The sequence below is a fragment of the Thalassophryne amazonica genome, chromosome 12, assembly GCF_902500255.1.
Source record: "Thalassophryne amazonica chromosome 12, fThaAma1.1, whole genome shotgun sequence".
Classification (NCBI taxonomy): Eukaryota; Metazoa; Chordata; class Actinopteri; order Batrachoidiformes; family Batrachoididae; genus Thalassophryne; species Thalassophryne amazonica.
In genome coordinates, this window is record NC_047114.1 from 39,593,601 (window position 1) to 39,734,880 (window position 141,280).

General features: G+C 42.6%; 2 protein-coding genes and 2 long non-coding RNA genes across 7 annotated transcripts in view; 3 read left to right on the forward strand and 1 right to left on the reverse strand.

Moving 5' to 3' along the window:
• The first annotated feature begins 1,659 nt into the window (after nucleotides 1-1,659).
• Nucleotides 1,660-93,138, forward strand: dnm3b (dynamin 3b). Its single transcript, XM_034182774.1, has 21 exons — nucleotides 1,660-1,937; nucleotides 2,420-2,718; nucleotides 15,088-15,161; nucleotides 15,271-15,420; nucleotides 21,898-22,101; nucleotides 49,535-49,633; nucleotides 51,098-51,258; nucleotides 51,555-51,697; nucleotides 51,859-51,994; nucleotides 55,240-55,307; nucleotides 60,958-61,096; nucleotides 61,291-61,377; nucleotides 65,868-65,938; nucleotides 66,111-66,165; nucleotides 73,294-73,407; nucleotides 78,114-78,223; nucleotides 84,307-84,421; nucleotides 84,521-84,685; nucleotides 84,809-85,044; nucleotides 88,825-88,998; nucleotides 92,557-93,138. Exons 2-21 carry the CDS (start codon nucleotides 2,558-2,560, stop codon nucleotides 92,597-92,599), a joined length of 2,505 nt encoding a protein of 834 aa, XP_034038665.1. The 5' UTR covers nucleotides 1,660-1,937; nucleotides 2,420-2,557; the 3' UTR covers nucleotides 92,600-93,138.
• LOC117521474 lies at nucleotides 74,006-93,621 on the reverse strand. The gene is made up of 3 exons (XR_004563949.1): nucleotides 93,507-93,621; nucleotides 91,773-91,774; nucleotides 74,006-74,065 (listed from the first exon to the last, which is right to left on the reverse strand). It is a non-coding gene; the product is annotated as an uncharacterized LOC117521474 (long non-coding RNA).
• Nucleotides 93,245-112,890, forward strand: LOC117521473. Its single transcript, XR_004563948.1, has 3 exons — nucleotides 93,245-93,777; nucleotides 105,254-105,264; nucleotides 112,880-112,890. It is a non-coding gene; the product is annotated as an uncharacterized LOC117521473 (long non-coding RNA).
• Nucleotides 112,891-119,244: 6,354 nt separating this feature from the next.
• Nucleotides 119,245-141,280, forward strand: part of LOC117521469 (SUN domain-containing ossification factor-like) — a 45,583-nt gene continuing 23,547 nt past the window's right edge. The window contains exons 1-12 of one of the 4 annotated variants that reach the window (XM_034182771.1): nucleotides 119,245-119,461; nucleotides 126,667-126,778; nucleotides 130,503-130,595; nucleotides 134,037-134,260; nucleotides 134,561-134,662; nucleotides 135,397-135,400; nucleotides 136,438-136,575; nucleotides 138,343-138,460; nucleotides 138,652-138,776; nucleotides 138,863-138,930; nucleotides 139,030-139,137; nucleotides 139,303-139,408. In XM_034182771.1, the coding sequence (XP_034038662.1) occupies nucleotides 119,397-119,461; nucleotides 126,667-126,778; nucleotides 130,503-130,595; nucleotides 134,037-134,260; nucleotides 134,561-134,662; nucleotides 135,397-135,400; nucleotides 136,438-136,575; nucleotides 138,343-138,460; nucleotides 138,652-138,776; nucleotides 138,863-138,930; nucleotides 139,030-139,137; nucleotides 139,303-139,408 (1,263 nt within the window). In that variant the 5' untranslated portion in view covers nucleotides 119,245-119,396. The other 3 variants (XM_034182770.1, XM_034182772.1, XM_034182773.1) reach the window with 3 other exon arrangements.

The following is a 141,280-nucleotide window of genomic DNA, read 5'->3' on the forward strand; positions in this document are numbered from 1 at the left end:
ATAAATATTTTTTGGTCAGTATTTTGTCTGTCTGTTAGCAGGATTACACCTAAATTGCTGCACAGATTTTGATGACATTTTCACCACAGATACATATTAGGCCATGGAAGAACCCATTAAATTTTGGAGATGATCCGTATCCAGATCTGCTTTCTGGATCAAGATTTCCCTTTATATAGGCTTTGAAGGATTACTTCAAAATTACTTCACAGATTCTCACCAAATTTGCAGCACAGATGGATATGAGGCCATGGAAGACTCCACTGAATTTTGGAGGTGATATGGCTCTGGATTGGTAGATGTCAGAAATCTCTGATTTCTCTTGTTTGCTTGTGTGTTTGCAGAACATTTTTCCTTCTGTGCCAACAATTGTGGTTTTGGGGTTGTAATGCAGAAAATTTAAATTTTTACAAATTCTACATGCCATATCTTTACATTTTTTGTCTGTAGCTATAGAATACAGATGTTTTTTTTTTTTGTTTTTTTTTTAAGAAGGACCTTTATTGTAATTGTGCTTAGATGAATACATACAATGAAATTTGTCCTGTGCATATAAACCATCCTAATTTGAGTCAGACACAATCCAGCCACTAGGAGCAGTCCAAGGACCAACTCCAGATGTAGAAATGCTGCCTTGGTGGAGGGAAGAACAAGAACCAGAACTTCAAAAGCATGTTTTTGATAGTGGGAGGAAACCTAGTCAAGAACATACAAACTCCACACAGAAAAGACCAGGCAGGAAGAGAACCCAAGACCTTCTTATTGTGAGGCAACACTGCAAACCATGAAGCCAACATAAAAGGTTCTTTGCAGCATTCTGTCAAAAGAAACATCTGGACACATGCTTACAGACGTTCTGGACATGTATTTACCATTTCAAGTTTGTCAAAGGATCTGTGTCTTCAGGGGTCAACCCGATTTTGTTGCAGTACTCTACTATAAGATATCCTTTCATTATTCTTGAGGACATCACAACAGGTGAGAGTTCAGCTTGTGATCGTGATCAAACGCTGCCAAATAAATTCTTTGACTTGTGATGGCACAGTCACGTGGAATTTTGATGCGTCAGTTCCCATCAAACCAGCAGACGGCTGTTCGCCATGCAGGCCTTGATGCTGTAGTAAGCTCTCTACTGCCCCCTAGTGACACACCAGTTAACACAGACCCCGTTTAATGAATTTGAAGGCCTGACCATTAAAACTGGACAAAACTAATCAAATCAATGACACCAAAGTTTCGCGGGGATTCTTTTAGAGGCGCATGGAGGTGCGCACATCAGATCTTTCTCGTGGTTTAATGACAACTGCACATCCCGGTTGGAGGAGAGACGTTTGTCTTACTCGGGATAAACCGTGTCAGGCTTCATTCACACTGTCAGCGCGCACACGTCACGGAGGCTGCTGATCTGCGCTCTTTACTGCGGGGATGGAAAGGAGCGCATCCCCCTCTGCTGTGGCAGCGATGCGCAGCCGTGCCGCATGACTCACAGCGGCACAAATGGCACGGATGTAAACAGGAGGCGGGTTCAGGTAACACAAACCTGCATCCGCGCAGCCAATCGGAAGCCGCGTTTTGCAGGATCGGCTCCGCTGGCGCGCTTCTCATTGGTCTTCCGCCGCGTCGATACGGCGCAGAAAGCAGGCGCAGCTTCGCAATTACCGCGGAGCGGGGAGGTGAGGAGGGGAAAAATAATTAATCTGTCAAAGGCGAATTTCTGATCGGGGATGAGACCGCTATGACGCTCACGCGACCGTAACGAAGCCCGCAGGCGAAGACAACTAACGCGCAAGCCGATGCGCCGCCGTGGCAGGTGGCGCTTGTGTAATCGTCCGGCGTCTCGTCACTCGTCTTTGCCGCCTGGTGTGCGCCTCGTTTCAGCACTGGACAGCGACAGGAACCGTCGGGCGCTGAGGACGCAGAGGAGATCCTGAGGCGCGGTAACGAGCCGGCGCACTGCACCCACACATTGTGCCCATCGTGCGCTTTGATTTCACGCACTTTAACATCCATTTTCTTATGAATTTGTTCTCGCTCTATTTTTTTGGTGCTGGTGGTTGGTGGTGGGGGGGGGAGATGATGCGCGCTGCTTTGTGTTTATTGTGTGTTTGTGGTGCTTTTGCTTTGCGCACGGGTTTGCTCAATGTGACTGCACGCAGCCTGCAGAGGTCTTCTCTCCAAATGTCCTTGAAAGTGTGGAGAGAGAGAGAGAGAGAGAGAGAGAGAGAGAGAGAGAGAGAGAGAGAGAGAGAGAGAGAGAGAGATGGTGCGCAAATGCGCAACTGTCTGTCCCTGCCTGTTCATATCTCTGTTTTTGCCCCCCCCCCCCTCTCTCTCTCTCTCTCTCTCTCTCTCTCTCTCTCTCTCTCTCTCTCTCTCTCTCTCTCTCTCTCTCTCTCTCTCCCCCCCCCCCCCCCCCAAGTCGGTCTTGATTAGGTCGGGGGCAATGCCCGGCTAGATGACTTCACATCAACAAGCACCTCCACGGTATCCTGGACTAATATAGCAGAGCCACATCCGTCCTCTCTCCATTCTCTCAGTCCCTCCTTCTAAAGGCACCATGGGAAACCGTGGCATGGAGGAGCTGATCCCGCTGGTCAACAGGCTGCAGGATGCCTTCAGCTCCATCGGCCAGGCCTGCAACTTGGACCTGCCACAGATCGCAGTGGTCGGTGGCCAGAGCGCGGGGAAGAGTTCCGTGCTGGAGAACTTTGTAGGCAGGTAAAATGTGACCACCAGAATTCCCCTTAAGGGCTTTTATTTATTTATTTATTTATTTTGCCAAATGTCAGTGTCATTGGGGCAAAGATCAAAATATTGGATTATCTATCTGATTGTTGTCTTACTCTTCCCATGTCTTTTGGCCGATTTTCACCAAACTTGATATTGCACACATGCTGCTACAAATTTGCCACAGATCAATCATTGAGGTCAGTTTACTTTCTTCAGTGCCAGATCACAACAATGCTGCCTCAAGGCGCTTCACACGAGTAAGATCTAACCTTACCAACCCACCTGAGCAAGTACACAGGTGACAGTGGTAAGGAAAAACTTCCTCTGGTGTTTCTGAGGAAGAAACCTCAAGCAGACCAGCCTCAGAAGGGTGACCCACTGCTTGGGCCATTCAAACAGTTACAAGGATTTTACAAAAAATGACACCCCCCCCAACCCCCCCCCCCCCCCCCAAAAAAAAAACAACAGTCAATTAGCAACAGCAACTCGGACAGAGAGAAAGAGAAGAATCAAGCGGCAGAAAATAAGTGCACCTAAGGCATTAATTCACCAGCAGTAAATCAGCAGGGAAGCAGAAAGATTACTAAAACTTGTCACCTGCATCTCCTGTGCTTCACTAACTGACCCAGAATTTAGCTATAGTGAGGTTGAGACCTCTTCCATCGCTAATAATATGATTTAAAAGGAGAGGAAACATAATTCCATATTACACTGGAGAGGGAGAACAGAGGAGTCTTTCGTCTGGACTTGAATGACTCCACAGAATCCAACTGTTTTATCTCTGTAGGGAGATCATTCCACAGGACAGGTGCATGATAGCAGAAGGCTCTGTGGCCTGATGACTTTTATTATGGACACAGAGTAGTCCAGCATCCTGACAGCTTAGAACCCATGTGTTACCATACCCTATGTACCACACCGGTATATAGGGTTTAAGTAGGTTGCCTTGGGAGGGAGGTGCCAGCCCATGGAGGGTCAAAATTACATTTTTCCCCTCCAGTCTGCATCTAACTTGGCACCCATATAGAGATGGGTTCGGGAATTGCCCAGGTGAAGTCAAATCAACCAAAAGTCAATCACTGGAGCCAAGGACATATCTGCTTGTATAATTGTTGACCTACTCCTCCCAGGTCTTTTTGCTGATTTTTACCAAACATGCTATGTCAGCGACATTTGACTCTGAAATTGCCCTGAAATAATTCATTTTGTCAAAGGTCAAGGTCAAGGTATTTGATGTTCAACCTGACTTGAGCCAAATGTGCCACACACTGAGTTTCAACATTGCCCTGGCGAGGTCAGTCACAGGGCACTCATTTGGGTGAATGTCAAAGTAATTGGGGAGTAATGTCAGGTTGCTGTTGCTCTTACTGTCTTCATGCCCACGGGTACTATTTCTTCATTTTCTTGAGTTTGAAAATATCACTGGTGCAGCTGTTACAGAGGAGAGGAGGATGGATTTGGGTTACAGCAGCACCTTTGGGGATTTGAGCCCAATCAGACAGGCCTATAACACCCACTGCTTCACAGTGTCCAAGCATCCTTTCAAAGCCACGAATATGACGGTGTTGTGTTCCCTTCACGCTGCTTGCTGCAGTTTGAAATGACATCATCCTACTGTGCATTCATCGTGCAGTGTCAGCTTCCAGTCCCTGAATTCACTATCTCACAGCACTTTTTGTTCACTTGTGAATAAAATGTGTCATGACAAGCAGACATGCATTACCCAGTAAAACAAACAAACAAACAAAAAACCCATACAAGAGATATGATCAGATCAGAATAAGGGAGGTGGTCAGTACTGTGTCAGCTGCTTTCTGACATTCACAAATGGACCAGAAACAGTTTACACAAATAAATTTAGCCCTGCCCTTCAGTTCATTTAAACCCCACTGCTGCTGCAGCGAGCTCACTCTGCTCCCTCAGTAATGCTGTTTAAAAGCATTTAGAGAGACCGGAAATTGTTTACATATTATAATATCCTGTAATTTTCCAGTAATTAAGAGTAATGCTAATCGCTTCATGTGAATTTACCAGAAAAACAATTCTCTAATATGAGTTATGTTACGAGTCACATACTTATATGTAGAAAAGCATGTGCAGATAGTTGACAAATTAAAGGAAAAAGCAATATAAAATGTACCAGTAAGCTGTTGGGCCACCATGTCCCACCAACGTAGCTTCATTGGCGTTGATTCTTAAGTTTTTGGAAGGGTTGTGGTGTGTGTGTGTACGTGTGTTTTAATAATGGTGGAGAGTGCAGTGGAACACGCTGATTGAAAGTCTTCCATCGGTTTTCAGATGGGTTGAGATTTGGTGAGTATGACTGCAATAATGTTTGACATAATGTCCGCCTCAAAGTGTTCAGTGGATGGGGGCATTTGTTGTGGTTTTCCAGATTTATTCAGGTTTTTCCTTTAATTTGTCACCCGCCTGTATGTGTGTATGTATGCAGTTCTGGGTGTTTTTTTTCCCGTCGTACGAGTTGGGCAGAATGTCGACCAGGGTTAATAATTTGTTTATTATATGGCTATAATATATATCCGACCTTATTATTGTTTTCAAAAACCATATGGATTTGAATCACGTGTGATTACATCAGACATGCTTGAACCCTCGTGGGCATGCAAGAGTTTTTTGACGCCTGTCGGTTACGTCATTCGCCTGTGGGCAGTCTTTGAGTGAGGAGTGGCCCACCCTCTTGTCGATTTTTTCATTGTTTAGGAATGGCTCAGAGACTGCTGCTTTGTTTGATCAAAATTTTTTCAAAACTGTAAGGCACAACTGAGTGGACACCATTCGATAAATTCAGCTGGTTTTCGTTGAAAATTTTAACGGCTGATGAGAGATTTTGGTCTGGTAGTGTCGCTTTAAGGACGGCCCACGGTGCAAAAACAGCAAAAACAGCAGTGGACAAAAAACAAACAAACAAAAAACAACTAAAACAGAGTGAAGCCTCATGCTATGTTAAAAGCCAGTGAATGAAAGTGGCATTATATAAATATAAACATAAAACTGGCATTATTATAACTATAAACATATATAAATATAAACATTATGGTATCACCAGAATATCAAGCTGCTGATGGTAGTAGTCACACCTGTGCACTTCACCTCCAGGAAGAACTTGCTAACAGATAGTCCGGTCGTTAGCTGGTAAGCTTTCAATGTGTGTGTTTTTTCAATGCTGTTTAGATATTTATGGAGTATGTTCATGTCCAATTTGGTTTTTCTAATTGTGTTTGTAGCTTTCTGGTTTGTAATACAGTTTTCAATCCGTTCATGACTGTTCGGAGCTGTGTTTTTATCTTGTTGGTCTTCATCTTGCACATCCACTTCAAGCTCGTTTGCTGGTTATTGCTCCATTTTTTTGTTTGCTTTTTTTTTTGTATTGTTTTGTTTTATTTCATGCCGTGAAAATTGTAAACAAAATCGCAAATCTGATATGCAATCCGGACAGATTGTCATGATAACGGTCTGATATGGGAAAATATTAGACTGGAAATCAGCCAATCAGAGTGCGGGTACCGTCGTAGCCATATAAAAAATATTTAAATTATACCTCTGGCTTTGATCTTACATGTATTTTGATCTAAGTTGTTTTGCAAAATTGATGACAGTAACCACTGTTTTCCCACAGAAAATGGCATCACCCATGGCCAGTATTTACATCGTATTTTGCACCAGGTTCATTCTCTGATGCATATAATATGTCCACTGCATTTATTTTATTTAACTTGTTATCATTTGCATTATGCATTCCAACCAATGGATGGAATGCTGCTGTGGAATGAAAAAACAAAACAAAAACCACACACCATAAAAAACATTGCATTTCATTGAATCCCTCTTATCGAGCGGACAATACAAGTATGAACCATCTGTTCCTCTGTATATGACCCATGGTCACAGACGTACACTCATGAAATGACATGAATGAAGCAGTGTGCTCTCATTATGTCTTATTATGTCCAGCCGGTTATATGAATAATTAATACAATCACCGGACACCGATAGGTTAGATATTGGTGTATAATTAGTGAAAATCACTGGGTTGATATAAAAAATAAGTAAAAGGCAACCCATTACATAACCCTGCAGGTAAATAACCCTTGCTAAATAAAAAATAAATGCCACTCGTGGGATTTGAACCTGCAATTTACAAAAGCTCTGATTAACAGACAGAAACTTTACCACTGCACTACAGTCACTGTCTTATAACAGGAGCGTGAAATGCTTAAAATTAACAAGGAGATAAACGTATGTTTTCAAAAAAGAGAAATTACATGATGTATGGACACACATGTCGGGCTGGCCCGCAGCCTGCCAAGGTGCGCTGTGTACGGCTGCTGCAACCCAGCACAAAGGCAAAAGATGTTTTATGTATTTTCACGTGAGGACAGTAGGTAGAGACATGTGCCGTATGGAGGAAAGTTGTAAGTTCATGTCCTTCAAAACACAGTACATGTTCCCCAGCTCTGACATCTAGGAGCAGAGATCTCAGTAGCAGCTGCTGTTGGCAGCCACACCCCCCTGTCCATTCAGCGCCCAGACCAACATGTCACTCTCTGTTTCTGTGTTATGTGGTCATTCATTTTAGTCATTATGTAATTGCGTATGTAGGCATTGTCATAATTATTTATATACCTGTCCTGGCAGTGGTCTCTGTTTGTAATGTGACACATTGTGTGCACATTTCCGGCTGTCACTGTGCTGCAATCAGCTGACAGGCACCTCCCCATGCTGTGTGTGCTCAGACACGGCTGTCCGACCCCTATGTGATCAGGTATGTTCATACATATAAGCATTTTATGCATGTGTGCCCCCCCCCAGCATGCCACATGTGTGAAACACACATACCCCACATGTGTTTCGGGGGAGCAGGGGTGGGTGGGGGGTGACACACGTGTCCATGTGCGATACACATGCACGCCACGTGTGTTGCTTTTTTGCAACGCCACACTCATGGAGGCACTTAGACATATTTCACATCCAGCTCGAAAGTGATCGTCTGTTCACTGTTTAAGTGCTGACTGTGCAAATGGCCACACATTTTCTAAGTGTCAAGCGAGCGGTGTTGGATGTTTATGTGTGTCACCTAGAATTTGGCTGACACCTGCTGCCAGAGGGATCGAATGGGCTCTCACAGGGCACTCGCTGTCTTTCAGCCGCTGGTGTGTGCAAATAATTGTAGCAACAGGTGTACAAGGCGTTGGAGGCAGCTCCGATTTTTTCACAAATGGCATGCAATTCCTCCTTCGTGCGCTAGTCAGCTTCAATCATGTTATGTGTGAAGGGGCCCTAAACACAGTATTAATACACCAGGAAGTGAACTTGTATGTGAAACTGGAAAGCCATGTGCCCAGGAAGTAAAGCCAACAACATGCATGAGGAGCAGTACTGTCAAAATAAAAGCAACAACAGAAATAACACAGAGGAGATTTGACTTGGATAAAAAACACAAGATACACACTAGAACTATAATGTAGGAGATAATAATAGAAGAAATAGAAACTCATAGATCACAATAGTAATACTAGAATGTGAACCGTGACTGTCAGTAGATGGAAGGTTTAGAACTGATTTGAAATGTTACCTTGGAGTTTAATTACATATAAATTTTAAGAAATGTGAAGTGCACATTGTGTTAAATATTCCCAGAGCAAGAAGTTTTAGAAAACGGATCACGTCCAAAGGAGATTAGCGAGGGAAGCCACCAAGACACTCTAATGAAGTTACATGCTTCCGTGTCTGTGACTGGAGGGACTGCGACTGCAACAACTTTTGTGTGGTGCTATAAAAAATAGTGTGTCAAGTTTGCCTGAAGATACATGATGAGAGAGAAATTTAAAGTGTTTTCATTAACAATGGCTCTGTGACATACGGAGGAGCATATGCTTCATTGTTTGTTGCATTAACACGACATAAGTGTTCACATTCATGTAGTTTCCACCTGGGTTAATGCCAATCCTGCTGCCAGGTGAAGGTTGTCCCTTAAGGTTTGGGTGTAATGAATTTGAGGCTCGGGGCCAATTATCATGATTTCAGATTTGTTGCAGTTGCTGTTTTTTTTTCTTTCCGTTTTTAATTTTTCATCAACATTTTAGCATCATTTCAGCAGGAATGGAGCACAGGTCTAGAATATGGTAACTGGGATTGACCTTATGGCTATATAATATTGTATCTGATTGGATCAGCAGCAGAAATGAGATTCCTTCATTGGGTATCTGAGCTTACATTCCTCGACAGGGTTAGAAGCTTGGCTATCCGGGAAACACTCAGAGTAGAAATGCTGCCTCTTCGCATCAAAGAGCCAGTTGAGGTGGTTTGGACATCTGGTGAGGATGCCCCATGGTCGTCTCCCTAGGGAAATCTTTCACGCATGTCCAAATGAGAAAAGGCCACGATAAATCCCAGGAGATGCTGGGGGGATTATATTTCCCAGCTGGCTTGGGAACATCTTGGGATCATAGGGAAGTGTGGGATGAGCTGTTTAGTCTGCTGCCACTGCAGTGCAGACCCAGATAAGCAGCAGAAAAATAAATGACTGAATGGATTAGTACTTGAAATTCTGTTGAATTTTAGTTATGAGCTTAATTAGCACTGACAAAGAATATTTTCTGCAGTGAAGGAGTGTTGAATGATTCATTGAATCAAAAGCAGGACTGAGTTCTGGGAAGATGAGAATATTTGGAGAGAACCAGTATCAGCAGATAACAACAGGGTGTCTAATTTTAACCAGAGTAGCCTCAGTGCTATGGTTTATGTTAACAAAGGGAAGACTTTGTGACAAGCACATTTTCATTGCTAAATGTTGAATCCACTGTGATTGTATACTGAGGTAAAAGTACACAAATGCATTAAAAACTTTAGCATTGTCCAAATACATATACATTTGACTTTATAAAGACACTTGTTGTTCTAAGTAAACTCAAATAGTGTTTTTCTGAACCTTAATATTGAAATCACACATTGTTGCGTTATGATGATGATTTTGGTTACTTAAAGTGTACGGTGCATCCAGAAAGTATTCACTGCGCTTCATGTTTTCCACATTTTGTTATGTTACAGCCTTATTCCAAAAGGAAGTCATTTTTTTCCCTCAAAATTCTACTCACAACACCCCGTAATGATAACATAAAAAGTTTTTTTTTACATTTTTGCAAATTTATTAAAAATAAAAAACTAAGAAATCACATGGTGTATTCACACCCTTTGCTCAATACTTTGTTGATGCAGCCTTGGCAGCAATTACAGCCTCAGGTTGGATGGGGAGCATCGGTGCACAGCCATTTTCAGATCTCTCCAGAGATATTCAATCAGATTCAGGTCTGGGTTCTGGCTGGGTCACTCAAGGACATTCACAGAGTTGTCCTGAAGCCACTCCTTTGATATGTTGACTGTATGTTCAGAGTCATTGTCCTGCTAAAAGATGAACCATCGCCCCAGTCTGAGGTCGGGAGTGCTCTGGAGCAGGTTTTCATCCAGGATGTCTCTGTTCATTGCTGCATTCATCTTTCCTTCAATCCTGACTAGTCTCCCAGTTCCTGCTACTGAAAAACATCCTCACAGCATGATGCTGCCACCACCATGCTTCACTGTAGGGATGGTGCCTGGTTTCATCCAAACATGACACCTGGCATTCACGCCAAAGAGTTCAATCTTTGTCTCATCAAACCAGAGAATTTTGTTTCTCATGGTCTGAGAGTCCTTCGGGTGCCTTTTGGCAAACTCCAGGTCTCTCACTGTTGTCTTGGCCTATGGGCCAAGCAGCAGTGCAGAGTACCCAACCTTCTTGGAGTCTCTGAGAGGGGTACTAGATAGTGCTCCGACCGGGGACTCCATTGTTCTCCTGGGGGACTTCAACGCCCACGTGGGTAGCGACAGTGAGACCTGGAGGGGCGTGATTGGGAAGCACGGCCTCCCCAATCTGAACCTGAGTGGTGTTCAGTTGTTGGACTTCTGTGCTAGTCACAGTTTGTCCATCATGAACACCATGTTTGAGCACAGGGGTGTCCATAAGTGCACGTGGCACCAGGACACCCTGAGCCAGAGGTCGATGATCAACTTTATAGTCGTATCATCTGACTTTCGGCCATGTGTCTCAGAAACTCGGGTGAAGAGAGGGGCTCAGCTGTTGACCGATCACCACCTGGTGGTGAGTTGGATCCACTCGGAGGGGAGGAAGCTGGTCAGACCTGGCAGGCCCAAACGTATCGTGAGGGTCTGCTGGGAACGACTGGCAGAACCCTCTGTCAGCGAGGTCTTCAACTCCCACCTCCGAGAGAGCTTCTCCCAGATCCCGGGGAAGGTTGGAGACATGGAGTCCGAGTGGACCATGTTCTCCACCTCCATTGTCGATGCGGCCACCTGCAGCTGTGGTCGCAAGGTCTCTGGTGCCTGTTGGTGCCTGCGGCAATCCCCGAACCCGGTGGTGGACGCCGGAAGTAAGGGATGCCGTCAAGCTGAAGAAGGAGTCCTACTTGTCTTTGTTGGTAGGTGGGACCCTGGAGGCAGCTGACAGGTACCGGCAGGCCAAGCGTGCTGCAGCCTGTGCGGTCACAGAGGCAAAAATTCGGGTCTGGGAGGAGTTCGGAGAGGCCATGGAGGAGGATTATCGGTCGACCTCGAAGAAATTCTGGCAAACCGTCTGACGCCTCAGGAGGCGGAAGCAGCTCTCTGCCAACACTGTCTATAGGGCAGGTGGGGAGCTGTTGACCCTGACTGGGGATGTTGTTGGGCGGTGGGAGGAATACTTTGAGGATCTCTTCGATCCCATTGTCACGTCTTCCGAAGAGGAAGGAGAGACTGGGGACTCAGAGGCAGACTCGTCCATCACCCAGGCCGAAGTCACTGAGGTGGTCAGAAAGCTCCTTGGTGGAAAGGCTCCTGGGGTGGACGAAATCCATCCTGAGTACCTTAAGTCTCTGGATGTTGTGGGACTATCCTGGTTGACACGTCTCTGCAATATTGCATGGCGATCGGGGACAGTACCCCTGGATTGGCAGACCGGGGTGGTGGTCCCTCTGTTTAAGAAGGGGGACCGGAGGGTGTGTTCCAACTACAGGGGGATCACACTCCTCAGCCTCCCCAGTAAGGTCTATTCCAGGGTGCTGAAGAGTCCACTTTCTCCTACTGTGCTCCAGCTCTGTGGAACGATCTCCCGGCATACATTCGGCAGTCTGATACTGTGGAGACTTTTAAGTCACGTTTAAAGACTCATTTGTTTTCCCTGTTTTATCATTAGTTTTATGATGTGTTTTTATTCCTGTATTCTTTTATGGTCGTCTTTTTATTGTGTTTTAAATTTTTAATTCAGCTTTTTGTTCTTGTTTTATGTTGTGTGAAACACCTTGAGACAATTTCATCATGAATTGGCGCTATATAAATTAATATAAATTAATTAAATTGATAGTCGAACCTCGGATTCAGGAGGAGCAGTGTGGTTTTCATCCTGGTCGCGGCACACTGGACCATCTCTACACCCTCCATCGGGTGCTCGAGGGTTCATGGGAGTTCACCCAACCAATCCACATGTTCTTTGTGGATCTGGAGAAGGCGTTTGACTGTGTCCCTTGAGGCACCCTGTGGTGTGTGCTCCGGGAGTATGGGGTCTGGAGCCCTTTGCTAAGGGCTATCCGGTCCCTGTATGACCGCAGCAGGAGCTTGGTTCGCATTGCCGGACGTAAGTCAAACCTGTTTCCAGTGCACTTCGGCCTCCGCCAGGGCTGCCCTTTGTCACCGGTTCTGTTCATTACCTTTATTTACAGAATTTCTAGGTGCAGCCAGAGTGTAGAGGGGGTCCAGCTTGGGAACCACAGAATCTCATCTCTGCTGTTTGCGGATGATGTGGTCCTGTTGGCTTCATCAAACCAGGACCTTCAGCGTGCACTGGGGCGGTTTGCAGCCAAGTGTGAAGTGTCCAGGATGAAGATCAGCACCTCCAAATCCGAGGCCATGGTTCGTGACTAGGCGCAGCCAGAGTGTAGAGGGGGTCCGGCTTGGGAACCACAGAATCTCATCTCTGCTGTTTGCGGATGATGTGGTCCTGTTGGCTTTGTCAAACCAGGACCTTCAGCGTGCACTGGGGCGGTTTGCAGCCAAGTGTGAAGTGATGAAGGATGAAGCTCAGCACCTCCAAATCCGAGACCATGGTTCTTGACCGGAAAAAGGTGCCTTGCCCTCTTCAGGTCGGTGGGGTATCCTTGCCTCAGGTGGAGGAGTTTAAGTACCTCGGGGTCTTGTTCACGAGTGAGGGACGGATGGAGCGTGAGATCAATAGATGGATCGGTGCAGCGTCTGCAGTGATGCGGTCGCTGTATCAGACTGTCGTGGTGAAGAGAGAGCTGAGCAGGGGGGCATAGCTCTTGATTTACCGATCGATCTACATTCCAACCCTCACCTATGGTCATGAGATTTGGCTCATGACCGAAAGAACAAGATCGCGAGTACAAGTGGCCGAGATGAGTTTCCTCTGCAGGGTGGCTGGGCGCTCCCTTAGAGATAGGGTGAGGAGCTCTGTCACTCAGGAGGAGCTCGGAGTCGAGCCGCTGCTCCTCCACGTCGAAAGGAGCCACCTGAGGTGGCTCGGGCATCTTTTCTGGATGCCCCCTGGACGCCTTGCTGGAGAGGTGTTTCGGGCACATCCCATCGGGAGGAGGCCCCGGGGAAGACCCAGATCACGCTTGAGGGACTACATCTCTCAGCTGGCTTGGGAACGCCTCGGGGTTCCTCTGGAGGAGCTGGGGGAGGTGTGTGTGGATCGGGAGGTCTGGGCGGCTTTGCTTGAGCTGCTGCCCCTGCGACCCGACCTAGGATAAGCGGAAGAAAATGGATGGATGGATGGCAAAGGGTGTGAATACTTATGTACATGTGATCTCTTAGTTTTTTTATTTTGAATAAATTTGCAAAAATCTAAAAAAAAACCCCCAACAAAACAAAAAACCCTTTTTGTCACATTGTCATTATGGGGTATTGTATGTAGAATTTTGAGGAGAGAGAATAAAAGAATTTCATACTTTTTGGAATAAGGTGTAACATAAAAAATGTGGAAAAAGTGAAGCAGAATAATTTCCAGGTGCACTGTATATTGTTTGTGAGATGAAATGTTGACAGAGACTATTTCACAGTTGGTGGTAATCCTGCTTTAAGATTCTAAAAATTTGCTGACAAAAAAATTGTTTATTGTTCAATAAAATAATAAGAAAAAACCTGTATGTTAGCTGATTTAGCTATTAGCAAGCATTACTTCTGTCTTGGCTTGCTCCCCAGAGAGGCTCAAAATGCATTTTATGTTGTACCTGTGTTATTTATATTGCTTGATTTGACTGTTGTTTGCTATACCACAAGCTCAGTATGAGTAAAGTTTTGAAAAGGATACACAAGCTGGCAGCCATGTCTGATATCAGTGGTGAACGAATGGGCATGTTTGATACAAACCGGTAAAAGTAAGTTCTTTCAGCTTCTCCTTTTTTGCACGGGGTTGCCACAGCAGACAGGATTTGCATCTTGATTTGACACATTTTTCAGCAGATGGCATATACCCCTGTTTGACTCAACTGCACATTGCATGGAGAATGGGCATTTGTGTTCTTGAATTGGCACTCTTCTAATTTGAAAGCAAGTGCAATGACTATTTGGCCATATACTATGTATACTATGTATATACATATACATGTATATACATATACATATACACATACAAACCAGTATATTTTTAAATTGCTGGCCATATTTTTTTCAGATGTCATCAAATTCCTGATGTATACACAGTTGCAAAGTAGGTTGCTGGTGTTATTTTGCTACTATTTGTAGCATATTTGAAATTTCGTAACTCCCGTTATGACTGTCGCCATGTTTTATCTCATTCCTTCCTTCCAACTAATTTTTCAAGAAAGTATTTCTCTCAGATGAAGAAATTGTTAAATTGACACAGAGGCTTAATGCTAAAAATTTCAGTATGATTTTCTAGTGAAGCACAACATGCAAGAATGAAGAATAGAAGACCTAATGCTGAGCCCTGGGGGTTACTGTAACTAACAGGTGCTCTGGTGGATTTTTTAGCTCTTTATTGATTAAAAGTGGAGGAGGGTTTGATTTTTTTTGTTTTCAGGTCACATTGTCCTGCTTCTTGAAGCTCACTTCCAGCAGCAGCCACAAAAACCTTCAGGAGATGTTTTGAAATCTCTCAAACCTGGTTCAGTTCAGATTATATGTGATAGGATGCCTGTGCAACAACTGACATGTCTCCTGTAAATTTAAGAAACTTGCCTCACAGAAAGAGGCCTGAAGGAGAAGAAGATGTAATTATGTCACCTAAATCCATGTGTACACGCTGATAAATGTTGGCTGTTCCCTCAGGGACTTTCTGCCTCGTGGATCTGGTATTGTCACCCGTAGGCCCCTGGTTCTCCAGCTTATCAGTGCCACTGCAGGTGGGTTTGTTTTTTTTCTGCTTTTTCTTTTCCTTCTGAAGTAGGTGTTGTTTTTCTATCAGAAACATGCAACACCGGCAATGCCAATGATTTGTTTGCATTTCCTCAGAATGGGGTGAATTCCTCCACTGCAAAGGAAAGAAGTTCACAGACTTTGATGAAATTCGTCAAGAGATCGAGACGGAGACGGACCGTATCACAGGGGCCAACAAAGGCATATCTCCTGTCCCGATTAACCTGCGTGTGTACTCCCCTCATGGTACGAAACCTTTGATTTTCCACTGTTGAATAACGGCACACCCTCATACTTTTGAGTTAGAGATTTCAGCGAGTCATCAGACTGACTGCTATTTAGAAAGCGCACCCAAGTGAGATGTAAATGTGGCTAGTTAATGGATCTACACCAACACGTCACAGCGTTAGCACAAAGCAGCCACCAAAGCTGCCTGAGGTGAAGTAGTGAAATATTAAGGTGAAGTTTTCTGCTCTTCCATTTCTGTTTGTTTTTGTTTAATGATTGCATTCAATTCAGTTTCATTGTGCATTCAAGCATTGTGCACATGCAACATGAACCCACTCTGGTAAGGCGTGTCTGAATACAAACTACAACACCCAGACAGCTCCCCTCTAGCTCCCACCTTATCGTGGTGGGGGAGTTTGCGTACCCGGATGATCCTAGGAGCTATGTTGTCGGGGGCTTTGTGCTCCCTGTAGGGTCTCCCAAGGCAAACAGGTCCTAGGTGACGGGTCAGACTAAGGGCAGCTCAGAACCTCCATGACCAGTGAAAGATCAAGGACTGAGACGTCACCCAGTATGGCGGAGCCGGGGTCCCACCCTGGAGCCAGGCCTGGGGTTGGGGCTCGCTCGCGAGCGCCTGGCGGTCGGGCCTTAGCCCATGGGGCCCGGCCGGGCTCAGCCCGAAGGAGCAATGTGGGGCCGCCCTCCTGTGGGTTCACCACCTGCAGGGGGGGCCATAGGGGTCGGGTGCAGAGAGGATTGGGTGGCGGTCGAGGGCGGGTGGCCTGGCGGCCCGGTCCATACTCACAGCCCCTGGCTGTTGGGACGTGGAATGTCACCTCGCTGGGGGGCAAGGAGCCTGAGCTTGTGCGGGAGGTTGAGAGATACTGACTAGAGATAGTCGGGCTCACCTCCACGCACAGCATGGGCTCTGGTACCCAACTCCTGGAGAGGGGCTGGACGCTTCATTTTTCTGGCATTGCCCACGGGGAGAGGCGGAGAGCTGGGGTTGCATTGCTTATTGCTCCCCAGCTCAGTCGCCATGTGTTGGAGTTCACTCCGGTGAACGAAAGGGTCGCGTCCCTATGCCTTCAGGTCGGGGACAGGTCTCTCACCGTTGTCTCAGCCTATGGGCCGAGCTGCAGTGCAGAGTACCCGACCTTCCTGGAGTCCCTGGGAGGGGTACTAGGTAGCGCTCCGACTGGGGACTCCATTGTTCTCCTGGGGGATTTCAATGCCCACGTGCGCGGTGACACTGAGACCTGGAGGGGTTGATCGGGAAGCACGGCCTCCCTGATCTGAACCCGAGTTGTGTTCAGTTGTTGGACTTCTGTGCTAGTCACAGTTTGTCCATCACGAACACCATGTTTGAGTACAAGGGTGTCCATAAGTGCACGTGGCACCAGGACACCCTGAGCCGGAGGTAGATGATCGACTTTGTAGTCATATCATCTGACCTTCGGCCACGTGTCTCGGACACCCGGGTAAAGAGAGGGGCAGAGCTGTCGACCGATTACCACCTGGTGGTGAGTTGGATATGCTGGGAGGGGAGGAAGCCGGTCAGACCTGGCAGGCCCAAACGTATCGTGAGGGTCTACTGGGAATGACTGGCGGAACCCTCTGTCAGGGAGGTCTTCAACTCCCACCTCCGGGAGAAGTTCTCCCAGATCCCGGGGGAGCTTGGAGACATGGAGTCCGAGTGGACCATGTTCTCCACCTCCATTGTCGATGCAGCCGCTCGTAGCTGTGGTCGCAACGTCTCTGGTGCCTGTCACGGCGGCAATCCCCGAACCCAGTGGTGGACACCGGAAGTAAGGGATGCCGTCAAGCTGAAGAAGGAGTCCTACTTATCTTTATTGGTAGGTGGGACCCCAGAGGCAGCTGACAGGTACCGGCAGGCCAAGCGTGCCGCAGCCCGTGCGGTCGCAGAGGCAAAAACTTGGGTCTGGGAGGACTTCGGGGAGGCTATGGAGGAGGACTATCGGTCGTCCTAAAAGAGATTCTGGCAAACCATCCAACGCCTCAGGAGGCAGAAGCAGCTCTCCACCGGCACTGTTTACGGTGCGGGTGGGGAGCTGTTGACCCTGACTGGGGATGTTGTTGGGCGGTGGAAGGAGTACTTCGAGGATCTCCTCAATCCCATCTTCATGTCTTCCGAAGAGGAAGCAGAGACTGGGGACCCAGAGGCGGACTCATCCATTACCCAGGCAGAAGTCACCGAGGTGGTTAGAAAGCTCCTCGGTGGCAAGGCTCCTGGGGTGGATGAAATCCGTCCTGAGTACCTTAAGTCTCTGGATGTTGTGGGACTGTCTTGGCTGACACGCCTCTGCAACATCGCGTGGCGATAAGGGACTGTGCCTCTGGATTGGCAGACCAGGATGGTGGTCGCTCTGTTTAAGAAGGGGGACCGGAGGGTGTGTTCCAACTATAGGGGATCACACTCCTCAGCCTCCCTGGTAAGGTCTATTCCAGAGTACTGGAGAGGAGAATTTGACAGATGGTCGAACCTCAGATTCAGGAGGAGCAGTGTGGTTTTCGTCCTGGTTGCAGCACACTGGACCAGCTCTACACGCCCAACCAGTCCACATGTGTTTTGTGGATCTGGAGAAGGTGTTCGACCGTGTCCCTCGGGGCACCCTGTGGGGAGTGCTGCGGGAGTACGGGGTCCGGGGTCCTTTGCTAAGGGCTATCCGGTCCCTGTACGACCGCAGCAGGAGCTTGGTTCACATTGCTGGTAGTAAGTCAAACCTGTTTCCAGTGCACGTTGGCCTCCGCCAGGGCTGCCCTTTGTCACCGGTTCTGTTCATTATTTTTATGGGCAGAATTTCTAGGCGCAGCCAGGGTGTAGAGGGGGTCTGGTTTGGGAACCACAGAACAGTCAGAAGGAGAAAAGTCAGACGAGGAATCACACCAAAACAATGACAATGATAACAAATGTAGTGGGGAGTCCCCATCAGGGAAGCTGGGTGTTTGGAAGACCAAGAAGATCAGTAATTATGTTGTGTAATCAATGTTATTTCCTTAACCATAATTTTAAATGGGTAACACATTGGAACCAAAGTTTTATATTGAAATAGCTGTATGATCAAATGAATCCTCTGACAGACTGCATCTACAATATGCACCCTAAAAGATTTTACTGTATCTTGTGGTGTGTACATGGAAAAAAAAACTATGTTGGATTTCCATGATTGAAATATGTACATCAGTTAGATGTGATCAGAATGTGCCCTGTACCTTCGGGGAAAATGCTGTGGAGTGGTGTTGTCCTCATCCCGCTTCAGGAATTATGAGATGGTCTAGCCCATGAAGTATTTTATTATTGCGTCATTTGGTTTTCCCATCCCCAACCCTTGTTGACTGGCAACTTTGATAGCTGCATGCAACAAGCTAGTGTAATGGCCTTAACATGTATAGTTTAGTAATTATTTTTCAGTTGTTATTTCTACATTAATTATAAATGTTGCTAACTTACAGTTGTACATATAGAGCCTGAAATTGTCAGGTGACCCTGAACCATCCCTTAGTTATGCTGCTATAGACTTAGACTGCTGGGGGGTTCCCATGATGCACTGAGTGTTTCTTTCTCTTTTTGCTCTGTATGCACCACTCTGCATTTAATCATTGGTGATTGATCTCTGCTCTCTTCCACAGCATGTCTTTTTCCTGGTTCTCTCCCTCAGCCCCAACCAGTCCCAGCAGAAGACTGCCCCTCCTTGAGCCTGGTTCTGCTGGAGGTTTCTTCCTGTTAAAAGGGAGTTTTTCCTTCCCACTGTCGCCAAGTGCTTGCTCACAGGGGGTCGTTTTGACCGTTGGGGTTTTTCCGTAATTATTGTATGGCCTTGCCTTACAATATAAAGCGCCTTGGGGCAGCTGTTTGTTGTGATTTGGCGCTATATAAATAAAATTGATTTGATTTGATTTGATAAGTCCAGTCCTATTACTGCCAAAGTGTTCAAATTCACATTAGTGGGACACAGATCTCAGACAAGTTCAAAGATGGCTAATGTTGACCTATTCTAAAGGGTCAAAAGTCACATTCTCTTTCCTACTTTTATCCTTATATGGCCGAAGGTATTTTAGCATTGTGTTATATTTTAATTTACCAACAATTTTGTCTTCAGAAAAAAAAAATTGCACAATGGATTGTTTGGGGGAGAAGACGGTGACATTCATCAGCTACATTCTAAGGAGCCTTTGAAATGAGAGCCCAGTCGTGCCATTATGACATATGTGGTTAACGAATGCAAGCTCAAAAGGATGCAGCCACATTATTGCCATTACCAAGGTGCCCCTAAGCAAGACCTCTGAGCAGCTCCACAGCGTTCAGAAGATTGTGAGTTGTATAGACCAGACTGTAGTTGTACTGAGCAGCCAGTGTTTCCCTGAAAAAAAAAGCAAGTGGTGGACAAGTGGTTAGTGCACTTGGTTTCAGTGTGGAAGCTTCCAGGTTCAAATCCCACTCCTGCCAATTTCTGAAGGGGTGGGATTTTGCATCAGGAAGGGAATGTAGCATAAAACGTGTGCCACGCAGATCCACCTTGCATCTGCTGTGGCGATCCCAAGGGAAAACAAGGGAGCAGCTGAAGGGACTTACAGTACTTGCTTTTCCTAAATAAAAGTTCCAGGTGGAACGTCACCTCTTAGATGGGGAAGGAGCCTGAGCTTGTGCAGGGGGTTGAGCGATACCAAGTAAAAATAGTTGGGCTCACCTCCCCACACAGCACAGACTCTGGAACCAAATGCCTGGGCTGGACTTTATTTTTCTCCAGAATGGTGCAGGGTGAGAGATGCCGGGTGGTTGTGGGAATATTCACAAGTCCCTGGCTGAGTGCCGTTATGTTGGAGTTTTCCCCAGTGAACGAGAGGGTTGCCTCTATGTGACTTTGTTTTGCAGAGAGAAATCTGTTACCCGTGACAAATACACCAGCACACCCGAGGTCAAAGGTCTATGATTGATTTTGTAATCGTGTTGTCAGAACACTTGGGTGAAGTGAGGGGTGGAGCTGACAACTGAACACCACCTGGTGATGAGTATTGTCAGATGGTGGGATAAGTTACTGAACCGACCTGGAAGGCCTAAATATGTGGTGATAGTTTTCTGCGAATGTCTTCTGGAAGAGCTTGTCTAGATGGCCTTCAGTTCAGACCTCTGAAGAGGCTCGTCAGACATCCCGAGGGAGGCCGGGGACATAGAAGGGGAGTGGTCCATGTTCAAGGCCTCCATTGTTGAGAAGGCTACTTTGAGCTGGTGCCAGATGGTTGTCAGTTCTTGTCATGGTAGCAGCCCAAGAATCCCCTGGTGGACACCTGTGGTAAGGGAAGCCGTCAGGCTGAAGAAGGAGGGCTTTTATGTGTGGTTGGCACAGAGGTCTCCAGAATCAGGGGACAGATACTAGCAGGTCAGCAGGCCAGCTTCAGTGGTGGCTGAGGCAAAAACTCAGGTGTGGGAAGAGTTTAGCGAGGTCTTGGAGAATGACTTTCAACCAGCCTCAGAGCAGGAGACAGAGTAGTTCTGGCATATTCTCAGGCAACTCGAGAAAGCGAGGCAGTTCTCGTCCAATGTGGAGTTCAGTGAGGGTGGAGAGCTGCTAATCTGGACAGAGGATATTGTCAGGTTGTGGAAAAACTTTGAGGATCACCTCAACCCGACTGACATGCCGTCCTTTGAGGAGGCAGGGATGGAAAACTTGGGTGTATTTGATGCCATCACCCAAGCACAAGTCACAAAGGTTGTCAAAAAAACTCCTCAGTGGCAAGTTGTTGGGGGGGGAGAGGATTCATCCTGAGATACATGGAAGTAACATGATTTCCATGTAACATTGTAACATCATGGATGCAAGCTGCAGAAATGAGACTCCTCCATTGGCTATTCGGTCTCACACTCCTGGACAGGGTGAGAAGCTCAACTATCCGGGAGGGACTCATAGTAGAGTTGCTGCTTCTTCACACTGAAAGGAGTCAGTTGAGGTGGCTTGGGCATGTGGTGAGGATGCCCCCTGGTTGTCTCCATAGGGAGGTTTTCCAGGTACGTTCAACTGAGAGGAGACCCAGGACATGCTGAAGGGATTAGAATTCCTATCTGATTAGAGAGCACCTCGGGATCCCTCTGGAAGACTTAAAGGACTTGGCCAAAGATAGGGAAGTGTAAGATGAGATGCTGAGTCTGCTGCCACCATGACCCAGACCTGGATAAGCAGCAGAAAATTAATGAATGAATAAAAGCTTATTTTTATCTAAGGGGGATTTTCTGCAGATTCTGCAGCATTTTAAGTGCTTTATCTTCTTAATTTATTTGAGATCAGTCTAATTGCATGCAGAGACATTTTAATATCTTTCGACGAATGTAATTTGATAATTTTCTGTATTTTTAGGAGCATGGGGCTGCTTCAGTGGATCAAAGTAAACAAATATTTTGGGCAGCCCCACTCCATCATACTAATGCCACACAGGTGTGATGATTTCTTATATTGATTTCCTGTCCTTGGGCCTGTGCAGTGCTGAACCTGACCCTTATTGATCTGCCGGGGATCACCAAGGTGCCAGTTGGAGACCAGCCTGCTGACATCGAGCAGCAGATCAGGGACATGATCATGCAGTTCATCACCAGAGAAAGCTGCTTGATCTTGGCCGTCACACCAGCCAATACTGACCTGGCTAACTCTGATGCCCTTAAACTGGCAAAGGATGTTGACCCCCAGGGTAGGTGACGGTGTGTGTGTGTGTGTGTGTGTGTGTGTGTGTGTGTGTGTGTGTGTGTGTGTGTGTGTGTGTGTGTGTGTGTGTGTGTGTGTGTGTGTGTGTGTGAGGATGAGTGTTAAAGAATGTTTGAAGTTGAAAGACAAACACTGTAAAAAGATATTGTTTTAACTTTTAGAAATTTCCTGTCCCAGTAGTCTTAAAATATTAAAGTAGGTAAGAAGATGGTTTGAATCTTGACTGAAAACCCCATTGTAGAGAACCACAAAAAGTGAGATTAGAAAAATGGTTTATTGGCCCAGCAGTGATATTCAGTAGCACTCAATATGAGTTTTCAAGCGTATTCTAGCATAGTCCCATGTGCACCCCACCAACAACCCTATAAATTTGGTATCATTCGAAAGCTTGAGGACCCACAACCCTTAATTGGAGTAAACAGCTGAAGATGAGTGACTGAGAAAGTGTCTAGTGTCTAGATTACAAAAATAAAAGGTAACATTAAAAATACTGGGACTCGCTATGACATATGAGCACTTATATTGACCAATCCTAGCAAAAAAAAGTTTGATTATAAAACTGATATTTCATCTGCACAACATAAAGAGTCACCAAATTGTCATCTTTAAGCACATAGGACGTATAAAAAATGAAAAGCTAGTCTCCAAATGAAAACTATTTTACAACTCCAATTCCAATGAAGTTGGGAAATTGTGTAAAATGTAAATAAAAACAGAATACAGTGATTTGCAAATCCTCTTCAACCTATATTCAGTTGAATACACCACAAAGACAAGATATTTAATGTTCAAACTGATAAACTTTATTGTTTTTATGCAAATATTTGCTCATTTTGAAATGGATGCCTACAACATGTGTCAAAAAAGCTGGGATGGTGGTATTTTGACCACTGTGTTACATCACCTTTCCTTCTAACAACACTCAATAAGCTTTTGGGAACTGAGGACACTAATTGTTGAAGCTTTGTAGGTAGAATTTTTTCCCATTCTTGCTTGATGTACGACTTCAGTTGTTCAACAGTCTGGGGTCTCCGTTGTCATATTTTGCGCTTCATAATGCACCACACATTTTCCATGGGTGACAGGTCTGGACTGCAGGCAGGTCAGTCTAGTACCTGTACTCTTTTACTACGAAGCCACGCTGTTGTCATTGTCTTGCTGAAATAAGCAGGGACTTCCCTGAAAAAGACATTGCTTGGATGGCAGCATGTGTTGCTCCAAAACCTGGATGAACCTTTCAGCATTGATGGTGCCATCACAGTTGTGTAAGTTCCCCATGCCATGGGCACTAACACACCCCCATACCATCACAGATGCTGGCTTTTGAACTTTGCACTGGTAACATTCTGGATGGTTTTTCCTCTTTTGTCTGGAGGACACAACATCCATGATTTCCATAAACAATTTGAAATGTGGACTCATCAGACCACAGCACACTTTTCCACTTTGCGTCTGTCCATTTCAAATGAGCTTGTGCCCAGAGAAGGCGGCGGCGTTTCTGGATGTTATTGATGTATGGCTTTTACTTTGCATGGTAGAGTTTTAACTTGCACTTGTAGATGTAGCGATGAACTGTGTTAACTGACAATGGTTTTCTGAAGTGTTCCCAAGCCCATGCGGTAAGATCCTTTACACAATGATGTCAGTTTTTAATGCAGTGCCGCCTGAGGAATCAAAGGTCACAGGCATTCAATGTTGGTTTTTGGCTTTGCCGCTTACGTGTAGAAAGTTCTCTAGATTCTCTGAAATTTCTGATTATATTATGGACTGTAGATGATGGAATCCCTAAATTCCTTGCAGTTGAACATTGATAAACATTGTTCTTAAACTGTTGGCCTATTTTTTCATGCAGTTCACAAAGTGGTGATCCTCGCCCCATCTTTGCTTGTGAATGGCTGAGCCTTTTGGGGATGCTCCTTTTATACCCAATCATGAGTGTCGTCAGTTTCCAAACACTTATTGAGTGTTGTTAGAAGGAAAGGTGATGTAACCCAGCTTTTTTGAAACATGTTGCAGGCATTCATTTCAAAATGAGCAAATATTTGCACAAAAACAATAAAGTTTATCAGTCTGAACATTAAATATCTTGTCTTTGTGGTGTATTCAATTGACTATAGGTTGAAGAGGATTTGCAAATCATTGTATTCTGTTTTTATTTACATTTTACACAACGTCCCAACTTCATTGGAATTGGGGTTGTATATGGAATCGACTACATTTTAAATTATGTGCACATGCTTATTTTTTCAAAAGGTACAGTGCATCCAGAAAGTATTTACAGTGCTTCACTTTTTCCACATATTTTTTTTATGTTACAGCCTTATTCCAAAATCATTTTTCCCCTCAAAATTCTACTCACAACACCCCATAATAACAACATGAAAAAAGTTGTTTTGTTTTTTTTGTTGTTTTTTTTTTTTTTGCAAATGTATTTATAATAAAAAAAACTAATAAATCACATGTACGTACGTACTGATTGCAGAATTTTGAGGAAAAAAAAATGAATTTCATCCATTTTGGAATAAGGCTGTAACATAATGTGGAAAAGTGAAGCGCTGTGTATGCTTTCAAATGCACTGTATATTTGATTGAAATATGATACCCTGTGAAAAATAAAAAATACTGGCATAAAAATGAGACTATAATGTTTAGATGTTCAGCACATAGAAAATCTGCACATGTATCTACACAAAATGTATATATCAATCGAAAGTGTAACTTTTCAGCTTTCATGTTGTGCAAAAATGATTCAAATCTGACATATATTAACAAAGATACTGGCCATTTCACAAGTGCTTGACATCATACGAGGGCTGTCAATAAAGTATAGGTCCTTTTTATTTTTTTCAAAAACTATATGGATTTCATTCATATGTTTTTACGTCAGACATGCTTGAACCCTCGTGCGCATGCGTGAGTTTTTCCACGCCTGTCGGTGACGTCATTCGCCTGTGAGCACTCCTTGTGGGAGGAGTCGTCCAGCCCCTCGTCGGAATTCCTTTGTCTGAGAAGTTGCTGAGAGACTGGCGCGTTGTTTGATCAAAATTTTTTCTAAACCTGTGAGACACATCGAAGTGGACACGGTTCGAAAAATTAAGCTGGTTTTCAGTGAAAATTTTAACGGCTGATGAGAGATTTTGAGGTGATGCTGTTGCTTTAAGGACTTCCCACGGTACGAGACGTCGCTCAGCGCTCTCAGCCGCCGTCGTCAGCCTGTTCAAGCTGAAAACCTCCACATTTCAGGCTCTATTGATCCAGGACGTCGTGAGAGAACAGAGAAGTTTCAGAAGAAGTCGGTTTCAGCATTTTATCCGGATATTCCACTGTTAAAGGAGATTTTTTTTAATGAAAGACGTGCGGCGGCACAGGAAAAACACCTCCATGTTGATAACCATTTGTAAAATCCAGGTGGCTTTTGATGGCTTTCAGTGGAGTGAGTGTATGAGAAATTGTTTAACAGCAGGACATGTTCCAACTTGTCCTTAAGGCTTCCAACAGAGGTGTTTTTCCTGTGGCGGAGCGTCGCGGCGGCTGCGAGCCGACGCGCGGACCCGTCCGTACGTCTTTCATTAAAAAAATCTCCTTTAACAGTGGAATATCCGGATAAAATGCTGAAACCGACTTCTTCTGAAACTTCTCTGTTCTCTCACGACGTCCTGGATCAATAGAGCCTGAAATGCGGAGGTTTTCAGCTTGAACAGGCTGACGACGGCGGCTGAGAGCGCTGCGCGACGTCTCGCACCGTGGGAAGTCCTTAAAGCGACAGTATCACCTCAAAATCTCTCATCAGCCGTTAAAATTTTCACTGAAAACCAGCTTAATTTTTCGAACCGTGTCCACTTCGATGTGTCTCACAGGTTTAGAAAAAATTTTGATCAAACAACGCGCCAGTCTCTCAGCAACTTCTCAGACAAAGGAATTACGACGAGGGGCTGGACAACTCCTCCCACAAGGAGTGCTCACAGGCGAATGACGTCACCGACAGGCGTGGAAAAACTCACGCATGCGCACGAGGGTTCAAGCATGTCTGACGTAAAAACATATGAATGAAATCCATATAGTTTTTGAAAAAAATTAAAAGGACCTATACTTTATTGACAGACCTCGTATACTCACAAACCAGGTGGAACATACCAGTGAGTAGAATGTTATTCTTGTATCATCCAGGCTTGTTCTACATCAGAGGGTATGCCTTCATACAAACCTCCATGTCAGAGGTTGTAATGACAAACACTTGAACAATTTCATGTGTGGCCTCTTCTGCTACTTGCAGGCATTCTTTGACAGTTTGGTATTCCATAATGGGGTGGCTCATATGTCATAGTGAGTGCCAGTATTTTTACTGTTACCATGTATTTTGGAACCTAGGCATCCTAAGCATTCTAATGATACCAGATTTATAGAGTTGTGTGTGTATCTGTGTGTGAGGGAGGTGGGGAGTATGCACACAGGACCATGCTGGCCCATGGCCTAGTGGTGATCTTCCAAACAGGAGACATGGTCCATAATAAATCATTCACAACTGCAACAGTCTATCAACGGCCAGAGCAAAAAGATCATTCAAAAGCACAAGCAATGGTTGGTACACAGTGACAAGCCACTATGCAAATAAATCCTTTAAGTGGCGGGCAAAAATGCAGTAGATTAAAAATCAGCAAAAAAAACCAAACCAAAACAAAACAAAACAAAAACAAAAACAGGAGCAAGGTCGGTAAATAGCTCATCCAAAAACACAGGAAAAGGCACAGGAAAATAGAATGCAAGAAAACTGGAGAGAACTTAGACAATCTGACAATTAGTAACCATTTTTACTGTGCTTATAAAGACATTAGAACAATTAGATGCAAAGTGCTGAGGAACGTGAACACTGAAGCCCATGACTCAGAATTAAATTTATATGGACTAAACACAGAGCAAAAGGTAAAATAAGAGCACTAGGAATGATCATCAAAATAACCCAGTGGTGGGCACAGATAACCAAAAATTTAACTTCGATAACAGATAATTTTTGATAAAGATAAACCGATAAACAACCCAAAAATGTATTAGAAGTTACAGATAACTGATAAATTCCATTATTGTCTCTAGCATATTTGCAACTGCTAACAAGCTGAGTTTAAACACCACAATCGCTTTTGGAAGCATAAAAAGCGGCAAAAGACCCAGGCAATGAGTCAGCACTTCTATGTTTGAACATGCTGCCCCCTTCTGGAACCTACACGGCTACAGCACTGAAGCACCCTGAGAGCAGCCACAAAGCCAGCTCTCTACCAATCACAATGCTCCAGTCAGGCGGAGGTCTTGAAAAATAAAGGCATCCTGACTTATGGTTTTGTGTGACTACTGATAGAATAACTCCATTAATGTCAGTTCTGTCATTTGTACAAAGTTAAAGTATAACATATATCTTTTAATGTTGAATAATGAACTAATTCTGAGGTTTTGTAACAAACACAGACAGATCACAAAGGATTCTGGGTAAAAGTGCCTCTGCTAAACACTGATTGGTTCAGTCATTCATTACGTAAACCAACACATTAATATGATGTGTGTTGTGTGTTGGTGTTTACAGATAAATGTGCTTTTGTAAAATATTCCATTTTGTATTTATAAAAACAGGCATTTTTACGGAGCCCTGGATGTGCCATCGCAAAATGTTTTGCATGTGGAGAGAATGTGCGCATGTTTTATTAGTGCTGTGCGCACGTTTTATGATGCGCGCACGTTTTACGATGTTGTAAAACATGCACTCAATATTGTGTTGACACATAAATGTTGGCTTTACACTGTGTGAGATTTGGCCCTTTTTCAGATGATTTTTCATTCATGTGAGAAATTTTTGGACCGAGTTTCAGGTTAATCGCGCGTCCTGCATCATGTAGTTTACATGGAGTAACAAGCTGCATTCAACATCTCACGACCACCTCCTGATTGCCGATCGTATGGTCGAATGAAAATCAAACCTGTTTGATATTATTCTGGTCGGGCGTCGTGAGGGTGTCCTGCTCCTGAGCTACAAGCATCCAACCGCTCGCACTGTGCCTGTGCAAACACAGCAGAGCTGTCTTGTAATGTTTTTGCTGTTGTTGTTGTTTTGTTTTTAAACATAATTTGTAAAAAAAAAAGCCATTTGCAAAGCCAAAAAGCTGATTTGACAACCATCTGATATAACCGGGGTCCAAATAAATATAACACTGCCATCTACTGGTGCCCAGACGCTTAGTACTTAGGGCGAATACTGCCATGAACACTACTGGCCAGTAGATGGCAGTAGAGGCCTTGAAAACTTGCCAAAACAAAATTCCAGATAATTCGTGTCTGCTACATTGATTTAAGATCCGTGGAATTTAACAAACACAAATATAATAACGTCTATAAACCCAGAGAATATATTCACGAGAGTTTTAGGCACTAGAGTTTAATGCTGCTGTCCATGGAGTCTGAACAGAGTGTCTGAAATGCATTTGTCCTGTCATGAACGTACTGAGGTTACCCATAATGCACTGCTGGGCACAGCATGGGTGATATTGGCAGCATATCAGTATGGTATTAAAGAAAATTATTATTTTTTTTTTTGTGACCAGTTCTTCTTTGCCTGCAGAGGGTAGAGTGGTTTCTTCTGAAACTAGCTTGCTTCTGTTTACAGAGGGTAGAACTATGCATTTCTTAGGAAGCTTTCAACAGGTAGCTCTCAACTGATTTTAAATTTTAAAAATGTTTGCTGCTGTTCAGCTTTGTTTACTACCTTATCGGTCTAAAAGTTATCGGACGACAATTCATCGGAAGATAATTAGTCCGATAATGGTTTTTAAAGTTATCTAAAAAGATAATCCGATAATGAAAACATTATCTTCGATAATTATCTGTTATCGGATTACACTATGTAACAAATTTTTATTTTTGTTTTGTTCCTGGGTACACAGTGTGTTTTCCTAACCTGTTATGCCTTAAATAAATAGAAAATAGCTGTTATTCCACAGAAACTTTGCTTCTGTGATCAGGACAATGATATTTTGAAATTTGTCTGTTTTCAAGAATATTCTCGAATCGCCTTCACTACTACTGAGTAGTCTTCTAGAATATTCTTTAACTGCTAGAACTGTCCAGAATTTTCTAGAAGTTTCCAGAATTATCTAGAAATTTCAAGAAACTTTTAGAACTTTCTAGAACGTTAAAGAAAATAAAATCAAAGTTTGTGCTGAATGTAGTCATTTTTCGATAGACTTTAGACATAAGCAGTTGAAATATAACACTTAGAAGCCAGGAACAAAAATTGTGTTACATAGTGTTATCGGAAGTGTGCCCACCACTGAAATAACCAAATAACACATCATAAACACAAAAACAGCCCACACTACCAAATTAACCAATTCAGAACAGAACCCAAAACACGAACCATGATAATCTAAACTTGTATTCTCCAATTCAATCAATTTACAAATTGAAGGTAGGTGGGAGGATTGTGAATGAAACATCAAATTAGCTCTTTGCTTTGAGAGATTGTTGGTATTGTCACTGGAAATAGGTGTTTGGAGTCAGATGAAACAAACAGTAAGGAATGAGTGTAGTGACCAAGTTAACACAATTACTCACTGCACGATATTTCACGAGGATCATACAGAAACACAAGTCCTCTTATAGGGTGTGCAGAGCGATGAAATGACAAAGGTGCATCATGGTGAGATGAGATGTAATACAGCAACTCGATCGTGTTCAAAATGTCTGAGATGCCGTATTTCCTGTATTACATCATGAAGGGCATTGTGTCATTACAGGTAGAGACGCATACAAGGCCAGTATGTATTTCTGCTCGAGAATAACAGCAGCAACAAAAGTGAAATAAATGCACTCACCTGTGGCCAAAGTCTAGCAGACTTCCAGAAAGGCTTCGTGTGAGGTGGAGATGCTTTTTTTCTGTTGCTGAAATCTCAAATCAGTGCAAGTGTTGTTTTTTTTTTTTACATTCTATTTTTATTTTTTTCAACAAAGAAAAAAATTAAAGGACCCATTATACAGGGTGTGCAGATGAAAGTGTCCATGGTACATTGTAGTGAGTGTAGAGAGCACAAAGTAAAGGAAAATGTAAGTTGGCTGCTCCCTTGTTTCCACTCGGGGTCGCCACAACAAATCCAAGGTGGATATGCATGTTGAATTGGCACAGGTTTTACATCCGATGCTCTTCCTGATGCAACTCCATATTACATGGAGAAATGTGGCAGGGGTGGGATTTGAACCTGGAACCTTCTGCACTGAAACCAAGCGCACTAACCACTTGGCCACCACCCCTGCAAAGTAGAGGAAAAAGTATTACACCAAAAAATGTGTTGCAGGCATGCAGTATACGAGGTCTGTTAGAAAAGTATCGTACCTTTTTGTTTTTTTCAAAAACTATATGGATTTGATTCATATGTTTTTACGTCAGCCAAGCTTGAACCTTTGTGCGCATGCGTGAGTTTTTTCACGCCTGTAAGTTGCGTCATTCACCTGTGAGCAGGCTTTGAGTGAGCACTTGTCCACCCCTCTCATCGTTGTTTCATTGCGAGGAAATGGCAGAATGATTTGGGCTTTTTTTCACATCAAAATTTTTTCAGAAACTGTTAGAAACAGGCAGCTGGAAACATTCGAAAAATTTATCCGTTTCGGAGTGCCAGAGGACAAGCCCAGCTCTCCACAATTTTTCTTATACTCACTCGACTGGTAAGCACTGAAAGCCGAGATAGGCATGTCCCAACTTGTCCTCTGGCACTCTGAAACAGAGGTGTTCCTTTGTCTCTCTTCATCAGCGAATCGGTCGTGAAGCGCGAAGCCTCCGCGCGGCTTTCCATGACAAAATCTCTTGTTAAAAGTGAAATCTGCCGGAAAATGGCTGATGTCCAGCTCTTGTGATAACCAGAGAAATTGCACACGACGGTCCCGGCTCCACACAGCGATCCGTTTAGAAATAATGTGGTGGTTTCTGCCTCTCGATGGCGGCTCGGAGCGCGGCACGCCGTGCGCCATTGTGGGCCGTCCTTAAAGCTGTAGTAACACTCCTTATTCTCTGTGAAGCCCGTAAAATTTTCACCAAAAGCCAGATAAATTTTTTGAATGGTTTCCAGCTGCCTGTCTCTAACAGTTTCTGAAAAAAAGTCTGATGGAAAAAAAGCCCAAATCATTCCGCCATTTCCTCGCAATGAAACACCGACGAGAGGGGCGGACCAGTGCTCACTCAAACCCTGCCCACAGACGAATGACGCAACCGACAGCCGTGACAAAACTCACGCATGCGCACGAAGGTTCAAGCTTGGCTGACGTAAAAACATACGAGGTCTGTCAATAAAGTATAGGTCCTTTTTATTTTTTTCAAAAACTATATGGATTTCATTCATATGTTTTTACGTCAGACATGCTTGAACCCTCGTGCGCATGCGTGAGTTTTTCCACGCCTGTCGATGAAGTCATTCGCCTGTGAGCACTCCTTGTGGGAGGAGTCGTCCAGCCCCTCGTCGGAATTCCTTTGTCTGAGAAGTTGCTGAGAGACTGGCGCTTTGTTTGATCAAAATTTTTTCTAAACCTGTGAGACACATCGAAGTGGACACGGTTCAAAAAATTAAGCTGGTTTTTGGTGAAAATTTTAACAGCTGATGAGAGATTTTGAGGTGATACTGTCACTTTAAGGACTTCCAACACAGCGGGACATCGCACAGCGCTCTCAGGCGCCGTCATCAGCCTGTTTCAAGCTGAAAACCTCCACATTTCAGGCTCTATTGATCCAGGACGTCGTGAGAGAACAGAGAAGTTTCAGAAGAAGTCGGTTCCTGTTGTGAAAGTGTCGTGACACGGACCCACAACAGGGGGTGTTAATGAACGGACAATGGATAAGCCAAAAAGTAATAATTTAATGTTGTGAATCGCACAACGAAGTACAGACAATAACAATATGGTGGAATGTCAAATATACACAAGGTGACGTGTGGGCAGGCTTGACGATAGAAGACGTCTGGCGAGAGAAGAGCCAGATCCCACACAGCTTCCACCACCAACAGAGCTGAAGAACACCGGAGCCGCCAAGCCCTGCGCCCCAGGTGGCCACTGTCTTCAGCAGTCAGACCCGGTACTGCTGGCAGAGAACAGAGACAGTACTGATGAGTGTGAGTTCGCACACTCAGTAATCCCACAGTCTGTGTTTAGTTAGGAGGGAGAACCTCCACCTCTGATTCACACACTCGTGCAGCTCCCGAGATAACCACTTATCTGGGTGAGGTGGGAGGCGAAGCCGTTGCAGTCCACACCAAACGCCAACTCAGCAGACAGGGTATCCGTCCCAGGAAAATGGCTGCAAAAGAGATCAGACTAATGCTCGAATTAAGGTTCAGCAGAGAATTACCTGAATGGTAGCTGATTTCTCGGCGGGGAGGTGGAGTTGCAGTCCGGCCTTTATGGTGGTGGTGATGAGTAGTGGATGAGTGACAGCTGGTACGGATGATGGGTGACAGCTGTCACTCCCGGTCGCTCCGACGCCCTCTCGTGCTTGAAGCCCGCACTTCAAGCAGGGCGCCATCTTGTGGTGGTGGGCCAGCAGTACCTCCTCTTCAGCGGCCCACACAACAGGTTTCAGCATTTTATCCGGATATTCCACTGTTAAAGGAGATTTTTTTTAATGAAAGACGTGCGGGCAGATTGCAGCGTCGGCTCGCAGCCGCTGCGACGCTCCGCCACAGGAAAAACACCTCCGTTAGAAGCCTTAAGGACAAGTTGGAACATGTCCAGCTGTTAAACAATTTCTCATACACTCATTCCACTGAAAGCCATCAAAAGCCGCCTGGATTTTACAAATGGTTATCAACATGGAGGTGTTTTTCCTGTGCCGCCGCACCGCGCCGGCTGCATCCCGACGCGCGGACCCGTCCGCACGTCTTTCATTAAAAAAATCTCCTTTAACAGTGGAATATCCAGATAAAATGCTGAAACTGACTTCTTCTGAAACTTTTCTGTTCTCTCACGACGTCCTGGATCAATAGAGCCTGAAATGTGGAGGTTTTCAGCTTGAAACAGGCTGACGACGGCGCCTGAGAGCGCTGCGCGACGTCTCGCACCGTGGGAAGTCCTTAAAGCGACAGTATCACCTCAAAATCTCTCATCAGCTGTTAAAATTTTCACTGAAAACCAGCTTAATTTTTCGAACCGTGTTCACTTCGATGTGTCTCACAGGTTTAGAAAAAATTTTGATCAAACAAAGCGCCAGTCTCTCAGCAACTTCTCAGACAAAGGAATTCCGACGAGGGGCTGGACGACTCCTCCCACAAGGAGTGCTCACAGGCGAATGACGTCACCGACAGGCGTGGAAAAACTCATGCATGCGCATGAGGGTTCAAGCATGTCTGACGTAAAAACATATGAATGAAATCCATATAGTTTTTGAAAAAAATAAAAAGGACCTATACTTTATTGACAGCCCTTGTATGAATCAAATCCATATAGTTTTTGAAAAAAATAAAAAGGTACGATACTTTTCTAACAGACCTCGTATAATTCGTTCCAACATTTTGATTAATTTGTGTTTGTTCTCACATTTTGATTAGTTTGTGTGTACAAGATAAATAGTACTTAAACAATTTTGGCTATGCATGTGTATAGTGGAAAAGATGAGGTGCTGGATAAGTACATTTCTTCCTGATAGTGCAGCAGAGAGAATATTTGCAGAGGAATCCTTCAAATCCAGTTACAAGGGCCAAAGTTTGATTGTGTATACCTTTTGGTACATATTTTAGAAAAATAATGTTAGCCATTTGAATTTTCAATAGGGGGCCCAGTAGGGGTCAATTGAAGAACTGCATGGGCTAAAAAAAACATTCCAATCATATTGAAAGCTATACCACATTATGTGTCTGATCACAAAGATTCCAAAAAGGTATAGTTTGGACTTTCTGTGACTGAATGTTCTGGAGTTATGGGGTAAAAACAGCAAGCATGGCAACAAAGCTCACTTTCAGTTTGTACAGGGGTCAGAAGTTAAAGTTGCTCCAATTATTGTAAAACATGATGCAAATTATTGGTTGAGTTAGTAGGATTTTAAAAAGGAATAGTTTGTACCATGTATCATGCTTAGTTATCATGTTACAGGGTAACATATCAATCAATCAATCAATCAATCAATTTTATTTATATAGCGCCAAATCACAACAAACAGTTGCCCCAAGGCGCTTTATATTGTAAGGCAAGGCCATACAATAATTACGTAAAAACCCCAACAGTCAAAACGACCCCCTGTGAGCAAGTACTTGGCGACAGTGGGAAGGAAAAAATCCCTTTTAACAGGAAGAAACCTCCAGCAGAACCAGGCTCAGGGAGGGGCAGTCTTCTGCTGGGACTGGTTGGGGCTGAGGGAGAGAACCAGGAAAAAGACATGCTGTGGAGGGGAGCAGAGATCAATCACTAATGATTAAATGCAGAGTGGTGCATACAGAGCAAAAAGAGAAAGAAACAGTGCATCATGGGAACCCCCCAGCAGTCTAAGTCTATAGCAGCATAACTAAGGGAAGGTTCAGGGTCACCTGATCCAGCCCTAACTATAAGCTTTAGCAAAAAGGAAAGTTTTAAGCCTAATCTTAAAAGTAGAGAGGGTGTCTGTCTCCCTGATCTGAATTGGGAGCTGGTTCCACAGGAGAGGAGCCTGAAAGCTGAAGGCTCTGCCTCCCATTCTACTCTTACAAACCCTAGGAACTAAAAGTAAGCCTGCAGTCTGAGAGCGAAGCGCTCTATTGGGGTGATATGGTACTATGAGGTCCCTAAGATAAGATGGGACCTGATTATTCAAAACCTTATAAGTAAGAAGAAGAATTTTAAATTATATTCTAGAATTAACAGGAAGCCAATGAAGAGAGGCCAGTATGGGTAAGATATGCTCTCTCCTTCTAGTCCCCGTTAGTACTCTAGCTGCAGCATTTTGAATTAACTGAAGGCTTTTCAGGGAACTTTTAGGACAACCTGATAATAATGAATTACAATAGTCCAGCCTAGAGGAAATAAATGCATGAATTAGTTTTTCAGCATCACTCTGAGACAAGACCTTTCTAATTTTAGAGATATTGCGTAAATGCAAAAAAGCAGTCCTACATATTTGTTTAATATGCGCTTTGAATGACATATCCTGATCAAAAATGACTCCAAGATTTCTCACAGTATTACTAGAGGTCAGGGTAATGCCACCCAGAGTAAGGATCTGGTTAGACACCATGTTTCTAAGATTTGTGGGGCCAAGTACAATAACTTCAGTTTTATCTGAGTTTAAAAGCAGGAAATTAGAGGTCATCCATGTCTTTATGTCTGTAAGACAATCCTGCAGTTTAGCTAATTGGTGTGTGTCCTCTGGCTTCATGGATAGATAAAGCTGGGTATCATCTGCGTAACAATGAAAATTTAAGCAATGCCGTCTAATAATACTGCCTAAGGGAAGCATGTATAAAGTGAATAAAATTGGTCCTAGCACAGAACCTTGTGGAACTCCATAATTAACCTTAGTCTGTGAAGAAGATTCCCCATTTACATGAACAAATTGTAATCTATTAGATAAATATGATTCAAACCACCGCAGCGCAGTGCCTTTAATACCTATGGCATGCTCTAATCTCTGTAATAAAATTTTATGGTCAACAGTATCAAAAGCAGCACTGAGGTCTAACAGAACAAGCACAGAGATGAGTCCACTGTCTGAGGCCAGAAGAAGATCATTTGTAACCTTCACTAATGCTGTTTCTGTACTATGATGAATTCTAAAACCTGACTGAAACTCTTCTAATAGACCATTCCTCTGCAGATGATCAGTTAGCTGTTTTACAACTACCCTTTCAAGAATTTTTGAGAGAAAAGGAAGGTTGGAAATTGGCCAATGGTTTAATTACTGCCACCTTAAAAGCCTGTGTTACATAGCCAACTAACAAAGATAGATTGATCATATTTAAGATCGAAGCATTAAATAATGGTAGAGCTTCCTTGAGCAGCCTGGTAGGAATGGGGTCTAATAAACATGTTGATGGTTTGGATGAAGTAACTAATGAAAATAACTCAGACAGAACAATCTGAGAGAAAGAGTCTAACCAAATACCGGCATCACTGAAAGCAGCCAAAGATAACGATACGTCTTTGGGATGGTTATGAGTAATTTTTTCTCTAATAGTTAAAATTTTGTTAGCAAAGAAAGTCATGAAGTCATTACTAGTTAAAGTTAAAGGAATACTCGGCTCAATAGAGCTCTGACTCTTTGTCAGCCTGGCTACAGTGCTGAAAAGAAACCTGGGGTTGTTCTAATTTTCTTCAATTAGTGATGAGTAGTAAGATGTCCTAGCTTTACGGAGGGCTTTTTTTATAGAGCAACAGACTCTTTTTCTAGGCTAAGTGAAGATCTTCTAAATTAGTGAGACGCCATTTCCTCTCCAACTTACGGGTTATCTGCTTTAAGCTGCGAGTTTGTGAGTTATACCAAGGAGTCAGGCACTTCTGATTTAAAGCTCTCTTTTTCAGAGGAGCTACAGCATCCAAAGTTGTCTTCAATGAGGATGTAAAACTATTGACGAGATACTCTATCTCACTTACAGAGTTTAGGTAGCTACTCTGCACTGTGTTGGTATATGGCATTAGAGAACATAAAGAAGGAATCATATCCTTAAACCTAGTTACAGCGCTTTCTGAAAGACTTCTAGTGTAATGAAACTTATTCCCCACTGCTGGGTAGTCCACCAGAGTAAATGTAAATGTTATTAAGAAATTATCAGACAGAAGGGAGTTTTCAGGGAATACTGTTAAGTCTTCAGTTTCCATACCATAAGTCAGAACAAGATCTAAGATATGATTAAAGTGGTGGGTGGACTCATTTACATTTTTAGCAAAGCCAATTGAGTCTAATAATAGATTAAATGCAGTAATGCAGTAAACTCACAGTAATGATCAGGTGGACGATAGATAATAACAAATAAAACTGTTTTTTGGGACTTCCAATTTGGATGGACAAGACTAAGAGTCAAGCTTTCAAATGAATTAAAGCTCTGTCTGGGTTTTTGATTAATTAATAAGCTGGAATGGAAGATTGCTGCTAATCCTCCGCCTCGGCCCGTGCTACGAGCATTCTGGCAGTTAGTGTGACTCGGGGGTGTTGACTCATTTAAACTAACATATTCATCCTGCTGTAACCAGGTTTCTGTAAGGCAGAATAAATCAATATGTTGATCAATTATTATATCATTTACTAACAGGGACTTAGAAGAGAGAGACCTAATGTTTAATAGACCACATTTAACTGTTTTAGTCTGTGGTGCAGTTGTGGTGCAGCTATATTATTTTTTCTTTTTGAATTTTTATGCTTAAATAGATTTTTGCTGGTTATTGGAGGTCTGGGAGCAGGCACCGTCTCTACGGGGATGGGGTAATGAGGGGATGGCAGGGGGAGAGAAGCTGCAGAGAGGTGTGTAAGACTACAATTCTGCTTCCTGGTCCCAACCCTGGATAGTCACGGTTTGGAGGATTTAAGAAAATTGGCCAGATTTCTAGAAATGAGAGCTGCTCCATCCAAAGTGGGATGGATGCCGTCTCTCCTAACAAGAGCAGGTTTTCCCCAGAAGCTTTGCCAATTATCATATATATCATATATTAACATATGTCACATGTCATAGAATCCAGTGGACATTGACATTGTTTGACCTTTACTTTGGAGACCAAACATTCAACACAGTCAGAACTATTCCATTTGTTAATCCTATTAGTTCAACCAATAATTTGCACCACGTTTTACCAAAACTGGAGCAACTTTAACTTTTGACCCCTGTACAAACTGAAACTGACCTTTGTCACCATTCTTTCTGTTTTTACCCCATAACTCCAGAACATTCAGTTATAGATAGTCCAAACTATACCTTTTTGGAATCATTGTCATCATTGTGATACATAATGTGGAATCACTTTCAATATGATTGGAACATTTTTTTATTTTGACCCTTTGCAATTCTTCAGTTGACCCCTAGTTGGCCCCTGTTGAAAATTCAAATGGCTAAAGTTATTTTTCGACAATATGTACCAAAAGGTATACACAGTCAAATTTTGGTGCTTGTAACCGGATTTGAACAATTCTTACAGTTATCTGCTGTACTATGAGCAAACAAAAGCTATTTTGTGCTCAATTACTACATTCCCGTGCTTGTTATTATCACTATAAACACCCAATAATGAAAACTGAAAAAAAAAAGATTTACTAAAAAAAAAACAAAAAAAGCTTTGTCAGGTGGTTACATGCAACTGTGTTAAGTAACGCGGAATGTATTTTATTTTTTAATAACTGTTGCTGCACTCACAGCTACAGGTGGCTGAATTTTTTTCTTCAACATCCCATTGAAAATGATACATTCGGTTTACCGTCTGCCACTTACAGCCGACATGTGAACGTAGCATAATAAAGGGAAAGTCTACTGCATTTTACTCAGGAATGTTGTGTTAACTCAATGAAAAGTCATTGGGTTAATGTGTTAAAACACATTATTTTGCTAAAATAATAGAACTAACTCTACTATACTTATAAAACATGTATTTTTGAGTAAATCCAATGAAAGAGGATTCCTAAAACCAACAATCTTGACATTAAAAAAAAAATAAAATTATTTTTTATTTTTTGTGTATCACACATAGGGATGAGTATCGATAACTGGTTCCTTTCGGGCATCGTTAAGAAATTATTCGATCCACCGACATCAGTAACCTTTTGCTTAATGATTCCCTTATCAGTCCTTCAGAGTGGCCGTTGTTTTTGGGGTGTTTGTCAGGAAAATGATCATTTCTCTACATTGATTACAGACCCTGCAGCGGGTCTGTAATCTGCAGCGCGGCTTTGCTTTGAACGTTGAACCAGTCGAAGCAGTGATTCACAGATTGAAGCAGTGCTTTGACCTACTGCTTTGTTGATTCATTGTTTTATTTTGCTTTATCTTAATTTTCCCCCACTAAAACCCTAAAGAGGATATGTCTGTGAGTAATATTTATATTTACCTTTTACCTTTTTATATTTACCTTTTACCTTTTTTATGTTAAACCGACCTGTTATGGTCTTCTGAAACAGTTGATAGATGTATTTTATAACTTAAAAACGGGACCAATGCTAACGCGTTAGCATGTCTATGGCATTTTCAATGTTAAAGTTGGCATTAAGCTGTTGCAGCTGTCAGCACATTTGTGTGCATTTGTTTTCTGTATAATAATGGCTCAGCGTTTGTTGTCGCAAAAGAGTCAAATGCATTACAAATTGTAATATTTTTAAATTTACTTTTGTTTTTTATTAATAATAATAATAGCAACAACCACAATAATAGTAATAATAACTAATAATGCTACAATACAATTTTAGAGAAAGAGACAAAAAGAACCTGATTAAAAACACAATGGAAAATATAAAACCAACTAACAATGAACATAAACAAATAAATAAATGAATATAGAAATAAATAACCATTTCCTGCGAACACCTAGTGACTCTTACACCTCAACTTCATCCCTGATTTATTTAAGTTTAATGACAGTTTGTTTCGGTCAAACCATATTTTCAATGTGTGAATTTCTTCAGTGATTTCCTCCAGAACTATCTGTCAAGCTAGAAAACTGCTGCATCCTAGTAAGAGCAGAATACTACTGGAATGAATTTGAATAAGGAAAGTTGTTTTTTTTTTCTCACTAAATGGATGCTGCACTCACTACAGTTTATTGTCTGGAATAGCCCCAGATTGGATTTCAGAGCTTCGAGAATTCAAATGTGGGAATTCGCGTGGGTGGTGTTGGGGGTAATTTTGGGTTTCAGCTTTTTTCTTTTTTTACCACTTTATCCCTGAATATGTCAATCGTGAGTCACTTTGGTGCGGATTAAAGTCACTAACTGGGACTCCTGTCTTGTTGCAAGAAAGAAACAAGAATCATTCTCCGTTCCGTTCACACAGCTCCAAACACTGCGCGGCTCTCTGCCGAGTCAAGTTAGAACAATAGAGTCCAGTTGGAATTAATAACAAGCGAAACACTGTTTAAATCAAATGACACCTCTTTCCAAACGTTGTAATACAAACAAACTGCAATCGATCAAAACATTTTTTTTTTCCTCCCAAAATGAGACGTCCTGCCCTGACGTGCAGCAGCCGGCTGAGCTCAGCTCAGAGGTATGGAGAGACATTCATGCCAAAATGTCTGAAAGGAAATGCTTTTGAAAAAACTACAGATTTTGTTTATTTTTATTTATGTCCAGAGATCGAGGATACAGTGACCAATTTCATATTTATTTACTTTAAGACTCAATAAAATGTTGTTGACATAGAAAACCTGTAAAGCCTACTTTTAGTACACAGAAAATTCACAAGAGGTATCGATAAGGGAATCGATAAGGAATCAGATCGATAAGCAGAATTGATAATAGCATCGATATTGATAAAGTCTTATCAATACCCATCCCTAATGACACATATGCGCACTAATCAAATGAGTTCTTTTGTGCACACAGTCACATTTTGAGTGCTGAATTAAACCTGGCCTTGTTACATATTTGTCTTTCTCAAGCATTGCGTCAGCCACAGGTTGGACATCGCGGCACAGCTTCTGCTTGTCCTTCACTGTGCAGCCAGAGGCACACACCGCAATGTGTGCACTGTGTTCTGTGTTCCTTCTGAAAACATTTCTGAATTGCGATAATACAGTACTGTGTTACGCAGATAATCTTTAATCTGAAGAAATGCACCACACAAGATGACGCTGAGGAGAAGCAGAAGAGGCTGTCGAAGTGAGGCTGAACTACGGAGAGAAGATATGGGGAAGGAGACAGAAAGGAGTCAACATAATTTAATGGCCAAACAGTTTGACCTTAAGAAAGCGAGGACACAGGAGAAGAAAAAAGCAGGAAGAGGAGGAGGAGGTGGAAGATGAGTGCTAGCTGGTGGGATGAATTACTGTGGAAAGCAGGAGTGACCTGGAAAAAACAAGACAGGAGAGAAGAAATGAGATAAAAGCAGAAAAGATGTTTGCTGAAGACACTGCAGGAGAATGAGAGTAAGAAGGAACAAAAGGACAGGGGAAAAGTATGTTATATGAAGGAAATGTAAGCAGAGGAAAAGGGGAAGGAGAGGATGGAACAGCTATTACTGTGAGAAAGGAACGACTGGGACAAGTGTTAAATGGTAAATGGACTGCATTTATATAGCGCTTTTCCATCTGCATCAGATGCTCAAAGCGCTTTACAATAATGCCTCACATTCACCCTGATGTCAGGGTGCTGCCATACAAGGTGCTTACTACACACCGGGAGCAATAGGGGATTAAAGACCTTACCCAAGGGCCCTTAGTGATTTTCCAGTCAGGCGGGGATTTGAACCCATGATGTTCTGGACTCAAGCCCAACACCTTAACCACTAGACATCACCTCCCAACAGTGTTACACTGTGAGAGTGTTTTATGTGGCGGCAAAGAGCATGATCTCAATATGATGGACTTCCTCAAATAGTAAATTTGCAAAAATCATTTTTAAGTTTCCATGGTGCAGTTAGGGCCGCATGGTGACTTAGCGGTTAGCACTGTTGCCTTCCAGCAAGAAGGTCATGGGATCGATTCCCACCTGTGGGCTTTCTGTGCGGAGTTTGCCTGTTCTCCCTGTGTTTGCATGGGTTCCCTCCAGGTGCTCTGGCTTCCTCCCAAAGTCATTGTCAAGTCATTCTCAAGTCATGAATCGGCAAGTCTCAGTCAAGAATCGGCAAGTCGCAAGTCAAGTCTCAAGTCAGCTTCCAAACAGTTGGTGGTCATTATGACTTGAGACTTTTGCATACAACTTTTGACAATTTCATCCCACCTCTGCCTCCCACATCCAAAGACATGCAGGTTTGGTTGATTGGAAACCTTAAATTGTCCATAGGTGTGAATGTGTTTGTTTGCCTGTATGTGGCCCTGTGACAGACTGGCGTCCTGTCCAGCGTGTACCCTGCCTTATGCCCTATGATTGGTAGGACAGGCTCCAGCCCCCTGTGACTCTTAATTGGAGTAAGTGGTTGAAAATGAGTGACTGAGTGATGCAGTTAGATTCATACAGTAATATGTATATGAAGAATTTAAATGCAAAATGCTCCATATCCACTTTTCTTGTTCTGAGAAAAAACATTTTTTAATGAACTTAGAAATTGAAATTCAATAAGGCCAAACAGGCGGGGGGGTGTCTTTTTTTGTGAAAGTGGACCTTTGTTGCCAGGGGATTTTGATGTCCAGGGAAGCATTCTGGAAGGTATTTTGACGACTACTTTCTCTCTCACCCCCTCCCCAAATTTAGTTGTACTGCTTAATATGTGTGTATATATATATATATATATATATATATAAGTTACACGGATCTGTGCTGTTAAGCTACGCTGCTCGGCTGAGCTGCTGCTGTGTTCAACACAGCGCGGCTCCTAAAACCGTTACAATACTTTTATATATATATTATATTTTTACACAATTATCCTTTATTGACCGAGTTTCATTCATGAAGTCAGTGGTGTGTGTGTGCACATCTCTGTGTGTGTGGCAGCACAGCGCGGGTCATTAATCTCATTATTTTAAGGTGCAAAAAAAAAAAAAACTCCCCAGTCTTGTCGAACAATTTTTAGTCACTAACAACAAGAATTTTAACTAGACACTGGTCTAACAGTGGAAAATATCAACTAGACATAAGTGAAATTAATGATCCGTGTCATCGGCGACACAGGTACGGCAGGAGACATACAGCTGTTTATCATCCAAATATCACGGACAAAGTGACAAGAAGAACCAAAACCACTTACTTATGGAAGGAAATATTGTCTCCCTTGTTCCCCTGTTTGTGACTTTGCCAACATGCGCAGCTTTCCGGCATATTCCACCTGTTTCTTGACGAGACTAAGCGAACTTCTATGCACACAAATCACTAACTTGCCCGGAATTAAAATGGCGATGACGCCTCCTTGTCGGCACACGGCTCAGCGCTACTGTGCGCTTTGCTGCCATCTACTGGAATAAAAGAGCATTACACCATCTGCCACACTATTACAGCACATACACCCGATAATGGTGATTTTTGATAATTGCCCACGGCACCCCTGACGATCGATCACGGCACCCTAGGGTGCCGCGGCACCCCGGTTGAGAATCACTGATCTAAGTAAATGCCTAGATACCTGTAAAAGCTGACCTGATTGATTTCTTCATCATGGATTACCAGAGGGGTACGTGTTGTGAAAGTGTAGGTACACCGACCCACAACAGGGGGCGTAAATGAATGGACAATGGAATAAGCCAAAATACAACAATTTAATGTTGTGAATGTGCACAACAGAACAACAGACAACACAGTTTAGAATAGCAGCCAATAATTCACAGTGACGTGTGGGCAGGCTCGAGGATAGAAGACGCCCGTCCAGAGAAGAGCCGGATTCCACACGTCTTCCACTGCGAACGGATCTGGAGCACTCCGGAGCCACCAAGCTCTGAGTCCCCAGGTGGCCACTGCCTCCAGCTGTCAGATCTGGTACTGCTGGCAGAAAAAACAGACAGGTGATGGTGGGTGCGTGCACACCCAGCAAACAGAAACGGGTGGGAAACACCTCCACCTCAAACACAGTTCAATTACGTGCAGCGCCTGATAACCTATCCCAATTTGGCATGAGGAGCGAAGTCCGTCGTCTTCCTCACGATCCCCAAATCCCAGCCTCCAGCTGCAGAGATTAATCAGGAACGCCTGCAAAGAATCTAGACAATTGTGTGAACGATTTCTCGGCAGCAAGGTGAAGATGCTACCCGGCCTTTATGGTGATGTGGTTGGTGATGATGAGTGACAGCTGGTGCTGATGATGAATGACAGCTGCCACTCCCGGTTGCTCCGGCGTCCTCTCGTGCCTGAAGCCCGCACTTCAGGCAGGGCACCCTCTGGTGGTGGGCCAGCAGTACCTCCTCTTCAGCGGCCCACACAACAGTATGATCACCAATAGAACGAGGGTCAATTATCATCTCCTTAGTTTTCTTTACATTTATAGTAAGAAAGTTAGCATCACACCAGTGGACAAAAGACTGCACCTCCTCAAAGTACAGTGATGGATCTGAGTCTTTATGAAGCAGACTGAGGATGGCAGTATCATCAGAAAACTTAAAAACATGATTTCCATGAAAGTGGCTAATGCAATCATTAGTATAGAGAGTAAAAAGGACAGGCGAACTGACACAACCCTGAGGTATGCCAGTACTGATGTTTTTAGAATCAGAGATAGTGTTATTAACTCTGACATTTTGAATTCTGTTAAAAAAAAAAAAATTATAATTACAGGGTTTACTGACAGGTGAATTAATTTTTGAATCAGTAAATGAGGCTGTAACGTATTAAAAGCGGAACTAAAATCAATAAATAAAAGACGTGCGTAAGCCTTTGGGTCTTCAAGGTGTTTTAGTGACAGGTGGGTGATGCCATTAATGGCATCATCTGTACCCCGCCCTCTCCTATACGCAAACTGCAAGGGATCTACATCTGAATTTATCTCTGACTTTAAAATAGACACCATATATTTTTCCAAACATTTCATAACAACAGAAGTTAAAGCTACCGGTCTAAAATCATTGTTAATCGTTGGGCAGGGTTTTTTGGGTACTGGAACAATAATTGACTTTTTCCAGAGTAAAGGAACTGTGTGCTGATCTACAGACTGCTGGAAAAACCGGGCACCAGGCTGGTGTGAGCTCCTCTGCAAAAGTCTTTAAAAGAAAAGCTGAGATGCCATCTGGGCCAGCAGACTTATTTTTCTGAACCCTACTAAAAAGTAACTTAATTTTGCCTGGATCAACTACTAACCTGGGGTGCAAATCAATAGGTGAAATGGAATTTAAAATGTTAGCACGATCCAAAGAAAAATCCTGAGTCTCAAATCTCAAATAAAAGTCATTGAGCTCATTCGCTTTTTCCTCATCATCTGTTACAAAGCTTTTCCTTTTTATTATCATATTAGCTGCCACTTTCATTGAATCCCAAAGTTTTTTAGAGTCCATTGAGGCAAAATTTTGCTCAGTATTGACCTTGTGCCTCTTCCTTGCATGCCTTAGCATCTGGTTCAGTTCACTTACTAAGTGCACACTTACTAGTAACTGTGCACTTTTTGCACAGTTTTAACCCCATCTGGTCTTGATTCTTAAAAGCCATTTTTTTACGGTTAATACAGTCTTTAACTTCCTTGGTTATGTAAGGCTTATTGTTTGGATACATAATACTATCCTTTCTGGTAACCACACAATCAGTACAAAACTGTATGTAGTGTTGTGTGGGCCGCCAGAAGAGGAGGTACTGCTGGCCCACCACTAGAGGGCGCCCTGCCTGAAGTGCGGGCTTCAGGCACGAGAGGGCGCAGCCGCCTCACAGGAGCAGCCAGGGTGACAGCTGTCACACATCACCTGCAACAGCTGTTACCCATCATCTGATCAACAGGGGAATATCAGCAGGACGACGCCTCCACCTCTTTGCCGAGATATCGTTTCTACCGAGAAGGTAACGTGCTCAGCTGACTGTTTAACAGTGATCTTTGTGACTTTTGTGCATTGCTCTGAGAGTATTTTCCAACGAGAGGTGGAGGTAGCTTACCTGCCGTTCGGATTCCTGGGTGCGAACGCGCCCTCCTTTAATTGTCCTTTGTTCCTCGCCAGCAGTACCAGGTCCGACACGCGGAGGCAGTGGCCACCTGGGAATTCGGGACTTGGCGGCTCCAGTATTCCCGGGGTCTGGTGGCGGAGGAAACCGTGTGGTTCCGGTTCTACTTTGGAGAGGCGTCTCCTATCTTCGAGCCTGCCCACACGACACCTGTGTGAATTTGACTTTGTCCATTATTGTAATCTGTTGTACTTGTTGTGCATATTCACAACAGTAAAGTGTGTTATTTGACCTATTCCATTGTCCGTTCATTTGCGCCCCCTGTTGTGGGTCCGTGTACTTACACTTTCCCAACATGTAGTCTGTTATAGTATCTGTGGCCTCATCAATGTCCAGAGTATGAAAAATGTCCCAATCTGTGCAGAGGAAAGATCCCTTTAAAGCCTCTATGTTATCACTTGACCAAACAGGCACTGTCCTGATCTGTGGCTTGCTGCTCTTCAACACAGTCTTATAAGTTGGGATCAGATGTATTATGTTATGATCTGAATTAGACAGAGGAGGCTTTGCTCTGGCCCTGGAGGTGTTCTTAATATTGACATAACATTTATCTAAAATCTTATCATCCCGAGTGGCGCAATCAACATATTGATCAAATCCAGGGAGGGACAGTTCTAATTTACAACTATTAAAATCACCAAGTATAAAAACAGGAGTTCCAGGCGTACGTTGCAATTGAAGGTGAACAAAGTCTGCAATTTGAGCTGCAGCTCGAGCCGCGTTTCCATTTGGGGGAACATAAACAGCAAAAATTAAAATATTACCAAACTCCCTCGGAAGATAAAAGGGTCTCACGGAAAGGCACAGAAGTTCTCTGTTACACACCATATCCCTGACGGTGTAATTCTTGCACCAGTCTTCATTGACAAACACACAGATGCCTCCTCCACAGCTCTTACCTGAGGATGTGCTCCGGTCCGCTCGAATGACAGAAAAACCCTCCACATCAATAAGGGAGCTTGGAATATCCGCATGTAACCATGTCTCCGTGATCACAAGCAGGCCTGACTCCCGGTACTCAAAGCCTACTCTGGCATTGGTACGAAGCTCCTCCATCTTATTTCTGAGAGACCGCGCATTGCACAGGATCATACCCGGCAGCGGTGGTCTGTTGCCTCTTCGGCGAAAACGCTGGCGTATTCCTCCTCGTCTGCCTCTTTTCCAATGATGTGCAGAGCAAGAAAGTTGGAGCCAGATTGATGAAGAGTACTGTTTGTCACTCATTAAGTCCATGCCTCAGAGACTGCAAGCTGTTATAAAAGCCAGAGGTGGTGCAACAAAATACTAGTGATGTGTTGGAGCGTTCTTTTATTTTTCATGATTCTATAATTTTTTCCTCAGAATTGAGTGAGTCCATATTTTTTTTCCCCCTGCTTTGTCTAAAAAAGTAACCGTTACTGACTGCCACAATTTTTTTTCTTGATTTCTTATAGTGTTTCTTAAAGCCAGAAAGTTGCCATTTGAAATTACTTTAGTTTTGTGTCATGTCTGTGATCTGCTTTTTTTCTACAAAATTAAACAACTGAATGAACATCCTCCGAGGCCGGTGATTCCATAATTTTTTGCCAGGGGTTGTACTATCAATCAGTTTATAAAGCCCTTTACAGCAGCCAAAGGTTTTACAGTAAAAACAATGAGCAAGAATTCACAAAATAAAATAAACATACAATAGTATTAAAAAGTCTCATACAAACAAAACATGTCACGATGCCACCAGGTGTTAAAAGCCATTTTAAATAAATAAGTCTTGAGCTTTGTTTTAAAAAGTGCTGGGTCAGAAACAGTGTGTAAATCAGGACGTAACTTGTTCCACAGTCTGGGTTCAGCTGATGCAAAAACACAGTCAGCCCAGAGTTTATATTTTGACCTCGGAACATCTAAGTAAAGTTGACACGATGCCCATAATGTCCTACTGTAAGTACGGAGAGTTAAAATTCCTGACAAGTAAGATGGCAAAACGCTCGGTAAACGCTGCAGCGGGCCACTCACACCGCCCCCCGTCTGTTGTGCGGAGCTGCAGCCAACTCTGGCAACCGGTTCAGAGACTACGCTCGGTGTTTTGATGCAGAGCACTCTGTCAGCCTGCAAGGATAGACTTCTTGCAGAAAAATCCACAGCGCCGCAGGCTTTCAGTAACTGCAGCCACAGAGCTCCGTGGCCATTGAGAGAGGTTTGTATCTTTTTAATGACTTGGATTCTCTGCGGGTCTCGCATCCGTACCCCGCAATGATAACACCGGAGGCAGTGTGAGCGAGGGGTTATCATTGGTGGAAAACCGCATGATGTAAAACCAATCAAAACCACCAATTCAACGTGGATCCCACATGGGCTTATTGCTAAGAAAAAAGCCACCAGAGACAAATGCTCCCAACGCTGCCTCCAGATGGACAGCAGCAGGAATGACAAAGTATCAGGTCATTCCAGTGTCCAGCATTACTTGTCCAACACAAGTTGGAGAAGTCTTGTTTTGGACAGGAATAGTTTTTCTGACTGCCACAAATATAATTTGTGTGGCATCTTATTGCATGTAAATTGTTGGGAAAGTGTAGGGACACGGACCCACAACAGGGGGCGTAAATGAACCGGACAATGGATGAGCCAAAGAATAACAATTTACTGTTGTAAATGTGCACAACGGAATACAGACAGAAACAGAATTTAGATTACAGTCAGTTACATGAAGGTGGCATGTGGGCAGGCTCGAGGATAGGAGAGCACCGTCCAGAGAAGAGCCAGGCCCCACACGATTTCCACTGCCACCGGATCTGGAAACACACAGGAGATGCCAAGTCCTGATCTCTCCAGGTGGCCACCGTCTCCAGCTGTCGGATCTGGTACTGCTGGCAGGAAACAAAACAGAAAAAGAGGTGAGTGGAAACACTCAGTAACTCCTCGGAATAGTCCAGTTCATGCAGGTGGGAAACAACACCTCCACCTCCATGATAATGAACACCGACCAGTTACTTGTCTTACGAGTCGTGAAGGGTGAAATCCGTCACCCTGCTGTCAGCGACTGGTTCAGCCTCCAGCTGACACAAGTAATTAGGTCCTTCTGTAATGGATAAACAAACTGTTAAGTGTAATACGGCACAGTATATAGCCGAGCAATATTACCTCGATTTACAGGCGATATCTCGGCAGTGAGGTGGAGATGCTGCCCAGCTTTTGTAGTGATGGCTGATGAGTGACAGCTGGCAGGGGTGATGAGTGACAGCTGTCACTCCCGGTTGGTTCTGCAATGCGGCAGTGCCCTCTCGTGCCCGAAGCCCGCACTTCGGGCAGGGCGCCCTCTGGTGGTGGTGGGCCAGCAGTACCTCCTCTTCAGCGGCCCACACAACATAAATAGTTGGACAAAAATGCCTGAAGCGTTCCCTGCATTTTAATGTAAATAGTTGTATATAACTTTGGTGTTTCCTATATTTGTACATATGTTTATGCAATTTATATTTGCATTCTAAGTTATAAAAATGGTTTGTTCAACATGTTTGTGGTTCTCACAGTAAAACAACCAAACTTTTTCTATTCTGATTTTTATGTTTTTTTTTTTTTTTTTTGCAAATTTAGGTTCACTGTGTTAATACAGTATGTCGTTCAATAATAGTCCTGTTTATGGGTGTTACTGTACAATGGAAATTTAACAACCTTCTTGAGAATTATGAGGAAATACATTATTTTTACATCATGTATGTACCTTTCTGTACTGTCACAGTCACCTTTTTGTTTTGCTGTTTTTAACCTTTACTAGGACTGCGGACTATTGGGGTGATCACCAAACTGGATTTGATGGATGAGGGTACTGACGCCCGAGATGTGCTGGAAAACAAGCTGCTGCCACTGCGACGAGGTGTGTCAGCTGTTTCAGTCAGCTCCACTGTCAATCTTCTGCTTCCTCTGCATCCTTCTGTCTCTCAGACTCACTCCCGCTGTTCTTCATATTCCACAACATTCTGACACAACATGTCTGCCGTCCTTTCTCCTCCACCTTTTGATTCTGTTCTTCTAACATCTCTTAATTCATATGTGTCCCTTTCCAACTGGGATTTTAAAAGTACACCTGTTAGGGCACTCAGAGAGTACATACCTCTGGCATGGTGCTAGAGTCCCCTTCATCTTAAATTAAGCCCCAAAGCAAATTCCAATCCTTAGTCCTGACCTCTCTGAGATACATTTTTTCCACCACATCATGATCCACCAAATTTAGTTCTGTTAACTTTAAGATAATATTTGTTTGTTAAAGTTTAATGGTCAAAAAATTAGTAATTCTTGAAATTATACATGTTTGTTTCTGCTGTAGCTTGTATAATTGATACAGTAAGCAAAATTGGGTACCACTTTACTTGAAGGTATTGTCCTAATAGAGACACAGCACTGTCGTAACTGTTACATGACAGTCATGAAGGTGTCATAAACTTTATGTCAGTGTCATAAACATTTATGACTTCTGTCATTAAGTGTCATTCGGTTTTTATAATGACAAGTTGACATTTTTTTGGGTTGTCTTGATTATAACAACTTGACTTTAATCAAAGTGGCATGACCAGAAGTTGTCTTTGGCCTTTTTGGTCTTCGGTTGAATAACAAGTTGTCAACTTGTCATTTAATAGGAATCCTTTTATTTTCATATAATTGATAATAAAACTGATTTTTTAAAAACAATATGAAATACTATATTCAAATAATAATATAATATAACATAGGTATACCTCATTTTACATCCCACCTTCAAACACAGCTTCATACGACCATCCATGAGAAATCTACTTCAGCTACCAATTTTCTGTAGGAATACAAACTGCCTACGGGTACTGCATGTAGTTAAAGGCCCTGTCACACCTTGATGATTTAGCCAGCGTATGCCAGTCGTATTATGGCTAAGTCCATTAAGTTAAGGGTAAGTTTTTTTTATAAATTAAGAGCATGTTGAAGCATGTTAAAATACCCTGAAGCTCGCTGATGTACGTCCTAATACGCTGAGCTCCTCAAAAATTTTGGGCATGTTGAAAATTTTCAACGAGTGTCAGTGTGTGTGGGACTCACACGTCCTGCACATGCTGGACATAAGTTGTAGGTGAGTTATGCGATTGTTGGCACACGTTTCTTGTAATTTACTCATAGGTCTAAAGCCATCCATTAATGCTGGCCACTGATTGGCTGAAAGCTGTGGCCCCTCATGTGGACAGACTGTTTCATTCACACACGGAGTAATTCTGACCTGTTCAGTTCAGTCCAATTCACCATTCACCATTCAATTCACCATAATTCTTCAGATTTTGTTTTTTTTTTTCTTTCTTTTTTTTCATATTCACAGGTTATATTGGGGTAGTGAATCGCAGTCAAAAGGACATTGATGGAAAGAAAGACATCAAGGCAGCCTTAGAAGCTGAGAGGAAGTTCTTCTTGTCCCATCCAGCCTACAGGCACCTCGCTGATAAAATGGGAACTCCACGCCTGCAGAAAGTGCTCAACCAGGTGATCACAAGTGCTTTCCCACAAATGCACTTTACATAATTAATGAGCTGCTGGCTGATTGTTTTTATTTCACATCAGTGTGGGTGATGCTGTGCTGATAGTCTGCAGAAAATGCACTTTGCTTTCATACAACAGCCATTTATGAATTCATATCAGTCAGACATGGCGTCTTCTCTATAGTTCTTTACTTTACTTGTTTTAATGTTGTTTCATCTTTGATAACAACAAAAGTGCATTGTAATTATTACACTGCAGAATACCGTTCCTCAACCAAAATGCCAATGTTGTTTCCATAGCAACTAACCAACCACATCAGAGACACTCTGCCAGGATTCCGTAGCAAGCTGCAGTCGCAGCTGTTGGCTCTGGACAAGGAGGCAGAAGAATACCGGGGATACCGACCCGATGACCCATCCCGCAAAACCAAGCAGCTGCTGCAGTCAGTAGCACTCAGTTCCACTTTCCCAGCAAATGCATCAATACGATTTCATATGGAAAATATTTATCCCGCAGAAATGACAACCCTGCGTTTCTCTCCTGATACTCTATATGCAAGTAATCAGAAAATACTTTATATATTACATAGTCTTTGTGTTTCAGAATGGTACAGCAGTTCTCTGTGGACTTTGAGAAGAGGATTGAAGGTTCAGGAGATCAAGTGGACACAGTGGAACTTTCTGGAGGAGCAAAAATCAATCGCATCTTCCACGAGCGCTTCCCTTTTGAACTGGTCAAGGTGATTCCCAAAAAAATTAAGCCAAACTGCACCCCCCCTCCCCACACACAAATAAATAATTACATTTCTATCTCCATGTATCTATCTATCTATCTGTTTATCTATGTGTGTCCACTATGCCAAATCAGAAAAAAGATGGCCAATTTAAAAAAAATGCAGTGATTCTTACATCTATATATTAATAGCCGAGTGGCCTCTGTGCATGTATGCGTGTGTGTGTGTGTATGACTTTGATTACGGAGAAACTGGGGAGAGCTGACATTTGCCGTTTCGTATGCTTATGTATTTTGTGTCAAGGATGAATGGCACAAAAATGGAAAGTTGATAGGACTAATATTTTTGGAGAAATTACGGATACTAGCTAAGAACACTGAACAATGGACGTTGATAATTACATTCTGGACTCACATGCCATTCCAGCAGGGGGCGATAAATCATCTATATATTAAAAGCAAAGTCACACCTGTGTACATGTATACATGTGTACGTGTGTGCATGATTTTATTTAGTAAGTTCAATGTAAGTACATACTATAATTGTAAATGCTTTAAAAATACATGTATGACACCAGAAAGTGAAAACACTTATTTCCATTGTGGTTCATTTAAAAAGCAAATGACAAAATAGAAGTAATAATAAAGTAATAATAACAATACATTAAGACAGTAAATTAAAAGACATGTTGCATGTTTTTTAATGCCCCAGTTAGCAAGACAACATAAAGGTTCTCATGATTGTAAGTCTGTCCGCACATGTGCTAATAATTAGTGATCGCTGATGTATTTTATTCCTCTCACTCTGAGCGTTAGCAGGTGCATTTCTGGAAAACGTCTCACTCGGCAATTCTCTGCATTTTTCGGCATGTGACGTACATTTTAGAATGAGCAGGAAAAAGAACCTGTGCTGTCCGAAAATGAAGGTTGTGAGCTTTCGTTCGAAAGTGATGGCTTGGATTTACAGACAGGAGACAACAGACTTCACCCAGAAACTCTTAACTTTTTCAGAGTCTGTCAGATTTTAGATTTTCTGTTTGTGCCACAGGATGCTGATTTACTGCTGCTGTGAACATGAAGAGCATGGCTGTCTCTGCCACGCTGTTTTTACAGACTGCCTGGACACACAGATGTATGTGTCATATAAGAAAACTCAGAAGATACGATTTTCAGGAGATAATGGACTATCTAATGTGCCACAATCCTGACAGAAATTGAGCTGATGGCAGACTTGCAATCGGGCATTATGCGCGTGATCAGAACCTTAGGGCAAGTGGACCTGGACATTCTCTGGCCAGCCATCTGTACCTGAAGACTAATGGAACTTGAAAATGTTTTCTGGCTGTCCATCTGTGTGAGGACTAGTGGACCTTTAATCCCTTGGCTGGCAATTGTGCGCGTACGCGATGCACACAGAATACCAGCTGGTGAGCTCAGGAAGGAGATACAGCGTGCCTCTTTGTCGGCACAACCGTTATAAACATTCTTTTGTCCCTGTTTCGGTGAAGCTGTTAAATGTCTAGGAAAGACAGGAAGGAAGAGTGTGTGTCTGGGACAGGGAGTGCTGAGTGAAGTTGGGCAAATGTATGGAGTAAATGTACTGCATATTGATACTGATATTGTTGGGGTTGGGACTTTTATTTCTTGTGCTGTACTGTTTATTGTCTTGTGGTATTGTAATGTCTTATGTGTAGCAAGCCTCTGTCCAAACCAAATTTCTCCCAAGGGAGACAAATAAAGTAAAGTAAAGATGCATGTGTGGGGGCTTCTTTGATGTTGTGGACTTATTATTTGGAAAATCTTTACAACTGGGTGAGGATGTTAATTTTTTCTTCTCTTGTTTGATGTGACCACATCAGATCTGATAGCATCAGAATGCTTCATATACTGTTTTCATGCCGTGCGATTATCTAAGCTCAGGTTTCCCATGTGCCTTCTGTCAAACTGGTTGAAATTTTGCTTGTTCTTTTCAAGAAAATCCTCATCTATGCCACTTCATAATGAAGCTGTGTAACTAATGATACAACAGACAAAATTTGCATTATACACAGTTTCCCTAACTGCAACTGCAGATGTCTGTCTCCTTTAGAGTTCTTTGGGCATCTTAGTGGCGACCCTCACTAATCTCCATCCAGCATGTTAATGATTGGTGTAAATTAAGTTAAATAATTAATAGGGGCAGCATGGTGGCTTAGTAGTCAGCACTCTTGCCTCATAGTAACAAGGTCATAGCTCCTGTCCAGGGTGTCCCCTTCCTTATTCTGTATGCCTACTGGGATAGGCTCCAGCCCCCTTGATTGGAGTAAGCAGATGTAGAAAATTAATGAATGAATAAATTATGAATAATTTCCACACCATATTTCTCTCATATGATGCTGTCAGATGTCAATAAATCACTGAGGGGCATGATTGCTAAAAATGTTATGACAGGTTGGAAAAAGTTAAGTTATCTTTCACATTTCTCAGCCTGTTTCCAGTTAATTTAGCTCTAAACCATATTTTAACATCTGGACTTTTAAACTGCTAAACTGAATTTCATGCACTGTTTCAAAAAATATCCCTCAATATTGTTTTTTTGTTTTTTTCTTGATCAAGAAAGAACACCAAAGTGTAATCTATTTTTCAGCCAGCATGCTTCTGCACCCCCCCCCCCCCCCCCTTTATTTTGTTTTGTACTGTAGTTCTTCCCTAACCTTCAGTGGTTTTCAGTGCCAACCTTCTTGCATCGTCTAATTAAACCATCAAGCCAAAAATCCAAGTCAGGCACCAAGGCAAACATAACCTTGTTGTGTTTTGTTTTTTGTTTGTTTGTCCATGAGATTGGAAGAACCATGTTTCTTGATATTAGAGCAGAAATCCACATCATCTGCACATTTCCAAAACAATGTGTGGGAACAATTAAAATTTTAAAACTTTTTGGGCTTTTTTGTACAGTTTCTGAAGCTGAGTAGAATATTTGTTAAATTAAGATTTCTATGGTGTGCTTCACACTGTTTTCTGCTTTCATTTCCCTGTTCTTTGTTGTGAAACCTCTAATGTTCTGCCATTTGTGATTTTCAATCAAATGATTCCTAACTCATGTCACAGTGACTAATATCTGCTTAAACCCTCAGCTTTTTTAGTGTTCGCTCTGTTCTCTTGTATTTCTGTCCTGCTTTCTATTTTTTTTTCATATTGTTCCTCATGGTCTATTTTTCTCCCAAACCTTTTCATCCATATTCATCTTTGACACTCTTTGTCTGATTCCCTCAGATGGAGTGTGATGATAAAGAGATGCGTCGTGAGATAAGTTACGCCATTAAGAACATCCATGGTATCAGGTAGGAACTATCTACTGAGCTTTAGCATGTGGTCAGTTTGGTTAATGAGTCATTCTTTCTACTGTCTCTGCACTATTACTCTTTGAATTACCCTATGATCAGATTAGCTACAAATGAAGGCCACAAGCAATTGCTGTTTGTGGCTTGATGGGTGTTCCAGGGGTGTGGGCCAGCTTGTGGTTACCTGGCTTTATTGTGCACAATGTTTAAGGATGGGGAGACACAACAATGTCACTATGAGCTTTTCCTCCATAATTGCTTGACAGAATCAAAATTGGATTGATGTGTTTCAGTAAAATGTGTATCACGGTGACGCTTCTGTATCGATAGTTAGCTTGTGAATGTGTGGTTAAATTTGTGGTAAGTCACCTTAGATGCATTTTCTGGTTGCAAAAACAGGGTTTTAAAATTTAAAAGTGTTTGTTTCTTGCTAACCTTTACAAGATCTATGAAAAAAAGGCCAAACAGATTTCTAGAGAAATATAGCTGTCTGGGAGTGCTGCCATCTTTGAAATTTTGTTTGAGCAGTCAACCATCATATGTCACACTGATGATATGCTGCCTTCACTTGGATTGGCAGTTGTGGTGTTGCATCTTTCAGGATTTTGGAATAAAACAGACTTCTCGTCTATGTTGGCCATGCCAAGCTGGCAGCGTAGTGAACACTTGTCTCTTGTTGCGGTAAAAGCTCCACTCTGATTGGGAAAGAATGACAGATATAGTCGCTTTGCCTCTGTCTCTTGTAGCTAATGTGACCAAGGGTTTAAACCCTGTGCTTACTTTCATGAATATACATACATTCCAGAAGGTCACAGTCTATCCTTTGACAAACCAGTATTTGAAGATCAAACCGTTGCGACGCTTTCGTTTACGCAACAGTGTCGTGTACACCGTTGCAGCGGGAACACAGTGTGAGCAGCTGGAGCATGTGTATTGTGTAACTACGTCATGCAGTTGCTGTGATAAAAAAGAGAAAACTACATGCCACCCATGGGATTCAAACCCGCAAAACAAAACAAAAGCTCTGATTGAAAGCCAGAAACTTTACCTCTGCGCTACCGTCGCTGTCCTATAAATGATGCGGAAAAATGCCTGAAATCAACAAGGACATAGATGAGGTGCGCTGTGAGGCTGCTGCAGCCCTGCACAAAAGCGAAAGATGTTGTGTGCATTTCCACGTGAGGACAGCAGGCAGAGACACGCACCTCACGGAGGAATGTTGTAAGTTCTTGTCCTCCAAAACATGGTACGTGTCCTCTGGCTGGGATGTCTAGGAGCACAGATCTTTACAGCCCCAGCTGTGAGCAGACTCACTCCCCCCGTATGCTCAGCATCCAGACCAACGTGTCACTCTGTGTTAGGTGGTCATTCATTTTCGTTATTTGTTATGTAGTTGCGTATGTACAAGGTCTGTCAATAAAGTAACGGTCCTTTTTATTTTTTCAAAAACGATATGGATTTCATTCATATGTTTTTACGTCAGACATGCTTGAACCCTCGTGTGCATGCGTGAGTTTTTCCACGCCTGTCGGTGACGTCATTCGCCTGTGAGCACACCTTGGGAAGGAGTGGTCCCGCCCCCTCGTCGGATTTTCATTGTCTGGAAATGGCGGAATGAAAAGGACTTTTTTCCATCAGAATTTTTTCAGAAGCTGTTAGAGACTGGCACCTGGAAACCATTTGAAAAATTTATCTGGCTTTCGGTGAAAATTTTACGGGCTTCACAGAGAATAAGGTGTGTTACTACAGCTTTAAGGACCCCTTTAAGGACTCTCTTGTGATAACCAGAGAAAGAGCACACAACGGTCTTGTATCCACAGAGCCATCCGTTTAGAAATAATCCGGTGGCTTGTGCCGCGTCGTCGCAGCTCGGAGTGCGGCGCTCCGAGCGTCCTTAAAGGGGTGGTGGTTTCTGTGTTTTTAATGTGTGCCCTGAGCTGTCAATCAGCTGTCAGTGTGCTGTAATCAGCTTACAGGCCCCTCCCCATGCTGTGTGCAATCAGACCTGAGGGGGGGGCACAACACATGCGCACACATGTGAGACACATGCACCACATGTGTGCTGCTTTTTGCAACGCCACACTCATGGGGACACTTAGACAAATTTCACATCCAGCTCGAAAGTGATTGTCTGCTGACTGTTTTCGTGCTAATAGCGCGAATGGTCACACATTTTCTTAGTGCCAAGTGAGCAGTGTTAGGTGTTCGTGTGTGTGACCTGGAATTTGGCCGACACCTGCTACAAGAGGGATCAAATGGGCTCTCACAGGGCACACTCTGTCTTTCAGCTGCTGGTGTGTGCAAATAGTTGTAGTAACAGGTGTACGAGGCATTGGAGCCAGCTTTGATTTTACACGTATTGCATATGATTCCTGCTTCATGCGCAATTCGACCACATTTGTACTATGTGTGAATGGGCCCTAAGGGATGTGATCTGGCTCCTACACTGTCCAGTGGTTGCACAGTCTAGGTGTTGATGAGGATTATGGAAACCTGCAGCTGTGCCTTTGTTGATAAGGAAAGGTTTCCTGACCTGCTGTGATTTTTGCAGAATCAGTAGAAACCCTGATTGCAGCACTTGGTAAACTGAGTGAGGAATTGAAGTATCTAGGTGTGCAGTTGTTTTGGATCTAGACTAAAGCTCTATTCGGACAGGATTCATTTTATATGGGGAGGTGGATAAATGCAATTATTACGTGAGTCCATCATTGATTTTTATCTGGGTTGAATGCATCATATCCATAATTTTTACTCTGCACCAGCAGCAGAGATTTTACTTTCACGCTTGAGGTTTTTAGGTGTAGAATTTCTGTATTAATATGTTCACACATCATGGCTACAAAAACATCTCTGTGCATTCCCTCACTGTGCATCATTCTGTTTATGGCACAGAGTGCACTGTAAACAGGCTGTGCAGTTCTGTATCCAGATGAAAAACAAGTCTCTAGGAAACTTTTGTTATGTGCTTGTGTGAGAGATATTTGGACCACCAGCATTAGTACACTGATCGTGGGTCACTGCACAAAGTGTGCACCTCTGGCAAAGAATAAACAGCAGGGGAAAAGTGAAGCCGACAGGTAAGTAGACAGTAGAAAGTGACCGTAGAGATTGTAATTTTATTTTCTTCCTTTCTTTTTTGAAGGGTAACAGTTGTGCATCAGGACTTTTTAATGAATAGCCACTATCACTGTCATTTATCTTTCTTATCTTATGGTAGGGATCAGACCAGAGGATCCTTGGTTGAAATCCTTGTTAGACTGGAAAATCACCAAGGGCCCTTAAGAAAGGTTTTAGTCCCTAAATTAATCTGTGAGTGTGTGTGTGATGTGTCATTGTAAAGTGCTTTGAGCTTTTAATTCAGACCAACCATGTAATTGCAGCCCATTTACTATTTATCCCCTGTGAATTGGCCATAAACATTACAGATGGCCTGCGGTAAAACATGTCTGCCTCTTCATATAAAATCAAGCCTGTGTGAAAAGTGCTTAATATCCCATTTCCTGGACTGGTCTAGTCTATAAAAAGTGTATCTTTATGGTGGCATTCATGTCTCTGGATATTCCCCCTTTGAGATAAAGAGACACCCGGGAAGAGCTTATGGAGTCATGGGGTCCCTGGTTGGAGGTATTTGGGAATGCAGAAGAACAAAAAGTCAGGTAATTCATGTCCTGGTGGTTCCTGTCTTAGGCTGGTATCTCACTGCGCTGCGACAGCCTGCGAAAAGCACCTGTGAGGAAATTCATGCAGTTCGGCAGGAGAGTAAAGCCCCGTTTACACATAGACGGTAAGAGCTCCCGGAAGAGTCCCGGAAGAGTTTTTGGCCATCTTAAGGATCACACACCGTTGTTAACACCGGCACTAGGGGGCATGGCTTAGTTCCGGCTTTACCGGGAATCATCGAAAAAATGATTCAACATGTCGAATAATTCCGGGAGCGCTCCCGGAGAATTCGCGTGATGACGGAGACAATGCAAACAACGGCGTTTGATACTTTTTAATCGCCGTTTCATCCTGCCCCTTCCTGTAGTGCCGCAGTTTACACCGTCGTAATTGGCGGCCGGCGTTGTATCCCTAACTAATGGCGTGTAAAACGGCGATAGAGCCCACGTCGGCATCCTCAAAGGCGTTTTAACTGGTGACAGAGGAAGACAAAACGGCGGCGCTAGCGGACAGTACGCCATTCTAAACGGCCGATAGGCGGCGGTCAGCATAAAAACACTAGTGCGCTGCATGCAGGCCTCTCACTCGCGGCCAGCTCCAGATATTTTTGCAGAGAAGCTCCAATATGCCTCCTAAAAGAAAATTGGCAGCGGCAAGGACTTACCAAGAGGTCTGGTTCAGAAGCAGAGGGTAGCCCTGTGGTGGAGACGAGCAACACGTTGAGGAGGGGGAAAGGAGAGGAAAAGAAAAGGCTAAGGATGAGCTCCCTCCCCCTGCAGTGACAGCTGCTTCAGCCTATTATACTCTGGGGGCGGTGCCTATATGCAAAAGTTCCTGGAGTAACGCAGGATTTGCCTGGATAAATCCAGCGGTACACAGGGCATTATCAGCGGCAGCCGAACACCGCCGTTCTCACGCGCGTCTTAACCTGCAATTGTAAAGGATAGAACTGGGTATTAACCCCCATTGCCTGACGTGTGCCGGATGCTACGGCGTCAAAACGCTGCTTTATTCGGCAGATTTAGCGGCGTTTTATCCGCGTATTTGCGGCTAGTATGGCGCTCAAAACGCCGGAGAAATGCTCCACCCCTTTCCACCGCGAAAACAGCCGGAACTACCGCGAACTTCGGTCTACGTACTGCCCGCCGACAAAACCGTCTATGTGTAACCTGGGCTTTACAGCCGTTCACCGTCCCCTCACCTCAGTCCTGGTGATGCACTGACTGGTGCATCCTCCCAAACCTGACCTTCACGAAGTGAGCTGTTCAGTATTTCAACAGAAATTGGTGAAGGAGTTTGAGGCATTAGATAGAAATGTGGCGTCAGCCACCTTATGAAAGTACTCCATCATCATGGCCTAAGATGCTGTTGACTAAGAACAAAGCCATTATATAAATCAGGACATAAAAAAGTAGTGAAAGGTTTACCATTGATCACTAGGACACAGGCCAGGCCTTTCTATAATGTCAGTTTGGTTTAATCACGTCCTCCTCAGTGCACAGCCTTTAAGGACATGGTGATTGAGCGCTCTGTTAAAAATAGACTTGGTTAAAAAGAAGTATCCAATTTGCTAGAAAGCACAGAGGGACTTGAGCCTAGATATCTCCTGTTTTTTGTTTGTTTATTTTTACGTTTTTCTTTGTGCCACTCCACTATGAAGATGTAACTTTTGAAGCCAAAGATAAAGCTGTCCTTTTCCCAGTTTCTTCAACCACATTCACAACGTTTGTAAGTTCCTTGACAGTTGTCATCGGTGTCTTGGAAGCCTCCCTCGTCATTCTGCTTTGTTTACTGTTTCTCTTATTTTGAAGTGAGCCTGCTCTGTGTGTTTTATAGAACATAATATTTAAGCTCCAGTTATAGGAATTATAATCTTAATCACGTCAATATCATTTCAGTAATACAATGGTGTAACACAAAACCAAATCACGAAAGAGACTGTCAATACTGCTGCTGTCGCTCTGTTTCTTTTCTTCTTGGTGGGATTCAGGACTGGACTCTTCACTCCAGACATGGCGTTTGAGGCCATTGTGAAGAAGCAGATCATAAAACTGAAGGAGCCATGTGTTAAATGTGTGGATATGGTCATCCAGGAACTAATCAACACCGTCCGCCAGTGCTCCAACAAAGTAAATCTGCTTGTTGTGGAATTTCTCTTGAATGTGCTGGAACAGATTCTGGGAGATTGAAACTTGAGGAGATGCAGGAATGAGTTGGAATGGATGGTTACGGATAAGGAGTTGCAAACGGGAGTGTGAACGTTTCAATTAGTGATCACGATTCCACTTGTGAAGGATTGATAAGATTTGTGTTGTGCTTCCAGCTGGAGTGCTTCCCCAGGCTCCAGGAGGAAACCGAGAGAATTGTCACATCACATATCCGAGACAGAGAGAGTCGAGCCAAAGACCAGGTAACAAAACATGTTATTTTACAGGTGGAGTGAGTGTACTGTACGAGCGTGAATATACACACAAAATCAACTTCATGGTCAGTTTTTTCTCATGATAATTCATTTTGAATTAATGCAGTGTGTCCTTCAGGAAAACTGGAATTTTTCACACTGGGCTCTATTTTGAAATGTTTTTGCATTCATGTTGTCACACGGGAGAGAAACCGTTTTAATCAGTTCAGGATTAATTTGGAACACAGACACCTTCACAGGCTGAAATGCTACACAATGTAACACTAAAGGACAAGCTCCAAATACTAAAAATAAACAGCTTCTCCCCACCACTGAATAGATGAAAAGGTCATTGGAAGTGTCTGGTAGAAAGGAGAACATCCACACACAGGAAAATTTATGCATGTTCATGTCAATGACAATCCATTCTAATGAATGATTTAAGCAGGTCTCCCATTGCTGATTTCTGGCACCCAATTGTTTACTTTAGTGGCTCATAAAAGAGTTGGATACCCAATCAGGGCATGCTGAAGTGTGTAAACTATGTCAATAGTGGCATCGATGAATAATGTCACCTATGATAAAGTTTGTGAAAATGATCAATATGACACATGGTGATCCACAAAAGTGAATAATCTGTGCAGATAGGGGGTAAAATGCATTTTTAATTTAACAGCTTTGGGTTTCATTTTGTTGCTACATCTTGATATACAGTGCATCCGGAAAGCATTCACAGTGCTTCACTTTTTCAGAATTTTGTTATGTTACAGCCTTATTCCAAAAGGATGAAATACATTGTTTCCCTTAACATTCTACAGACAATACTACCTAAACTCTGTAAGTGAGATAGAGTATCTCGTCAATAGTTTTACATCCTCATTGAAGACAACTTTGGATGCTGTAGCTCCTCTGAAAAAGAGAGCTTTAAATCAGAAGTACTTGACTCCGTGGTATAACTCACAAACTCGTAGCTTAAAGCAGATAACCCGTAAGTTGGAGAGGAAATGGCGTCTCACTAATTTAGAAGATCTTCACTTAGCCTGGAAAAAGAGTCTGTTGCTCTATAAAAAAGCCCTCCATAAAGCTAGGACATCTTACTACTCATCACTAATGGAAGAAAATAAGAACAACCCCAGGTTTCTTTTCAGCACTGTAGCCAGGCTGACAAAGAGTCAGAGCTCTACTGAGCCGAGTATTCCTTTAACTTTAACTAGTAATGACTTCATGACTTTCTTTGCTAATAAAATTTTAACTATTAGAGAAAAAATTACTCATAACCATCCCAAAGATGTATCATTATCTTTGGCTGCTTTCAGTGATGCTGGTATTTGGTTAGACTCTTTCTCTCCGATTGTTCTGAGTTATTTTCATTAGTTACTTCATCCAAACCATCAACATGTCTATTAGACCCCATTCCTACCAGGCTGCTCAAGGAAGCCCTACCATTATTTAATGCTTCGATCTTAAATATGATCAATCTATCTTTGTTAGTTGGCTATGTACCACAGGCTTTTAAGGTGGCAGTAATTAAACCATTACTTGGCCCCACAAATCTTAGAAACATGGTGTCTAACCAGATCCTTACTCTGGATGGCATTACCCTGACCTCTAGTAATACTGTGAGAAATCTTGGAGTCATTTTTGATCAGGATATGTCATTCAATGCGCATATTAAACAAATATGTAGGACTGCTTTTTTGCATTTACGCAATATCTCTAAAATTAGAAAGGTCTTGTCTCAGAGTGATGCTGAAAAACTAATTCATGCATTTATTTCCTCTAGGCTGGACTATTGTAATTCATTATTATCAGGTTGTCCTAAAAGTTCCCTGAAAAGCCTTCAGTTAATTCAAAATGCTGCAGCTAGAGTACTAACGGGGACTAGAAGGAGGGAGCATATCTCACCCATATTGGCCTCTCTTCATTGGCTTCCTGTTAATTCTAGAATAGAATTTAAAATTCTTCTTCTTACTTATAAGGTTTTGAATAATCAGGTCCCATCTTATCTTAGGGACCTCATAGTACCATATCACCCCAATAGAGCGCTTCGCTCTCAGACTGCAGGCTTACTTGTAGTTCCTAGGGTTTGTAAGAGTAGAATGGGAGGCAGAGCCTTCAGTTTTCAGGCTCCTCTCCTGTGGAACCAGCTCCCAATTCAGATCAGGGAGACAGACACCCTCTCTACTTTTAAGATTAGGCTTAAAACTTTCCTTTTTGCTAAAGCTTATAGTTAGGGCTGAATCAGGTGACCCTGAACCATCCCTTAGTTATGCTGCTATAGACTTAGACTGCTGGGGGGTTCCCATGATGCACTGAGTGTTTCTTTCTCTTTTTGCTCTGTATGCACCACTCTGCATTTAATCATTAGTGATTGATCTCTGCTCCCCTCCACAGCATGTCTTTTTCCTGGTTCTCTGCCTCAGCCCCAACCAGTCCCAGCAGAAGACTGCCCCTCCCTGAGCCTGGTTCTGCTGGAGGTTTCTTCCTGTTAAAAGGGAGTTTTTCCTTCCCACTGTCGCCAAGTGCTTGCTCACAGGGGGTCGTTTTGACCGTTGGGGTTTTTACGTAATTATTGTATGGCCTTGCCTTACAATATAAAGCACCTTGGGGCAACTGTTTGTTGTGATTTGGTGCTATATAAATAAAATTGATTGATTGATTGAATAAAATTGATTGAATACCCCATAATGACAATGTGAAAAGTTTTGTTTATTTTTTTAGATTTTGCAAATGTATAATAAAAAACCAACTAAGTAATCACGTGTACATAAGTATTCACAGCCTTTGCCATGAAGCTCAAAATTGAGCTCAGGTGCATCCTGTTTCCACTAATCATTCTTGAGATGTTTCTACAGCTTAATTGGAGTCCACCTGGGGTAAATTCAGTTGATTTGACATGATTTGGAAAGGCACACACCTGTCTCCATATAAGGTCCCACAGATGACAGTGCATGTCAGAGCACAAGCAAAGCATGAAATCAAAGGAATTGTCTGTAGACCTCCGACACAGGATTGTCTCGAGGCACAAACCTGGGGAAGGGTACAGAAACATTTTTGCTGCTTTGAAGGTCCTGATGAGCACATTGGCCTCCATCAACCATAAATGGAGGAAATTCAGATCCATCAGGACTCTTGGTAGAGTTGGCCGCCCATCTAAACTGAGTGATAGGGGGAGAAGGGCCTTAGTCAGGGAGGTGACCAAGAACCTGATGGTCACTCTGTCAGAGCTCCAGCATTCCTCTGTGGAGAGAGGAGGACCTTCCAGAAGGACAACCATCTCTGCATCAATCCACCAGTCAGGTCTGTATAGTAGAGTGGCCAGACGGAAGCCAATCCTTTGTAAAAGGCACGTGGCAGCCAACCTGGAGTTTGTCAAAAGCACGTGAAGGACTCACAGACCATGAGAAACAAAACTCTCTGGTCTGATGAGACAAAGATTGAACTATTTGGTGCAAATGCCAGGCGTCATGTTTGGAGGAAACCAGGCACCATCCCTACAGTGAAGCATGGTGGTGGCAGCAACTCTGTGAATGTCCTTGAGTGACCCAGCCAGAGCCCAGACCTGCATCCGATTGAACATCTTTGGAGAGATCTGAAAATGGCTGAGCATCGAAAGAAGAATGGGTAAAACTGCCCAAAGATAGGTGCACCAAGCTTGTGGCATCATATTCAAGAAGACTTGAGGCTGTAATTGCTCCCAAAAAGGAATCAACAAAGTATTGAGCAAAGGGTGTGAATACTTATGTACAGATGAAATATGGAAGAAGTGAAGCACTGTAAATACTTTCTGGATGCACTGTAAATCATTTCTGCTTGAATGTGGATTTGGTTGCACAGTTACTTTGATGTAGTTAAAGGCTGATATTAAAATACAGTGGAAATTGTTACTGATTGTTCACTGACCTCTTTAAATCTCCCCTGGAAATATATACATCCATAACCCCATGAAGGGTGTGCTGCACTCCTCAGCTGAAGAGGGTTTTCAGACGTTAACAGATAATTTTAGCTTTGTAGTATCCTGTTGCTTGTAATCCACAGTAACATGGTGTATCCTTGTGTATATTAGGAGTACTATGACACACAACTGTAAACCGCAGTTGTTGTGCTTGATTACCTTATTTTTGGAATGCGAATGTCAATCGAGGCTGAAAATAGACAATGATAGACCGGCCTAATTGGAAAGTAGTTTAGCCAAACAGAAAGGAGGTTAAACTTAGCAGCTAACTGTATAATCACTCATTTTAAATGGTTTATTGACATTTAGTGAGGTAAATGACACATATGACACTGTAGGAATCCTCTCCATGCCACCAGACACGTGCCGCTAGACACGTCTCATACCATTTTTGTCTATACGGGGGGACAAGAAGTGGTTTGTTTTGAGTGTTTTAGCTAGCTCCATAGCCTTACATTGTGTTGGTGTTTAGCCCGTGTCCATGTCTGTGTTCCCCTCGTTTGGTTCTTTGATAGCTTTCATTTTGTTTTGTGTGCTGTTCCAGGTTCTGCTGTTGATTGACATTCAACTCTCATACATCAACACTAACCACGAGGACTTCATTGGCTTCGCTAAGTAAATGCTTCCTTCCGTTAGCTTTTTCTCTTGCTAATGAATTTATAATTCATGTTTGGAAACTCTCCTTGTATCATCATAACATTTTTTCCCCACCCCTACTTTCTCTGTATCTTCTCCATATTTATTATCATTTTATTTGTCCCGTTTCTGTGATGTTTCTTTGCCTCAGTGCCCAGCAGAGGAGCAGTCAGACTAATAAGAGTCAGAGTTCAGCAGGAAATCAGGTAAGCATTTGTTACATCTTCTGTTTGGCACACAAACAGTTGAGCACAAGGTCAAAGGAGTGCTGCTAAAACATTTAGTGGCAGAACACTTCCTGCAGAGAAAATACACAGAAACATGCTGACAAAAGACACATTCTTTAACCGAATGCATATTTTTGCATTGCACAAACAACTTGTTGAATATTGTTTAGCTTGAATACATTTTTTTTAATTATTTATTTCCATATTATAGCATGAGTTTTATTTTTCTGTTTTGTTTTTTGCCTCTTTGTTTGTTTTTGTTTTCCCATTACATTTTTACCCATGGAAGCCTGTTCAGCCATAAAGAAATTATTTTCAAACATATGTTCATCACCTTACATTCTCTCATTATTACATCATAGAAATACTAAATTAGAAATATGGAGTACTAAGTCATAATCGGGAGTTGCTCAGTCACAATGATCAAAACATTTCATAAATCTTGAATGTTAAGTCACTATTATGAGGTACTAATTCATAATTATGAGTTATAAAGTCGTAATTGCAAGATCAGGTCAACTGTAGGAGCATGTGTTGTTGCTCCACATCATGGCATTCACCACACTATAGAATAGCCTTAGGTCACCTCTAGGTGCCTCAGTGGCACCTTCATGTCAAGGGAAATGTGCTACATAGTCATAATGTTGTACCTGATGTTTCTTTATAATGCAAGTGGTATGCCATACCTAAGTCTCTCTAAGGCCCCATGAAAAACCATTAGTTTTTCATCCCCGCCCTCCTGCCGAAATCAGCCCATGTCAGCTCTTTTTTAATTTTGCCAATTTTCATTGATGGCAGTACAGCTGATGCAAGAACTGGCACATCCGCTAGGTGCTGAGTATGGTTTGGCTGAAAACAGCTGAAGTTTACTGAGCCGGGCCCAGAATTTGCCGTTTGTTGTCACTGACAATCACACAGTCAGTGGTTCTGTCTCACTCAAACACAGTAAGCCTGTTTATCACGCTACTGGCTTGCAGTACACTGACTGGTGCAGTTTTGTTTTATTGGGGGGGATACCAGTCAGTATCTGGTGTGACCACCATTTGCCTCATGCAGTGCAACACATCTCCTTCGCATCATCCGTGAAGAGAACACCTCTCCAACGTGCAAAACGCCAGCGAATGTGAGCATTTGCCCACTCAAGTCGGTTACGACGACGAACTGGAGTCAGGTCGAGACCCCGATGAGGACGACGAGCATGCAGATGAGCTTCCCTGAGATGGTTTCTGACAGTTTGTGCAGAAATTCTTTGGTTATGCAAACCGATTGTTTCAGCAGCTGTCCGAGTGGCTGGTCTCAAACGATCTTGGAGGTGAACATGCTGGATGTGGAGGTCCTGGGCTGGTGTGGTTACACGTGGTCTGCGGTTGTGAGGATGGTTGGATGTACTGCCAAATTCTCTGAAACGACTTTGGAGATGGCTTATGGTAGAGAAATGAACATTCAATACACGAGCAACAGCTCTGGTTGACATTCCTGCTGTCAGCATGCCAATTGCACGCTCCCTCAAATCTTGCGACATCTGTGGCATTGTGCTGTGTGATAAAACTGCACCTTTCAGAGTGGCCTTTTATTGTGGGCAGTCTAAGGCACACCTGTGCACTAATCATGGTGTCTAATCAGCATCTTGATATGGCACACCTGTGAGGTGGGATGGATTATCTCAGCAAAGGAGAAGTGCTCACTATCACAGATTTCGACTGGTTTGTGAACAATATTTGAGGGAAATGGTGATATTGTGTATGTGGAAAAAGTTTTAGATCTTTGAGTTCATCTTATACAAAATGGGAGCAAAGCAGTTCTTCACTTGGTATGCAGGTGCTGTATGTGTCATTTTTATGCCCCGCATGGCGCTTGCGCTGCGAGGCTGGGCATATAGCATCCAGGTTGTTTGTCCGTCTGTCCGTCTATCCGGCCACAATTCGTTCACTGCAACGTAGCTCGGCACCTATTAGTCGCAGAAACGTCATATTTGGTGGGTACATGCCTTGGAGGAGTACTTCGCATGGGTTTGAAGGCCAGTGACCTTGACTTACTTTTGAAGGTCACCAGTGGTATCAACTGTCAAATCCTTCACCACAACGTAGCTCGGCACCCATTGCTTGCAGAAACTTCATATTTGGTGGGTACATGCTTTGGAGGAGTACTTTGCATGCGTTCGAAGGCTGGTGACCTTGACCTACTTTTCAAGGTCACCAATGGTCACAACTGTCAAATCCTTTGCCGCAAAGTAGCCCGGCACCTATTGCTCACAGAAACTTCATATTTGGTGGGTACATGCCTTGAGGACTACTTCGCATTGGTTCGAAGGTTGGTGACCTTGACCTCCATTTCAAAGTCACCAGTGCTTGCATTTGTTTTGAAGGCTGGTGACCGTGACTGACGTTTTATGTTCACTGTTTGTCACATCCTCTAAATAAATATTATGCCAATCTCCAATTTTTTCATTGTATATCCCAGTTTACATCAAACACATAAGGCTTCAACCAAATACCCACCCCATACAAGTACATATTACTGCACTTTGCATGGAAAATAATACTGTGCGCCAGGCATTTCGTGGTGAATGTCTCGAGTTAAGGTTTGAAATGACATTGTATGTACCTGTTTCTAAGAAGAAAAATGCCCACCCTCATCACTTTCTTCTGATGTTAAGGATGAAAAACTGTTTTTTTTTTAATGGGGCCTAAGTAACTGTTCAGTTGACAAAAATTAATTCTAAAAGTACCAAAGATCCTCCAAAGAGTGCTAGTACCAAACACATCTAGTTGTCACCTTAGGTCCCTGGTCCTGGTCCATTTAAATCTCACAACCACCAGTAAGACAGAAAGCACTATGACCCTTAAGATTTGGACCTTTGTTTTACTGCAGAGTTATGGACATCGCCAAACACCTTTGCAACCTCATGACTCCATAAGCTTTTCCCAAGCATAGCTCAGTCTAAAAGGCCAAAGACCCAGCTACATGAATGTCACTGTTGAGATACTTAACTGAATCTGGATCTTATCACAAACCCAGAGACTCATATTCCTTGCAATTGGGGTATCTATTTACTCTGCAAATGCTCATTCCAAATCATGAGATGCTCAGTCATTATTGTGATGAAATTTCATAATTACTAGATAGTATTCCTAGCTACTAGAGTATAACTTGTAAGTCATGAAATACTGTCATGAAATGATGTCTTATTTATAAAATGCAACTGTAAAACAAGTCTCATAATTTTAAATACTCAGCCATAAATATGAGATTAAGTCTTACATTTGTTACCAAGCCATAATCATGTTATACTACCATTAATTATAAAAATAAAAGTAAGTCCCTTCGGCTTCAACCTTGTTTCACGTGGGGTCACCACAGTAGCACCAAGGTAGATCTGTATGTTGATTTGGCACAAGTTTTACACCAGATGCTCTTTCTGATGCAACTCCACATTATACAGAGTAAGTATGTCCCTTCAGCTGCTGCCTTGTTTTCAACTGGGGTTGCCACAGCAGATCCAAGGTAGATCTGCATGATGATCATGGGTGTGGAAATGTGTAATATAATTAAATGTTTGAAAATGCTTTTGTATAACATATGTGTATAAGATCATCAAATCACCTTACCTTAGATTTGGCTTGCTGACTTACCGTTAGAGTGTAGTCTTTCAGTTTGAGAGCATAATTATTAAAATTACACTTTCTCAAATACAAAGAATGGTTTTCTTATTCAGCTTCTTCATCCTGTTTTGAGGTGGTTGACATCCAGCGTAATGATGCATTGTCACTACCTTCCACTCCAGAGTGTGAATCACAGTACCTCATTTAGTATACAAGAGCAAATTGTTACAGATGTAGATGGTGCCATCTTGTGGCCATACATGATAATGCAGTATTTTTCATGTATAATTCACTTTGGAAGAAAAGTCGAAGGACCTCCCAAACTAGATAAGAAAAAAATGTGACTTGTGGTCTGGAAAATACAATACGGCAGGCTATGTCATTATTTTAGAGATACCAGTGTAATACCGTAATTATGACACACTAATGTTGATACTATGATAAACTATGCAATTATTTAAGATGCTCTTTCATGATTATGTCTTAGTACATCACATGGGAAAACACACTTTGGCAAAGGGAAGCACAGTAAGGTGATACTTTTTTGACATGCCAGAAACAGGCTTCCATATTTCAACTTGTATCTTGGTGAACAAACTCACTTTGGGTTCTCTTACTTTATGCCACCATCACATCACTGGTGTTGTTGAGACATCTCCCTTTGTTTAAACCCCTCCTTTGTCATCAAGGTGCCACTTTGCATTTCATCCCCATCCCTTAGTGAGAATCTCAGCTGCCCTCTTTTGGGTGTCTGTTGGTGAGTATCCCTCATTGTGGATTATGGTTTGATTGTGACATGTGCTTGCAGTAACATTTCTGTCCACATGATGCTCTCCACCTCTTCTGCTTGTTGTTTTATCCTCCTTTGTCATGTGATATAGAGTGGAGTACCATCCTCCTCTCAAGAATTGCAAATTGGCCGTGTAATCTACTTATTTTAGGAGACATTTTCTGCTGGACAAGTCGCACCAGAAAAGTTGCCTTGCATTTTTTTCTAGTGCTACAGGATGTCTTAATCCCCCCATTCCTTCCCGTTGCAGGCCTCATCTCCTCCTGCATCAGGCCTGATTGTAAGCGTTTACTCTCTAACCATTTATTCTATAACACCCCTTCCCACCATCGAGGCCAGCAGACTACAAGGGGTTGCCTGCTAAAATTTAGTTTTCAAAAACAGGGTTTGTACATTTTCCATATTTTGGCAATAATGAAAATAACTGGTTAAATAAAATCCAAGAAAAAGATTTTTTTTTAGCATTCATGCACAAACCTGTCTCTGCTCGTATGTTGATAAAGATATGTAGTCACATAGGTAGAAGACATCCAGAAGCTTAGTTGAAAGCAATTGGGCATCTTGTTTGGGTTGAATTTTACAAAAGTAACATGAACTTGGCTGTTTGTGTGATGGACCATCAGCATGCCTGAGATTCCACAGTTCACACATTATTTTCTGCCAGCCATGCATTAAGACTGCATTTCTATGCCTGGACTATAGGTGGTGATATACTGTAGTGCAAAGCCATCCTGAAGACTGTGTGACTGTGTCAGAGCCACTCTTAGAAAAATCCTCATAACAGGAAAATTAACATTTTTTCCACACAGTCACTGAAGTATCTTCGTGCCCACTTAAGTCATCACCCTCTACTTTTTAACCATTCATTGTGTCACTTTGACATTTGTGTCCATTGTTTAAAAGACTGCCGTCTGATATGCGCCCAAGAGAATGGCCTCCACATGTGGCTTTTTTGTCTGTCCGCCTTGACCGCTTTGGTTCCTGTGGTCACCAACATGTCCGCATCTACCAGAAGTAAAAACTGGCCTTTAGTTTTAACATTCATACACACGTGACTTCTTCAGGTCCTTGGTCTGTCTAACGGAAGGCAATGTTGTAGCTAAACTTCAGCCTTCCAGAGTGACAGTGACTCTAGTGACAACCACAAGAGGACATTCACACCAACAACAGGAGCCGATTTCAACTCCAAACATTGGCTTTACACTTACATGAGAGCTAACCCAGCCCCCTTGGAAGTGAGTTGACTTTATAGGGTCTTCAAGGTAGCATTTACTTGGGCTCCTATTAAATTCTAGCCATTGGCTCATTTGACTGACATGAATTTTGCTAATTCTTAGCATAGTTCCTCTTATTGTGATCAGCCAAAACATTGTGACCACTGACAGGTGAAGTGAATAACATTGATTATTTTGTTATAATGATACCCATCAGTGGGTGGCATATATCAGGCAGCAAGTTAACATTTTGTCTTGAACGTTGAAGATTTGATTGACTTTGACAATGGCCAGGTTGTGGTGGCTAGATTACTGCATCTCCAAAATTTCAGCTCTTTTGGGATGTTCCCAGTCTGTAGTGGTAGTACCAGTACCAAACGTAGTCCAAGGAAGGCTAAACGTTGAACCAGTGAGAGTCATGGGCAGCCAATGTTCATTGATGGGAGTGGGGAGTAAAGGCTGGTCTATATAGTCCGTTTCCACCTACATTCAGAGATGGTCACCTGACTGACTGGTCACCTTTACAATTGTACAGTATTTTGTGGTTCATTCCATTACCAGAAAACATGACAGAAGTAGCCTGGTGTGGAAACTACTTTCACCCTGCCAGCATAGCATAGTATGTTATCACTCCCAGGAAAATAAAATTAAAGAAACCATGACTTGGGCTTCCTGATATGATTTCATTCCACATCACGTATTATAAACATCAAGCTATTCTTTGCACCATTGATTTGTAATGGTTCATCACCTGATTGCAGCAGTAAATTTAAACTTCTTTTGAAGTGCAGCAATGATGAAGCACTGTGTAAAGTTGGCAGAGATGCAGATCACTGTCTCAAAAGCCTCTGGCTTTTGATTAATCATAATTCCCTTTTCTTTATTGGCTTGACCCAACACAGAAATGCAGCACTGCAGAAGTAAAAATCAGCCTTCAGTCTGATGAAGCCACTTGGTTGAGCACATGAACAATTTGAAGATGAAAGAAGTCCAGTTGCTTTAGATTAAACTTCAAGATTACCTCTCTCTGTACTTGACAATGATTTGGGTAACCTCTTTAGTGAGTCTTAGGCTGTGCAAGACTGACAGTAATCTAACCTTAAGGTCACTTTGCACTGTGTCCTGAGGCTTGTTTATGTGGGGTTACAGAGATAATACCACCTAACACATGCTTTGCTGTGTGCTTGAAGCACTTAACACATTGGTTGTACTTAAGCTAACAGTCTCTATGGCATTGTGCACACAGTATTGAATGGAACTGCACTGAATCACAGTCACGTGTCAGACTCTGTCACAGACACCTAACCTCCACAGAGCGTGCATTTCATCACAATTCATGCATTGGTGATTTCCAATGATTGCTTTGGGTTAGTTCTGCCTAAAAAATGTACAGTATGGTTTTAATATTGCACAGATGGGGGCGTCAAAATCATGAATGGAGAGTTTCCTTTGTGTAATGAGATCAACTCTTTTGATTTGTTTTTACCTTCCTTGACATCAGGTCATACGCAAAGGCTGGCTGACCATCAACAACATTAGCATCATGAAGGGAGGAGCCAAAGAATATTGGTTTGTGCTTACTGCTGAGAGCCTTTCCTGGTTCAAGGATGATGAGGTGAGTTTAACTTTTGCATGTCAATTAAAAATACAGAAGACTGATGGTTGGACTGACATGCTATTTGGAACCAACATCATCATGAAACATTACAGTGAGGCAGGTAACTCAAACAATCTTTCAAATGGTGGCACAAGCACCAAATTTGGCAAAAAAAAAAAAAAAAAAAAAAAAATACTCTTAAGACATTATGCTTTTTCAAAAGCCTATGGACAAGTCAAATTTTCAAGATGTTACCATGTTGAAAAATGGCCACCATTCTAGCAAATTGGATCACACATAACCAACCACATGCATGCATTTGTATGATCTTGGGGCCCAAAAGCATGTCTTTGACTACAGAGAAGAAGAGTCTATACGGACCCTAAGGTCCATTGCGCTTCTCCCTGGATTTCAAGGCATGAGGTGAATAAGAGTCTACAACTTCCTTTGACTGGGACGCTAGTCCATTTCAGGTTAATACACCAGCCAAGGCAGGTACCCATCTACAGCTTGTTGGGCTGTGATGATGCAGATGAAGTGTCTTGTGCAAGGACACAAACAGGATGGATGACTGGGAGTCAAACCCATGTTCCTAGTTCAACTTCTATCCCACACACACACACACACACACACACACACACACACACACACACACACACACACACACACACACCCACTCAAGTATGAACTGGCTCCATCTGCTGCCTTATTAGTAGTGCTGCTTGAATTGGGAAATGGCTTCAGGAGTTCATAATTTGGTTTCTGTATGGTTAAAAAGGTATAATTTAATGTTCTGCTCATCAGGTTGAGAAAATCTCTGTATATTTATCACTGAAAAAAGAATTTACGTGCCATGTATGCAGTCATCTTGGAAAATGGCTGCCGTTTAGAAAGACGTTACAGATTACTGCTTGAGTCATTTGAGTATTTTTGCCAAATATTATGCTTGTACAACCTTTAGAAAGAGTTGTTATCTGCGACACTTCTGTGTTACTCTAATGTCATTTTTAGTGAAGAGGGCTGATCTATGCCCTGTGCATTAGGGTTTTATTTATTTATTTTTGATGTATGCGATTTTTGAGATCGAGACCTCCTTTGCAAGGGAGACCTGGACAATTATGAACTTTCCAATCCACCTAACCTGCATGCCTTTAAATGTGGGAGGAAACCAGAGCACCCGGAGGAAACCCACTTAAACACGGTGAGAACATGCAAACTCCACACAGAAATGCCACAGTTGGGAATCGAACCCATGACCTTCTTGCTGTGAGGCAACAGTGCTAACCACTAATCCACCGTGCTGCCCGAGATGGGACCATAACAAAGTCATAGTAGTGGTCTCATTACCAAACTGAGCTTCAAATGACCACACTGAAGAAGAATTACTGAAGAAGAATAACTTCTTTGGTACTTTGTCATGAAGTCATTTATAGCAATTCATCCCAGATATTTTACTGATCAATATAAACTTTTAGAGGAGAAATTATGGTGAATGTGTTTTTTTGGGTACCCTGCTTGCAGCACGTGCAGGGTGACAAACATTTCTGGTTTTTTTTTCCAGTTTTTCACCCCCCACCAAAGACCAAAATAAACATAGAGGTTTCTCTGGGAAACAACCCAATGTGCTCCCCGGTACCTTCAGAGGATGCAGTATTTGGTCCGTACTGCTGGTTTGGCAGGTTGATGTCTATCTGCCTGTCTGTGCCTGCTGTACAGGTTGGAGGATATTCTGCACAGCAAGTGTAGATAGGCAGACACACTGCAACTCTGTTGATGCTTTATTTTTCTACTCTCAAGTCTACAAATCCATCTACAAGATTTACAGCATGTACATTTGAAATGGGTTTGTGTCATCTGGGATTGATTGTACTTAACTTAGACACCTGGCTTGCAGCTGGTCACTTCCTAACCTTCCTTGGCGCCTGTGTGACAGGTCAGTTCACCACCACTGAGTTAATTTGCAGATCAGCAACATTTTCGTGGATGGATTGCACGTGGTTTGATGAGTCACTCATTCTTTCCATTCATCCTTCCCCCTTTGTCTTGAAGTCTCCCAGTGTTCTACTGTGATTTTAGGTGCTTTTTTTTTCTCCTGCAACTCTGGATCCCTCCCAGTCACAACCAAGTGCTCGTCCAAAAATATGTGAACACACACACTCAGACAGCGCGTGGTCTGCTGTGCAGCCGCTGCACAGATCGTCATTTGAAACATTACTGCGGTGATGTCGGAAATTATAGACTCCGCTGGTTTCTCCTCGTATATTTCTGTTTTACTCCACATGAACTTTCTGCAGTTGCATGTGCGTGCACAAGCATGTGCACACATTGGCGCTGCCTCTTCCCCTCCTCCCTCACTGTGGTTGGCAGTTACTTTGGAACGGCTCACATTCTTGGCAGTAAAAACACAAGTTTTTAATCCAGACATCAGCCTCCAGTGTTTTAGCAGAGAGAAACCCTGTTATTAAATATCAATATCCATCCCTTTGTTCCCGACCTTCAGCTTCATAACCACTTCATCACAAACTCTAATTCACGCATTCACTGGCCCCTCTGCACATTGCATACAGCTGAGAATTCAATTCAGCAACGTAAAGTTGCACAACCATGTTTGGGATGCATATTTAAGAAACATTGTATTTTACATGTACAGATCAAGTTTGTGAATTGTATTTTCCCATCATCCTTTGCAGCCATATGACAGCAGCCTACATCACCGATCTGTCCTTTCAGTCTCCCTTGCTTTGGCTACCTGCTGGCTCAGCTTCACTGGAGGTGTCTGACTGTATTTTCAATCTTTACTTCATTGATTGGGCCTCATTCCTCTGCAACGTGTTTGATTCTTTGCAGCCACATTGGCCCCTCCCACTCCAGTGGACCACATCTTCATCAGAGTGCCAGGCGAGCAGCCCGCACACGTACTCATTCAGTTTCGATGCTCAAAATTATGGGATCTTGGGGAGGCCGCCGCACAGTTTGATCCTTAAATGTAAACATTTGCGGTTCATGTGGAAAATCTGTGGTATGTTTATTCCAGATATGAGTGAAAAGGAAGTAGCAGGGGTTAGAATGCAATACAGATGGATAATACTAAGTACAAATACAACTTCAGAGGCTAAAGAGGGATGTAAACACATGTTGGAGAACCAGAATGTCCACAGACAGACAGACAGAAGAGGGTCCATGCCCAGTCTAACCAATGTGCAGACTACTGTACACCAGTATGACAATGAACAGGTAGTCTGAACACTGGGTGGACGGAGCCGGAGTAAGAGTCAGGCCTGTTTCTTTTGTTCCAGATGCAAGCAGCTCTACCGTCTCCCCTTTTCCTCACTCCATTCCGCCAGCACAGACCTGGAGCGCCGACACCGAAACCCTCAAAAAGTGCGATTCGCCACATCCACGTCTCCGCCTTCCCCGTTTCTTCTGCCGGACGGACCTTGGCATGTTTTATTAGTTTGTTTGTTTGTTTTGGTCAGCGCCTCTGCTCTCCAGTGCCCTCGCGGTCCACTTTGGTCTCGCTGGCCGTGAAGAGTATCCAGCTTTGACGTGGCATATTCGTTCAGACGACTGGGACAGACTGGCTGCACGTTCAGGGAGGGGATATTACAAAAAAAAAAGAGGGAAAGAGAGAGTCAAGGGGGAGAGAGAGAGAGAGAGAGAGAGAGAGAGAGAGAGAGAGAGAGAGAGAGAGAGAGAGAGAGAGGAAGAGGGAGGGGACCCATGTGTCCATATATGGACCACAGTGACCCCTGGGGAATAGAACCTACAAGGGCCTGCAGAGTTTTCGTGTCCTCTCTCTTGATTCTTACCTGCAACCATCTACCACCTTCCACTGGACCCTCACCCCTGGACACACACTATGAGTTTTTTTTTGTTTTTTTTTGTTTTTTTTGCTGCATCTCTTTCCAGAATCTCTTAATATATATATATATATATATATATATATATATATTTCTTCTTCCTGGTCACTTTTTCTGTCTTCCACGCTCCCTCCTTCCTCGGCTCTCTGTGTGCCGCTAAGCACTACCAGATGTTGAGTTTTAACGCCAGACTGTCATTTAATCCCCCCCCCCCCCCCCCCCTCTCTCTCTCTCTCTCTCTTTCTCCTTCTCCCTCATTTAAAAAAAAATCAGACAGGAAGTGGGCCCCTCTGGAATGGAAGGAAAAATATTGAAAAAATATAGAGGGGGAGGGATAAAAGAAGAATCAAGCGGGTAAAGAAAGATGGAGGTCAGGATGGAGTGTAAAATGAGGAGCCGTGTGTTTGATGAGCGTCTTCTCTGGACCTCCAGGTTGTCTCCACATGTCTGCGTTTCCTCTCCTGCATTTCCTCGGCCTCTGTGCTGCCAGGTCTCTCCGGCAAAACGTTGCGTAAAGAATGACTGAGTCCTGACCCACGCTCTAATGACTTCCACATGTGTCTCTCCATTTCATTCTCTTTTTCTTTCTTTCCTCCACTTTACCTTCTCTGCCCACTCCCGCTATACTACCTCCTCTCACGTCTTGCCCCTTCCTCCTCCCCCCCTCCCTCCTCCTCTTGCCCCGCAGCCTCCATTCTCACACCGCGTCTTTCTCCCTCATTAAAAACCCAGAGTTCAGACTTTTGATGACATCAAATTGTTTGCGGCATTTATTTTGACACAACAAACAGGAAGTAACGCAGAGGCGTGCGGGCTGTTTGGGTCATAAGGCTGCATGTTACATACTGTTTTCCTCATTCACAGGAGAAGGAGAAGAAATACATGCTCCCTCTGGACAATCTGAAGGTTCGGGACGTAGAGAAGAGTTTCATGTCCAGCAAGCACATATTCTGTATTTTCAACACAGAGTCAAGGTCAGCTCTTCTGCTTGATTTATTATTTGCTTTTGCGATTCCTAACAGTGGTTCCATACAACAGATGAAGTTTGGCAGTTTGAGCCCCCTGTGCTTGGTGTGCAGACTCACATATGTTTTGGGTTATGCATGTTCATATATACAGGAACGCAGGCTGAGACAAGCAAACTTTTCCCAGTGCTAAAAGGAGTTTGAGATTTACATTTGCTGTGTGTAGTAACTTGAAAGAAGTTGCATCTTGGATATGTTGCAAACTACCAAATAAAGCTTCGTACTCAGTTAGACTTTCATTAAAACTGAAAGGGTGCTCAGAGAGCACAGACTTCAACCGAGGCCAACAGTCCACTCTTCTATTAGGTGCAGTTTTTCCAATTTCTGATTGTATATTGATGGAATTGAAATCAAACCTGACATAAACGTATTTCTTTTCAGTGGATTCAAACTTTTATCCAAATCTGCACAAAATCCTAGATATTCATAGATGTTATCTCTGTGAAGATGCCATTTTTTAATAATGATCCATGTAGGGATGGACCGATATGAGATTTGGACGGTATGACAACCGTGGGCAAAAATACCGCGGTTTTACGGTTTCACGGTATTATGTATAGCTTTAAAATGTGCTTTAACAACATTATGGCTATTTGCATATGAAGCACGCGTGATTCAGACGCACTAATTGACGCGATGTCTAACACTACGAGCACTATACCACTGATAAATTTAGAAAAAATACCAGAATGATAGTCACTCTTTTAGACATGTAGCGGCTGGACCGTGGGAAACATGACTTACTTGCTTATGGAGAAACGTGGCTGGAATAACGTCCAGAACTCCGGATGCTCAATACTTGGCCCAGCTTCACCAACAAAGTGCTTGGAATAGATGTACTGGTCCTTCTTGACATGTTTGTGGGAGAAATTTTGTCTTCCACACACACAACTCGAGTCCACCGCTTGTACTTCTCAGTGGTTTCAAAGATGGGATAAAGTTTACTCCTTCCATGTAATCCTTTGCGGGTATCTTCAATCACTCCGAGTCCGACACAGGTCATAGCTGCGGTGCTTTGTTGCCACCGTTTTTGGCTTGAAGGACTATTCCGCTGAAAATAAAACAAAAAAGCCAACTTGGTCCTTTTAGACGGAGGGAAAAGTTCAGTGCAGGCTTCGCCTCCTTCAGCCATGATGCAGAGCTAGCTAACATTAGCTGCCTGTTTGTAAACAGAGACAGAGGTGCGTACCAGGGGGAAGGGCAGCAGTAGCTGGCTCCGCTCTGCCTTTCAAGAATTATCATCACCTGCTCATACCGTAGGGATGGTATAACGGAAAATTTTAGTAGTTTTGATACCGTAGCTTTTTGATACCGCGGTGTACCGTGAAACCGGTTATCGGCCCATGTCTAGATCCATGTAATATTTACTGAGAAATGGTCAGGTCAGATCTGAGAGTAGAGTTGCAATGATAAATTTAGCTGGTGACTAACTTAATAGTTGATTACTAATCAACTACTAAATTACAATGTAATTGCCAACTATTTTCAAAAGTGATTTTTTTCTAAAAGGGTATATGGTCTGCATTTATATAGCGCTTTTCCATCTGCATGAGACGCTCAAAGCACTTTACATCTAATGCCTCACATTCACCCCGATGTGAGGGTGCTGCCATACAAGGTGCTCACTACACACCGGGAGCAAACTAGGGGATTAAGGACCTTGCCCAAGGGCCCTTAGTGGTTTTCCAGTCAGGCTGGGATTTGAACCGAGGATCCTCTGGTCTCATACCCAACACTTTAGCCACTAGACCATCACCTCCCCTGTTTTTGAGTCCATTTTTGCCCCCTGCTGGCCAAAGGCCCAAAGGGGTATATGTCGTGGCAATTTCTGTCCATCCATCCGTTCTGAAGTGTTCTGAAGTTAACTGCTCTCAGACTTTCATCAACTCATTGCAAACTTTATTTCCAAAGCACATCTAAAATGACGGCGGTCGACCAGAGTGCTGTACAATAAAAATGGGCACCGGGTTGTGCCCAGCAATAAATAAATAAAAAGTTAAAAGCAGCAATAAAATTTCAGCAGACAAGAAAACAATAAAATAGAATAAAAGATGGAATAAAAGAAAATAAAATTCTTTTTAGGAGGAATTTGGTGAAACTTGGTACAAGTCCTTGTTATAGGTTGGTAATACTCATATTATGTCATTTGAGTTGGGCCCATTTTACCAGAGTTATGGCCCTTGAATAAGAACGCTAGACTCAGTCAGTTTCTTGCTTGGGTGCCTGCATTCTGAAATCAACTCCTCTCACATTTGTAGGAGGAATTTTATGTAGCTTGGTACAAATCCTTGTTATAGGTTGATAATACGCATATTGTAATATTGTACAAAACGGACACATTTTTGGCAGATTCATGGCCCTTGATTAACAAACCTAGATACTGCCAGTTTCATGCTTGGGTACTTGCAATCTGAAATCAACTTCTCTCACATTTTTAGGAGGAATTTCAGGAAACTTGGTGCGAATCCTTGAAATGTTATCAGAATGTAACAAGCACTTGTACCGAAGCAGCATTTACCAGCAGGGGGATATTGTGCTCTTAGAGCACTCTTGTTTAAAATAAAGTCTAAATGCTTTGAATTCAGGTTATTAAATCAGTGTTTCACAATCCTGATCCAAAATGTTTTCCATTTGTCCTTGAACTATTTGCATCAGATCAGTTCAGTCAGGTGTGTTCAGCCAGCTGAACAATGAATGGAACACACCTGTTTATCTCATTTTGTGAAGTTGGAGGAAGGACAAATGGAAAATACAAAGTATTTTTGATTTTGTGGACTAGGACGTGGAGAGACTATTAAATGAATATGAATCAGAAAGCCTTTCTTGTACTTGTAAACTCTACATACAACACAGAGCCACATCTCACTAGGCACTCACTACAAATGTTGCATTAGGTCCTATTATATTTTGTGGCAAGAGAAAACATTTTTAAAAAGGAACTTCATGAAGGCATTTATTCTGAAAGTCACAGCTTCACTGTTCTGTGTCATTGCTGTAATTTGACAGCACTGAGCCAACTTGAGTGAAAAATGTGTTGTTTCTGATCAACGAGAAGCAGTGAACCCCTGAGGTGAAAACAGAAATTTTCCAGTTTGGATCATGTTTCAGTGAGTAGTTAATCTGGATGAAGTCATCTCCAATGATGTCCAACCCAATTTCAACATCATTGTTCTCTACTGATCTGTTTATTCTTAGACCGATAGATGAAGCAAGCTTTTTTAAAGGAGGGTGAAATGGAGTGGAAGCACAGTGGTGTCTGGGGTGTGTTAATGGCAAATGGTTTACGGGTCTCACGAGTCAGGTAGAAAGGCCCATATCAGAATTTTGCTTAGGGCCCCAGAGATGTTAGGACTGGCTCTGATACAACTAAAGTAGGGTTTGAATAATTTGTGGTTTCATTACGCATTTCATTCCTCCTCTCTGACAATAACCTGAGTAACTTTGGGTTGTGGACAAAACAAGACATTTGAGGATGTTGTCTTGGGCTTTGGGAAAGACTGACCACTGTCATTTTATGGGCCAAACAAATAATCTAGAAAATAATCAACAGATTAATCAAATATTAAAGCAGTTGTTAGTTGCAACCCTATCTGGGACCATACATTGGTGCCGTGCACCACCGCATCCACTGCATTACAGAATAATTTTGGGTCCTGGATGGTAACAACCCAGGTAGAAAACTGATCCATCCCCACCTCTTGAAAGTAATCATCTATCTGCTGCAGCCAAGTGGAACATGGCCATCCCCTTGTCCTTCTTCAGCAGCTGGGGTCCTCAACACAGAGGCACATGAGTGCTGGATCACACTCAAAGAAATTAACCCAAAATGTAGGAGGCAGAATCTCTGAATTTTGAAGTAGATATCTTTGGAGGATCCTTGGGTACTGCTGGAATGACATTGTGTTAAGCTAATAGTTACTTAAGGAGACTTAAGAGACGAGGAACAGGGAGAATACAATGATTTGCAAATCCTCTTCCACCTATATTCAATTGAATACACTACAAAGACAAGATATTTAATGTTCAAACTGATAAACTTTATTGTTTTGTGCAAATATTTGCTCATTTTGAAATGGATGCCTGCAACATGTTTCAAAAAAGCTGGGACAGTTGTATGTTTACCACTGTGTTACATCACCTTTCCTTCTAACAACACTCAATAAGCATTTGGGAACTGAGGACACTAATTGTTGAAGCTTTGTAGGTGGAATTCTTTCCCATTCTTGCTTGATGTACGACTTCAGTTGTTCAACAGTCCAGGGTCTCTGTTGTCGTATTTTTCTCTTCATAATGCGCCACACATTTTCAATGGGCAACAGGTCTGGATTGCAGGCGGGTCAGTCTAGTACCCGCACTCTTTTACTACGAAGCCACGCTGTTGTAACACGTGCAGAATGTGTCTTGGCATTGTCTTGCTGAAATAAGCAGGGATGTCCCTGAAAAAGACGTTGCTTGGATGGCAGCGTGTGTTGCTCCAAAACCTGGATGTACCTTTCAGCATTGATGGTGCCATCACAGATGTGTAAGTTGCCCATGCCACAGGCACTAACACACCCCCATAACATCACAGATGCTGGCTTTTGAACTTTGCGCTGGTAACAATCTGGATGGTCCATGATTTCCAAAAACAATTTGAAGCGTGGACTCATCAGACCACAGCACACTTTTCCACTTTGCGTCTGTCCATTTCAAATGAGCTCTGGCCCAGAGAAGGTGGTGGCGTTTCTGGATGATGTTGATGTATGGCTTTTGCTTTGCATGGTAGAGTTTTAACTTTCACTTGTACATGTATCGACGATACTGTTAACTGACAATGGTTTTCTGAAGTGTTCCTGAGCCCACTCGGTAAGATCCTTTACACAATGTCGGTTTTTAATGCAGTGCCACCTGAGGGATCGAAGGTCACGGGCATTCAGTGTTGGTTTTCGGCCTTGCCGCTTACATATAGTAACTTCTCTAGATTCTCTGAATCTTCTGATTATATTATGGACTGTAGATGATGGAATCTTTAAATTCCTGGCAATTGAACATTGAGAAATATTGTTCTTAAACTGTTGGACTATTTTTTTATGCAGTTGTTCCCAAAGTGGTGATCCTTGCCCCATCTTTGCTTGTGAATGGCTGAGACGTTTGGGGATGCTCCTTTTATACCCAGTCATGACACTCACAATTAGTGTCCTCAGTTCCCAAATGCTTATTGAGTGTTGTTAGAAAAGAAAGGTGATGTAACACAGTTGTAAACATACCACTGTCCCAGCTTTTTTGAAACGTGTTGCAGGCATCCATTTCAAAATGAGCAAATATTTGCACAAAAACAATAAAGTTAACCAGTTTGAACATTAAATATCTTGTCTTTGTGGTGTATTCAATTGAATATAGGTTGATGAGAATTTGCAAATCATTGTATTCTGTTTTTACTTACATTTCACATAATGTCCCAACTTCATTGGAATTGGGGTTGTACAACATTTTGGCCATGTGGTTCGTTTCTCTGCATATGATGATGATCCAGCATACAGGTGTCTCAGTGCTGAGGACCCCAGCAAATAGAAAAGGTAAAGGGGATGCCCATGTTTCATCTGGCTGTGACAGATCGATGGTTACTTACAGAGATGGAGAAGGGCCAGTTGCTGGGATGGTTGTCTCCAGGTCCCAAGGCAGTTTCATACTGTGGTGGATGTGCCATTAAATATGACACATGGATGAAAGAAATCAAGAATCAAGAATTTTACATTAGTCCTGGCACTGGCTCACGGTTTTCCTTTAGTTTCACCTCCAGTTTTTTTTGTTTTCTTTTTCTGTTTGCTGGTCATTATGGGGGTGTGCAGGAGTTCCCTGGGGGCACTGCCATGGGTCTCATGCTTTTGCATTATTGCAACCAGTGTTGTTTCCAATACATCTGATTGCAGTTAAACCTGAATTTCATTGATTGTCAGTTCGTATTTGATAGCATATGGTTTGTCTCGTATTTATCTTTCCTGTTTCTATGTGACATAAAAGAGTCTCTTCTTTTTTTGTGGCTTTGATGCTAGGAATGTTTACAAGGACAATCGCACTCTAGAGTTGGCGTGTGACTCTCAGGACGATGTGGACAGCTGGAAGTCATCCCTCCTTCGTGCTGGAGTCTATCCTGAGAAGACCGCGACAGTCAGTTCACTCAGCCATCATTCACTCATTTAACCCCACTATTTGTCTATTTTACTTCTTTTTGATGTATATGTATATTTCATTGTTCTCTCCCCACAGGTTGAGAGTGAGACCACCACCACATCAGACAACTTCTCCATGGATCCTCAACTAGAACGCAAAGTGGAAACCATCCGTAATCTGGTGGACTCGTACATGGCTATTGTCAACAAGTGCATCCGCGACCTTATGCCGAAGACCATCATGCATCTGATGATCAACAATGTTAGATATAATATTTGCAGATGCATACAGTATCAAAGAGTCTACAATTATCACCATATTAATTTAAGTTAAAAAAGCTTTCTTTTTGCTTCATCACCCTGAGCTACCATGTCATGCCATTAGGTGAAGGACTTCATCAATGCAGAGCTGCTGGCCCAGCTGTACTCTGCAGGCGACCAGAATGCTCTGATGGATGAATCCCAGGAACAGGCTCAGAGGAGGGATGAGGTTCTGAGGACCCACCAGGCCCTGAAGGAGGCTTTAGCTATTATCGGGGATATCTCCACCTCCACTATCACTGTCCCCCTGCCTCCGCCTGTTGACACCTCATGGGTGGGAGGATCAAGTGGTGGGCGCAGGTGCAGTAAAATTAACTTGATTCCATGTGTACATACATATGTATGTGTTTGTAAAAAAAAAAAACTCCAAACAAACAAACGCAACACCAACATAACAGTGAGTGGCCGCTACCAACGGACTCTGAGTTATGGTCGGAAGCTACGAGAAGAGGAGGAGTTGCTGAACTCAGCAGCTGTCACTCAAATCAACCACTCCCACAATTATACAGAACTTTATTGCTTAAAATGTCGTAAACTAAGAAGTTACAAGAAAATTCACCCCCCTACAGTTGTCATAGAGTCAGAATCTATCGATAAAGGCCAAAACCCTTTCTTTTACTAGGCTGTGAACATGTTTATTTCTGCTCTGAAGTTGGGCATTTTAACATGGAATCCTAACAGGGACATGTTACGGTAACTTGTGTGTTTGTTTTTTACAAATAAATAAACCAACCAACCAGTGATGAAGAGGCTCAATTTACCATAATGCCTTTTGGCATCTGTGAGGTTTAATGCTCAAACCTTCAGAATTAGTGAATTAATTTAAAACTAAAAGATATTTGTGATATTTTCACTTTGTAAAAATGAGAGAGTTGACCTTAATGTCGATGAACTGTCCGGAATTAGTTTTGTTTTCGATGTTACCTACCACACATCTGGCGCCCTGTATGTTGAACGTAAATTACTTTTTTTCTTTGTAGAGGTCTGGTAGCCTGCCTCCTTCTGCTGGGGTAGAGTCAAACTCAGCGCCTCACAGCTGCCTGACTGCTCCAAAACATGTAACAGACAGGAACTAACACGTATCATTTTAAGGTTTATAAATGTTTTTGACTGTTCGGCTTTACTAACTATGCCAGCAAAAAAAAAAAAAAAAAAAAATGTTAGCAGACTAAAAGTTAACAAAACTAAACGTTAGCAAAACTAAAAGTTAGCAAACAAAATTTAGCGGAAGCTAATTGGTCTGCTCTTGGTTTTCAAAGTTACCCAAAAAGCTAATCTGCTAACAAAAAAGTTAGCTTTGCTAATTAGCGGTTAGCAGATTTGCGGAACTGTGCCCACCACTGCATTCTGATAACATTTCAAGGTATGTGATAGTTGATTTCAGAATGCAGGCACCCACTCATTAAACTGACGGCGTCTACATTTGTTAATCAAGGGCTATGACTCTGGTAAAATGGGCCCAACTAGAATGATATGATAATTTGTGTATTACCAACTTATAACAAGGACCTGTACCAAGTTTTAAGAAATTCCTTCTAAAAATGTGAGAGAAATTGATTTCAGAACACTTATACCCTTTTTGGGACGGACAAAATTGCCACGACATAATCCCCCTTCAGGCCAACAAGGGATAAAAAAAACTGGCAGTAATGGTTTAGTTGTGTTATATTGCCAAATACACAGACTTTTGTTTTGGGTTTGTTATTTTTATGTAATTTATGTTATGGTGTTGAAGTCAAGTCTTTGAGCATGCGCTGGTGCTGCACTTTGCCACATCCATGACACCGCAGAACCGCTTTGGGTCCTGGATGGCACCACCCATGCAAACAACCGGTTCATTCCCGCATTTAGGTACCGTAGCCAGGTGAAACGCTGGCGTCCCCTTGGCCTTCTCCAGCTACTGGGTCCTGATTTTTCAGGCACCTGTGTGCTGGATCATGCACAGAGAAATGCGCCACATGGCCAAAATGTTGAGGCTGATGCTTCTCACGTATGCTGTGATGTATCGATTTGATTTTAATTTTGAGTTTAAAGTGCATAACTTTATAAAATTAAATATAAAGGAGCATTTTTAATATTTGATGTCTTAACGTGTAAACTTCAAGGGGGAACTGATTTTTTCAATGCACTCTTCCTAATCTAGTTTGCTAAGGAGCTATTGAGCGAGCTACCTATTCATTCACTAACTGTATGTTTTCAGGGTACGTACCATGACTGTTCCAAACACGAGGATATTAAGACTGGATTTACTGAAGGTTTACGTGTCTAAAAATGTGCAAACACAATTGCACTTGCAAATACCTGCATGCTCAGTTATTAACAGTGTACAACAAGGATTGTGTCTGTCAACTGCACAAAATAGTGCATATTGTCAACTTTACGTTTTGTTGGGGAAGTGTAATGACACGGACCCACAATGAACGGTCAATGGGTAGTCAAATAAATACAATTTATTGTGGCAAATGTGCACAACAGGTCGAATACTAGTTACAAAAGTCAACAGGTGACGTGTGGGCAGGTCCGAGGGTAGGAGACGCCTATCCAGAGAAGAGCCGGGGCCCACAAGGTTCCGCCGCCAACGAAGACCTGCAGCAAACCGAAGCCGCCAAGTCCCGAGTCCCCAGGTGGCCTCTACTTCAGCTGTCAGATCCGGTACTGCTGGCAGGAACAGAAGACAGGTTAATGGTGGGTGTGTGCACACCCGGCAGAACAATCAGCAATTCAGTTCAGTTCCTTTTGTGGGAGAATCTCCACCTCCGACACAAAAACACAGAAACGTGCAGAGACCAACTGTTACTTCTCTGGTTTGGAAAGAGGAGTGAAGTCCGTCACTCTTCTACGTCCAAAACCCAGCTCCCAGCTGACTGAAGATAACTGGTACTCCTGCAAAGGTTTTCAAAAGACAATGATACGTGCGTTCAGCACAGACACGGCTGAGAGTTTTACCTGAGTGGTAAACTTATATCTCGGCAGAGATGTGGTGTCTCCTCCAGTCTTATATGGGATGGGATGATGATGAGATGATTTCTGACAGCTGGTAGTCCTGGCTCCTGGGTGGTGACTGCGCCCTCTGGTGCCTGAAACCCGACTACAGGCAGGGCGCCCTCTGGTGTTGGCCAGCAGTACCTCCTCTTCGGGCGGCCCACATAACATGTTTTCCATTATGAATATGCAGTTTGGGTTTGTCCACATGAGTGTGTAAAATTCTGGGAGGGAACATACAAATAGGTGAGGTTTCTAAAATCAGGCTATAAATATACTTCCTGGTTTGTACTGTATACTGTTGAGCAATAATTAAATGAATAATCATCAGTTAATCATCTATTAAATTAACTGACAATTTTGAAAACTGATTAATTATTTTGAGTTTTTTTAAATATTCAGATTCTTTGGATTTACTGAAGGTTTATGTGTGTAAAAATGTGCAAACACAATTGCACTTGCAAATACATGCATGCTCAGTTATTAACAGTGTACAACAAGGATTGTGTCTGTCAAGTGCACAAAATAGTGCATATTGTCAACTTTACATGTTTGCCTTTATGAATATGCAGTTTGGGTTTGTCCACATGAGAGTGTAAAATTCTGGGAGGGAACATACAAATAGGTGAGGTTTCTAAAATCAGGCCATAAATATACTTCCTGGTTTGTACTGTATACTGTTGAGCAATAAATAATGGATAATCATCAGTTAATCTATTACATTAACTGACAATTTTGAAAACTGATTAATTATTTTGAGTTTTTTTAATATTCAGATTCTTTGATTTTCACTTCTTAAATGTGTTTTCATTTTTGTATAATTTACAAGCTGCTTTATTCCTATCCAATTGTGTATCTTTGAGCTGTGGACAAATTAAGACATTTGAAGAAATCATCTCAGGTTCTCGATAACTTTAATCAATATTTTCACCATTTTTTGACATCTTTTGAACCAAACAACAAATCAGCTAATCAAGAAAATAATCAATTGATTAATTAATTCTGAAAATAATCCTTACATTAGTTGCAGTCCTTCTGCTGGTACTTGAATTCTGCTTTACTTCATTATGATTGGATACTATATATTTCTTTCCTCAGGTCTCCCCCACCCAGCCCTACCGCCCCCAGGAGGATGTCTTCAGGCCAGCGTCCTGCTCCACGCGGCGCCCCACCACCACCAAATCGGCCCGGACCTTTGGGGCCATTCAATAACAGTGCTGACAGCCCTCAGGCTCCTAGCCGCCCTAACAGGGCACCTCCTAGCATCCCTAGGTGAGCCTGCCCTTCACACATGATGATGCAACACGTGTTGTTTTGATTGTTTTGTGAAAAACTGAGGGCCCCATGATGCATGGACATTGTGCACAGGGATGGGTATTAGCATTTTTTATAGTACAGTGAAACTGAATTGAAAACAAAAAAAATTAATGATAAAAGTAATAATAAACTGAAATATTGAAGATTAATAACTGGCTTCTACCATATTTTAACAAGAGGTTTTTTTCACCTTAGGCTGATTGTTAGATAGCACCAAATGAGCTGGGAGGCATTCAGTTTTCACAGGGGCTCTGGACATTAGACATGATTTGAAAGACAAACGTAAGCTGCTTGTGATGCATTATTAAGAAGTGTAATAACTTTTTTTTTTTTTTTACACAAAATCACATTACAAACACTAATTACACACTCCAGCCTTCACAAAAAGAAAAAAACTCATGTGCATCTGAGCACACAGACAGCGTGCACAAGTGTGTAGTACAAGAATTTACAATTTGGGTCAGTGAGAACAGTTTTTATCTTATCATTTGAAGTGCTGCAGGCTACGTGTCTTGGTTTGGACTATTGATCCATGACTAATTAGATGAGTGTACTCTGGAATTTGACACGTACCAAGTGAATTTGTGCCACGTGTTATAAACTGTGTTCTGGACATTGTCATGGTACAGCTCTGAACATTTTATACAGCAGAAGTGGGAGTAAGTCACCATCAAGTCATGAATCAGCAAGTCCCAAGTCAAGTCTCAAGTCATAATCAGGGTTGGGTAGGATTACTTTGAAATGTAATCCAAAAGTAATCAGATTACAAGTAATCCAAATGTATGTACATATACTCAACAAAAATATAAACGCAACACTTTTGGTTTTGCTCCCATTTTGTATGAGATGAACTCAAAGATCTAAAACTTTTTCCACATACACAATATCACCATTTCCCTCAAATATTGTTCACAAACCAGTCTAAATCTGTGATAGTGAGCACTTCTCCTTTGCTGAGATAATCCATCCCACCTCACAGGTGTGCCATACCAAGATGCTGATTAGACACCATGATTAGTGCACAGGTGTGCCTTAGACTGCCCACAATAAAAGGCCACTCTGAAAGGTGCAGTTTTGTTTTATTGGGGGGGGATACCAGTCAGTATCTGGTGTGACCACCATTTGCCTCATGCAGTGGAACACATCTCCTTCGCATCATCCGTGAAGAGAACACCTCTCCAACGTGCCAAACGCCAGCGAATGTGAGCATTTGCCCACTCAAGTCGGTTACGACGACGAACTGGAGTCAGGTCGAGACACCGATGAGGACGAGGAGCATGCAGATGAGCTTCCCTGAGATGGTTTCTGACAGTTTGTGCAGAAATTCTTTGGTTATGCAAACCGATTGTTTCAGCAGCTGTCCGAGTGGCTGGTCTCAGACGATCTTGGAGGTGAACATGCTGGATGTTTAGGTCCTGGGCTGGTGTGGTTACACGTGGTCTGCGGTTGTGAGGCTGGTTGGATGTACTGCCAAATTCTCTGAAACGACTTTGGAGACAGCTTATGGTAGAGAAATGAACATTCAATACACGAGCAACAGCTCTGGTTGACATTCCTGCTGTCAGCATGCCAATTGCACGCTCCCTCAAATCTTGCGACATCTGTGGCATTGTGCTGTGTGATAAAACTGCACCTTTCAGAGTGGCCTTTTATTGTGGGCAGTCTAAGGCACACCTGTGCACTAATCATGGTGTCTAATCAGCATCTTGGTATGGCACACCTGTGAGGTGGGATGGATTATCTCAGCAAAGGAGAAGTGCTCACTGTCGCAGATTTAGACTGGTTTGTGAACAATATTTGAGGGAAATGGTGATATTGTGTATGTGGAAAAAGTTTTAGATCTTTGAGTTCATCTCATACAAAATGGGAGTAAAACCAAAAGTGTTGCATTTATATTTTTGTTGAGTGTACATACATGTAATCCACATGTATTCTTTCAAAGTAATCCTCCCCAACCTTGGTCATAATGACCACCAAGTGTTTACCATCTGACTTGAAACTTGACTTGTGACTTCCAGATTGATGACTTGAGAATGACTTGAGAATGACTTGACAGCGACTTACTCCCACCTCTGTTATACAGTATCTGCAGTTACATGGCCAGGTGAGTGTGTGTGTGTGTGTGTGTGTGTGTGTGTGTGTGTTCCCTCAATAATTAATTCATCAGGAGTTGATTTCAAGGCTTGCCTATTGGTTTGAACAATAAAAGAGAATTCTAACATTGTTGAACCTGGGACCTATTTTTGGACCATTGCGAGTTCAACTTGTCACTTGAGACTAAAAACATTTTAATCGGCTCAGTATTTAATTTAATTGTTAAAACGATCATGGGCTAAACAGCTAAAGATGGCTATATGCTGTACATACAAAATGCTGGATATAACCATTTCCTGTCTGCAATAAATCAGAAAGTTCAGAGATGCAGTTGGTCATCAACTGTGATTCTTTGCATTCTCTTCAGTTTATCTCAGTGGGACAATTTTGTTGGCTTGGTATTGAAATATAATGATGGGTGATATCAAATGGGTCAAAGTTCAATTCAGTTGGAAACCTAATCCCAATATCTGCTCATTGGCGTCAGCGGTCACCAATACAGTGAGGGGTTATTTCATCTGGCAGAGATCAAAACCGGTGTTTCTGTTATTTTCAGAAAAACTTTCAGTTGGTTCAAATATAAACTTTGGACTACTGAGTAATTTAAACCCAATATTGCCTATGTAGCTCATGACATCTGAGTAGGGGGGTAAATTTATTCATTATGAATTTCTTCTTTTCATTACCACAATAACATTTCAGTTTCTGGCAAAGTGTTCAATTAGAACACGTAGAAGCATTAATTTTGCAAATACGTAGCTAGACATTAAAATTAAGACCTTTCTGTCAGCAGTTGCTATGACTCACATAATATAGTTTACTGTTTTTGTTTTGTTTACACTGGTTGTATAATTTTTTGAATGCTGTTGTCATAAATTGCTTCCTGTGTTGTCACGTGCTTATACGTTTATGGCTACAACCAAATATTTCTATTGGCTTACAAAAAGTCTGTTAAAAGCAATATATCACAATCTGTAGGGTATCGGAATATTCAGTAGGCATTTAGTAGTATTTAAACGGTACCTGGTTGACCTGCTACCTTCACAGTGTTCAAATACACATCCCTATGCTATACCACAATGCAGCTGGAAACTGGTAGTGAGGAAGAACTTCCTCAGAAAATTCAAAGCAGATAGTGAAAATACATGAAAATGGTCGCAGTGTCCAAGGGGTCGTGGCATCAGGAGCCAAATAAAAAATCTGTCATTGCACTTCTAGTACATACTACAGTAATGGTTGGGTAGTAGGTTCTAAACCAATGTTAGTACATACTGACTAGGTTATATTTTTTATTTTGTTAGTTCAAGTGAACATGAAATATTCTGTACTTGTGTCAAATCATGGGAAATCATCTAAACCATGATTCTCTTCTCTTCTCTTCTCCTCTTCTCTTCTCTTCTCTCATATTGTCCTCTCAAGCCGGCGGCCCCCGCCATCTCCTACAAGACAAGTCCCACCGTAGTCATCAGAAGAGGATCCAGACCCTCCTTCCCGCTCCCTTGTCCACTCTGTTCTCTCTCTAAGCATATGGTTCTACTGCCCTGGTCTCTCCTTAGTGCAGACACTGAAGTCTTTAACCTTTGACCCTCAATTCCTGCCAGGTGACGATATCCATATATGTATGTACAGTATGGTACTTGTCTTGTGGTGTATGTGTGCTTGTTGCTTGCCTGTGGTCCAGGTTTGCTTAGCAGATCCACAACCCGGTATCAGTCCCTGGAACTTCTACCCCCTCCCCACCGCTCTTCACCAAGTCAGACCCCCCACCCCACCACCACCACCACCTTCCATGTGCTGCTTACACATGAAAATATCCTCAGTGGTTGTATCACCTCTTTCATTACCAAATGCAGCATGGCACATGAGCTGCTTGTATTGCATGGGAGTGTCTGTGTGAGTGCGTGCGCGCACAGTTGTGCGCATACGGAGGAGGGACTATTTTGCCTATATGTAGGCTGAGTTCGATTTTAGTATTGTATTAATTTATTGTATAATGCCCCCTTAAGTGTGAATTATCAGCTTAATGTTCTCTTAGGAACAGATGTTTTATCTTAATATGTATGTATGTGTGTGTGTGTGTGTGTGTGTGTGTGTGTGTGTGTGTGTGTGTGTGTGTGTGTGTGTGTGTGTGTATGTGCGCGTGTGAGTAATACCGTGTGAGTGTACGAGGAGACGCGTGTGCATGTGTCGTTTGCACGTCGGTTGGTGTTTCAGTTGTGTTTGTTTTCATGGTGGAAGCTGTGGAATCACAAACCCTCGGGGGGGAATTAAATGTTGGACCTTCGTAAGTTGTTCCTTTGTCGTAGTAGAAGACACACATACACACGTTTGCACACAAACACACACACACACTCACACACTCACACAACGCAGGCCTGAGGAGCATCTTCAATAATCTCGATAAGGAATCAGCCACATTTAACCTCGTCCACCTGTGCTGTATCAGTGGTCATGTTGTGACCCTTGTGCAGCCTTAAGCTCTGCCTCAGACACTGACTGCGGCCACTGGAAGTTAACACCTGAACGAAAAGTAATGCCGAACATGAAAAAAATCCCACACAAATCACATCCATATTGCCATTTAGCCTTTTTCTCAGGTTTGAAACATGCAATCTCATGCACATTGCAAACGAATTGCCAGTTGAGCCAGACAGTCAGCGTGCATCTGTGTCAGAGCTTAAGATGGTACTATATTGTCAGTGTTCAAGTGCTTCTCTGTTGGTTTGTTATTGTGTATGTGAGCCTAAACCATGTTCTGATGTATATAGATAACGGTAAGGAGATACTGTACCTGTGGACTATAAAGACCTCACCGAGGATCCTCGCGCTTTAATCGTTCTCTGTGTCTCTATTCCCTAAAGGCTCTCCTCGCTCTATTTTAGACTGCCTTATTGGCATGAATTACAATTCTGTATTGCCAAAGCTAAATGTAGAAAGAGAATTGTAAGGTTGAAAGATTCAGCTGAAGAACAACAGCAGCAGCAACGTGGGTCCTGTAGTCATGAGGTGACACTGTTTAGCAGAGGGCATAATGTAAACCTGGGGAATAGCACCAGATGTTATTTTATGTGTCTCTGTATCGCTCTTCAATAAAATTATTCTTCCTCAAAATGTTGTTTTGTCCAGTTCAATTGTGTTATAACATTGCATCCGGAAAGTATTTACAGCGCATCAGCTTTATTTCAAAATGGATGAAATTCATTTTTTCCCCCTCAAAATGTTACACACAATACATCATAATGACAATTTCAAAAAAGCCTTTTTGACATTTTTCCAAATTTATTAAAAATAAATAAAAAACTAAGAAATCACATGTGCATATATTCACAGTTTTTACCATGAAGCCCAGAATGCAGATCAGGTCCATCCTGTTTCCACTGATCATCCTTGAGATGTTTCTACAGCTTAATTGGAGTCCACCTTGGGTAAATTCAGTTCATTGGACATGATTTGGAAAGACACACACCTGTCTACATATAAGGTCCCACAGTTGACAGTGTATGTCAGAGCACAAACCAAGCATGAAGTCAAAGGAATTGTCTAGATCTCTGATTCAGAATTGTCTCGAGGCACAAATCTGGGGAAGGGTTCAGAAACATTTCTGCTGCTTTGAAGGTCCCAATATACACAGTGGCCTCCATCAGCCAGAAATGGAAGAAGGACTCCTCCTAGAGCTGGCTGCCTGTATAAACTGAGTGATCGGGAGAGAAGCGCCTTAGTCAGGTAGGTGACCAAGACCCCGATGGTCACTCTGTCAGAGCTCCAGCTTTCCTCTGTGGAGAGAGGAGAACATCTCTGCAGCAATCCACCAACTAGGCTTGTATGGTAGAATCGTTAGTGACCCTACGTACACAGCCAAGTAATCTTAGGAGTGGCTTCAGGACAACTCTGTGAATGCCCTAGAGCTCAGACCTGAATTAGAGTGAATAATGGAGAGATCTGAAAATGGCTGTGCATCAACGCTCCCCATCCAACCTGATGAAGCTTGAGAGGTGCTGCGAAGAGGAATGGGGAAAGCTACCAAAGATAGGTGCACCAAAAGACTTGAGGCTGTAATTGTTGCCAAAGGTGCATCAACAAAGTAGCAAAGGGTGTGAATACTTATGCACGTTTGATTTCTTAGTTTTTTTTTTTATTTTTAATAAATTGCAAAGCTAAAAAACTTTTCATGTTGTCATTATGGGGTGTTGTGAGTAGCCTGTAATTTAACAAAAGATGGAAAATAAAGCGTTGTGAATTCATTTTCTGGAAAAATAATTTAAAAGTTAAAAATAGTGTCAATTTTCAGCATGTAAGGTACTTAAGAATAGTTTGGTTTAAGTTAATTACACTTTGATTGACAGGCAACATATAACTTTACACTCCAAAGAACTTTTATGTTTGGAAAGAGCACTCTCAAATTAACCTAAAACAAGTGCTTTTTGATGGTTCGCTCACTCGTCAAACAAAACGTAATTTCCAGCCACAATTTCTGGTCTCATGTCCTAAAGGTCAGAAGTTTTTTTTTTTTTTTTTTAACTCCTCTGAGGTAATTCGGATGATTTCCACCAAACTTGATATGTGGTTGACAGAATTTCCATTAAAGTGTTTGTTTTGTCAAAGGTCAAGGTCACTGAGGTCAAAATTATGATTTTCTGGAACTGACTGCCAGGTAAGGTGAAATTTGCCAAAGGTTAATGATTAGACTCAAGGTCACTGGAGTCAAAAAACCAAAGTTTAAGTTGTTCATTCTGAAGTGCACCAAATTTGGCACACATATGAGGATGGGTTCTGGAATTGCTAAAGGTCAAATTTGCCATAGGTTAATCAATGTGGTCAAAAGTCATAATTTTAGTTTTTCACACCAATTTGCATCACACTTGACACATATTGCAGTACATTCCAGAATTACCCATCAGGGTCATATCTGCCAAAGGTGAGTCACTGGGGTTGTCTGCCTGTTTGTTGGCCAACTCCTCCCAGTTCTTTTTGCTGATTTCTGCTAAATGCAATACATCAATAAAGGGTGGCCTTGAAACTGCTGTCAAAAATAATAAGAATAAGATGATTAATTTTGGCAAAGGACAAGGAATTTGATTTTCAACCAAATTTGGCTGACGTGGTACACACGCAGGTGTATTTCACAACTGCCCGGACAAGGTCAGCCAGAGCTCAGTCATTGAGATGAAGGCCAAGGTCACTGGGTCAAATGTCAGATTGTTGGAGTCTGTACTGTCTTCATGCCCTTGAGAACTATTTCCCAGAATAGTGCCCATTTTACTCAAGTAAGTACCCAGTTATATTGAACAATTGTAGCTGTTTAAGGGTTATGTTGTTATGAACTTGTCCAAAGCCCAGAGATGTTGTTCAGTGGTTAGATTGGGAGATGTTCTTAAAAAGAAGACACACACACGCACACACATCTTCAACTGCTTAGTCCAATTGAGGGTCATGTGAGGCTGGAGCCTATCCCAGCAGTCATGGAGAGCGAGGCGGGGTACACCCTGTAGCAGGGCCACATATAGAAAACAAACACATTCACACCTGCACGCACACCTACGGACTTTTTAAGTTTTCCAGTCCACCTAACCCGCATGTCTTTTGGATGTGGGAGGAAGCCGGAGCATCCAGAGAGAACCCACGCAAACACGGGGTGAACACGCAAACTCCACACAGAAAGGCCACAGTTGGGAATCGAACCCATGACATTCTCTCTGTGAGGCAACAATGCTAACCACTAAGGCACTGTGCTGCCCTAAAAAGAAGACTTGAAATTCCAATTATAGTTTGCACATGCGCGACTCAAGCCTACATTTGATCTGTTATTTGAAAATCCTTCTCTATTAAAACCAGCTTTTACAGCATGACTTCTTTCCATTAAATTTCTCATAGACCTTTAACAGGAACTTGTGTTCTGAAGGGGTCAACATTAATACCCTCCCCATGGTCATACCTCCAATCACAGAGTTGCTGATCATGGGATCACCGCATACATCCGGCCTAATGATTACTAGAGGTGGGCGATACTGGGAATTTTGGTATTGATCCAATACCAAGTAAATACAGGCCCAGTATTGCCGATATCGATACCAATACCAATACTTTTTCATATTTAAGTTTCATAGATGCAAAGGATCCAAAAGACCTAGGATAGAATTTCGCCAAACATTGTACGTGACAACAAAATACTTTATTATCACAATCAACATTTTTGTTTAAAAAAATATCACTCAACACAACTTAAAACAAAATCTCCTGAGGTAGAGGGCTGACAAACCACAATACAAGGGTGCGCTGCTCCGTGTTGTGTGACACAGAGCAGCGTTGCTCTTACAGAGAGTAGACTTTGATGAATCTGCGTGCGCAGCAGTCATTGTGTGCAGGAGAGAAAAAAGCTTGAATATCGACCTTTTTTTAAACAAAGATCCTTCAATATCAATACCAGCGTTGGTATCGATATTATCGATCCACCCACCTCTAATGATTACAGGTGCTTGCCTTCATCTGGGATAAAAATTTACTAAAGCCTCACATCGGTCCAACAAACTGAATAAACCAGATTGTCGTGACCAGAATTAGTGGATACTGGATCAGACACGTTGATTCTGGTGCTGTTAAGTGATGTTCTTAGAACAGGTCCAGAATAGTTCAGCTGATTGTGTTGGCTTTGTAACTCTGTTCCTTTAGCGTCCAGCCGGTGCTTATCTACCTCATGCCTCCTCACAAGCTGATAGAGAATGGTGGATAAATGGATACCGGTAATTCCTTGTAGGTGCATGTGAAGCTGACACCATGCCAAAGCTGTGTAGCACCCATCTTCCTCTGGACAACTGTGAACCATGTCCATAAATAAAGTGGAGTCACTTCCACTTCTGGCCACATAACGGCAGAAGATGCATCCTTTTGGACAGCAATCACTGAGACGCAATTTGGTGGGAAATCTAATATTTTGCTGTGGTTTTGTTATTTTGCTGCCAAAACCATGATGATTTTAGTTATATTAATTGCAACCTTTATAAATTAAATAAATGTACCAAAATAACATATATATGTTTTAGTACACAAGACCCAATTTGGCAACTTTTTTTTTTTTTTTTTGGTAACAACTAAATTGTCATTTTCAAATTTTTTATAATAAGATGCATTGGTTGTGATAGTGGCCCACAGCACCACCAGAAAGAAGGAGATGAGAAGAAGAAAGAGGAAGGTTTATTTATTTAGTTTATTTGATTTAATTAATATCAAGGTTTCCCCACTAAAGGTTTGCTGAGCCATGTGAAGAGTTCTCGAGAGCACCACCTGACAGTTGATTATTTTAGTAAAGTTAAATGCATAATACAGTTGTTATTAAATCATCTTATATGGTTTTCACAATTAATGCAGAACTTTAGTGTTGTGGTAGCTGGCAAATGTTTGAAATGTTTGTAATTTAAGTGTGCTTAGCTTAAATGCAGTATTTACTAAAATATATATTTTTGCAGCTTCCTGTACAGTCCAGCAGGTGTCAGTGTTCATCAGGCGGCAGCCAGGTCGACAGTATTTCAAGAAATGAAAATAGGGTCAAGAGACCCTTAAACTCTTTCAGTTTATTCAATTTCAAGTTATTTAGTTTATATAGCACCGAACCACAACAAAGCTGCCTCAAGGCGCTTCACACGAGTAAGGTCTAACCTTACCAACCACTAGAGCAAGGACACAGGCGACAGTGGTAACAAAAAACTCCCTCTGATGATACTGAGGAAGAAACCTCAAGCAGACCAGACTCAAAGGGGGGACCCACTGCTTAGGTCATTCTACCAAAAAGGTTTACAATACAGAACACAACATAACAACAATTGATGACAGTCCATGCAGGTGTCCAGTCCACCATCGGGGGAACTCATCGAGCCACTTGTTGGATCTGTCCCTACAGCGAAGTCCATTCCACGTATGCCACAGAAATCAACGAATCCAGCACGTGGATCCAGTTGCATCTCGGACAGAGAGAAAAGAAAACTGTTTGGAGTAATTTCAATGAATGAATGAGTTTATTCAGCATGCACACAAAAGAATCTCTTACTAACAAAACAAAATAAAAAAACCCCAGAAGAAAATACATTAACTTATAAGCAATTTTCCAGTTGGGTGCTTTCACTATGAAAGCCACCATACTTTCAAATATGGTGAAAGTAGCATTAATGATTGAAAGGCAATGAAAATCTTTGTGTAGGTAGATACTGATTAAAGGAATTTTCAGCTATAAATTTTGAGAAGTGTGCAAAAAATGTTATTTTTGGCCCTTGTGAGGGTTCCTTAGAACAGTTGCAATGACAATTTTCTTTTGTGTCAGCAGCCTCCTAAAGAAACTGGCTTTTTTTTTTTTTTTTTTGTCTTTCTTGGGGACCTTGACAATCCCACAGGGATTCAGTCAGGAAGTCCAACTGATCATGACCAGACAGTCCTCCAAAGATTGTCTGGACCAAATTTCAAAAAATTTGTTTTTTCAGAAAATCATCAGACAGCGCACCTTAAACTGTGCACCGTGCATGAACTTTGATGGCGTTAATTCTCTTTACCTTAGTCCAAAGGACAAAAATGGGCAGTCTTAGCCTCCTTTTTAATTTGCAGGGCAAAAGACAATGATGGGTTAAAAGAAATCACTTGGGTTTAAATATTTCACTTTGATGAATTCGAGCAGTCAAACCAGTGACAGTTTTAACTGATCATAAAGATGTCTCTGTCTGGCAGGACCAATAATAGAAGACATCCAGTTATTGATTGTAGCCAGAAAAGCCTCCACTTTTGCAATATGAGAGTCATTATATCAACCCAAACAGGCATGAACATCTGCAGGTCATCAGTATAACAATGAAGGCCAATATGCTTGAAATTCAGACTGCAAAGGCTCAAAAAGCTGATCGTCTTTGAAATATTGAAGAAATTGTTTTGCAATCACATTTTCAAACATTAGAAAGAAAATAATAAATTGTAAATAGGTTTATAATTTGTCAGTAACCTAGAGTCCAAACTGGTTTTTTAAAGAAGCGGTGGCATTTGGATTGACACAGTCTTCCTGAAGCAACCCTCATTTATCTGGGCTTAGAATGAACTGGTTTGTGTAGCTCCCAGGTAAAATGTGCAATATGTAATATCTCTGCACAGAATTTCCACACTATTGTTGTTTTTGAAGAATAAATAAATAAATTAGTAACACTCTACAATAGTAAGTCCCTTCGGCTGCTCCCTTGTTTGCACTCGTGGTCGCCACAGCAAATCCAAGGTGTATCTGCATGTTGAATTGACACACGTTTTATGCCGGATGCCCTTCCTGATGCAACTCCACATTACATGGAGAAATGTGGCAGGGGTGGGATTTGAACCCGGAACCTTCTGCACTGAAACCAAGTGCATTAACCACTTGGCCACAGATGTGTAAGATACCCATGCCATGGGCACTAACACACCCCCATACCATCACAGATGCTGGTTTTTGAACTTTGGGCTGGTAACAAGCTGGATGTTCTTTTTCCTCTTTTGTCCAGAGGACACAATGTCCATGATTTCCAAAAACAATTTGAAATGTGGATTGATCAGACCACAGTACACTTTTCCACTTTACGTCTGTCCATTTCAAATGAGCTCAGGCCCAGAGAAGGCGGCGACATTTCTGGATGTTGTTGCTGCATGACTTTCGCTTTGCATGGAGTTTTAACTTGCACTTGTAGATGTAGCGACAAACTGTGTTAACTGACAATGGTTTTCTGAAGTGTTCCTGAGTCCACGCAGTAAGATCCTTTACACAATGATGTTGGTTTTTAATGCAGTGCTGCCTGAGGGATCAAAGGTCACGCTCATTCAATGTTAGTTTTCAGCCTTGCCGCTTACGTGTAGAAAGTTCTCCAGATTCTCTGAATCTTCTGATTATATTATGGACTGTAGATGATGGAATTCCTAAATTCCTTGCAATTGAAGTGGTGATCCTCACCCAACTTTGCTTGTGAACAGCTGAGACATTTGGGGGTGCTCCTTTATATCCAATCATGAGTGTCCTCAGTTCCCAAACATGTATTGAGTGTTGTTAGAAGGAAAGGTGATGTAACACAGTGGTAAACATACCACTGTCCCAGCTTTTTTGAAATGTGTTGCAGGCATCCATTTCAAAATGAGCAAATATTTGCACAAAAATAATAAAGTTTATCAGTTTGAACATTAAATATCATGTCTTTGTGGTGTATTCAATTGAATATACACTCAACAAAAATATAAATGCAACACTTTTGGTTTTGCTCCCATTTTGTATGAGATGAACTCAAAGATCTAAAACTTTTTCTACATACACAATATCACCATTTCCCTCAAATATTGTTCACAAACCAGTCTAAATCTGTGATAGTGAGCACTTCTCCTTTGCTGAGATAATCCATCCCACCTCACAGGTGTGCCATATCAAGATGCTGATTAGACACCATGATTAGTGCACAGGTGTGCCTTAGACTGCCCACAATAAAAGGCCACTCTGAAAGGTGCAGTTTTATCACACAGCACAATGCCACAGATGTCGCAAGATTTGAGGGAGCGTGCAATTGTCATGCTGACAGCAGGAATGTCAACCAGAGCTGTTGCTCGTGTATTGAATGTTCATTTCTCTACCATAAGCCGTCTCCAAAGGTGTTTCAGAGAATTTGGCACTACATCCAACCAGCCTCACAACCGCAGACCACGTGTAACCACACCAGCCCAGGACCTCCACATCCAGCATGTTCACCTCCAAGATCATCTGAGACCAGCCATTCGGACAGCTGCTGAAACAATCGGTTTGCATAACCAAAGAATTTCTGCACAAACTGTCAGAAACCGTCTCAGGGAAGCTCATCTGCATGCTTGTCGTCCTCATCGGGGTCTCGACCTGACTCCAGTTCGTCGTTGTAACCGACTTGAGTGGGCAAATGCTCACATTCGCTGGCGTTTGGCATGTTGGAGAGGTGTTCTCTTCACAGATGAATCCCGGTTCACACTGTCCAGGGCAGATGGCAGACAGCGTGTGTGGCGTCGTGTGGGTGAGCGGTTTTCTGATGTCAATGTTGTGGATCGAGTGGCCCATGGTGGCGGTGAGGTTATGGTATGGGCAGGCGTCTGTTATGGACGAAGAACACAGGTGCATTATTGATGGCATTTTGAATGCACAGAGATACCATTACGAGATCCTGAGGCCCATTGTTGTGCCATACATCCAAGAACATCACCTCATGTTGCAGCAGGATAATGCACGGCCCCATGTTGTAAGAATCTGTACACAATTCTTGGAAGCTGAAAATGTCCCAGTTCTTGCATGGCCGGCATACTCACCGGACATGTCACCCATTGAGCATGTTTGGGATGCTCTGGACCGGCGTATACGACAGCGTGTACCAGCTCCTGCCAGTATCCAGCAACTTCGCACAGCCATGAAGGTCCACTCCTCCTTGAAGAGGAGTGGACCAACATTCCACAGGCCACAATTGACAACCTGATCAACTCTATGCGAAGGAGATGTGTTGCACTGCATGAGGCAAATGGTGGTCACACCAGATACTGACTGGTATCCCCCCCCAGTAAAACAAAACTGCACCTTTCAGAGTGGCCTTTTATTGTGGGCAGTCTAAGGCACACCTGTGCACTAATCATGGTGTCTAATCAGCATCTTGATATGGCACACCTGTGAGGTGGGATGGATGATCTCAGCAAAGGAGAAGTGCTCACTATCACAGATTTAGACTGGTTTGTGAACAATATTTGAGGGACATGGTGATATTGTGTATGTGGAAAAAGTTTTAGATCTTTGAGTTCATCTCATACAAAATGGGAGCAAAACCAAAAGTATTGCATTTATATTTTTGTTGAGTGTAGGTTGAAGAGGATTTGCAAATCATTGTATTGTTTTTATTTACATTTTACACAACGTCCCAACTTCATTGGAATAGGGGTTGTGTAAAAGCACATAATACAATTGTAAATACATTAAAAATACATGAATGACACAAGAACTCGAAAACACTTACTGTATTTTCATTGTTCGTCCATTTAAAAGTCAAATTACAAAATAGAAGTAAAAATAAAATATAATAATAATGATGATAATGATAATAACAGTGTGTATATGATAAGAACCTAAACAATTTACAAATACATTAAGAAAGTAAATTAACATTAAAAAAATTACATAATTAACAGGAAATAAATGGGTTGAGTTCCTTTTCTAAAAATTGTTGAGGTCTAAGGTTCTAAAAAACATTTTGGACTCAAACGCCATTCCAACTCATTATGGAAACTTTGCATAATTTATTACCGCCCTTGAAAAATGTCAGCTACCTATTTTCTAAATACTACCCAATTTAGAGCCCATGGATCCCACCGGCCAACACACAAGTGTGATAATTAAACACAGATAATCCTACATTCACTGTTAGTTAATGTGTTTTACTGCATTAACTAACATGATCATCATGATTAAATGTTTAGTAAACATGTTCATTTATTTGTAATTAATTCTTGGTTAATGCTTATTACTGCATTTACTAACATGTCATGTTACTCCTGCTCCAGAACTTTCAGGCCTGTCTTCTTGCATCTTCCTTGATAAACAGAAAAGGCAAGAAGGCATGTGGGACTTGCTACACAGATGGAAATTTTCCAGTCTGGGTAACACCACATAAATGGCTTGGATCAGGAATTTTATACACCTGTGGCTCAGCTGACCAAGTGAGTCTGACAGGACATCTGGAGTGACTGCTGATATTTCTGAACCCTGGCAAAAATAATGTCATCTTTGATGCCCTCCAGTGTTTGCAATATGTGACTGCAGCACTATGTTGCAATGCTGACAAGATCAGTAAGATAAGATTTTCTTTACTGATCCCACATGAGGAAATTTGCAATGTCACAGCAGCAGTTGTAATAGTAATTGCACAAACAGTATGGCAGAGTACATGTGCAAAGTAGGGTCAATACATAGACATAACAAAACAAGAAAATAAATAGAGAAATGCAAGTTGTGAATAGAATTTCTCTATATTTGTTTGACTGGAGTTTGTTGCCCTGGAATAAACACAGTTAAATATGTAAACTTAAATATATATAAACTCTCTCTGATGATATTGAGGAAGAAACCTCAAGCAAACCAGACTCAAAGGTGGTGACCCACTGTTTCTAACAGTTATAAGATTTACAAAACAAAACACAACACAACAAAAGAAGATGCATTTGATGACAAGTCCGTGCAGGTGTCCAGTCCACAGGCAGGGCTCATCCAGCAGTGCTCATGCCATTCAGTCCATTACATAGAATCAGGAATAATATTTGAATAATTACTGAGTTCATCACAGGCAGCCGGTCTGCTCTGTGTCAGCCTGATCCCGTCAGATCTCAGAAGCTAAGCAGAGCAGGATCTGGTTAGTACTTGGATTGTTATGTGCCGACGCGGGTTGAGGAGTGGACCTGCGTCTGACTGAACCCAGCGCTAAATAACCAGAAAGCGGTTCCAAATGTTGGGAAAGTGTAAGTACACGGACCCACAACAGGGGGCGCAAATGAACGGACAATGGAATAGGTCAAATAACAACACTTTACTGTTGCGAACGTGCACAACAAACACAACAGATTACACAATAGATCAAAGGTCCAATTACAAGGTGTCGTGTGGGCAGGCTCGAAGATAGGAGACGCCTGTCCAAAGCAGAACCGGAACCACACGATTTCCTCCGCCACCAGACCCCGGGAATACTGGAGCCGCCAAGTCCCGAACTCCCAGGTGGCCACTGCCTCCGCGTGTCGGACCTGGTACTGCTGGCGAGGAACAAAAACACAATTAAACGTGGGTGCGTCTGTTCCCAGCAATCTGCACGGCAGGGAAGCTACCTCCACCTCTCGTTGGAGAAAAAGTCTGTTATCACTCACAAAAATCACAACAAAAAGGCTTTCTATCAAGCAGTCAGGCTGAGGATATTACCTTTCAGGTAGAACGATATCTCGGCAAAGAGGTGGAGATGACGTCTTGCTGATATACCGATGCAGATCAGATGAGTGGTGACAGCTGTCACAGGTGATGAGTGTCAGCTGTCACCCCGGCTGCTCCTGTGAGGCGGCAGCGCCCTCTGGTGTCTGGAGCCCGCACTCCAGGCAGGGTGCCCTCTGGTGGTGGTGGGCCAGCAGTACCTCCTCTTCAGCAGCCCACACAACAGGACCCCCCCCTCAACGGGCGCCTCCTGGCGCCCGACCAGGCTTGTCCGGGTGGCGGCGGTAGAAATCGGCCAGGAGGGCCGGGTCCAGAATGAAGCTCCTCTTCACCCAGGAGCGTTCTTCAGGTCCGTACCCCTCCCAGTCCACCAAATACTGGAAGCCCCGGCCCATCCTACGGACATCCAAAAGCCGGCGCACAGTCCAAGCCGGCTCGCCATCGATGATCCGGGCAGGAGGCGGTGCCGGACCCGGAGTACAGAGGGGTGAGGTGTGATGTGGTTTGATTCGGGACACGTGAAATACAGGATGGATCCGCAGTGAGGCCGGCAGCTGAAGCCTCACTGCGGCTGGACTGATGACCTTCTGGATTTTGAAGGGACCGATGTAACGGTCCTGTAACTTGGGGGAGTCCACTTTGAGGGGGATGTCCTTTGTCGACAACCACACCTCCTGCCCTGGCCGATACGCAGGGGCCGGGGTCCGCCGACGGTCTGCATGGGCCTTTGACCTCATCCGGGCCCTCAGCAAGGCAGAACGGGCGGCACGCCACACCCGACGGCACTTCCGTAGGTGGGCCTGGACCGAGGGCACACCGACCTCTCCCTCAACCACTGGAAACAAAGGCGGTTGGTACCCCAGACATACCTCGAAAGGGGAGAGGCCGGTGGCTGACGACACCTGGCTGTTATGGGCATACTCGATCCAGGCCAGATGGGTACTCCAGGCCGCCGGGTGCGCGGCTGTCACGCAACGCAGGGCCTGCTCCATCTCCTGATTGGCCCGTTCTGCTTGCCCGTTGGTCTGGGGATGGTACCCGGATGAGAGACTCACCGTGGCCCCCAGTTCCCGGCAGAAGCTCCTCCAGACGTGCGAGGAGAACTGAGGACCACGATCTGAGACAATGTCTGTTGGGATCCCATGCAGCCGGACGACGTGGTGAACCAGGAGGTCCGCTGTCTCCTGGGCCGTCGGGAGCTTCGGGAGGGCCACGAAGTGGGCCGCCTTGGAGAATCGGTCCACTATCGTGAGGATGGTGGTGTTTCCCTGGGACGGCGGGAGACCCGTGACAAAATCCAGGCCGATGTGGGACCAGGGGCGATGGGGAACGGGCAGCGGCTGGAGCAGACCCGAAGCCCTACGATGGTCAGCCTTGCCCCTGGCGCAGGTGGTGCAGGCCTGGATATAATCCCGGACGTCGGCCTCTAGGGACGCCCACCAGAAGCGCTGCCGGACAACTGCCACGGTTCTTCGCACCCCTGGATGACAGGAGAGCTTAGAGCCGTGACAGAAGTCCAGGACTGCAGCCCTAGCTTCTGGTGGGACGTAAAGTCTGTTCTTCGGCCCAGTTCCAGGGTCCGGGCTTCGTGCCAGGGCCTCCCAGACGGTTCTCTCTACGTCCCAGGTGAGGGTGGCCACGATAGTGGACTCCGGGATGATGGGTTCCGGTGGATCCGACAACTCCGTTTTGACTTCATCTTCATGTACCCGGGACAAGGCATCCGATCTCTGGTTCTTGGTCCTGGGACGGTAGGTGATCCGGAAGTCAAAACGGCCGAAGAACAGTGACCAGCTGGCTTGCCTGGGATTCAGCCGCTTCGCGGTCCTGATATACTCCAGGTTCCGGTGGTCAGTGAAAACCATGAATGGCACGGACGTTCCCTCCAACAGATGTCTCCACTCTTCAAGAGCCTCTTTCACCGCAAGGAGTTCTCGATTGCCGACGTCATAGTTCCGTTCGGCCGGGGTCAACCTGCGGGAAAAATAGGCACACGGGTGAAGGACCTTATCGGTCTTCCCGCTCTGGGAAAGCACAGCTCCTATCCCTGAGTCCGAGGCGTCCACTTCAACCACTAACTGGCGACTAGGATCGGGCTGCACCAGAACGGGTGCAGACGAGAAGCGCCGTTTCAACTCCTTGAACGCGGCATCGCAATGATCCGACCAGGTGAAGGGAACTTTTGGTGAGGTCAGGGCTGTCAGGGGGCTAACTACCTGACTGTAGCCCTTAATGAACCTCCTGTAGAAATTAGCAAAGCCGAGGAACTGTTGCAGCTTCCTACGGCTAGTGGGTTGGGGCCAGTCTCTCACCGCCGCAACCTTGGCCGGATCAGGAGCGACGGAGTTGGGGGAGATGATAAACCCCAGGAAGGACAAAGAGGTGCGGTGGAACTCACACTTCTCGCCCTTCACAAACAGCCGGTTCTCCAACAACCGCTGCAGGACCTGACGTACATGCCGGACATGAGTCTCAGGATCCGGAGAAAAGATGAGTATATCGTCTAGATATACGAAGACGAATCGGTGCAGGAAATCCCGCAAGACATCATTAACTAATGCTTGGAACGTCGCGGGGGCGTTGGTGAGGCCGAACGGCATGACCAGGTACTCAAAGTGACCTAATGGGGTGTTGAATGCCGTCTTCCATTCGTCTCCCTTCCGGATCCGAACCAGGTGATACGCATTTCTAAGATCCAGTTTAGTAAAGATTTTGGCTCCATGCAGGGGGGTGAACACGGAATCTAATAATGGCAACGGGTATCGGTTGCGAACCGTAATCTCATTCAGCCCCCTGTAATCAATACATGGACGAAGTCCGCCATCTTTCTTGCCCACAAAAAAGAAACCTGCCCCCATCGGGGAGGTGGAGTTCCGGATCAGCCCGGCAGCTAATGAGTCCCGGATGTAGGTCTCCATTGATTCGCGCTCAGGTCGTGAGAGGTTGTACAGCCTGCTGGACGGGAACTCAGCGCCCGGAACCAAATCAATGGCACAATCGTACGGACGGTGCGGGGGAAGGGTGAGTGCCAGGTCCTTGCTGAAGACGTCAGCAAGATCGTGGTACTCAACCGGCACCGCCGTCAGATTGGGCGGGACTTTGACCTCCTCCTTAGCCTGGGAACCGGGAGGAACCGAGGATCCTAAACACACCCGATGGCAGGTTTCGCTCCACTGAACCACCACCCCAGACGGCCAATCGATCCGGGGATTGTGCTTTAACATCCATGGGATGCCCAAAATCACGCGGGAGGTGGCAGGAGTTACAAAAAACTCAATCTCCTCCCGGTGGTTTCCAGACACCACCAGAGTTACTGGTGGTGGAGTGTGTGAGTAAAGGGAGGAGGGTGCCATCTAGTGCCCGCACCTGCAATGGCGTAGGAAGCACCACCAGAGGGAGCCCTACCTCCTTTGCCCATCTGCTGTCTAGCAGATTCCCTTCTGACCCCGTGTCCACCAGTGCTCGGGCTTGAAGGGTTAAATCCCCGCTCAGGATTGTGACTGGGAGTCGTGTGGCAATTTGTGTGTGTCTCACTTGAATGTCTTGACCCCCCCTTAGCCCAGTCTCTAAGGGCAAGTGTTGACGTTTTGGCCGTTTGGGGCAGTCTCTCTGTGTGTGCTCTGTTGAGCTGCAGAGAAAACACTCTCCACGGATCAGCCTCCCCATTTTGGCCCTGTGCGTTTCCCTAACAACGTCAGCAGGGGGAGCTGTTGCCCCACAAAGCGCTGCGGCTGTGGAGCGTGGGGAGGGCGGCCCCTTTTCGAACCCGGAAGGGAGAGGGGCGGCGCGTATCCGGTCACGTCCTTCGCCTCGCTCCCGACGGCATTCCTCTAACCGATTGTCTAATCGTATAACGAGATTAATAAACCCGTCTAAATCCCGCGGTTCGTCCTTAGCCACCAGGAGCTCCTTCAGGACCAACGACAGTCCGTTTACGAAGGCGGCGCGGAGGGCAGTGTTATTCCAGCCGGACCTCGCAGCCGCGATGCGGAAGTCGACTGCATAAGCAGCTGCGCTCCGGCGCCCCTGTCTCATTGACAGCAGCACGGCTGAAGCGGTCTCTCCTGTATTTGGATGATCGAACACTGTTCTGAACTCCCTCACAAACCCATCATATGTCAGAAGGAGCCGTGAATTTTGCTCCCAAAGCGCTGTAGCCCAAGCGCGTGCCTTGCCGCGAAGCAGATTAATTACATAAGCTATCTTACTAGAATCAGTCGCGTACATGACAGGACGTTGTGCGAAGACGAGCGAACACTGCATAAGGAAGTCCGCGCACGTCTCCACACAACCTCCGTACGGCTCTGGAGGGCTTATGTATGCTTCAGGGGAAGGTGGGAGGGGTCGTTGAACGACCAGTGGAACGTCACTGTTACGCACAGGGTCGACAGGAGGGAGAGCCGCAGCAGCGCCCTGAGGGCGCGCCTCCACCTGCGCGGCGAGAGCCTCCACCCTGCGGTTAAGGAGGACGTTCTGCTCGGTCATTAAATCCAACCGAGCCGTGAAAACGGTGAGGATCCGCTGCAACTCACCGATCATTCCTCCTGCGGGCGCCTGTGCGCCCTGTTCTTCCATTGGCCGTTCAACAGCCGGTTGACGCCCCTCGGGATCCATGACGTTGGCCGAGATATCCTGTTGGGAAAGTGTAAGTACACGGACCCACAACAGGGGGCGCAAATGAACGGACAATGGAATAGGTCAAATAACAACACTTTACTGTTGCGAACGTGCACAACAAACACAACAGATTACACAATAGATCAAAGGTCAAATTACAAGGTGTCGTGTGGGCAGGCTCGAAGATAGGAGACGCCTGTCCAAAGCAGAACCGGAACCACACGATTTCCTCCGCCACCAGACCCCGGGAATACTGGAGCCGCCAAGTCCCGAACTCCCAGGTGGCCACTGCCTCCGCGTGTCGGACCTGGTACTGCTGGCGAGGAACAAAAACACAATTAAACGTGGGTGCGTCTGCACCCAGCAATCTGCACGGCAGGGAAGCTACCTCCACCTCTCGTTGGAGAAAAAGTCTGTTATCACTCACAAAAATCACAACAAAAAGGCTTTCTATCAAGCAGTCAGGCTGAGGATATTACCTTTCAGATAGAACGATATCTCGGCAAAGAGGTGGAGATGACGTCTTGCTGATATACTGATGCAGATCAGATGAGTGGTGACAGCTGTCACAGGTGATGAGTGTCAGCTGTCACCCCGGCTGCTCCTGTGAGGCGGCAGCGCCCTCTGGTGCCTGGAGCCCGCACTCCAGGCAGGGTGCCCTCTGGTGGTGGTGGGCCAGCAGTACCTCCTCTTCAGCAGCCCACACAACACCAAAAACAAAACATTTATTTCCCTTTCGTGCAATAATTGTGTACAACATAAAAGTGCGTTTGTCTGGCGGAGTGAAGGACGGCGCGCTCTCCAGCGCCCAAAGGGATCGAAGCCCGGCGCTTCTGGACTCAAGTTCACCTCCAAACACCCCCCAGGTGGACACGACAAACTGACTCTGTGAAGGATAGAAGAGGTGAGGTAAGTCAACAGCTACAACTAATATCCTTCAAAGGCACACACTATCAGCAACACATTCAGGTGTGAATTTAAGCTTTATGTAAATGAGCAGCTTCTCACAACAGGTGGAGGATCATCAGTCCGCACGCCACGGCAGTGAGAAGCGAGCTGCACAATTTTCATCAATGTTCAAATATACTGCGTAACAAAATACCAAATTACTGTTAACACTTATTCAGACAATCAATCACCTCTGATGTGTGCTGACAGCATGTGTCCCTCACCCGTCCTCCTTCACAGGCACAATGTGTCAAACCCAGGCGCGGTCCTCAGCGTCTTACAAACGAACGTCACAAGGTCGAGTTCCCGGCAATTCTGCTTGAACCACTCATGGCTTAAATGCAGAACGCCATCTAATTATCTGCTTCAGCTGAAAGTCCTTAAGTCTGCACGTGAGCATCATCTACAGGTGCTGCGAGTCATTAGGCCTGCACGTGGACATCCTCCACAAGTGCAGCCAATAATGTTGATGAGGGTGAAGGATTCTTCTGCCAGCACCTTCTCCACAGACAAAAACCAGTTTGCATAGCACCTGGAGAGCAAAGAAAAGAAAACAACACAAAAACATCCAGCCAAACCCCCCCAACACACAACATGGATGGGACCTCTTTGGAACACCAGCGGCTGTGTGTGTTTCGCCAGGTAAAACTGGAGTTGCATCAGGAAGGGCATCCAGCGTAAAACTTGTGCCAATTACCAATGCGGATCTGGTTGTATCCGCTGTGGCGACCCCGAACAAAACCGGGAGCAGCCGAATGAACAACAACTGAGTTCATCACAGGATGGATCAATTCAAATATTATTTAACTGAACTGCAAAAGTAAAATAAATAGCGAACAGTGCAGAGTTCCAGCTTGACTGAATCAGAAGAAATAGGACCAGGTGCCGCCACTCAGCCTATCAGCCATTCTGTTCTGCTAACACAACACAACACGACACAAATCATACAGACCACAGGGCAATGAGAACTTGGAACTGGTGACAACCATATAGTACTGTGAACTTGGTGCCAATTTCAACATTGAAAGTTTTGTTGGAAAAGGCCTTGGATCCCAAGGGATTCTGGGATATATTAATAATTTTCTGTATTTTATTTACTTTGTTTATATTTATATTGGCACCATATTCAGAAAATACAACTTGGCCTTTCATTTTTATGCTGATGACCTGTAGATCTATCTGCCACTTAAGCTCCCATCAAATTCTCTGACTATTTTGGTAAATTGTCTGCAGGAAGTGAAAACTTAGTTGGCTCAAAACTTTCTAATTCTCAATGAAAATAAAACTGAAATAGTTAGTTTTGGCCCTGCATGGTCATCTGGTTCATGTGATGTGCTTGGTCCTTTGTCTTCCTGTGTGCATGATTCTGTCAGAAATTTGGGGGTCATTTTTGACAGCTCCTTCAAAATGGACAAGCAAATTAATTCTGTGGTAAAGGCCAGTTTCTACCAACTTAGAATTTTGAGAAAAGTGAAGGCTTACCTCCCAGTGTGTGATTTTGAGCGAGTTATTCATTTGTTTATAACATCTCATTTAGATTATTGTAACTCACTCTACTGTGGACTGGACCAGTTGTCTCTGAAGCGTCTGCAGCAGGTTCAGAACGCTGCTGCACGACTGCTCACGGGGATGAGGAAACAAGACCACATCACCCCTGTATTGGCCTCGCTCCATTGGCTTCCAGTCACATTTAGGATTGATTTTAAGATCCTGCTGCTTGTGTTCAAGTGTTTAAATGGTTTGGCTCCCGAATACCTCTCTGAGCTTTTGACTCCTTATGTTCCAGTCAGATCAGTGAGGTCAGAAAGCCAGCTTTTATTAAATGTGCCCAGATCTTGATTAAAAACTTGAGGTGATCGGGCTTTTTTGGTGGCTGCGCCTAAACTCTGGAACAGTTTGCCTTTGCACATCAGAGCTGCTCCATCTCTAGAGTCTTTTAAATCTGTTCTTAAGACTCATTTTTATGCTTTGGCTTTTAATACAATTTAAGCTGTGTGTGTCTGGTTTTATGTGTTTTCGTATATTTTGGAATTTTAATGCTCTGTTTTGGTGGTATGGTTTTTGATATTGTTTTTACTGTGAAGCACTTTGGGCAGCTGCTATTGTTGTAAATGTGCTATATAAATAAAATTGACATTGACATTATATAGCACTTTTATATAGTACTAGCTTAGTGGTTAACACTGTTGCCTCACAGCAAAATGGTCATGGGATCGCTTCCTGCCTGAGCCTTTCTGTGTGGAGTTTGCATGTTTGCATCAAGGCATTTCTCAGGGTGGAGAAGTAATTGCCATTTAACTGACCAAACAAACATTACTGAGGGGGGTTGGGGGGCACATTCACTTTCATTTTTCATCCGTTCATAAAGTTTGGTACTGTCTGCATAAATCTTTATAACAATATATTTCATATTCATTAAATACAACAGGATTTAGGATTTAGTGTCATCTAGTGGTCAGATTGTAGATTATATTATGTGAATGCTGCTTATGATATTGTTTCCCTTCAGGAGTTAATTTTTTGGGTGATGGAGATCCATGCTCCCTGTCCTTCTCATGATAAACGATTGGGATGACCAAGGTTGTTACCTTCACTTACATAGCAACCAGTAGACAGTGTATCGGGGAGCAACAACGGTTCCTCTTCTTTTTGTTCAGTCTTCCGGCGGCACTGCAAAATGCAAAAGGCAGAAGGAACAGCAAGTATGTCCCTTTTGGGCTACTGTATCACTATGGCTTGCTCATATTGAAGGACTGATGGACTCATTCTAAGCTTATGAAAACCTATACAGTTAAACCGAACACTCCATTTTAATACAATAATTAAGTTAATGTAACTCAAACTTTGAAAAAAGTTATAATCGCTCATTTCCATTAATTAAACTAACTCAAAAATGAATTGTTGTCATAACAACTCAGTTCCTTTAAGTGCATTTAATGTTTTGGGGATTTAAGTGTTGGTGATGTATTTCCAGTGCATTCCATTCACTCATTTTAATTGAGTTTATGTAACGGAGGCCAGCAGGTGTTGCTGTGCATATGTAATTAGTAAACCTCACTCCCAGCAGCTCTAAAGGATTCTCTGGTCATAAGGCCAGAGCCCTGGGTTTTAGCCTTCTGGTTAGAGAGTCCAACTTCATGCTGAAGATCGTAAGTTCGCGTCCCGAGGGGAGCAAATGGGTGGAGTCATAACAACACAACGCAGAGTCAACATGTAAACCAAAGAATGCATCAAAAAATTGAATCCAAAATGTAACGCAAATTTATTTGTCACTTTTTTATTGAAAAACATAAACTAGATTTACATAAGTTGAATTAACTATAAATTGTTAAGTTACTAAAACTTTAACAATTACATTTTTGAAAATTATTTTATTTAAGTTGGCAAACTCAAATGGTTTGAGTTCAACTAACCCACTGAGTTTTACAGTGTATACAGTCTATGTTGAAAACACATCAGTTAGTTGTTGCAGGTAAATAACACACTAACAGATGCTTATGAATGTTATACTCAATTTCTGATTAGACAAAACCCTAAATCCTTAGGCTTTTCAAAGTCAAAGTCAAAGTCAGCTTTATTGTCAATTCTTCACATGTACCAGACATACAAAGCGATCGAAATTACGTTGGGACAGAGAGAGGTCACTGTGTGTGCATGCGCCACCATCTTGGAAAGATGTACAAGGTCTGTTAGAAAAGTATCGGACCTTTTATTTTTTTCAAAAACCTGATGGATTTAAATCACGTGTGCTTGCATGAGCCAACCCTGAACCTTTGTGCGCATGCATGATTTTTTTCATGCCTGTCGGTTGCGTCATTTGCTTGTAAGCAGCCTTTGTGTGAGGATGGGTGGAGTCTCTCGTCATTTTTTCTTTGCAAGGAAAATGGCGGAACGACTGGAGCAGCGCGACTTCATCAAATTTTGCCAGAAACTGGGCAACAGCCAGGTGGAAACCATTCAGATTATTCAGATGGCTTTCGGTGACGATCCTCTGGGCATCACACAGATTAAGGAGCGGTACAACTGGTTTAAAGATGAACGGTGGAGAGCGCGTCGCGTTCCGGGCGGCATCAACCCACTGAAACGACTGGATCATTTCCAAAGTGAACGCTGTGGTGATGCGGGACCGTCGTGTGACTATCTGAGAAATTGTGGAAGAGGTGGACATCAGCACTTTTTCGGCACATTCCACTGTGAAAGAAGATTTTGCCATGAAAAGAGTTGCGGCAAAATTCATCGGCACGAAGCTGATGGCACAGCAACAGCACCTCCGTGTTGAAGTCTCACAGGACATGTTGTGACATGTCCAGCCCGTCCACAATTTCTCGGATAGTCACACGACTGAAAAGCCACAGAAAGCTGTCTGAATCTTCCGAATGGTTGACGAGCTGGGCATGTCACAACATGTCCTGTGAGGCTTCAACACGGAGGTGCTGTTGCTGCGCATTCAGCTTCGTGCCGATGAATTTCGCCGCCACTCTTTTCATGGCAAAATCTTCTTTCACAGTGGAATGTGGCAAAAAAGTGCTGATGTCCACCTCTTCTGCAATTTCTCGGAAAGTCACACGACGGTCCCGCATCACCACAGCGTTCACTTTAGAAATGATCCAGTCGTTTCAGCGTGTTGATGGCCGCCCGGAGCGTGGCGCGCTCTCCACCGTTGTGCGGACGTCTTTAAACCGGTTGTACCGCTCCTTAATCTGTGTGATGCCCAGAGGATCGTCACCGAAAGCCGTCTGAATAATCCGAATGGTTTCCACCTGACTGTTGCCCAGTTTCTAGCAAAATTTGATGCAGTCGCGCTGCTCCAGTCGTTCCGCCATTTCCTTGCAAAGAAAAAAACGACGAGAGACTCCACCCATCCTCACACAAAGGCTGCTTACAAGCAAATGACGCAACCGACAGGCATGAAAAAAATCACGCATGCGCACGAAGGTTCAAGGTTGGCTCATGCAAGCACACGTGATTCAAATCCATCAGGTTTTTGAAAAAAAAATAAAAAGGTCCGATACTTTTCTAACAGACCTCGTATACTATAGTGTAGAATGCATCTTAAAATGTAAACATTATATTGTTGGTCTGTAATGGAAACACCACTCATCTTTATCCACTAAGCAGGTACGGTGCATCCGGAAAGTATTCACAGTACTTCTCTTTTGCTCCAATTTTGATATGTTATAGCCTTATTTCAAAATGGATGAAATTCATTTTTCCCCTTAAAAATTCTACACACAATACCCCATAATGACAATGTGATTGTTTTATTTTTTACAAATTTATTAAAACAATAATAATAAAAACAAGAAATCACATATACATAAGCATTCACAGCCTTTGCCATGAAGCTCAAAATTGACTCAGGTACATCCTGTTTTAACTGATCATCCTTGAGATCTTTCTACAGCTTAATTGAAGTCCACCTGGGTTAAATTCAGTTGATTGGACTTGATTTGGAAAGACACACACCTGTCTACATATAAGGTCCCACAGTTGACAGTGGATGTCAGAGCACAAACCAAGCATGAAGTCAAAGGAATTGTCTGTAGACCTCTGAGACAGGATTGTATTAAGGCACCAATCTGGAGAAGGGAAAGAAACATTTCTGCTGCTTGAAGGTCCCAATGAGCACAGTGGCCTCCATCATCCATAAATGGAAGAAGTTTGGATCCACCAGGACTCTTCCTTGAGCTGACCGCCCATCTAAAGTAAGCGATTGGGCAGAAGGGCCTTAGTCAGGGAGGTGAGCAAGAACCCGATGGTCACTCTGTCAGAGCTCCAGTATTTCTCTGTGGAAATTACAGAGATTAGAGCATGTCATAGGTATTAAAGGCACTGCGCTGCGGTGGTTTGAATCATATTTGTCTAATAGATTACAGTTTGTTCATGTAAATAGGGAATCTTCTTCACAGACTAAAGTTAATTATGGAGTTCCACAAGGTTCTGTGCTAGGACCAATTTTATTCACTTTATACATGCTTCCCTTAGGCAGTATTATTAGACGGTATTGCTTAAATTTTCATTGTTACGCAGATGATACCCAGCTTTATCTATCCATGAAGCCAGAGGATACACACCAATTAGCTAAACTGCAGGATTGTCTTACAGACATAAAGACATGGATGACCTCTAATTTCCTGCTTTTAAACTCAGATAAAACTGAAGTTATTGTACTTGGCCCCACAAATCTTAGAAGCATGGTGTCTAACCAGATCGTTACTCTGGATGGCACTTCCCTGATCTCTAGTAATACTGTGAGAAATCTTGGAGTCATTTTTGATCAGGATATGTCATTCAAAGCGCATATTAAACAAATATGTAGGACTGCCTTTTTGCATTTACGCAATATCTCTAAAATCAGAAAGGTCTTGTCTCAGAGTGATGCTGAAAAATTAATTCATGCATTTATTTCCTCTAGGCTGGACTATTGTAATTCATTATTATCAGGTTGTCCTAAAAGTTCCCTAAAAAGCCTTCAGTTGGTTCAGAATGCTGCAGCTAGAGTACTGACGGGGACTAGCAGGAGAGAGCATATCTCACCTGTGTTGGCCTCTCTTCATTGGCTTCCTGTTAATTCTAGAATAGAATTTAAAATTCTTCTTCTTACTTATAAGGTTTTGAATAATCAGGTCCCATCTTATCTTAGGGACCTCGTAGTACCATATTACCCCATTAGAGCGCTTCGCTCTCAGACTGCAGGCTTACTTGTAGTTCCTAGGGTTTGTAAGAGTAGAATGGGAGGCAGAGCCTTCAGCTTTCAGGCTCCTCTCCTGTGGAACCAGCTCCCAATTCAGATCAGGGAGACAGATACCCTCTCTACTTTTAAGATTAGGCTTAAAACTTTCCTTTTCGCTAAGGCTTATAGTTAGGGCTGGATCAGGTGACCCTGGACCATCCCTTGGTTATGCTGCTTTAGACGTAGACTGTGGGGGGGTTCCCATGATGCACTGTTTCTTTCTCTTTTTGCTCCGTATGCATCACTCTGCATTTAATCATTAGTGATCGATCTCTGCCCCCCTTCACAGCATGTCTTTTTCCTGGTTCTTTCCCTCAGCCCCAACCAGTCTCAGCAGAAGACTGCCCCTCCCTGAGCCTGGTTCTGCTGGAGGTTTCTTCCTGTTAAAAGGGAGTTTTTCCTTCCCACTGTAGCCAAGTGCTTGCTCATAGGGGGTCGTTTTGACTGTTGGGGTTTTTCATAATTATTGTATGGCCTTGCCTTACAATATAGAGCGCCTTGGGGCAACTGTTTGTTGTGATTTGGCGCTATATAAGAAAAAAGTTGATTGATTGATTGATTGTGGAGAGAAGAGAACCTTCTGGAAGGACATGTGATTTCTTAGTTTTTTATGCTTAATAAATTTTTGCAAAATTTCAAAACACACACACACACACACACACACACACACACACACACACACACACACACACACACACACACACACACACACACACACACACAAACCTTTTGCATATTACCATTATGGGGTGTTGTGAGTAGAATTTTTTTTTTTTTTTTGGTGGGTGGGGGATAGATTTACTCCATTTTGGAATAAGGCTGTAATGTAACAAAATGTGGAAAAACTGAAGCGCTGTGAACTGAAAACTTTCCAGATGCACTGTAGGTAGACTTGGGTTCGAATTCAGCTCATGTTACGTGTCTGTGTCCTTGAACAAAAACCTTAATCTGTGTTGTCTCAGTCCAACTAGCTGTAAAAATTGGTACTGGCCTTGTCTGGGGAAGTAAATGTGAGGCATCATTGTAAAGCACTTTGAGCATCTGTTTGATGTGGAAAACATTGTAGAAACTCTGTTCTTATCCTTCTTCTTCATCTAAGGAGGAAGACTAGAGGTGGGCGGATCGATCCTACTATCGATAATATCGATACCGTTTGTATTTATATTGAACGATCCTCGTGTAAAAAGATCGATACTCAAGCTTTTTTCTCTCCTGCATGCACTGACTGATGTGCACGCAGATTAATCAAAGTCTACTCTCTGTCTGTAAGAGCGGCGCTGCGCTGTGTCACACAACACGGAGCAGCGCACCCTTGTATTGTGGTTTGTCAGCCCTCTACCTCAGGAGATTTTGTTTTAAGTTGTGTTGAGTGATATTTTTTTTAAACAAAAATGTTGATTGTGATAATAAAGTATTGCGAAATTCTATCCTCGGTCTTTTGGATCCTTTGGATCTATGAAGCTTAAATATGAAAAAGTATCGGTATTGGTATCGATATCGGCGATACTGGGCCTGTATTTACTTGGTATTGGATCAATATCAAAATTCCCAGTATCGCCCACCTCTAAGGAAGACCTAATATTGCCCATCAAGTGTATATATAATGTCTTGCCGCAGACGGGATAAGTTTGAAAATTATTGCCGTCAGAAAGTCTGGCGGGCAAACCTCTCTGTGTGTATGTTGGGAGTGCAGAGCGATGATAACAGTCGGGCGTTTCCAGACTATAAATCGAGCGCTCCAAACACTGGTTCGGTTTGAAGTGCGCAGCAGCAGCTCCGCGGCTTTTGATTGGACGGAGGAGCCTGTCGTCACACACACTGACGGGTCCAGCAGGCTGCGTGTGCTATAGCTGTAACCATAGACATTTGCTGAACGTCAGCTAAGGCTAATGTTAGCAAGTTTACCAAGAAACAGCAGGTAAATAAATGTCCCAGGCGGATAACGGCTGACTCGGAGAAAATAAGGACATTTGTGAGCACAACGACGATGTCTGTCCCAGCGGCCGGTGACGGATGATGACGACGACACGACTATGGCGAGTTGTGTCTGTGTGGATGTTTGTAGCTGTGATCTGTTGGTAAGATGCTCAATCCTTCTACTAAACACAGTTATTTCTTCTATTTATTTTATTGGTAAACATTAGCTGGCACATCACTGGTTTAATATTACTTAACCAGGCACTAGGTTGCTAGTTTTATGCTGTGATGTGGCACTTGGCTGTAGATGAGGTCAACGCTAGCTTGAAGTGCTATAGCTGCTAATGTTAATGAATCATTTGACCCTAACTTGTTAGTTATATATGTTTAGTTACACATCTCTTAATACAATCGCTGTAAAGTACCATCGTAAATCTTCTTTTTGTTATATCGGTATTTTGTTATGGAACAGCGTCACCTATACTCAGAGTATCAGCTACAAACGCCAAGTACAATTGTGTTTTTACATGTTTAGTCTTACAAAACGTTTACGCTTATTATTGTTAATGTTCATTTTGTACCCATGGTTTGATCATATATTCCGACCCTCAAGGGCCACAATGGAAACAAGTGCTTGCACTTTATTGTGTTTATCCTTTTATTACCATGCTGTTGTATTTAGTTAATGCAGTGCCATATGATAATTAATCAAATAATTTATGTTCGCAATGTGCTTTTAAGTTTGGTTCAAAGACAGCATATAAGGTATGAGTGAAAAGAATGTTTTCCAAACAAAAGCAGGTGATTCACCTAAAGTTGTCTACTGGCCAAAAAAATCTGAAATATGTTAATATTTGTTAATGATGAGTACATAGGCCATTTTTTAATTTTAGTTTCTGAAATATGAAGACTTTCTTCTTTACTGTATATATTATTATTGTTATAGTATATGGGATTATTTAAGTGGTAATACACATAATTTACACAAAATATTTTGGTCTCTAGCTACAGTGAAAGATCAATTTTTGTTGAACTGTTTTCCTGATCCCTTGCAAACAAAAAGGTGAAGTGTTGATTTAATCAGCAATGAAAACAATTGTTGGTTGCACCCTACACCATTACTTACCATGATCTATACCGGTGGTGTCCAAAGTATTCCAGAAAGGGCCAAGAGGGTGCAGGTTTTCTTTGCAGCAGCTGACTCTAGCATGTGAGTCCACTGATGAACTCTTCCCATCTGCTCAAAGGGATGCTCCTTTTATTAGGAAACTGAGCGTGCCGCAGCCTCAACTTTACCTAAATACTGTGTCTTTTAGTGAAGCTTAGGGCTAGTGGCCGGCGATCACCTTAGTATTTCTTGTTTTTTCTTGTTGTTTAATGCTGACAAATTATACTGTATTTCTTGTCTTTCTGATGCCTAGTTCTGTTTTTCTCTCTGTTTAAGGTGCAGCTCCATCCAGAGATGGGAATTGTATTTGTGCTGGAAACCTTCCTGTCCTGTGCACCAACAGCATTTCCTGTATATTCGTTTTGTGAATTGTTCTGTAATTTGTTTGTAGCATGGCCCAAGCAGAGGGTCAGCCCTTTGAGTCTGGTCTGCTTGAGGTTTCTTCCTCAGAGGGAGTTTTTCCTTACCACTGTTGCTCTGGGGGTTAGTAAGGTTAGATCTTACTTGTGTGAAGCACCTTGAGGCAACTCTGTTGTGATTTGGCGCTATATAAATGAAAATAAATTGAAATTGAAAAATGTTAATCACAGTGAAATCACCTGCTGGAGTCAGTGGCTGCAAAGAAGACCAGGACCCTCTTGGCCCTTTGTGGAATACTTTGGATACCACTAATCTATGCTATCAGAGATTTGATGGCCTTTGACATTGAATAAAGATTCTGTGAGACAATAATGGGCTTCAAACTGTGACGTTCAAGGATAATGTCAAAACATTCATACACTGACAACCTTAGATAGAAAATCGAGGGAGGATATTCGTTTATTTTGGCAGCTCATTTTTTTATTTACTTTTATAATTGTCTCTGGCTTGCCACAAGGGATCCTGCATGGATCCACATGTTGCTTTGGCACAAGTTTTATGCCAGGTGCAAATTAATTATTGGCTCAGTTCCTGCACATAGAGATTGGGGAGGGGAGGGGGGCCTTCATCTGGGACTCTCTTGTTCGGAAGCAAAAGAAAATGTGCTTCCCTCACTAGAAAGGATGGATGATGTAACAGGGTGTTAAGGTGATATTGACCTGGCCTACATTCCACAGTGTGGCTGTGATGCTGGAAGCTATTCTACCTTTTGACTTAATATTTACTAGGTTGGTACATTCTAGTAAAGTCAAGATGTCCTGCCCCTTTTATGGCTTCACATGTTTGTCATTAGATGATTAAATCCAGCAAAGACTGATTCGTATGCTCTTAAAATGATTGTTAAAATGACACAGTATATTCACAGCAATTTAAAACACATTCAGCATGATAGTGTAACACATTTTAGCTTAATCAAAGAAAAGTATCCAACTTCATTTTATTCCTTAGAAACAAATGAAGTGGGTGAGTTGTTCAGTGGGGAGGTTTAGGGAACCTTCCTGTGCATGCATGAATTTTTTCCCGCCCACAGATCACATCAGTCACGAGCAGTCAGCCTCAGAGTGAACACGTTTACTGAGCACCCATCAGGTTCTCATTTGCTGTAACATGATGGAACAAAGTTGAGCAAAGTTGTTGCATCAAATACAACATTCAGCAGGCTTTTGGTGATGATGCTATGAGCATATTACAAATAAGAGTGGTATAACCGCTTGAAAAATGGGCGCACATCAGTGGAGAGCTATGTCCATTCAAGTAGGCCATTCACAAGCCGAAATGGCCATTGTGATTGACTGAATACTGACTTTTGTCATGGATGACCGTCATGTCACCATCCAAGAACTTGCAGACGAGGTGCGGATAAGTACTGGTTCAGTACATTCCTATTTTGATGGATGATTTAGGCATGCGGAGAGTGTCAGCAAAATTCATACTGAAGCTGCTAATGGCAGAGCAGAAGCAACTACGTGAGGAAGTCTCGCAGCACATGCTGGTATGTGTAAACAGCAACCTGGACACAGTCATCACTGGTGATGAGCCATGGGTTTTCATTGTGAGGTGTTGCATTGCCTTTGTGATGCTGTGCGCTGCAAATGTCCGGATCTGTATGGTGACAAGTTGGAAGCTGCATCATGACAATGCACCGGCCCTTTCTGCTCAGCTGATTCAGGCTTTCCTGGCCAAACACAACACTGTTGTGATTCGTCAGGCTCTCTACTCTCCTGATGTGGCTCCCTCTGATTTTGGCTGTTCCCCAAGATTAAAATGACACTAAAAGGGACTTTGTTTGAGTCGCAAGAAGACTTCAAGTGTAATGCAACAGCTCAGCTGGACACCATTTCAAAAATGGCCTTTCAGACATGTTTCCAGCAATGCCAGAACCGCTGGAAGAAGTGTGTGCATTCTCAAAATTATTTCAGAGGGGACTAGAATTTCAGACCCCCAGATGAGTAATTGTATTTTTTGTGGCCAAAGGTTGGATACTTTTTGAATGGACGTCATACTATATTGAAATAATATTTATTATATGGCTGCGACGCTACGCGCGCTCTGATTTACTGATTATCCATCTGATATTTTCCCCTATCAGACTGGTTTCCATGACAATTGGTCCGCAGCGTGTATTTTCTTTACAAACCAGGAAGCTAAAAACCGCGATTAGAAAAAGCAAGTCGGACATGAATGTACTCCATAAATATTTCAACAGCATAAAAAAACACACAGATTGAAAGCTTACCAGCTAACGACCAGACCATCTGTTAGCAAGCTTTTCATGGAGGTGAAGAAAGCGAGCAAGCTCAACACCATCAGCAGCATATTCGGGCGATACTGTAAGTTTGTGTGTTTATATGTATAACAGCCATATAATAAACAAATTATTAACCTTGTTTGCTTGGTCTGTACGGGGATATCATACCTCAGTGTTTTTCGCACGTACAGACCTCACACTCGGTTAATAATCCTTTAATTGTAATGCATCAATACAAAGATTACAAGGCATAAAATGTACCTGTCAATACTACGTCATATTATACAAATAATGAATGTTTATGAGTACAATGGTAAGAATATTTCATGAGGTGAAAGATGGAATGTTCCATTCAACGAGGCCGAGCTGACTTGGATGGAACATTCCATCAATTCCATTCTATATTTGTTTTCTATAACGTCTAGCATTCCTGATGATGTAGTTCGTACCTGATGGCGTATGTTTACTTATTCGTGTACAGACTGCTGTCTGCTTTACTCAGTCCAGCGAAAATTCGCAACAGAAATTTGTAGAGTTCTTAATCCGACAGCGCTTGTACTTCAGGTAGAGACATCACAGCGAATACTGCAAATGCCTCCAGACGGCTTACGGCATACTTGATTTGTTTTTTGCATTACAAAAATGGGCACTGTCAATAAAACAAACCCCGCTATGTTTGTTTTTAAGCTAAGCGCTGTCGCCACTAGTGTGAGCGCGCGTGGTGGTATGCAATGGTACAAAACATGGAACCAAAACTGCACGGTCAGTGGAACCAAATTTGCATAATCAGTGGAACACAACAGCATATAGGATGAATGATCCATAATCATGTGACATACAAACCACCAATCAAATGACAAGGGTCTGTTTAGGCATATATATATATATATATATATATATATATATATGCAGAATAGACATTTAATCATGAAGAATATGCCTAAAAAAATCTAATATTTGTAAATAAAATATTCAAATGCCAGAATTCAGCACGCCTGACCAATTTGTATGTGACCTCTCCTGCTCACACATTGTAGCCATGTATTCATTTGCTCCTAATGTTTTTTTTGTTGTTGTTGTTTTTAGCAGTTATAAACAAACCCTATATTGTTTGCTTAACTGTTCAGTGACAGACCAAGCCTTTTCAGTCAGTTTAACTTTGGGGCAGGTAGAAGCCAAGCAGGTCTGGAATCATAAATAACTGATAAATAATGGACCTGACCTCTTTAGAAGCTAAAGTTCAGTTGACAAGTGGCCTTGGAGATGGGAACAGAAGGAAATCCAACAAAAACATGACTGTTACTATTTAAATCTCTGCTACTGCAAATTAAAGGTGTTTTCCTGCAGAGAACCAAATTTGAAGTTTTTTTCTGGCATTTGTCACCCAAAGAACTGCATTATTTAAGGAATGGATAGATGGATCCGTTGATAGACGGTGAACTAGTTCTGTCTTAGACCAAATGTTATTGGGGGAAAATGCATATTTTGTTCATTCATTTTGACAGTATCCACAATAACTACAAACTATAATAACATAAAATTGCAAAAGCGTATTGCAGATGATTCTATATACAGTAAAACTCGCCTAAACCATCATTGTATAAACTAGATATTTGCACTCACCGGACAAAAGCAAAAGTTACAAAGCTTTTGAAGGGTTTCCCATGTAATAAACACCGTATATAATAGACTTTGTATAACAGATTTTTGCTCACGTTAGACAAAACGTCCTGCCCCATTAAAAACCCCTTGCATGTATCGGACAGAGCAGTTTGAACGTACCCAGTAACAGAGGTATGAAATGAAGTTCAACACTGACACTCGCTAATTCGAGGAAAGTGGGTACTGTATTTCTGTGAATAAAAGCCCGGCCATTTTTTTTTCTTCAAACTGTGCTCAGATACGGGACCTAAACGATGCAGGATGTAATTCAAGGCCGGTGATTATTAACAAAATGCTGCTTGCTGTCTGCACTGTAATATAGTGTTAAGTTTCACACATATCCCTGGGTATGATGAGCCAGACTGCTTTAGATCAGAGCCCTCTGCGTGGCTGTGAACCCTCTCCGGAGCGTGATGCGTACTGGCTGTGATTTATCACTTTTACGTTTTCACTCCTTCCTCTCCTGTCATACTTTAAAAGTTTTTGCAGTGCGTCCACAATTATATTTCGATTATGGATCAAATACGTTTGGCATATGACCAACTTCACAACACAGAGTCAGAGAAAGCCGCTCAAATGACCAACAATTCAGGGAGGAAATTGTACGTACCATAACATTGGTTTGGAGGTTGATGATTGTATAAAGTTGTGGAGCTCATTGAGGGACAATTAATCCAGAAAAAGCCCCTGTTACTGTGTTAAATTGCATAAATGCACGGCAGAGAACTTTAAAAGGGTCACGCTGCTCACGCGCACGTCCACCTCATTGCATGGCCACAGAGTTTCAGAAGCATAAATCAGGCTTTAGGATTTTAAGGTACCACTTCGCAGTGGACTCAACAAAATGTAATCTTTTTAATGCACATAATGTCGAGGCACTTATGTAAGGTAGATGTTTATTTTTTTAGACAAAGTTTTGACCCGGTCATTAAATGAGGCAGATCCCGATTCAAGGTCAGGCTTTTAATCAAGGAAATGCGTAAGACTAATTGGAGCTGGGGATTCCCCGTAGATCGTTCAGTGCCTCCCAGCTGTAACTAATCTGTGACATAGATATAACAAATTTTGTCCGTTTTATACATATAACGGATTTCGATTGAAGGACAAAATTCGCTGGTCCACCCAAATCCATTATATGCGAATTTTACTGTATTGGTGTTTAAAAGCACTGGTGAAGGATTGAGCAATACAGTGAAGGTGTTTAGTGTTTGTCTCTTGACTTTGACAACATTTTCTTCTCACTGCTTACACAGATAAGATAAAATGTGCACATTGCGGAACAGGCCATCTGGCCTTTCCCATTGAGTCACACTGACATTGAGAATCAGCTTCCTCATGACAGTGTAGAAAAGAGTGGACCGATACTCTAGCACTGTGGTACATATCATCAGATACACTTGCCACAATTCAGTACATACATCAAAATGCATAATTACATTGGTGGTCACGCTAACTATGCAGAAAGTAATCTGTGGTAAATGTTTAACTAAAGGAAACAATTTTTTCAGAATTATAACTTGTACTTTTTGGTGTTATCTGTTTCATATTTGTAAATTTGTTAAATAATTTATTCTTCTGCAAGAGAACATTATTTCTCCCATGTAGTAGTTGACTTTTAAAGATATCACTATACTCTTAAAACAAAAAAACCCCACACTATTGGCATGCTCCGTGACAGGATTCTCACAATACGCCATGTATTGTTCCTTCCTTAGTGTAGAATATTTATGCTGCTGCAATTAAAGACTTTATGACTACCTCTAACTTCAGCACAAGGAGGATATTTTTCATTTCCATAACATGGTATTTTCTTGTTCACAGATATTAGATCTAGTTAACGCTCATTGTTGTTTCCTCTGTTCTTGTAGGTACGCCAGTTATGTTTGGAGCACAGAGTCCTGCCAAGAGCCCCAGAGGCCTTTGTCCTCACAGGACGTTAGTTCGGAGGAAGAGACAGTGGAAAAGAATCACCATTATCAGGTAACAGCTGCTGTATAAAGTCAGCCTGTTCTGTCATCTGGGACTCCATGACATGGCTGTGTGCTGTTTGCGAGGTCACTTCAATATTGCGATGAGACTATAGTTTCTGATGAATGAACAAATATTTGTACAAAAGTTCACTGGAGTAATTCTGCCCAGAGGTTATTTGATGTAAGCTTTGTGGCAAAGTATGTCAGTAGAAGAAGCCGCTTGCAAATAAAGTTTACTTTTCAGTTTGAAATGTGGCCATATACTAACTCCACACAAATCAAGCTTGAGGGTGCAATTTTACGCTTCTATCAAAAACAAAAGTAGGACCTGTATAACTGGAATGTAATGATTGCAAACAATGAACTTGTGAAGCTTGGGGTGTTTTCATTATATGTGCCAGGTAGAATCTCTTCATTTGTTCTTACTATTGGTTCAAATTACTACTTGATATTTATATACATTTACTGCTAATACTTAAAAACACTGCCAGTTTACTTTAAAATATCTAGGGCTACCACAAATAATCAACACATTTGATAGTGTTGATGCTGAAAATGTTTACATTAATATTTTTCGTCTATGCATGTTTTTTTTTTTTCTTCAAATTATGAATGTACCTCTTGGATTTCCAATACACTTCAATTCATATAGAAACTATTATTCTTCAGTGGCACAGCATCATTGTATGTATGATGACGCGAGTTGTCATTGATCGGCTTGGCACTCAGTCAGTACTGATGCATTAAAGTGCACTGATGTTTTGATTCTTTCCTCAGATTTGTGTCCTTTCTGATTGGATTAATGGCATTTAATGAATAAACTTTGGCTTAAAAATCATTCTGTTTTCTAGTTTCTGCTCTTTATGTGCATGCCTGTAGAGGTTCTATGGAAAGACAGAAAAAAGGACACCTTCACATTTTCTTGTTTTATTAAATATATTGTTTTGTGCTCATTCAGCCCACTCATGTAAAAAAAAATAAAAAAAATAAATAAAAAGCATAAATCAGTTAACTCCCCACTGATACATTTATCATTCTTCACAACACATGTATAATGTGGACAGCATCCAGAAGAGGGATTATGCATTTTAATGGTGTGGTGCACACAGTGCAGTGTGCCAAATACACCCTAGACAGGCCTCCCGTCTTATCGCAGTGCTGACACATAGACACAAAGTCACACTCTGACTCACACGTACAGCCAATTTAGAGTCATCAGTTCAACTAACCTACATATCTTTGAAAGTGGGAGTACCTGGAGGGAGTTCTCTGGAACATGGGGAGAATATGCAAACTCCACACAGAAAGCACCAGGGGCCTCATGTACAATGACTTGCGTGGATTTCCTACTGAAACATGGTGTACGCTAAAACCCAGTAACTGTTGTACGCACAAAAAAGTCAGCTGTGTCAAAGTGTACGTACATATGGATCCAAGCACGTTCCCTTTGTACATCCCAATCAATGTGGAATTGAGCACACATGCAGAAGTACCAAACGTCTCCCTGCCCATTTCCACATTTAAATATGCAAGTTTATTTAAATAGGATTTGGGGCCTGGGATTCCCCTCTCAGATCATTGAATATGAACAAAGGAAAGAACACTTCCTCATGCTTGTGAGACCTTCACTGCTGGGCTCACACTTGCGGTCATTCCTGTTGTGGTCAGGATAGTCTCCACCACGGGGTGGACCCCTCTGTTGAAGATGGCACCTGGAGTAGTTCCTGTGAAGGGTGTACTTGCGGCACTGGTCTGCAGTACCCCATGGGCTGGTGCCATGTGCCGCCTGTAGGCTTTCTTCCCCATGTCAGATTCCACTGTTGTTTTTTATGGCATTGCGGTGATAAACCAAGCTGTCCCTCATGTTGACCCACTGGACAATACCCAAGACATTTGGAGGTAATATTTTCTTGGTTGCTGAAGGTGCTGGTGTGCATTGGCTCTGCTCACTGCACACACTCTTGGCTCATGGTTCCTGCTGGTTTTGGTCTCTGGAGCTCCTCGATAATTTCTTATGTAGTTGTTGCTGTCTACTCTCTTCCCCCAACTGGACACAGTGACAGTGTGTGCTCTTTAAAAGCTTATCGTGACTTTCATGTGATATTTGATATATCAAGTCTGATAATTAACTCTTTCACAACAACAACAGGGTGATTCTTTAACTACGGGCACTATTGGCCTTGTAAATGTAATTTTCACCACACCATTGCCTTACAATATAAAGCGCCTTGGGGCAACTGTTTGTTGTGATTTGGCGCTATATACATGTGCTCTGATGTCACTGTTTATCTCCATAGAAACTACCCAAACAATCTTTCATACAAACTGTTTAAAGGGACATTACAGTGTTGTGGTGGAAATTACAGCAATAGTGTGGGACAACTACATTTTGTTTAAAAAAAAATCACAACCGTTGTATGACATTGAATACCCCAATTATGTTTTGATTATTTTACTGATATTTTATTCAGAGATATTTTAAAACATTAGAAAAAACGTTTCTTTACCATTCATTTTTATCATTGAAGATCAAAAGTCTGGGTGTGGGACAAGCACAAAACGGCGATATTTGCATATAATGATGCTGAAAAAAGGTGAAAAAGTCATCATAGACTACTAGAACAAATTTCCTAACACGCTTTCATTGTAAAGATAACTATAAAAGTGTGAAATTTCCCCTTTTTTCTGTTTTTCATACAATATGATCAAAGGACATAACAAGTGCCCGTAGTCTAAGAATCACCCAACAACACAAGTCTCCTGTAGATTTGAAAATTTCAGTCAGAAACGGCGATACCATCTATACATTTATAGAAATATCAGCTTTGTGTTACTTATCAAGAATATTGGTCAAAGCTGAAATATTATATGTTGTCTATTGTCTGCTTGCTCTGTATTGTTTTTCTGTACAGTACCACCATGTTTGTATTAATGACTGGTGTAAATGAAGTGCAAGACATATTCAGTGACTTGAAAATGTTCATGCATCATTCTGTGAGTTTTCTTAAGAAAACTGTCTTAAAATTAGGATTTGTCTTAATAATCCTAGTATGTAGTTTGTCCTTTTACTTATGACATATGAATGGAATGGAATTTATATCAAAGTAGCTGTTATTGATTTATGGTTAATGCTATATTTTTTGATACTGTTTACATGGGCTGGTAAATAAATAAAAAAAAGTCACGATTTTTGGATTTTTTTTTTTTCCGATTTAAATACACTTTTATAGATTTAAATAGGCATTTTTCATTTTTAGTTGTTTCACTCTTCTAAATGAGACTATAGAAATAATATTATTATCTTTATTTTCATGTTAAAACATAAAGGTGCACAGAAAACATTTACAAGTGCCATTGATTAATGGTACTGATTTCATATTTGGTGATGTTTTAAGTACTGATTTCTAGGGGAGAGCAGGGTAGTCTGAAGTGTACATAAAACTCGCCATGGGCAACAGTGTCATGAAAATGGCAACGGCTTTTTAAACTGTTCTTTTTCTGGGCTGGAATGATTGTACAACATAGATCTACAGTAAGAGAAAATTTTATTTGAGGGTTTTTAAACCAAGATTTGTCACCGCTGGGTTAAACAAAATAAGTCTGTATGGTGGTTTACTGAAGCACAACAATCTAAAATGCCCAAGCTGAGCATTCCTGGTTAAATTGGATTCTGTAACTAATCTGTTCCCTTCATTTTTTTTTTTTTTATGTGATGCATATGTTTTTTTCTTTAGGTTGAGGAGAGTTGGTTGGTACATATGCAGTCTTCGCCTCAAGAAGAACAGTTGATGAAGGATGATCAGCAAAATGAGCATCAGGCACAGATGGTGAACAAAAACATCTATATGTGTACTTATAATTACGAGGTCTGTCAATAAAGTATTGGACCATTGGCTGGGAAAAAAAACTGGCTTACCTGGAGGGTTGGAAACCTAATCACCCTCAAAGTACTCTCCTTGGGACTCCACACACTTCTCCCAGCGGTGTCGCCACTGTTGGAAGCATTCCAAGAAAGCCTTTTTCAGGATGGCGCGCAGCTCCGCCGTCGTCGCAGCCATGATGTCCTCTCTTGTCTCAAATCACGTTCCTTTTAATGGTATTTTAAGTTTTGGGAAGAGCCAGAAGTCGCAAGGGGCCATGTCAGGAGAGTAAGGTGCCTGTTGAACCACCGGAGTCTGGTTTTTGGTCAAATAAGTCTGAATTAAATGAGAGGAATGAGCTGGCGCGTTGTCGTGGTGGAGGCGCCAATTTCCTCTGGCCCACAACTCCGGTCTCTTGCGCCGCACACCATCACGTAGATGACGGAGGACATCCCTGTAATACTCCTTTGTTATTGTTTGACCCTGTGGTGCGTACTCGTGGTGTACCACACCACGGGAGTAAAAAAAACAAAAAAACAGTCAGCATTACCTTGATGTTGCTGCGCACTTGGCGCGCCTTCTTCGGTCTTGGTGACGTGGAATGCTTCCACTGTGACGACTGGATTTGGTTTCCGGGTCGTACCCGTACACCCAGGACTCATCACCGGTAATTATGGTGTCCATAAAGCTGGGATCAGTGTGAATGGAGTCCAGCATGTCCTGTGAGACTTCGACACGATGTTGCTTTTGCTCCGCCATCAGCAACTTTGGCACGAACTTCGCCGCCACTCGTTTCATGCCCAAATTTTCCGTCACGATGGAATGTGCTGAAGTCCTGTTAATGTCCACTTCCTCCGCAATTTCTCGGACAGTCACATGACGATCCCGCATAACCACAGCGTGCACTTTGACAACGATCTCGTCATTTCGGCTCGTTGATGGCCGACCGGAGCGCGGCTCGCTCTTTACCGTTATGCGCCCGTCTGTAAACCGGTTGTACCACTCCTTAATCCGTGTGCTGCTCATGGCTTCATCTCCGAAAGCCGTTTGGATTTTTCGAATCATTTCTGCCTGGCTGTTGCCAAGTTTCTGGCAGAATTTAATGCAGTAGTGCTGCTCAAAGCGTTCAGCCATTTTCTCACAAGAAAAAATCCGACGAGGGGGGTGGAGCACTCCTCCCACAAGCCGTGCTCACAGGCGAATGACGTCACCGACAGGCGTGGAAAAACTCACGCATGCGCACGAGGGTTCAACCTTGGCTGATGTAATCGCACGTAATTCAAATCTAGGGATGGGTATTGATAAGGTTTTATCTATCGATGCCATTATCGATTCTGCTTATCAATCCGATTCCTTATCGATTCCCTTATCGATACCTCGTGAATTTTGTACTAAAAGTAGGCTTTACAGGTTTTCTATGTATTTCCTTGAGTCTTAAAGTAAATAAATATGAAATTGGTCACTGTATGCTTGATCTCTGGACATAAATAAAAATAAACAAAACTGTTTCGCTTTGAAGTTATTCATTCAGACTGAATTCTATCGTTCTGTCTTGTCAGAGAGCCGCGCAACGTTTGGAGCTGTGTGAACAGAATGGAGGATGATTCTCGTTTCTTTCTCGCAACAAGACAGGATTCCCAGTTAGTAACTTTAATCTGCACAAAAGTGAATCACAACTCATATTCAGGGATAAAAGTGGTGAAAAACAAAAAAAGCTGAAACCCAAAATTACCCCCCAACACCACCTGCACGAAAATGTTTGAATTCTAGAAGCTCTGAAATGCAATCTGGGACTATTCCAGACAATAAACTGGAGTGAGTGCTGAATCCATTTAGGTGAGAAAAAAAAAATACAACTTTCCTTATTCAAATTCATTCCAGTAGTATTCTGCTCTTACTAGGATGCAGCAGTTTGGCAGATAGTTCTGGAGGAAATCACTGAAGAAATTAACAAACTGAAAATATGGTTTGACCGAAACAAACTGTCATTATACTTAAATAAGACAGGGATGAAATGGAGGTGTGAGAGTCACTAGGTGTTCACAGGAAACATTTATTTCTGTATGTATTTATTTATTTATGTTCATTGCAATTATATATTTTCTGTTGTGTTTCTATTCAGGTTCTTTTTGTCTCTTTCTCTAACTTTTGCTAAATGCTAACTTTTAACATTGAAAATGCCATAGACATGCTAACGCGTTAGAATCGCTCCTGTTTTTAGGTTATAAAATACATCTATCAACTGTTTCAGAAGATCATAACAGGTCGGTTTAACATAGAAAAGGTAAATAATACTCACAGACGTATGCTCTTTAGGGTTTTAGCGGGGGAAAATTAAGTGAAAGAAAGAAATAAACGAAGCAGTCAACTGAAGCATTGCTTCAATCTGCGAACCACGCTTCGATTGGTTCAAGGTTCAAAGCAAAGCCGCGCTGCAGAAAAGTTGATTAAGGACCAGCTGCAGGGTCTGTAATCAATGTAGAGAAATGATCATTTTCCTGACAAACACCCGCCAAAACAACGGCCACTCTGAAAGACCGATAACAGAATTGTTAAGCACAAAGCTTATTGATGTCGGTGGATCGAATCATTTCTTAACGATACCCGAAAGGAACCGGTTCTCGATACCCATCCCTATTCAAATCCATATAATTTTTTAAAAAATAAAAAGGACCGTTACTTTATTGACAGACCTCGTAGTCTAAAAAAGTGACATATACTTTTTAACATGAAGGTTATACATGCCATATTTTACAAATCTGATTGAAATAAGATATTCCTTTATTAGCCCCACATGGGGAATTTTGCATTGCCACCGCAGTTGTAATAGAATTGTGCAACAGTAGGGAAGAGTAAAATGTGCAAATAGAAGACAAACGCAAATACCTAGGCATGGTAAATCAAGAAAATGTAAAATAGACCATATTCATTGTCAGTGCGACACATGAAGTATATGCAGCAGATAGGAGAGCAAAGTGCCCAATTTGGGGAAATGCCTATTCTGTTACCTGTTGAATACAGCCCTGCCTTATAGCTGGGTCATATTCAAGGAGGTGGTTACCCCAGAAAGACCACAGAGACTTGCAGGTCTCAGTGGGTGAAGTCATGGCAAGGATCACATTTATTTGCAATCCAGAGATGGTTCGTTAGGTTGAACTAGTCTTGAGAGGTAAATGATTAATTAATGTGAATTTAAAGACCTGTTTGATACAAACTTTTCCTGATCAGGAGTACAGTTTGAGTCAATACACAATCATACAACATGCATTACTGTACTATCCAGGTTGTGCTTTTAGTCTTTTCTGTAAAACATATGGGAAGTGTTTTGGTTGGTCACTGTAACTCTGGCTAACTGCTTAACTGTTTAGATATTTCCAACGACAGTCTAAACATGTGTTTGTCTATAAGGACTTGGAGGTCAAACAGTCTGCTGGAGAGGAAGAATTGGACAGAGACAAGGGTACTTCAGAGCCACAGGATGAACCTGAGCTTGGCTCTGAACATGACCTTTCTGAAGCCTTCGTGAGTCAGGACCAGGATTCAGCATCAGTCCTCCCACTTGCCAGTGGTTTTGCTGCTGATTGTGAATCCAACCAAGATGTCATAGGTGTCCAAGAAAACATCCCAAACAGGTCGGATATTGTCTCGAGTGCATTATTACCCTTTAGAGGTTCTATTTTTGCCTGTGTTCTGTTCTTTTCATTTTTAAGCACATTTGCTCAAGAACTACTAAACATATTTGTGTGTGTGTGTGTGTTTTTTTTTTTCCAACAAGCATTTTTTTTCTAATGAACCATAATTTGTAAACATAATGGAAACTTGGTGAAAAATAGCCAAAGTGTCCAAAGTTTCTTGAAATGATTTTTTTTATATATATACTGCCTTCAGTAAGTGGAAGTTGTGCTGCATTGCAAGAGACTGTTTCATTTCAGTGTTTCTGATGATGCATTTGAAACACGTGGACCTGAGGTCACAGAAACTGACCCGTCTCTAGCTGACCATGATGAAGAAACCAACCCTTACGACAGTGAGAGGTGTGTGGTGTCCATTTCATGTTCTATTTAGCCAGGTAAAGAAATTCCCCAAAAGTATTTAGCTTTTATTCATTTGTGCCAGTTGTGATGAAGTAATTCTCATTTTTGTTCTCGTTATCCTGAATAACTTTGAATCAGAGCCTTTTTTTTTTTTTTTTTTTTTTTTTTTTAACTCTGCCAACTCACAGAGGTGAGTCAAGGTTATGTGAAGAGACTCTTGGTATTGGGTAAGATGTCTTAAAACGTGGTGGTCAGATTTTACAGTTTTGTGGAGAGATGCTTCTTGGGTTAGGGAAGAGTTTTTGACAGTGATGTTCCTTTTTAGTGCCATCTTTAATGGAGCCATGTTTTGCAGAATTCAATTTACTATTATTATTAGTCTCATTTACATTTATTTCATGTTTTGGACAGTCGTGTTAAAAAAAAAAATCCACAGTTCTGTAGATGCATGCAGAAAATCTCACATAAGTAAACATTGGGCTGAAATGGTTTATTTTCAGAAAAAAGTTGGGACTGTATGGAAAATACAGTTTTGATTCACAGTGATTCTTACATTTACTTTGACTTCTGCTTCAGGCTTCAGATGGCATGAACACAAGACATTTCATATTTTGTGCGTTCAGCTTCATTTCATTTGCTCTGTACAGCGCCCCCTCTGGTGTGCAGGAATCGATATTGGTCGGTCAATTAGGTCACGCTTTCTGCTTAAATTAATGTATTTCTTATTGTTGCAGTCCTTAAAATAAAGGGCCACTTTTGAAAACATTTTTTGCACATCAAAATAATAACAATAATAATGGCAATTAATGTAATTTCATCAACTAAAACATTAGTCAGTATTACTCTGAGTGTCCTAGTTTTACTACTACAATGCCTGTACAAAATGAAAATGATGAACCATATCAAGAAAGTGTTGTAACAACCTTCACACCAAAATACATGCATCCTGAAGTAAGGAGATGAACAAAAGAAAGTTATGTTATACAATTTTTTTTTTTAAAGGTCATTTTCTGCCATGGTGTTGAAGATCCTGTACTGCAAAAAATGTCCATTTTTGAGGGCCAGTAACTTTTGTTGACCAGTGGGTAAAATAGGTTAATGTCAACCCCTCTTACATACATGAAATGTTCATCTCTGTACATGAATCACATAAGCGCGTCTCCTCCTAAACTGCATGGTGGATTTCATTCAACTTCACAGCGTATGAAGATACACATGAAAGAAAATAATTCTGGTCCAAAATCTTCAAAGGAAAACTGAGTGATGGTATAATTTTGAGAATTTGCTCACAAAGTTCTTATTGTTTTTTTTTTCCCAACTATATTACTAATTTTTAAATATGTGAATATGGATCCCTTTAAATTGATTAACATTGTGAGGTAGGTTTTCATGTCAAACAGGGTGCAGGTTTTTTGATATTTCTGCAATGAGCTTCTCCCCTGAAACTGTCATTCGTGAGCTAAATTAGCTGGTGGAGGCATTTCTTACAATAAAAACCTGCACACTTTTCTATCTTCATGGCACGTGATTGAAGACCACTTCCTTGTGACATCGCAAAACTCAAATTTCAATAAAGAGTTTCAGAATTCTTCTTTTACTGATTTACCATTTCTACTACACTGCAGGTATGTGCACCTTTTTAGTTGGCCCCCGTGTTACTTGGCGAGTTGCATGTAGTTGTGATCCAGTTGTTTAAATGGGGTTTACATTCAAAGTAAAGTGTAAATTTATCCTTTTGTAATAAGACTTTGTTTTGGTATTTTATTTTTTTCAGCCCTCCAGTAATTCAGGAGAACACTGCCAATGCTCATACTACAGGTACCAAAACCAACACTGAGCCTCCACTAATCTCCACGACCACGCACAGCTCACAGCCGCCAGAGGCCAACACCTCACACATGTTGAAAGAGCAGGTATTGGTACAATGTACAGCTTGCTTCTCATTTACAGTGCATGTGGAAAGTATTCAGAGCTTCACTTTTTCCACATTTTGTTATGTTACATTTTGTTTGTATTCCAAAATTGAGTAAATTGATTTTTTTTCCCTGAAAAATTCTTTTCACAACACCCCATAATGACAACATGAATTTTTTTTAATTCTTTATTTTTTGCAAATTTATTTAAAATGAAAAAGTAAGCAATCTCATGTACATAAGTATTCACACCCTTTTGGTCAACACTTTGTTGATGCACCTTTAGCAGCAAGTACATCCTCAAGTCTTCGTGAATATGATGCCACCAGCTTGGTGCACCCATCTGTGGACAGTTTTGTCCATTCCTCTTTGCATCAACTCTCAAGCTCCATCAGGTTGGATGGGGAACATCTGTGCACAGCCATTTCCAGATCTTGCCAGAGATGTTCACTCAGATCACTGGAGGATTTTTTAAAATTATTTATTTATTTATTTATTTATTTATTTATTTTGTCAAACGGAGGAGAAGCTGTAGCACCTTGCCCTTTTCAGATACCAATGGAAACCATTTCTTGCAAGTTCACAGGCAGAAGAATGTAAGAAAAACCTTGTCTGGAGGAAAAAAAAAAGATTCTGTTTGGTTGCCTACAAATTGAAAATAAGAGCGCTCTGGAGCAGGTTTTCATCCAGGATGTCTCTGTACATTGCTGCATTCATCTTTCCCTCATCCTGACTAGTGTCTCAGTTCCTGCCGCTGAAAAACATCCCCTGCCACCACCATGCTTCACTGTAAGGATGGTGGCGGGTTTCCTCCAAACATGACACCTGGCATTCACACCAAAGAGTTCAATCTTTGTCTCATCAGACCAGAGAAATTTTTTTTTTTTTTTTTCTCATGGCCTGAGAGTCCTTCAGGTGTCTTTTGGCAAACTCCAGGCAGGCTACCATGTGCCTTTTACTAAGGAGTGGTTTCCGTCTGGCCACTCTACCATACAGGCCTGATTGGTGGATTGCTGCAGAGATGGTTGTCCCCCTGGAAGGTCCTCCTCTCTCCACGGAGGAATGCTGGAGCCCTGACAGAGTGATCATTGGGTTCTGGGCCACCTCCCTGACCAAGGTCCTTCTCACCCGATCGTTCAGTTTAGATGGACGGCCAGCTCTATGAACTTCTTCCATTTATGGATGATGGAGGCCACTGTGCTTATTGGAATCTTCAAAGCAGCAGAAATGTTTCTGTATCTTTCCTCAAATTTGTGCCTTGAGACAATTCTGTGTCAGAGGTCTACAGACAAATCCTTTGACTTCATGCTTGGTTTGTTCTCTGACATGCACTGTCAACTGTGGGACCTTATATGTAGACAGGTGTGTATATTTCCAAATCATGTCCAGTCAACTGAATTTACCCCAGGTTGACTCCAGTTAAGCTGTAGAAACATCTTAAGGATGATTAGTGGAAACAGGATGCACCTGAGCTCAATTTTGAGCTTCATGGCAAAGGCTGTGAATACTTATGTACACGTGATTTCTTTTTCTTTCTTCTTTTTAAATTGCAAAAATCTAAAAAAAAAAACCAAACAAACTTTTCACATTGTCATTATGGGATACAGTATTGCATGTACAAATTTGAAGGAAAAAAAATAATAATTTCACTTATTTTGGACAAAGGCTGTAACATAAAATATAGAAAAAGTGAAGTGCGGTGCATACTTTCCAGATGCACCCTACCTCAGTCACCCACGGTATTCCAGCTCTAATTATCCTTGACAGGAACTGGGCTCCCCGGTTGCCATCGACATGGATTCTGCTATGAGCTGTAAAGACCCAGAGGACATCCCTACTTTTGATGAGTGGAAGCGGAAGATGATGGAGGTGGAGAAAGAGAAGTGTAAGAGTGCTTCTTGTTGCCATGTTAAAGTTGATTAACTAAATTCTCTGGATGTAATGCATTGAATGAAAAGAGTATGGTTCTGTTTGGACTTCCTACTACAAGATAATATTCCTTCATTCTTTTTATTTATTTATTATTTAAATTAAAAGAAAATTTCCCGCTAATTTCTCCTTGTACTTTTCTTTCAGCTCAGGCTACTCATACCTCCACCAATGTGGGTTCTCCCCCAGTAAAAAAGATCCAGAAAAACTTCAATAACTATGCTTCTGTAGAATGCGGGGCCAAGATTCTAGGTGCTAATCCAGAGTCAAAGGTATGAGACAGTGCTGTGCTACTTAATTGATATTATGACAGAACGTCAAATACAAGTGAAACTTAGCTGGAGTTTGTTCTACACAGGGCACTTCAGCTATATTGATGGAGAATATGGACTTGTACATGCTAAATCCCTGCAGCAATAAAATCTGGTATGTAGTGTGTGTGAATTTTTTTGCATTCTTTATACAAGTGGAACTGTTAATGTATGTTTATTTACAACTGAAACATGTGATTTTCCTGTTTTTCAGGTTCATTATTGAGCTCTGTGAGCCCATCCAGGTGAAGCAGTTGGATATTGCCAACTTTGAGCTATTTTCTTCGACCCCCAAAGACTTTTTGGTCTCCATCAGTGATAGGTTTGTATTGAACATATTATATTTATTGCATTTTAGCAGTGTGCTCTTGTTGTAAAGACCTTTATTTCAACACATGAATATGAAAATCTAATTTGGAAGTTCATATTGCATCTGTTATAATTTGCTGTGATACCAGTGTGTTTTTTAATAAATATATCCTTGCAGATATCCAACAAACAAGTGGCTAAAGCTGGGAACCTTTCATGCTCGCGATGAGCGCACTGTCCAAAGTTTCCCTTTGGATGAACAACTTTATGCTAAATATGTGAAGGTGATTAGTATTTTTTTATGTCCCACTTTTATTGATGTTTTTCTCTTCTTTAGCTCTGAAGTAGAGTTGTTTTAGTACATTCAGTATAAAAGTTCTTGAGATTTTTTGTCTTCTAACATGAGGCTGCATTGCTTTTATCAGGTTTCTAATATTCATTAGCTTGCATTTTCAAGATAAAGTAGTTTTTTTCTTTTCTTTAATTGTTCTAAACACAAATTAGTGCCACTAGATGTCGTGCCAAAACATTAGCTTTCAGACCAATGCACCAATGTCCCTTTACCCATTGGAAGGATGTATTCTTGTTTGAAAAGGTTGTTTGCCAGAGAATTATTTATTTATTTATTTATTTTTTGGGCCTCTGAGTGTAGTTTGTTGATGAGAGGAATTTCATGAAAATCACTCCTCTCCGCCATCTTACAGCCCCAGTGGCATGTAGTAGAGGGCTGCATTGGGATGGCAAATTTTACGGGAGCAGGTGGTTAGAACTTCGCTGTGGGTGCCCAAAAGAAAAACACTGTGGGTCTGAAAGCAACAGGATACTCGGTCAACAAAGGAGAATAGTGTAAAAGTATGTGGTATCCACACGCTACTTTCATCTTAAATAGAATGTCTTTAATTTAAGAGGAGCAGCAGACGGGAACAGCAACACGGGTACACAGACGACACAGACACAGCGAGAGTTACCGTAACAGCACTGCATGCCCATATATGGTACACATATATGAAACTGTCTTTAAATGAAATGAAAACAATGGAATTGGAGTGCTATTCCTGACCAGTTCATCAAAAGACTTACAGGCCAGTGAAATGAAACAAACAACCCCATGAATCTCTTTATTAATAGTCTACATGATGTGTTTTCTCCCGCGGACTGGAGGAGTGTTTCACGGGTGCGGGCGGGAGTGTAACACACGTGTGGGTGGTAATGGTCCGAATTTCAGTGGGAGTGGGATGAAGAAATTAGTCCCTTGCTGGGCTCTAGTAGGTAGGTAGTCACTACTGTATTATTATGAAAAAGATCGGACTCACAAGCACAAAATATGCATATGCAACTGCTTTAGTTGTGCAACCTGAAAACTCTTACACCACATACAGAGGGAGTGTTGCTTCATTCTATGTGCCGGCTTCTGTAACACTGCTAAATCTTTACATAGAAAATGATTGTGGGCAGCTAGAGGGCTCCCCCTCTAGCTGCCACCTTATCGTGGTGGGGGAGTTTGCGTACCCGGATGATCCTAGGAGCTATGTTGTTGGGGGCTTTGTGCCCCTTGTAGGGTCTCCCAAGGCAAACAGGTCCTAGGTGACAGGTCAGACTAAGGGCAGTTCAGAACCTCCATGACCAGTAAAAAATCAAGGACCGAGACGTCGCCCGGTATGGCGGAGCCGGGGCCCCACCCTAGAGCCAGGCCTGGGGTTGGGGCTCGCGTGCGAGCGCCTGGTGATTGGGCCTTAGCCCATGGGGCCCGGCCGGGCTCAGCCCGAAAGAGCGACGTGGGCCCGGCCTCCTGTAGGTTCACCACCTGCAGTGGGGGCCATGGGGGTCGAGTGCAGAGAGAATTGGGTGGCGGTCTAGGGCGGGTGGCCCGGCGACACCGGTCCATGCTCACAGCCCCTGGCTGTTGGGACGTGGAATGTCACCTCGCTGGGGGGAAAGGAGCCTGAGCTTGTGCAGGAGGTTGAGAGATACCGACTAGAGATAGTCGGGCTCACCTTCACGCACAGCTTGGGCTCTGGTACCCAACTCCTGGAGAGGGGCTGGACGCTTCATTTTTCTGGCGTTGCCCACGGGGAGAGGCGGAGAGCTGGGGTCGCATTGCTTATTGCTCCCCAGCTCAGTCGCCATGTGTTGGAGTTCACTCCATTGAACGAGAG

What these genes read in the sequence shown, in the direction of transcription:
- dnm3b (XM_034182774.1), top strand. Translation starts at nt 2,558, where the DNA reads ATGGGAAACCGTGGCATGGAGGAGCTGATCCCGCTGGTCAACAGGCTG. An exon ending in GACTTCATTGGCTTCGCTAA is followed by an intron (nt 65,939 to 66,110) that starts GTAAATGCTTCC and finishes TCTTTGCCTCAG; the next exon opens with TGCCCAGCAGAGGAGCAGTC. An exon ending in TGCATCTGATGATCAACAAT is followed by an intron (nt 84,686 to 84,808) that starts GTTAGATATAAT and finishes TCATGCCATTAG; the next exon opens with GTGAAGGACTTCATCAATGC.